Source organism: Helianthus annuus, chromosome 3 (genome assembly GCF_002127325.2).
Source record: "Helianthus annuus cultivar XRQ/B chromosome 3, HanXRQr2.0-SUNRISE, whole genome shotgun sequence".
Taxonomy (NCBI): domain Eukaryota; kingdom Viridiplantae; phylum Streptophyta; class Magnoliopsida; order Asterales; family Asteraceae; genus Helianthus; species Helianthus annuus.
This window is the reverse complement of record NC_035435.2, coordinates 78,889,884-79,034,062: the sequence shown is the minus strand read 5'-3', so window position 1 is coordinate 79,034,062 and position 144,179 is coordinate 78,889,884. Positions and strand designations below refer to the sequence as shown.

General features: G+C 40.9%; 6 protein-coding genes across 6 annotated transcripts; 3 read left to right on the top strand and 3 right to left on the bottom strand.

Moving 5' to 3' along the window:
• Positions 1 to 51,511: 51,511 nt before the first annotated feature.
• Positions 51,512 to 52,510, top strand: LOC110931488. Its single transcript, XM_022174880.1, has 4 exons — positions 51,512 to 51,517; positions 51,768 to 52,025; positions 52,100 to 52,306; positions 52,412 to 52,510. The coding sequence occupies exons 1-4, from the start codon at positions 51,512 to 51,514 to the stop codon at positions 52,508 to 52,510; spliced, it is 570 nt and encodes a 189-aa protein (XP_022030572.1).
• Positions 52,511 to 55,603: 3,093 nt separating this feature from the next.
• On the top strand, positions 55,604 to 58,299 carry LOC110929018 (cytochrome b-c1 complex subunit 6-like). Its single transcript, XM_022172111.2, has 5 exons — positions 55,604 to 55,734; positions 55,860 to 55,902; positions 56,462 to 56,546; positions 57,781 to 57,870; positions 58,064 to 58,299. Coding segments are annotated over exons 2-5 (210 nt in total). The 5' UTR covers positions 55,604 to 55,734; positions 55,860 to 55,900; the 3' UTR covers positions 58,097 to 58,299.
• Positions 58,300 to 62,425: 4,126 nt separating this feature from the next.
• Positions 62,426 to 63,151, top strand: LOC110931487 (mucin-5AC-like). Its single transcript, XM_022174879.1, has 2 exons — positions 62,426 to 62,606; positions 62,679 to 63,151. Exons 1-2 carry the CDS (start codon positions 62,426 to 62,428, stop codon positions 63,149 to 63,151), a joined length of 654 nt encoding a protein of 217 aa, XP_022030571.1.
• A 19,727-nt stretch (positions 63,152 to 82,878) lies between these two features.
• Positions 82,879 to 84,722, bottom strand: LOC110931486. Its single transcript, XM_022174878.1, has 3 exons — positions 84,379 to 84,722; positions 84,094 to 84,295; positions 82,879 to 83,898 (listed from the first exon to the last, which is right to left on the bottom strand). The coding sequence occupies exons 1-3, from the start codon at positions 84,720 to 84,722 to the stop codon at positions 82,879 to 82,881; spliced, it is 1,566 nt and encodes a 521-aa protein (XP_022030570.1).
• Positions 84,723 to 84,841: 119 nt separating this feature from the next.
• Positions 84,842 to 86,743, bottom strand: LOC118490424. The gene has a single exon (XM_035988061.1). The coding sequence runs from the start codon at positions 86,741 to 86,743 to the stop codon at positions 84,842 to 84,844; it is 1,902 nt and encodes a 633-aa protein (XP_035843954.1).
• Positions 86,744 to 102,390: 15,647 nt separating this feature from the next.
• Positions 102,391 to 103,351, bottom strand: LOC110927687 (protein YABBY 4). Its single transcript, XM_022171160.2, has 3 exons — positions 103,173 to 103,351; positions 102,821 to 102,941; positions 102,391 to 102,527 (listed from the first exon to the last, which is right to left on the bottom strand). Exons 1-3 carry the CDS (start codon positions 103,335 to 103,337, stop codon positions 102,514 to 102,516), a joined length of 300 nt encoding a protein of 99 aa, XP_022026852.1. The 5' UTR covers positions 103,338 to 103,351; the 3' UTR covers positions 102,391 to 102,513.
• Between the last annotated feature and the right edge of the window lie 40,828 nt (positions 103,352 to 144,179).

Below are 144,179 nucleotides of genomic sequence, written 5' to 3'. Positions count from 1 at the left end.
TCTTTAACTAGTTCATCAAGTTCATAGTTTCTAGGGTTTTCACCTTAACAAAATCATACATTTACTTGCACCAAAACTCACATATTACAACAAGATTGTTATTGCAAGAACAAAGAACATACAATATATATATATAAATATCCGAAACTTATGTTTAACAACATCATCTTAGCAAGAACTTTAAAGCATAGTATAGTTGGCCATGAACACTTGTAAACTACCATTATCAAGTCATTTTCAAACATGTCACCATATATATATTCAATCTTTACAAAACAACCTAAAGATCATGCATAAAATTACTAACAAAACATTTTTCTAGTTTATTAATCACACATAATTTCTATGCACAAAAGATAACACAAAAGGTAGTACTAACCGGTTATGAAAGGAGGAGCCGAAAACAAAGAAAAGAGAACCGAGAAGATGGTATGTCCGAGTGATAGTCTTGACCGAGTTTCTTGTCCGGGATCTTTGCTTGAACCGAAAAGAGAAGGAGAGAAGTGGTGTTTGTAGAGGGTTTCTAGTGAGAGAGTTCAAGGAGGGTTTGTGTGTGTAAAATGAAAGAAGTGGGGGAAAGGTGGGAATTTATACAAGGGGTTTTCGGGTTGGGCTTGGGGTTTCGGCCCAAACCGGTTTTGGCTCAACGGCCCACTCGAGACCGAGTGGCCCACTCGCAACCGCCCGGTTGCGAGTCATGGTCTCGGGTCGTGGTTTCGGCTCTTATATATATATATACAATACATACATACATCACATATCATGCGCAAAGGTCACGTTTTCATTTAATAATATTTATATACACAAGATATTACAAAGCGTTCGTATGGAAAAAACCTCGAGTGTCACATTATCCCCAAGTTTTAAGAACTTTCGTCCCGAAAGTTGAAGCAGCCACTGCCAAGCTAGCGTGTTTTAACGGGGTGTCACAATATCAAAGCGAGACACTTCAAGTTTACAACATAGAGAATACACTTCAGCTCAACCATCAACTACAACCATCACTGGAGAAACAGAATTTAGCATAAGGACGGACACAAAAGAGAAGCGAAGAATGGAACATGAAGTGATCTCTTCAAAAAGGCCAAGAAAAATAATGAGAGAAGACTCAGAAGGCAACATCAAAGAATCAGAAGTGCTGGAAGGTGATCTACACACAATCATGTATCCAGAAGAACATCTCAAGCACTACTATTGGAAAGGTCCAGAAGACAACCCAACAAGGCCACTCTCACCAATGAGCAAAGCTATTTATGAAGAAAGAAAAAATGGCAGTTGGGTGATATTGCACGATAAATTGACCAATCCAATAGTATCAATTGAAAGAGTTGATACTTTGACTACTGGAGGAGGCTTACTAGGGAATGAAAGTCAAAACAAGTACACCCAAGTCAGAAAAGACAAAGATGTTTAAAAGGTCACTGATGCAGACCTGGCTGATGAAATTCACCCAATGGACATAGTCAAAATGAAGAACATCATTGATGAATGGAAAGGTGGTTCAGTAGCGATCAGAAGAGCACTTGACAGTGTTAAAAATGCTGGAGCGAAATTATACAAAAGAGCAGCATTAGCAGACTTTGATCTGTGTATCAATTTCGAGTATAGCACTAAGGTGTTAATACCTCCACCCAACACAATTATTCCAGCTGAAATCCCTTCAAAATTAGCAAGAACTGGTGCAATCTTTGACACACCAGAAATTTGTGCAGTCTTCAAAGATGCTCATAATGAGAAAGCTCTATTCAGAATCAGTGAAATTTGCAGGTACTCAAACCAAACTTTAAAGTATATAAGAAACTGCATAAATGAGAAACAAGAGCAACTCAAAATGAAAGGAAAGAACAATGAGCAGCTGAGAAAGAAAATTGAAGATTGCATTGAAGATTGGATAGAAGCAAGATAATGGTATAAATCGATGTACAAGGCAACTCAAAAGATAGTTGATCACAAGAAGAAGCTGAAACCAGGAGACAAACACAGAAGTGGAGTGAAGATCAATTGAATGAATTGATGAGATGAAATTTTTTTTTGAACAATATTTAGAATTTGTTTTTATGTTTCTTTTACAATGGTTGGATGGTCTATGCTTTAACTTTTATGTTTTATGCTTTATGTCTGTGGGACATAGTCACTTGATCTTTCTTTTTCAAGAATTAGTTAAAAGTTGTTTACATTTGGACATAGAGATAGTTCATTTTCTTACAATACTTAAGGGGAAACTGTTAGGAAACTTTATTTGTAAGTATTGAATAAAATCTCAATCAACTGGATCTCTGAAGAAGATAACAGTCCTGAAGAACACAGCAAGATGAAGAAAAATAGTTGGGACAACTAAAAAGCAAAGTATCTACTACAAAGAATCTCAAGTTGATAAAGAGTTGATTTGGATTATCAGAGAAGGTCGTTTCTGATGGATCAGATGATATTTCTGATGAAATATCATCAGTTTCTGACAAATTCTGATCATCATACTTTCTGATGATTTGTTCACCAGAATTTCTGATGAAGTGGCTTATCAGAAATTCTGATGATAGACCCACTTGTCTAAAATCACAACTCTATCCTGCCACCCATGACCGAAGCATGACATTATTGGTTTTCATGATTACAAATGCAACTTGAACGATGGATTCAATGAATATGTCAAATTGCTACTTTATGCAGCACTTATTGCATGAATAAACAATTGTTTATTCATATCCACAACCGTCTATAAATAGAAGGCTCGAGAGGCAGAAGATACTTGAGTTTGAAGCTTAGCATTCACATACAAACACTCAAACTCCAACTGCTCTTCTCACCCACAGAAATCAAGATTCATTTGTATTAGATAATAATCTTACAATCACCTTGTTAAACTAATTTGTTTCAAAGTGATATAAACTTGATAATTCTGTAGGTCTTGTTTCTTGAAAGTCTGATTTCCATTTCCGCACATCTTTTTCACATATACTGAAATCACTTGCCATATTACGTAAAAAGAAGTTGTTAAGGCCATACTAGGTCCAACAGAAACATTTGACAACAAGACATCAGATCATATCAGATCACCGCCCTCCTCGGCTTCACATTCCTCAACCCTCCCAGAAAGCAAATTTTTCATCCCATTTAATTTCAAAAGATAGTTAAATCTCTTTTTATCAAACGGTTTGGTGTAAAAATCAGCCCTCTGTTCATCGGTGTGTATATGTTCTATCCGAATCAATTTCTTCTCGTGACAATCACGGATGAAATGATGACGGATTTCAATATGTTTGGTTTTAGAATGGTGAACCGGGTTTTTCGTATATTAATCGCTGCTTCATTGTCCACGAAGATCGGCATGTCCAAGAACTGCAAACCAAAGTCTCGCATCTGCTGTTGGATCCAAAGGATCTGAGAGCAACAGCTCGAGGCCGAAACGTATTCAGCCTCGCAAGTAGAGAGCGCTACTGAGGTTTGTTTCTTACACTGCCAAGTGACTAATCGAGTTCCGAAGAACTGACAGCCTGCAGTGGTGGACTTCGTGTCATACCCCGACCGCGTATAACATGCAACCGCGGCGGAAACGCCGGGGAGTGTTGGGACAGAATGAATTGTTTCACAACCATGGCATACAAAGTTATATTTTATTTATCAAACACGGGTGTTACATTGTTTCAAAACAGGAAATAAAGTGTTCAGAACATATTCAAACTAAGTCTATCTTCGTTTTATGTCTCTAAGGCACAGGTCCGCCCTAGTGTCACAATCGTCATCCTACACGACAGCTCCTGAAAACACATGTGAAAGTAGGTACGTCAGCATAAAAATGCCTGTGAGATACATAGGTTTTGTGAAAATGGGGTTCATGACTTGAGTTTAAAGAAAACGTTTAATAACAGTCAGTCATGAACCTTATAAATTGTTTTGTCTTGTAAATCATTTGAAAAGCAACAAGATCAAATGATATGTATAAATAAGAGAATAATGTATGGTTAAATGAATAACTAAGTAAAATGAGTTCGTATAAGATAAGTTGTTTTGTAAAACAATGTCTTGTGAAAAGTATGTTATTTGTATAAAATGTTATATGTCTATACTGAAATGATTTAGATAACGCTACGATATGTAATATTATACAAACATTTATATATAGGAAGTGCCAGCGGCGTATGCACCATGTTTGTATCATATTACATACGCCACGTTACTCAAACCGTTTACCCAAACCAACCACCATGTAAATTGTTCATGTATAAAATCAATTGTCAAGTGTTATTGTGTAAACCATGTCAAAATGTTCGTGTCTAAGGTAAACCACCAAATGTGTATATCAATGTCAAATTGTTTATGTTTAATGTAAATCATTGTAATGTGTATCCAAAATATCATGTATGGCATGTGAAAATATATCAATTGGGCCATAGGTAAAATGCACAAAAACAGGGTATTGAATTAAACATAGTTTAAGTCAAAGTTATGTTTTGTGGACAATTGCATGCTATACTGATACAAACATTTATGCGGTATTGTGAAAATTCATACATTCAAGCCTTTGTGACTGTGATGATAGACCTTCAAACAAATTAAAGGTCTATATGTGTTATTGTTTATCGAATTCGGTCATTCCTTCCAATCCAAACAAACCTGAGATTTCAGGAATGGGAGTTGTCAAGTCCTATGGTACCATTACCTACTAACGAGTGGCATAGCTAATGTTAATGAATGTACATTGTATCATTTGAACAAACCAAATGTCATACCCAAATGTAAGCATGTGATGAATAATTGTACTAAGTATGCACACAATGGGCACACATAGCATAAAATGTAATGTAAAATAATGTACTAAGTACGCACACAATGGACATACATAGCATAAAATGTAATGTAAAGCAATGTACTAAGCATGCACACAATGGGCATACATAGCATGAAAATGTATTGTAAATCGATTGTACTAAGTATGCACACAATGGACATACATAGCATAAACATAATGAAATCATGTACTATGTATGTACTAACGAACATAATAAGCATATGATATGAAAACATTGAAAGCATAAAAGTAACAAGTAGGCACATGTGTTTCACCCCAAAACGGTTTAGAAAACAGCAAAAGATGGGGTTCAATGTACTCACCTGAGATTGCTTTGAAGTTCTTGCGTAATATTCACACAATGCTAGAGATCACGGAATATCAAACGGCACCTAATAGGTAGCTATATTAATATACCGGACCAAAATCGGAAGATTGGATAGAATGAGGGTTCGTAAACCAAACGAGTATGGAGACTCGTGTAATATGGTTTAACAAAGCCTACATTCTAAAATGAAACCTAACCTAAGTGCTTATGACCCATTACGTCCTGTTTAGGTAGCTTATGCTACCTTAACGCGTCGTTTGCGTAAAACGCGTTTGGAACGCCTAACGTCGTGACCATAAGGTATAACCTCGGAAGGTTATTCCCTATACAACTATGGTCACCTAATGTGTTTGGTCGGATCCTAATGATCGACCAAATGGGTCGGGTTCGAAAGCATAAGTGATTGTTTAGATCGCTTACCTTACGACCCTATATAAGCACTAAACTAAAAATGACGAGCTAAGCATGTTAACACATGCTTAACTAAGTTTAGAAAACAGGTTTGGTATCAAAACAAAAGGTTTTGATACCTATGAGTAGTTTGGTTACAAAATACGCAAGAATGCGCATTTTGGCCGAAACTACGACTCGTCACTGAGCCTAGATAACGTGGTAATCAGTAGGTATAGTCACTATGGACTATAACCATCGTGATCACGCTCACGTTATGAAGTTCCAACGAACTTCGTGTTGACCATAGGCTGGTCAACGCAGAAATTCAAACAAAACTTTGACTTTCGGACTCGAAAAGCGAATAAAAGAACGAAAGAACACTTACGAGAAGGGTCCCCGAAAGCTAATCTCGATCCAGGAGCTCAGGTATGAAGCAAAGGCCTCAACTTAGAGCTTTAGATCAGATTTTGTGGGTTTTTAACCAAAAGGGGGGGTATTTATAGGAAAAGCAAGACCGTTAGGATCGTTTCTTGAATATCGTGCCACGATCCAATCCGTACACTTGTCGCAAAGTTGTGGTGGCTTATTTTGCCCCCACCATAGGGTTTTGACACGTGTCGTTGCCCTTTGGGTGATCGAAAGGGTGCTGCAAGTGGATTAAACATTGAATCTGGTCTATAAGTCTAACGCGGCCCACGTAAGGATTTAGTCAGGGCTTACGCGCCCCGCCTGGGAGTCCTTATCAGAAACCAAGTTTCAGAATTGACAGTTTAGGTCCCTGTTGTGGTTTAAGGCTATTTCCGACACGTTCAAGGCCCGTTAAGCCATCTTTAAGGCCCTAAAATGATGCCTAAACATTGAGGACATGAAACATGCTCAAAAATATGTCGGATGTTGGTTCGTTTGGCCGTACGATCGCGATGTTCGGTTAATTACGACGGAATGCGCATAAGTGCGAAAAACGACCCAAAATGCGTGACGAATGGATTTTTCTCATGCCAAACACTAAGGCATAATATTAGGATGCTTACATAAATTTTTGGATGTCCGGATGTATTCAGAACGTAAGTTATGCGTGAAAGTGCAAACTTGTGCACTTTTTGACACTTTTAGTCCCTGAATGACCCAAAAGTTTATTTTAGCCCACCGAACCTCTCAAAGCCTATTTCTAAGCTATGTAAAGGATATTTAAGGTGTGTTTAACTTATGGTCATGTTCCGGAATGTTTGTTACAGTTCAAATTGGCATACTTTCGCAGTTTGTCAAGTTTAGTCCCTGTAAGCGAATTAACTTGTTTTTGCCATACCAAAGCCTTCAAAACTTATTTCTAAGTTATGTAAAGGTTATTTAAGGTATGTTAAGTATATGTTGATGTTCCGGAGTATTTGTCGCATTAAACTGAGTACGTTTACGCACCAGTTTGCGTATAATTCTTCAGAAAGCGATGTAGAGTTTGAATTTGAACAAAAGTCAAAACATGAAAAATGTAAAACACAACCAAACAAACATTGGGATCAAATAACATTGTTTTATTGATAATTGAACTGTTCACAATGATTTCAAGCACAAATGTTACAGTCTCCCCTACTTGTGGAAATTTCGTCCCAAAATTTATTTAGAGGAAACTCGTGGAAAAAGATGCGGATATTTTGCCTTCATTTGATCTTCGCGTTCCCAAGTAAACTTGGGTCCACGTTTAGATTCTCAGCGAACCTTGACCAAAGGAATGCGCTTGCATTTAAGCCACTTGACTTCACGTTCCATGATTTCCACCGGTTTCTCAACAAATTTTAGTGTTTTATCAACACGAATTTCGTCAAGCGGTATGTCGAGGTTCTCATCAGCTAAACACCTCTTGAGATTGGACACGTGAAAGGTTGGATGAACATTTCCAAGTTCAGGAGGTAACTCAAGTCTGTAGGCTACCTTACCGATTCTTTCGACGATCTTGAATGGTCCAACGTATCTAGGTGCAAGTTTTCCTTTCTTTCCGAATCTGATCACACCTTTCCAAGGTGAGACCTTAAGTAATACACGATCACTGACTTGAAAATCCAAGGGCTTGCGTTTTAGGTCCGCGTAACTCTTTTGACAGCTTCTAGCTGTCTGAAGGTTATCACGAACTTTCTTAACCTTATCAGTTGTCTCTAAAATGAGGACAGGTCTAGTAAGTTGAGCCTCGCCAATCTCATTCCAGCAGACTGGTGAACGACATTTTCGACCATAGAGAGCCCCGAAAGGAGCCATGTTGATGCTGGAGTGATAACTGTTGTTGTAGGAGAATTCAATCAACGGACGATGTGAATCCCAACTACCACCAAAATCGATCACACAAGCTCTAAGCATATCCTCCAGAGTCTGGATTGTTCTTTCTGATTGACCATCCGTTTGCGGATGATAGGCTGTGCTCAGATTAAGTTGGGACCCCATAGCAGATTGCATGGTTCTCCAAAAATGGGAAGTGAAACGAGCATCTCTGTCAGAAATGATGTTCAAAGGAACACCATGTCGAGCTACAATTTCATCCACGTAGATTTGAGCAAGCTTGTCAGCAGAAAAATCCTCACGGATTGGCAAGAAATGCACTGTCTTGGTAAGACGATCAACGACTACCCAGATGGCATCATGACCTTTCTTTGTGCGCGGGAGTTTAGTAATGAGATCCATAGTAATGTTTTCCCACTTCCAAACTGGGATCTCCGGTTGTTCCAATAATCCGGAAGGACGCTGATGTTCAGCCTTAACCTTAAGACAAGTAAGGCATTTTGATACATATAAGGCGATGTCTTTCTTCATACCAGGCCACCAATATTGAATACGAAGATCCTTATACATCTTATCTGAGCCAGGATGAATAGAATAACGAGACTTATGGGCTTCATCCATAAGCAAGGTACGAAGATTATCTTGGCTTGGGACCCACAAACGGTCCATGAAGTAATACGATCCATTGTCCTTCAATTCAAGAGCAGGTGTTATGTGATAAGGAAATTCCTTATCCATTAAACCTTGTGAAACACAAGATTGTTGAGCCTGAGAAATACGTTCTTGGATATCGGATTGAGCTTGAATAACAGATTGGACACGAACACAATGAAGCTTAGTACGTTCCTTGCGACTCAAAGCATCGGCCACGACATTCGCCTTACCAGGATGGTAGCGAATTTCGCAGTCATAGTCGTTTAGAAGCTCCACCTAACGTCGCTACCTCATGTTGAGTTCTTTCTGATTGAAGATATGCTAAAGACTTTTGTGGTCTGTGAAAACCACACATTTTGTACCGTACAAATAGTGTCTCCAAATCTTAAGAGCGAAGACAACTACACCCAATTCAAGATCATGAGTGGTGTAGTTCTTCTCATGTATCTTCAACTGTCTCGATGCGTATGCTATGACTTTGTTTCTTTGCATCAGGACGCAGCCAAGACCTAATTTAGATGCGTCGCGATAAACGACGAAATCATCATTGCCCTCGGGCAAGGTTAGGACAGGCGTGTCGCAAAGTTTTTGCTTCAAAGTCAGAAACGCTTCCTCTTGCTTGAATCCCCAATCAAAGGGCTTGTTCTTCTGAGTTAGAGCAGTTAGAGGAACTGCAATCTTCGAGAAATTTTCAATGAAGCAGCGATAATAACCCGCTAGACCAAGAAAAGAACGAACTTCAGTAGGAGTAGTAGGCGTATCCCAATCCTTAATCGCACTGATCTTGGAGGGATCTACATGAATACCTTGTTCGTTGAAAATATGTCCCAAGAATTGAACTTCTTTAAGCCAAAATTCACACTTGGAGAACTTAGCGAAAAGTTGCTCTTTCTTTAGGAGTTCCAAAGTAAGACGAAGATGTTGCTCATGATCAGCTCGCTTCTTAGAATAAATCAAGATGTCATCAATGAAAACGATGATGAACTTATCCAAATAAGGCTTGCAGACCCTATTCATTAAGTCCATGAAAACAGCAGGAGCATTAGTCAAACCGAATGGCATGACTGTGAACTCATAATGCCCATAACGAGTGCGGAAAGCTGTCTTGGGAATATCTTCTTCATGCACACAAAGTTGATGATATCCAGATCGCAGATCAATCTTTGAAAAATAGGAAGCGCCTTGCAATTGATCAAAGAGATCGTCGATGCGAGGTAGGGGATATCGATTCTTGATGGTGAGCTTGTTAAGCTCACGATAATCGATACACATCCTAAAAGATCCATCCTTCTTCTTGACAAAAAGAACGGGAGCACCCCAAGGTGAAAAGCTAGGACGGATAAAACCTTTGTCGGAGAGTTCCTGCAGCTGCTTAGACAACTCTTGCATCTCGGATGGTGCAAGACGATATGGAGCTCAGGCAATGGGATTTGCACCAGGTACGAGATCAATACGGAACTCGACTTGGCGTGCTGGGGGTAGACCAGGTATCTCTTCAGGAAATACTTCAGGATAATCCCAAACAACAGGAATATCTTGAATAGACTTACCTTTGCCCTTATCTGCTACCACATGTGCCAAAAATGCCACATAGTTCTTTCGCAGATACTTCCGAGCTTTAAAACAAGACATGAGTTTGAGACCACCAGCAGGTTTCTCACCACGAACCTGTAGGATCTCACCTGACGAAAGCGGCATGCGAATAATCTTCTCGAAACAAACTATCTCTGCGCGATACTTGGCTAACCAATCCATACCCACAATAACGTCGAAGCTTCCAAGTTGCATAGGCGTGAGGTCAATAGGAAAAAGATGGTTGTTAAGGTTCAACTGGCAGTTGCGGAGAACAGAATCAAGAACAATGGGTTCACCGCTCGCCACTTCTACTGTCAATGGTTTACCTAGTTTCGTTCTAGACACGCGAAGCAATGGTTCAAAAGATAACGACACAAAACTCTTATCGGCACCCGAATAAAAAAGAACAGATGCTGGCTGATTATTAATAAAGAACGTACCGTTCACCACATTATCATCTGCTTGTGCCTCTTGTGCATTCATGTTGAAGACTCGACCTCGAGCCTGGGCCTGATTCTGGTTTGCATTCTGGTTGGCTAGCCTTAGGCACCGGTTTCTGTAGTGGGTCAGATCCCCACAATTGTAGCACGAACCAGGAGGGAAATGAGGTCGTGCAGCTTGACCTTGTTGCTGAGCAAGAGGCTGAGCAACTTGTTGAACCGGGTTCTGAACTGCCTGATTCTGAGCAAAAAGACAAATACCAGCAAGATGACCTGGCTTCCCACAGTTAGTACAGATACGGCACGGAAATTGCGGCTGATGGTGACCGTTGCATCTATTGCACAAAGGTGCATTCCCTGCATAAGGTTTCTTTGCTGGAGGCTGTGCAGGTTGGTTGGGAGCTGCCTGGTTAACCTGGGCAGTGACCGCAAAATTTTGGGAAGCCTTACGCTTCCTTGACCCCCTTGTAGAACCAGAATCCTTTCCTTTCTTGTTTTGACCTTTCTTGCTATCTTCGTTGTCAGCTGCCTGCTTCTTACCCTTGCCACCCTTTTTGTGAAGCTTTCCCTTTCGAATCTGCGACTCAGTCAGTGTCGCTGATAACTCGATCGCCTGACGGAGTGTGGTAGGGTTACTACCAGTAATGATGTGTTGTACCGAGTCAGGTAGGCCGTCGGTATACCTTTCGATGGCCTTGTCAAGTGGGGCAACCATTGTCGGGCAAAGCAGACTCAACTCCTCAAACCTATCAGTATATGCCCGGTGCTCGCCACTGTATTGTTTCAAGTCATCAAACTCTTTCTCCAAAGCTCGCTGCTCATGACGAGGACAGAACTCCCTCATCATCAGTGCCCTAAGTTCAGCCCATGTCTGAGCTAGAGCAACTTCTGCACCACGGTCCCTCATTACCCTGTTCCACCACGTAAGAGCCCTCTTCTGAAAAACACTCAAAGAAAACTCGACCTTGCGATTGTCAAGACACTGCACGTGACGGAATGTATTCTCAATGCTCTCGAACCATTGAAGAGCCCCGTTGCTCTCTCAGAACCACTAAACTTGAGTGGTTTAGCCGAGTTAAAATTCTTGAAATTGCATGGAGCATTGTTGTTGTTGTTGGCTTGGTTCCATTGAGCAAAGAGGTTTGGGAGTGCAGCAACCATCTGCTGTGCAATAATTTCTGCCAGTTCGGCATTTGCTACTTGATTGTCGCGTCGAGGAGGCATTCTAAAAGAGGAAAACATGAAAGGAACGAGTGAGATGATTGGATGAAGAGAATGAGATGAAACAATTTCAACAAAAGCAAAGATGGTGGTTATGCATCGCTAAGCAAACAAGCGATACACAATGTCTAATCAAAGTAAATGAGTCAAAAATAATGTATCGCGAAGACATGTTCGCCTATAAGTGAACACTCACCCCAAGAGTTCCCAGGTAAGAGTGACTGGTCCGATTATGTGGATTTGTACGAACACTCTAGCCTTAGACAGAAAACCCAGGGTACAGGCATTCACTCTTCCAGTTCGCACGTGTTCACACTATTAAAACCCGAAACCTTGACGAGATTTTTGAAATTTCGAAAGGGTTCAAAACCTTATAAAAGAGGGTTCAAAACCTAGTAATCAATCATCCTAGAACAGATGATTAATTTTCAAAGCGGATTCGGAATCGAAGTTCTCGTTGTGGTTATCACCTAAGGATAGGTGGAGTGCATGTTTTGAAAATCTAAACACAAGATAACTTGTGTTAGGGTCCTAGAAAGTTATAGTCTAGGTCAACGCATTACTAATAACCTAATTCCCTATAACCATTGGCTCTGATACCAACTCTTCTGTCACACCCCGACCGCGTATAACATGCAACCGCGGCGGAAACGCCGGGGAGTGTTGGGACAGAATTAATTGTTTCACAACCATGGCATACAAAGTTATATTTTATTTATCATACACGGGTGTTACATTGTTTCAAAACAGGAAATAAAGTGTTCAGAACATATTCAAACTAAGTCTATCTTCGTTTTATGTCTCTAAGGCATAGGTCCGCCCTAGTGTCACAATCGTCATCCTACACGACAGCTCCTGAAAACACATGTGAAAGTAGGTACGTCAGCATAAAAATGCCTGTGAGATACATAGGTTTTGTGAAAATGGGGTTCATGACTTGAGTTTAAAGAAAACGTTTAATAACAGTCAGTCATGAACCTTATAAATTGTTTTGTCTGGTAAATCATTTGAAAAGCAACAAGATCAAATGATATGTATAAATAAGAGAATAATGTATGGTTAAATGAATAACCAAGTAAAATGAGTTCGTATAAGATAAGTTGTTTTGTAAAACAATGTCTTGTGAAAAGTATGTTATTTGTATAAAATGTTATATGTCTATACTGAAATGATTTAGATAGCGCTACGATATGTAATATTATACAAACATTTATATATAGGAAGTGCCAGCGGCGTATCCACCATGTTTGTATCATATTACATACGCCACGTTACTCAAACCATTTACCCAAACCAACCACCATGTAAATTGTTCATGTATAAAATCAATTGTCAAGTGTTATTGTGTAAACCATGTCAAAATGTTCGTGTCTAAGGTAAACCACCAAATGTGTATATCAATGTCAAATTGTTTATGTTTAATGTAAATCATTGTAATGTGTATCCAAAATATCATGTATGGCATGTGAAAATATATCAATTGGGCCATAGGTAAAATGCACAAAAACAGGGTTTTGAATTAAACATAGTTTAAGTCAAAGTTATGTTTTGTGGACAATTGCATGCTATACTGATACAAACATTTATGCGGTATTGTGAAAATTCATACATTCAAGCCTTTGTGACTGTGATGATAGACCTTTAAACAAATTAAAGGTCTATATGTGTTATTGTTTATCGAATTCGGTCATTCCTTCCAATCCAAACAAACCCGAGATTTCAGGAATGGGAGTTGTCAAGTCCTATGGTACCATTACCTACTAACGAGTGGCGTAGCTAATGTTAATGAATGTACATTGTATCATTTGAACAAACCAAATGTCATACCAAAATGTAAGCATGTGATGAATAATTGTACTAAGTATGCACACAATGGGCACACATAGCATAAAATGTAATGTAAAATAATGTACTAAGTACGCACACAATGGACATACATAGCATAAAATGTAATGTAAAGCAATGTACTAAGCATGTACACAATGGGCATACATAGCATGAAAATGTATTGTAAATCGATTGTACTAAGTATGCACACAATGGACATACATAGCATAAACATAATGAAATCATGTACTATGTATGTACTAACGAACATAATAAGCATATGATATGAAAACATTGAAAGCATAAAAGTAACAAGTAGGCACATGTGTTTCACCCCAAAACGGTTTAGAAAACAGCAAAAGATGGGGTCCAATGTACTCACCTGAGATTGCTTTGAAGTTCTTGTGTAATATTCACACAATGCTAGAGATCACGGAATATCAAACGGCACCTAATAGGTAGCTATATTAATATACCGGACCAAAATCGGAAGATTGGATAGAATGAGGATTCGTAAACCAAACGAGTATGGAGACTCGTGGACTGGATTGAGCCATGTTGAACTTCTCCAGCACATCATTCACGTACTTCGTTTGATGAATGAAGATTCCTTCGGGCATCTGCTCCACCTGCAGTCCTAAGAAGAACTTCATCTCCCCCATCGAACTCATTTCGAATTTCTTTTTCATCACCTTCTCAAAATCCTTACACAAGTCGTCATTTATCGAACCAAAAATGATGTCATCGACATAGATTTTCATGATCAAGAGATGGCCTGTAACTTCCTTTGTAAACAGAGTGCTATCAACTGTCCCTCTGGTGAACCCGTTGGCCAACAGATGTTGGGGAAACGTCTCATACCAGGCTCTCGGGGCCTAGTGAAGTCCGTAGAGCGCCTTATCCAGAAGATAGACTTTATTCTTGTGTAGTGGATCAGTGAAACCCGGTGGTTGTCCCACATACACTTCTTCTTTGATTCTTCCATACAGGAATGCAGATTTCACATCAAGTTGGTATACCTTGAATCCTTTCCACGACGCGAACGCCAGGAAGATCCTAATAGCCTCAAGTCTAGCAACAGGCACATAAACCTCATTATAATCAATGCCTTCTTGCTGACTGAATCCCTGTACAACCAATCGTGCTTTGTTTCGAACAATGACTCCTTTATCATCTCTCTTGCACTTGAAAACCCACTTTGTCTTAATCAACTTTTGATTCTTAGGGAGGTCTACTAGTCTCCACACTCCCAACTTCTCAAATTGTTGCAGCTCTTCCTGCATTGCATTCACCCAGCTTTCCTCCGTTAAGGCTTCTTTATACGTTATGGGTTCAATCTGCGAGATAAAACATTTAAGTGAGAATTCTTCCTGTAAAGGAGCAGCAGATAAATAAAAATAGGTAAAGTGCTCTGTTGATCTGATCTCTCGTCTTTACACCACTCTGTAGGTCACCGATAATCTGCTCTGACAGATGATAAGACAATGTTCGTGGCATAGCAGTGTCAGGCACATTAACTTCCGATTGCAAGTTCGTAATGTCTTGATCACCGGTATGATCCTCAGCTTCTGTCGTTGCAACATTTGGTTCCTCGTCAAAAATCGGACCGGATTCCGATTCTGAGTCGTCAGAATTATCAAATGTTGGAGTTGGTTCCTCTGATGGTTCGTGAGCAGTTGCACTTGGACCAGCCTCATGATTGTGCGTACCCTCGGTGGGTGGAGAAACTACTAGCGGTCTAGGCACTTGTTCTTGTGACATGGACTGTTGATATTGATACAAAAGTGCTAGTTCCTCATCACTTGGCTGAATCGACAATTGGAAGGACTCCCAGAGTTTGTCGTAATCGAACAAGAATCTTTGTCCAGGAAGTTGTGGTGGAGTTGTGTGCTTCTGACAGTCTACATGCTGAACTTTAATTACTTTTCCCAGGCATGGCACAAACACCCTCTTCAACGGGCTCGCGTAACTGACAAAGAAACCATCATTAGTCTTAGCACCAAATTTGCCATCTGGATCTATAAAGGTACATGGAGATCCAAACGGTTCTAAAAACTTTAGATTGGGCTTGTAACGGTGTAAAAGTTCAAAACACGCTTTCTTGTATTTCTTGACGGTGAGCACTCGGTTCAAAGTATAGCACGCTGCTGCAACTGCTTCACTCCAGAAGAATATGGGTAACTTGGAATCGGCAAGCATTGTTCGAGCAGTTTCAATCAAAGTACGATTCTTTCTTTCAGCTACGCCGTTCTGCTGTGGAGTGTATGGCGCGCTGAATTCATGAAGAATCCCTTTCTCGTCACAGAACTCGAGCATTCGATTATTCTTGAACTCCGTTCCATTATCACTTCTTATTCTCCTGATCGGCAGCTTATACAGCGTCTCTATGTTCTTGAATAGAACCATTAGTGACTCAAACGTCTGATCTTTCCTCTCCATACACACTACCCATGAAAATCTTGTGAAATCATCAGTAACCACAAGACAGTATAAATCACCACTGATACTTTTCACATTAACCGGCCCAAAGAGATCCATGTGGAGTCTCTCGAGCGGTACTCTGATCGAATTCAGCAACTTCTGCGGGTGTGTTTTCCTTGTCTGCTTTCCTTTCTTGCACTCTACACAGTCGTCATTCAAATGAAAATTTTCAAATTCACACCTTCAACCAAATCATTATGTACAAGAAAATTCATTTTCCTAACATGAATGTGGCCCATCTTTCCATGCCACATTATCGACTATTTTTCTGTAGCTTTAGTTTTTATCACAAAACACTGTTTTTGATGATCTGTTGTTGTTGCGACACTCATGTCAAGAATATATAAATCATTTTCTCGTGGAGCACGCAACAACACCATATCCTTAGGAATTTTAAAACCTGGTTTTAAGACAAGACATTCATTTTTAGTGAAATGTACGGTAAAAGATTTGTCACAAATTTGCGAAATACTCAGCAGATTATTTTCCAGTTCAATTATGTAGTTCACTTTATCAAACAATATAAATCCATTCGTTACGGTTCCTTGACCAACAATCCTTCCTCCCTGGTTCCAAGCAAATCCCACGTATCCACCATTGATTGATTTAACGTCATAGAGCAACGCCAGCATTCCAGTCATGTGTCTTGAGGCTCCGCTTTCCGTTATCCATTTTGATATTATCGACCTCGGCAGCCCCTGCAAACATTATAGCAATTTACTCAAACAATGACGCCCATGACTTCTTAACAGCTGAAACACTCCCAAATACTATGTCACACGTCACATCAACCTTTGGAAAGTTAAAAACTACATTCGGAACGTCAATTTTGACTTTTGGTTTTACTTCTTCCTTTTTAATCGGTGGAAACTCTTCAAGAAGTTTATCAAGTTCAAACTCAAACTTTTCTACATCATCTTTAAAACCTTTTGTTTCATTTTTCAAAACACTTTCCATTTTTTTTCTCCTCAACTGATGATTTTGATTTCACCACCCAAGATTGATTCTCAAAAATTTTCATTTTTGGATAAATCTTTGAAGCCTTTTGAACTTTCAAAGATTCGCCAACCTCAAAAGTTGATTTCGGCTTATCTTCTGTCTTCAGAGATTCACCCCTCTTCAAAATGCAAACCGGTGAAATCATTGGTTTTTTACCCTTATTATCAGTTGGGGTTTTAGGTCGGGGTTTTTGCAAAACAGGTTTTTCAAAGACTTTCTTGCATTGTTTAGCCATATGACCAATCTCATTGCAGCGATAGCAAACTCTTTTGTCATATTCGACAAAAGTTGATTTGAACGACTCTTCTTTCAGTTTCTTCACTGCGTTGAAATCATCAATGGCTTTTTGACTAAAAATGTACTCTTTTTCAGCATCAACACTTGGACCAACAACGAAATCATTATTCTTGTTATCCTTTGGCTTGACATTCTTCTTAGCCATTTTCTTTTCAAACCCAATCCCTTTGTTTTTAAAATTGTTTCCATTTTTCTTGTTGTTACCACCATTTCCCTCCCACTCTTTCTTACCTGAGTTGTTAGGTTGTGATTTAACAAACGACCTTTTGGGTTTTGAAAAGAACTCTTTGTTGTTCACCTCAGAAATGTCAATTTCGACCAATTTAAACACTTTTTCAACATTCTCAATCTTGGCATTTTGGAGCGGATACTCAAAATCAGAATAAAGCTTGGCAGTTCCAACCATTGTGTAAACCACAATAATCGGATCATCATTCGCGACTTTGTCTGATTTTGGTATGAATCTGTCTAAGAAGTTACCCTCTTCTTCAGAATCAGACACAGACTTCTCAGAATGAGTTTTCATAATCTTAGACTCCAAGTTATCACTCTCTTCATCTAACACTTGGTCAACAACGGTCTTGATAACCTGTGACTCATTGTCAGTGTCGGACGGAGAGAATGTAACATCAATACTCTCCGGTAACTCATTCTCAATGGTCCTCAATTTGAGATTCAACGCAGCTTCCACCCCATCTGGATACTTCTGAGTGTAATGATTCCACATTGGGGGTGGAACACTGTTAAAGACAGGTGTTGCATTTGGTTGTTGTGGGACAATCTGCTCAATCACATAAGAAGATGCAACATAACTCATTAACTTCTTATCAATTCTTTCATTCTCAATTTTGGTTAACTCTAACTCTTTCTTCAATGAAGCAATCATGTCTACATGAAAATTGATTTCCACTTGTTTATCAAAAATTGTTGATTTTAACAATCTTGTGGCTTTATCATTTTCAACACTCTCCTTCTGAATCATTTTTATAGATCTAGCCAATGTGTCATATGCTTCTTTTACTTGACTTAGATCAAATTTAATCATATCAGTGTATTGTTTCAATTCCTGAAACTTTGTGTCCTTTTCAAGACACTCCATGTAGGGTTTTGAACAGTTTTGGCATGAAGTTTCAGAAATTGAATCAATCTTCTCGACAATCTTTTCTTCCTGATCAGTTTTAACACCCGGTTTACCAACACCATCTGACTCTGACTCAGACACTCCTTCGGTTTTGACCTCCTCACTTTCTGACTCCTCATCAGACTCCTTTTGTACTGACTCAGTATCGACAGACTCTAGTGCTACAGGTTCTGTGTCTACCTCTTTCAGTTTTCCCATTAAGGCTCTGTCAGCAATCTCCTTCAGTGTCTCTTCAGTCAACTCTTTGGAGACATCAATTATCTCTTCAACAGAATCTTTCTTTACATCATACTACGGGCAGAATCCTGTTGTTGTCTCTCCGAAGTAACCTGCAAAAGAATCACACACTTTAGGAGGCATAATTGATTTTAAAGAACTAGCGAAAACCTCCTGATCGGATTGATAATAGTAGACTTCGGCAGCAATTTCCTCAATATCAGCCACATTTTCCTCAGACACATCCTCACTAACCACCTCTGTTTCAACAACACTCTCTGACTCCTCCACAATCTCAGCCATCATAGCTCTACCCTCACTGCCTGGAATGTATTTATCCCAACTGAAACCTTCAACTACCTTCTCATCATCTTGGTTGACTATGAGAGCTTTCTCCGGCTTGTTCTCAATCTGAGGTCTCTGAACGACTGGTTGTTGATTTGGCTTGTGATAGATCGACTGTCTGTAGTAGTCGTTGGTAAATGGATTCTGGTGATTGTTGACCTCTCTATTCGGACACTCTCTCTTAAAATGCCTTCTCTCTTTGCATTTAAAACACGTTACTTTGGACTTATCAAATCCGAGCTTTTGATCTGGTCCAGACAAACTGTTTCGACCCGTAATTTCCATAAACCTTTGGGCTCTTCTAACCAAACTAGCCATTCCCCATTTTATGTCAATCAGCTCAAGATCTTCTGGATCTATTTGATCGTAATCCTCCTTGGTCATATCAGGATTACCGATCTTTCCCGCCACCAAACTCTCGTACGACTCCAGAACGGAAGCTAACAGTGAAATATGTTCTTTTGCAGCAGCTTCAGTAAACTCATGTTCGTTCTTGATGTTGACTGCGATATTACACTGAATCCCAGAAACATATCCCTGATTATTCGAGCTAGATGAGCTTTGAGGTGACACTTGTTCTGAGGCTTTGAAATTTGGCTCAAAGTTAGCAAACGGTGAAGGCTTGTTGTTGATTGGAGTACTAGATGAAACACCCGATGTTGAGTCTGCACTGAACGCAGTTTGAATCTTCGGGCTCAGATTTGTTGTTGCCAGAGTGCTGCCTTTGTAATAAAGAGACACATCCTGTTGAACATTTGCAGAATTCATCTTTTTAATCTTTATTAACTCTAACTCATGTGCTTCGATCTTCTCAATGAATGAACTAAGATTCAAATTAACAAAATCTGAATTGTTTTTCAACATCATCAAATAAGTACCCCATTCATCATACGGCAATGCATCTGCCAATTTATCAATCCATTCCTCATTAGTCTTGGTGATTGCCAATCTCTTCATCTCCACAACTAGATGGCAGTATCTTTCAATCAATTGTTTTGTAGTTTCACCTTTCATACCAGTGAAGATGTCAAATTCTTTCTTTATCAAAGCCTATTTGCTTTTGATCATAGACACACTCCCTTGAAATTTTACTTGCAACGACTGCCAAATAGATTGTGAATTATCCTCATGCTGCAACAACACCAAGATATCCTCTTTAATTGCCTGTTGAAGAATGCTTATCATCTTCTTCTCAGCTTTGAAGTCATTCTGTTCAGTTTGTGTCAAACTGCCAATCCCTTTCTCAAGACCCAAACCATCTTTTGGTGGAACATACTTCGACTCAATCTTCATCCAACACTCAAAGTGGTTGGCTTGTACCCAGTTTTTGAATCTCCCAGACCAACCTGCATACTCATCGATATTCATCAGTTTTGGTGGTTTCTGCATCGTCCCTAACTCATTCTACATATTGACGTTTTGCACTATATTGGTTGGGTTTTGTGCTGCTGTCATCCCACCGCCGGCAAAGAATTTATAAAAATCTTGATTTTCCATTTTTACGAAATCAGTTTACGGAAAAATTTTCAAATTTTGAAAAAAAAAACAGGTTTTTCACACAAGATTAGCCTTTCAAACGAAATTAAGAACACAATGGACTTTGGTGCGAAATTACACTTTCACACGAGATTAGTTTCAAACGATATTACTTTCACACGAAATTACCCCTTTTTGAAACGGAATTATACCTTCAAACGAAATTAGATGCCATTTTGAAACGATATTAGTATTTCCGTGCGAAATTAGCCCAACTGAATGAACTTTCAAACGAAATCAGTAATTCCGTGCGGAATTACTGTGACTTTTTCAAACGAAATTATACTGCTCGTTCAAACGAAATTACTGTTTGTCCCATTTTTTGTCACTTTTACTTTGAATTTTGATCTGAAACTCTTAAGGGTTTGTTAAAACACAGTTTTACACACAATACTAGAAAATCAGTCCATTATGTCCACTAAAACGTCCAGAAGTCCAAAAAAGTGTAGAAAAGGCACTGATTCAAGTGTATTGACTCATCACTGGCTCTGATACCAATTGTAGGATCGTTTTACCGACCGATTGAGTCAATAAGAGGCAATACCCACTGTTTGAGAGGCGGAATCTAACAAACAGATTAGAATCAGTGAAGAATGGAGTAGAAAACAGAGATATCACTTTAAAACAACTTTCTCAGTCAGAAATCAACGTGATTACACGGCAGGAATTCGACAGCACTTCGTAGCAATGCAACTAATTCCGTGCCAAATGAGAAAACACAACACATATATATAGCCTGCTTAATTCCGCACGAAATTAAACGTGCTAGTTCATGTGGAATTACATATAGTAATTCCGTGCGGAATTAGCTAGGAACACTTCATGCGAAAATACATTAAAAACCCTAAACTATACAGTTTTGACACTTTAGACCCCTAGACTTAAGACCTAGGCTTTAGACATCAAGCACAAACACACCCCAATTTTTTTCAAAAACTTTTCGTTTTTTTTAACTTGTCTAGGTTTAATTTGGGAATTTTAAGTTCTAAAGAGGTTATATTGTACAAATTTACAACCAATAGCGTCGTGATAAAAAGAACCAACATAAGAAAATTATGAAACGGCATGACAAATCTAGTTAAAATTTGATTATATATACTCGATCACATAAAAACCCATTCCACAAAAAGTGAGTTTTGAGCCTTTATTGAGCATACAAATATACATTTTTAAACTAAATGCTCATTTTTTGTTTCTTGTGTGAATAGCCGCTTGGTTCTTACGACTCTAGAACTTGCCATGACGATACATTCCTGGTCCTTACCAACTTAAACCCAAGTAAGTAAATGATGGAGGCATTCGGACTAACCCTTTTTATTTCAACACCATTATTTTTCTTTTTTTTTACCACCTACCCAAAATCCCCCTAGTTAACCCCTTTGAGCCTAAACCTTTTCATTTCTTAACCCAAAACAAACACCCTTTTACCCACCAAACCCCTTTTTCATTTTTAAACCCTTTATTTTAGTAACAAAGCTCGGTTTTTCTTATGACTTCCTTATAAAAAAAATGATAATGAAGCCAAAAGAAATAAACAAACAAGTTCATCAAAAAGAACTTTGTTTGAAAAATTGCTTCATTAGAATAAAAAGTCATAAAAAATAAAAAAAATCATAATAATAATAAGTCTTATGAAAACCGACGCTTTTTACGCCTTTCGCCTTTTTCTACTAACCATTAATACAACCACCTACCTTTAACCCAAGCCTAACCCTTCCCCCAAAAGTCCTCTTGATATTTACAAAGGTATATAGTTAAAAAGGAGGAGGATTGATTGCTTGGCAAGTTTATGGTAGAAGTAGGTTCCATGCCGCTCTCGAGTGTTTTCACAAAAATACACCTTCGGTCGAGTGTTGAGTGATCCCCCGTGAGGTATGTGAACTTGTATATAAATGGAATTTTAAAAAGGTATCTTATGCCCTAATAAGTAATTTATCTTATGTAATGTTTTAAATAAATCATGACGAATAGGATAGTAAATAAATAAAAATGAAAACTTAATAAAGAATCTTGGAAATCCCGACACTCTATGACAAGCCCAAAACCTTCTCTTCTACCCATTCCATTTTGGAGTGTAAGCCACATTGTAAAGAGTTTGCTTGAGGACAAGCAAAGATTCAAGTGTGGGGGTATTTGATGTTTGCAAAATGCAACATATAAATTACATCAAATGTGGCATAAAACTAACCTTTTTTTAGTACTAATGTTGGAAAAAGTGTGTTTTTGTCTTCCTTTTGTATTTGCAGGATTAAATGAGCTCAAATGAACAAAAGAAGCAAAAAAATGCAGCCAAATCTAACAAGAATACAAGAAAAGGAATAAACATGGCATGCCCGACCCCCCGACAGCATCCTCCCAAGCAAAAACAAGAGAACAGAGGCTGAACACGCCCTGTGCTCAATGAGCACGGGGGCGTGCCCAAGTGTCTGCAGAAAAGACAAAGTTGTAGAAGCTTCTATCACCCACCACGGGGGCGTGTCCAACGGACACGGGGCCGTGGTCAACTCTAAGATTCGTAGAATCTGGGAAAATCTTGATAGTACAGAAACGCTTCTGCACACGGCATCGTGCCCAACGGACACGGGGGCGTGTTCAACTAATGCCGACAAACTGCATTTAATGAAGAAAGAGAAGATGGGTGGACACGGGGCCGCCCTCAATGGACACGGGGCCGTGTCCGGGCTTTTGTGAAGGCTATAAATAGGGGTGCTTGGCTCATTTGCAAACCATCCCTTGGCAAACCACCTCTCTCACACTTCACCCACCCACCACCACCATCACAACCCACATCCACCACCATCATCCACCACCATCATCCATCATCCATCATAGAGTGTGTGAGTAGTCTCGGGATCCAAGATTGATCGTAAGAGTTCTTGACAATCAAAGGTCATGTTTGCCTAAGTCTCTTACATCACTTGGTGAAGACAAGTGTCTAGTTTAATACTTTTTATTTTTAATCTTTTCGCACTTTTTATTTGGTTATGTATTAATGACTTTAATAATTAGTTTCTTATGTTGAAGGTGAGTCTTCCTTATCATTTGTCCGTGGTGTCTTGGCATTATTTTACTGTCTATATAAAATAAAAGTTTTTCACAATTCATATCTCCACGTTCTATATGGAGATATGTTGGCTACCTGGTCGGGGGTTAAGGGAATGGTTTGGTAAGAATCTTACCTTGTTTAGTGTATAGATCCTGCAAGGACCAGGGTCAACTTTAGTAGGACCTCCTTCAATACCCACTGGTATTGGATGGCGGGGGTCCGAACTCCTTGATCCCCTCATATTTAAGCTACTATTAAAACATTAACCCGACTATTTAGGATTGTATCCCTGCTGACTCAAACTACTTAGCCGAGGGTAACGTCACCTTCAAAAGAGGGGCCTACTGTTATGGGCCATTTTCTGAGCATATATATCCTGAATAATATTCTGCTTTTGATTGTTTACCTGTGACCAGGATACCGGATCAGGATATTGGTAGCATCCTGGTGCGATATCCTGGTGTTAACTAAATTGACCACATGCAGGTAAGAAGTTGTAGGTCACTAACGGTCAGATGGACCTCTTCTCCTTAAGACTCGGGCAAACCAGTTACAAGAGAGACGTTGAACCCAAAGGACCTGGTCTACAACGTTCAAGAAGGGAATATCCGCCGGATCCCGGTTTAGTAGGGTAGTTTGTTGCATTTCTTTTACTATAAATAGATGGATCGGATCATTAAGGCACACACTTTTTTCATTCGCACACTTTACTCTCAAGCTACTAGCAACCACTACACACAAACACTTGTACTCGAATCGCATTGTAGCACTTAGTAGATTCGCATCACATCCTGCATTGTATCCTGATATTTGAAGTAATAGAAGAACAAGGCAGCTGCGATTGTCAGCTCCCGAGGTTTTGTGCCGGCGATCTAGATTGATCAAGGGCTTTCCTCGTATATCTCGTGTCACCCCTTTACATTTTTCGCTCATCGTTTGATCATAGATACAGCTCTATATCCTGAGCCGTATCCTGAAACTGTTTTTACAATTAACTTGATTAACATATTTTTGACACTCATTTCTAGCACACTACCTCACTTAACTATTTGATCACTTAATTGCTTCGGTAATTTTTGACCAAAACAATTTGGCACCCACCGTGGGGCAAGTGGTGCTACTTTTACTAAAAACTTTAGTAAAATCATTACTCGGTTTTCTATTGTCAAAACTTTTTGCTACACTGTTTTCAATGGTCTCGAGATCAAACATGAGCTCTTCCACCATGTCTGCTACAACCTCTGCAACAATTGGTTCGGTGCTTCCACCTCCTCCTCCAAGAATGCAAGCTTCTTCACACGGAACTGAGAGCCATGTGGCTCGGGATGTCATCCCGGCTCCCAGTACCCAGGGATCTGGTCCTGTTTTGGCTTCTAATGATGAAATTCTGAATTTGTTTGGTAGTGTCCAGGAACAGATGAGGCAGCAACAGGAAACTAATCGGATGCTAATGAGAGAGATACAACTCTTGAAATCCGGCCCAAGTAGATCTGCTGAAGAAACTGTCACTCCTTTGCAGCCTAGGGCTTTGAACTTCAGTTCTGCAGTTTACACTGAGGATAACCGGGGGAATATCGTGCCAAGCCATACTCAGAATCATACTCCTGAGATACCCTCCTCGGTCAGGATGTCAACTGTGAGGAGCTCAGGATATGCTTCAGGATATGGCCAGAATCCTCAGATCGGTAACATGTCAAATAATAATATTCTTGCTACTAACAATAATGGCTCTTTGCAGGATGCAGGTATGACGTCAACATTTACTAGGGAGCTTTAGAAATTGAAGGACATGATATCCAGTGTACCTGGAGTGGTCCAGCCAATTCTGGAAGTGTCCCAAGACAGCCACGGGATATCCCGCTTTGCATATCCTATCTGTGATGCTGAAATCCCAAAGAGATTTCAAACCCCCAACATGAAATTGTATGATGGGACTACGGATCCTGAAGAGCATATTGCTCAGTATAGAGAAAGAATGGAGATTAACTCTATCCCTCCAGAGCTCAAGGAAGCATGCTTGTGCAAGGGTTTTGGTTCTACCTTGACAGGATCAGCCTTAAAATGGCTGTTAAATGTTCCTCCTTACTCAATTACTTCATTTGCTCATTTGGTTAATTTATTTAATAGTCAGTTTTCTTGTAGCCGGAGTTTTGAGAAACTAACCAGTGATCTTTACAGGATAACTCAGGGACCTCAGGAATCCTTGAGGGATTATGTGAACAAGTTTAGTCGGGAATCCTTGGATATCCCACATCTTGATGTTGCAACAGCTATGCAGGCTTTAAAGATGGGATTACAAAAAGATTCTCAGTTTTATCAGGATCTTGTAATGAATTCCTGCAGGAATCTCGACGAAGCCCGTAACAGGGCCTTGAGATATATTCGCTTGGAAGATGACAAAAAGATGCAAGAGAGGATGAATTCTACCTCAACCTACGAATCAACCAACAGGAAATCAGAATCCTCGTATAAACCGTATCGCTCCAAGCCATATGGGAGAAATGACAACAAGAAAGTGAATGTTGTTGAAGACGAGGATCCTGAAGAATATCCTGAATTATCTGAATATTGCTTTTCTGTTAATATACCTGAGTTAATGTATGCTATGCAGGGTTTAGGAGACAAAGCTAGGTGGCCTCGAAAGAATCAACAAAAAGCTGATTGGAAGGATAAATCCAAATGGTGTGCCTTCCATGAAGATTTCGAACATATGACTGAGGATTGCATTGCTCTAAGGAAAGAAATAAGCTACCTATTGAGCAAGGGATATCTGAAGGATTTGCTGGGAAGAAAGAAAAATAAAGGGCAGGATCCTGAGAAGGATCCTGAACGAGCAGCATCACCCCCAGCAGATGCCAAAATAATTAACTTCATTTCAGGAGGTTCCGACATTTGTGGAACTTCATATTCTGCGGCCAAGAGACACGCAAAGGAGGCTAAGACTGAAAGGGGAGACAGACCAGCCAGAATGACTACCCTCACAACTGACAAAGTGATCACTTTCGACAGGGATACTGTCCAGGATCCTCACCATGATGCCCTCGTAATAACATTATATGTTGCTAACCATTTTGTACGCAGGATATTAGTGGATAATGGCAGCTCTGTCAACATAATTCAGCTGGAAACATTGAAAAGGATGAACGTATCTCCGATGGACATTACCTCGAAATCCACCGTGCCCGTTGGCTTCGGTGGGGAAGCTAAGAATACTGTAGGGGAGATAAAGTTACTAGTATATGTTGAAGGGGTCAACTTGATACAACGTTTCTGTGTGATGGACTCCCTATCCTGCTATAACATCATACTGGGCAGGCCATGGATCCATGATATGAAGGCTGTGCCATCGACTTATCATCAGTGCATCAAGATCCCTACCCCTTGGGGAGTTGTCAAGGTTGATAGTGATCAGCAGGAGGTGAAGGAATGCTACTCATCTTCAATGAAATCCTCAACCAAGCCTAATGCAGCATGGCAATTAAAGATGCGGGCCCAGGATATCACGGAAGCTTCGGAGCAGGATGTAAAGGAAGTTATCCTGAATCAGGATAATCCGGATATCTCGGTGCTCGTAGGAACCAATATCCCTCAGGATATTGAAAATCAATTGACTAATTTTTTGAAATGCAGGATGTCAACATTCTCATGGAAGCACGAGGATATGACATGTATTTCCAAGGATATTATAACACATAAGCTCGGTATTGACAGGTCATTCAAGCCGGTCCAACAAAAGAGAAGGAAATTTGCTCCGGAGCGAAATGTGATCATCCAAGAGGAAGTTGAAAGACTACTAAGGAGCAAGATGATTAGAGAAGTGAAGTTTCCTAAATGGCTTGCAAATGTAGTCGTGGTACAAAAGAAAAATGGGAAATGGAGAGTTTGTGTAGACTACACAGACTTAAACAAAGCCTGTTCGAAAGACCCGTTTCCTCTACCTCATATTGATTCAATGGTAGATGTTACCGCCGGCCACAAGATGTTAACCTTCATGGATGCCTCTTCAGGATTTCAGCAAATCCAAATGGAACCCTCGGATCAGGAGGATACTGCTTTCATGACACCCACATGTATTTATTGTTATACTGCTATGCCCTTTGGTTTGAAAAATGCAGGTGCAACAAACCAGAGGTTGGTAAACAGGATGTTTAAAGACAAGCTGGGGGACACCATGGAGGCATATATTGACGATATGGTGGTGAAATCTAAAAAGGCTGAGGATCACCTCCAGGATATTAAGGGAGCGTTTGTTATCCTGGATCAATATAACATGAAACCTAATCCTGCTAAGTGCCATTTCGGAGTGGGGGCAGGAAAGTTTCTAGGATATATGGTGACCAAAAGAGGGATAGAGGCAAGCCCGGAGCAGATTAAAGCTATCCTGGATATAAAATCACCTTCGAATATGAAAGATGTTCAATGGTTAACAGGCCGAGTAGCAGCGTTAAACAGATTTATTTCAAGATCCTCGAAAAAGTGCAAGGAATTTTACAATATCCTCAAGAAGAATAAGAAGTTCGAATAGGGAGCAAAGCATGAAGCAGCCTTGCAGGATTTGAAGCAGTATCTCTCAACCGTGCCACTACTAATGAAACCTGAGGATGGTGAACCATTATCCCTATATCTTGCAGTATCAGGGAATGCAGTAAGTGTTGTCCTTGTAAAGGATCATGAAGGTCAGCAGTATCCTGTCTATTATGTTAGCAAAAGTTTATTAGATGCTGAAACTAGATACTCTCATTTAGAAAAATTAATATTAGCCTTAGTTACGGCATCAACAAAGCTTAGACATTACTTTGAAACACATAGGATTCATGTTAAAACAAATTATCCTGTTAAAAATGTGCTTAGGAAACCCGAGATGTCAGGTAGAATGGCTAAGTGGTCAGTGAAATTAAGTGCTTATGACTTAGTGTATGAACCTAGAAATGCCATAAAGTCTCAGGCTTTAGCTGACTTTGTGGCTGATTTCAGTAGTGATATTCAAAATGAAGTAGACTTAGAAGTTCAACAACTAGGAGAATCCTCAGAATCCTGGACTCTATACACCGATGGTGCATCTAACGTAAGAGGTATAGGTTTAGGTATACTACTAAAATCGCCACAGGGGGACATATTACCCCAGGCTATTAGGTGTGAATTTCCTGCTACTAATAATGAGGCAGAATATGAAGCTTTGATTGCAGGATTAGAGTTGGCTAAAAGTATGAGTATCAAGAATTTGCAAGTATATGTTGACTCTTTGTTAATCATTAATCATTTTAATGGAACTTATGCAGTTAAAGGAGAGAAGTTAATCGAGTATCTCAAAATTCTCAAAAATTAGCAGGATATTTCAATATTTACACTTGAACAGGTACCAAGAGAGGATAATGCTGAAGCTGATGCCTTGACAAATCTGGGATCGTCGGTCAGGATACCGGAAGGAACCCGAATACCAATATTACATATCCTATATCCTGCGACGAATCCTCAGGATAGGGGAGTAATAAGTATTCAGGATCCTGATGACAAGTATCCCGAGGAGGATCCAAAGTCCTGGATGGCTCCAATCATGAGATATCTCAAGGAAGGACACATCCCAAAGAATGAGAATCCTAAGGCCTTTAGAATGAAGGTATCACGATTCACTATTATAAATAATGTTTTGTATAAGAAATCTCTTGCAGGACCATATCTGAGGTGCTTGGAGGATCCCGAAACCAAAGACGTGCTTCAGGATATACACGAAGGGGATTTTGGTAACCATACTGGGGGCAGGTCGTTATTCTCAAAAGTATTAAGGACAGGATATTATTGGCCGACGATGAGAAAAGATGCTGCAGAATATGCTCGAAGATGTGACGCATGTCAAAGACATAGTAATATATTACATCAGCCTGCTGAATCACTGTATCCTATTATTTCCCCTTGGTCGTTTATGAAATGGGGGATGGATATAGTGGGAAAGCTTCCAAAGGCTCCAGGAGGAAAGGTTTTCATGTTGGCAATGACGGATTATTTCTCCAAGTGGGTTGAAGCAGAAGCATTTGTTCAGGTCAGAGATCAAGAAGTGGTATCCTTCATAAAAAGGAACATCCTGACTAGGTTTGGAGTACCAGCTGAGATAATTTACGACAATGGATCTTAATTTATAAGTAAAAGGACTACTGACTTTTGCAAGAGTTGGGGAATCAAAATGATCATGTCTACTCCGGTACATCCTCAAGCGAATGGACAAGCAGAATCCTCAAACAAGATAATTGTCAACAACCTGAAAAAGAGACTGGGAGCCAAAAAAGGAAGATGGGCAGAAGAATTGCCCTTTGTTTTATCGGCTGATAGAACAACGGTGAAGAGTGCAACTGGCCAAACCCCGTTTTCCTTGGTGTTTGGAGCAGAAGCGGTGATCCCGACAGAAATGGTGATACCTGCAGCCAGATCCAATCTTAGGGATCCTGAGCAGAATCCTGAAGTCCTATGCCAGGAACTGGATACTATTGATAAGACATGAGACGCTACAAGGCTAAGGATGGCAGCATATCAACAGAGGATATCTAAAGCGTATAACAAGAATATAAGGACTAGAAGATTTCAAGTTGGAGATTGGGTATTGAGAAAGGCTTTTCAGAATACTACTAATCCTGCTGATGGAAAGTTGGCTCCAAAATGGGAAGGACCCTATGAGGTTGAATCAGAATCAGGAAAAGGAGCATACCGGCTCAAGAATATGGAGGGGGATATGCTACCGAGATCCTGGAATGCTATACATCTAAAACTCTATTTTAAGTAAGTATGGGATTTAAATTCTAACCCAGGATGGTATGGATTCTGTCTCTTTTATTAAATCTTGATATTATTTACTGTTTTGAGCCTATTACTGACTTAAGCATCGGAGGGGTGTTAGCCAGGCTAACACCCACCTTAGCTTATGATTGTTTTGCAGTATATGCTTCGGGATGTAGCACCAGGATACACATTCAGGATACTTCGGAAGATTAGAGGATTGATCACCCTCTCTCACGTCTAAGGGATCCTGATCCCTTCACACGTTTAAAGGTATTCACATTTCTTCCGAATTGGGTTTAAACACCCCGCCTGGAGCCCAAGTTATTCGGGAATAGTTCAAAGTGGCGGGACCAGTTCATGTAAAAGTGGCTGACAATTTCGTTACTATTGGCTATATCCTGAATCCTAAAGGTCTATGAGGATTGATCACCCTCTCTCACGAAAGGGTATTTTCATACTCTCTAAGGTTTAAAGGTTATCACCTTTCTAAGTCTCGGAGTTTATACACTCCCGCCTGTAGCGCATGGTAATTTGGGATTTTCCCCAGGATACTAAGGATTTATCTCCTGTATTCTTTGGGTTTTACCCCTATAACACAAGAATTGTCTAAACAGTTGGAACTAATGTTCAAAAATTTTCTAAGTGTTTAAAGACTTCATGCACAGGGGACATTCCTTCTAAAGCAATTGTGTGAAGCTCAAAAGATCAAAATTGGGCTAAGTGTCTCGGACTGGGGACATCTTAGTGGAGAAGTTGCAAAAGGGGTTAGAGTTTGATGCTAGGGTTACACTCAATTCCTGGTATGATCTTTCCTTTGTGAATCTTACATGAATTATTTAACTCTGATTAAGGCTCAAATATCCTGATAAGGATATATCTTTAAGATATGTTTTCGAAATGTGTTTTTGGGATACGTTTCGGGATATTTGATTGGAGTATTTGGGAAATGATACTTGAATTGAAAAATTAAAACTCTGATCAAACAAGTATTTTCAAAACAGGTTTTAGGAAATGGACTATCTTTTATTCTTTAGAAGTTTTGTCTAAAGTTAATTGAATTTTTATTTAATAAAAGGTTTTCCTAATATATCACTGAGTATATTGATCAGGGTATTTTCAAAAGATAGTTACACTAATTTTACAAAGCTAAAATCTAAACTAAGTAATGCATGGCAAAAATTTAAAAGGCGACAACAAATAAGTCTAAAGAGGGTTATATTATTAACATAACAAAAGTTGTGTTTTTGGTTTCACCTCAAACCGAGGCCCATCCGCCAAAAGCACAGTTAGTTTTTACCATATTTACGCAACGGTTGAAGGTTTCATCTCAAAACAAGACCCATCCGCCTCCAACCGTTGCATCATTCAAAATAAATAATACTAATTAATAACTGTTATGGCTGGATTTTTATTAGACATGATCCTTACACGTGATCCTAACCAATGATCCTTGTTTCTTTGGCAGACAGTGATCCTCAGGAGGACTTCAGGATCAGGATCATGGACCGTTACAGGATCCTCATGCTAACGGTTACCTTCGTCTAATACAATGTTATCTTGCAGGAACATCTAGCAGGATACGCTCTTAGCATCATAACCAAGGGACGCGTCTTCACAATTATGGCATTAGCTTAATCGGAGATAGACGTTGCAAAGGATATGGAAACTTAGCTTGATTTAAGGGCGGCAATTTAGGCTAGATTGTCTTTTATTTCTAAAGGGGTAATGAGCTGATTATTAGTCTTTTTACCTAAAATAGGTCACCTACACTTGTATAAATACCACTCTTCTTCATTCGGAAGAACACACAACACAACTCTCACACGCTTAGACACTCAAAACTATAGTGATCCTTTACTTTTTCTACAAACCAAGCATCATACCCCATTTACATAAAGTTTGGTTGCATTATCCTTGTGTGATTTTTGACCAAAATAGTTTGGCGCCCACCGTGGGGCAATTGGTGCTTCATTCATAAGAAAACCTTTTGTTCAAAATCATTTCAAAGAATTACATGGCTTCATCATTGAAAAACATGTCCACGGCGATGTCTGCAGTCACCTCGTCTCAAAACACTCTGCCTCCTCCACCGGCAGGATCCCAGAAGAATGCTGAGAAGAGACCAACTCCCACTAACTCTAAACCTCCATCTTCTTCTGCTATGAATTCTTATATTCCCAGTACTAGTGACGTATTTACTTTGATTTTGCAGATGAAGGATCGTATGCAGCGGCAGGATGAAACTAATGAAAGGATCCTCAGGGAAATTGGAGATCTCAAAAGACAAAAGAAAACGGCAGAGGATCATTCCCCACTGATGCCCAAATCCTTGAGCTTTGATACTCCAATGATCACTTCTCAGCCATCGGAAATTCCAGACGTGCAAATTATGGGAGAATCAAGAGGATTGCACCTCGGATCAACAGCAATGACTCAGGCATCAGGCTCACACTTTCAGCCGGCAGGATCCTATCGCCAGCATATGGGATCCTTCATGAATTCGGGAGCCTATCCGGGAGCACAGCAGTTTCAAGGATCCTACTTTGTTCCAGGATCATCCCAGGGTCAAGGATCCTACTTTGTTCCAGGATCATCCCAGGGTCAAGGATCCTCCTTCGTTTCAGGATCATCCCAGATACCAGGATCCTTCCAGATACCAGGATCCTTCCAGATGCCAGGATCCCTAAAAAGTTTGCAAACAGGAAGTCTAGATGTCCATCAAGGGGACTTCATTCCAATGCAGACCATTGCTTCCACTGGTCCCTCCGTTGTTCCAGAATCCCAGCAATATGGATTCCCTAACTTGAACCCAATAGGAGGTAACACTTTAAATAATTATCCTACCACTAACCATGGATTCATGCAGGATACAGGTGTCAATCATGCTATGGCCAGGGAATTACAGAAACTAAAAGATATGATCTCAAGTGTTCCGGGGGTAGTCAAGCCTATCCCGGAGATTGCAGATGGAAGCCACAAGGTATCTCGCTTTGCACCACCAATTTGTGATGCAGAGGTACCCAAAAGGTTCCATATCCCTACTATGAAGCTGTATGATGGTACGACGGATCCAGAGGAGCACATAGCACAATACAGGGAGAGGATGGAGATCAATCCTATCCCAGAAAAGTTGAAGGAAGCATGCCTATGTAAAGGATTTGGATCCACTCTTACTGGATCAGCTCTTAAGTGGCTGCTAAGTCTTCCCCCCTACTCTATTACTTCATTTGCTAATTTAGTTAATTTATTCAATAACCAATTCTCTTGTAGTAGAAAATTTGAAAGATTAACTAGTGATTTGTACAGGATAACTCAAAATCATAATGAATCATTAAGGGATTATATAACTAAATTTAGTAAAGAATCCTTGGACATTCCCAACTTGGATATGGCTACGGCTGTTGAAGCCTTCAAAATGGGACTGCTTAAGGATTCATTATTCTATGATGATCTTGTTATGACACCATGCAGGAATCTAGATGAAGTAAGAACTCGAGCACTCAGGTTCATCCGGCTAGAGGATGACAAGAGGATCCAGGAGAGACAAGTAGGATCCCCAAAACAGGAGAAGCAAGGATCCTCCTTCAAGAACAACAAATTCAAATCCTACCATAGAAATGAGAACCAGAATGTGCATGCTGTTGACCAAGAAGAGGATGATGAAGATTATCCTCCAATCTCAGAATATTGTTTTTCCGTTGATAATCATGAACTAATCCTTGCAATGCAGAATCTAGGTGAAAAAGCTAGGTGGCCCAGGAAGAATGATAAACCATCCGGGACTAAAGACAAGTCAAAATGGTGTGCATACCATGAGGATTTCGGGCATCTGACTGAAGAATGCATAGCTTTAAGAAAAGAGATTGGATATCTGTTAAGCAAGGGGCACCTAAAAGAATTGTTGGGAAGAAAAAAGCAGAGGACTCAGGATCCTGAAAGGATCCCTGAAAAGGCTCCAGCACCTCCGGCAAATGCACAAGTGATCAACTTTATTTCCGGAGGATCAGACATCTGTGGTACATCTTTCTCGGCGGCCAAAAGGCATGCAAAGGAGTCAAAAATGGATAATGGAGAAAGACCTATTAGAACATCAAGTGTCTCAGAAGGAAAGATGATAACGTTTGATGAGGATGATCGCATTAACATTCAGGATCCTCATCATGATAGTTTAGTTATTACTCTCTTTATCTCTAACCATTTTGTCCGCAGAATCCTTATCGATGGAGGAAGCTCAGTGAACATTATCCAGCTTGATGTTCTGAAGAAAATGGGAATCCCCGAATCAGACATCACACCAAGATCCTCCGTGCTTGTAGGATTCAGTGGAGAAACGAAGAAAACTCTGGGGGACATCAAACTCCCAATCTACGTGGAAGGATTACATAATTATCAGAAATTTTGTGTTATTGACTGTTTGTCTTGTTGCAATGTTATCCTTGGCAGGCCTTGGATACATGATATGAAAGCAGTCCCATCCACCTACCATCAATGTGTAAAGCTCCCTAGCCCATGGGGAATAATCAAGATCGACAGTGATCAGCAGGAGGCTAAGGATTGTTATACCTCATCCATGAAGCCAACCTCGAAGCCAAGGGAGCAATAGCAATTATAGTATCCTCCGAGGAATGTCTTGGAGGCAAGGGAACAAGATGTGGACGAAATCCTCTTGGATCCTAGTGATCCTGAATCAAAAATCTATATCGGATCAGGGATCCTTGGCAAGAGGAAAGAAGACTTAATATCCTTCCTCAAAAGAAGAAAATCTACCTTTGCTTGGAAACATGAAGATATGACAGGTATATCTAAGGATATTATTACTCACAAACTTGGCATTGACAGGTCTATAAAACCAATCCATCAAAAAAGGAGGAAGTTTGCACCAGAAAGGAATGCCATTACCCAAGAAGAAGTAGAAAGACTACTTCGAGCAGGTATGATCAGAGAGGTAAAGTATCCAAAATGGTTAGCCAATGTGGTCGTTGTCCAAAAGAAAAACGGAAAGTGGAGGGTATGTGTCGATTTCACTGATTTAAATAAGGCATGTCCCAAGGATCCTTTCCCATTACCCCACATTGACTCCATGGTGGATGCAACAGCGGGGCATGAACTGTTAACCTTTATGGATGCATCATCTGGATTCCAACAAATTCAGATGGAACCATCTGACCAAGAGGATACAGCCTTTATGACCCCAACAGGTTTGTATTGTTATATTGCCATGCCTTTTGGATTAAGAAATGCAGGTGCAACATATCAAAGGCTGGTGAATATGATGTTCAAAGATCAAATTGGACAAACTATGGAAGTATACATAGATGATATGGTAGTCAAATCAAAGAAAGCTGAGGATCACCTAAGGGATTTGGAGGAAGCATTTGATATCCTTGATAATTATAACATGAAGCTTAATCCTTCAAAGTGCCACTTTGGTGTTAAGGCAGGTAAATTCCTAGGATATATGGTAACTCAGAGGGGCATTGAGGCAAGTCCGGAGCAAATTAAAGCACTAGTAAACATCAAGTCCCCTGCCAATGCTAAGGATGTGCAAAGGCTAACAGGCAGGATAGCAGCTCTGAACAGGTTCATATCAAAATCCTCAGAAAAATGTAAAGAATTTTACGATATCCTAAGGAAGAACAAGAAGTTTGAATGGACTGAGAAACATGAGAATGCTTTACAAGCCCTTAAAGAATATATGTCCTCAGCACCAGCATTATCAAAGCCCGAAAAAGGAGATGTGTTATCCTTATATTTGGCGGTATCCTCAACCGCTGTAAGTGCTGTCCTTGTTAAGGATCATGAAGGTACACAATATCCTATCTACTATGTAAGTAAGAGTTTACTTGATGCCGAATCCAGGTACTCACACCTCGAAAAACTTATTCTTGCATTAATCATGGCATCAACTAAGCTAAGGCATTATTTTGAAACCCATACTATTGTTGTTAGAACTAACTTTCCAATTAAGAATGTCCTCAGGAAACCAGAGATGTCAGGAAGAATGGCTAAGTGGGCAGTAAAGCTTAGTGCCCATGATATAAGATATGAGCCAAGAACAGCCATTAAATCCCAAGCACTAGCTGACTTTGTGGCTGATTTCAGTAGTGATCTACAAAGAGAAGCAGAATTGGAGGTCCAACAGCTGGATGAGACCAAGGATCCTTGGATACTACACACTGATGGATCCTCAAATATCAAGGGCACAGGGCTTGGGATACTACTAAAATCGCCACAGGGGGACATAATACCCCACTCCATAGCCTGTGAGTTCCAAGCAACTAACAATGAGGCTGAGTATGAAGCCTTAATTGCTGGCTTGCAAATTGCTAAGGATATGGGGGTAAAATATCTTAAAGTATATGTAGACTCATTATTGATCACCAATCACTTTAATGGATCCTATGCTGTTAAAGGTGAAAAACTAACCAAATATTTAGAGATAGTCAAAGAATTGGCACTCTCTTTTGTTTCTTTCAGCTTAACACAGGTACCAAGGGAGGATAACACGGAAGCTGATGCATTGGCCAACTTAGGATCATCCTTGAAAATTCCAGAAGACATAAGTATCCCTATCATCCATATCCTGGCTCCTGCTATTGAAAATCAAGTGGCCATGGAAATAGAAGAGGATACTGCAGTAATCCCTAGTGAAGAAGCTCAATCTTATGCAGGATCATGGGTCTCACCAATCATGAAATACTTGCAACACGGAGAGATCCCGATGGGAGAAAATCCTAGAGCTTTCAGGATCAAGGTATCTCAATTTACAATCTTAAATAATGTGCTATATAAACGATCCCTTGCAGGACCATATTTAAGATGTATTGAGGATCCTGAAATTGAAGAAGTGTTGAGAGACTTCCATGAAGGAGATTGTGGAAACCACACTGGGGGCAGGGCATTATTCTCAAGGATCCTTAGAACAGGATACTACTGGCCAACCATGAAAAGGGATGCTGTAGAATATGCTAGGAAATGTGATCCTTGTCAAAGACACAGCAATATCCTTCATCAACCAGCTGAACTGCTACACCCTATACCATCCTCTTGGCCATTCATGAGATGGGGGATGGATATAGTTGGCAAGCTCCCTAAAGCACCTGGTGGAAAAGTATTTATGCTTGCCATGACTGACTACTTCTCTAAATGGATAGAAGCTGAAGCTTTTGCTCAAGTTAGAGAAAAAGAAGTTATATCCTTTATCAAAAGAAACATTATAACTAGATTTGGCATTCCCTCTGAAATTGTATGTGATAATGGCTCCCAATTCATTGGAAGCAGAACTACTAACTTTTGTGACAGTTGGGGAATCAAGATGATAACATCAACACCAGTTCATCCACAAGCCAATGGCCAAGCAGAATCATCCAACAAGATCATCATCAACAATCTGAAGAAGAAGCTAGGATCCAAGAAGGGAAAATGGGCAGAGGAGTTACCTTATGTGCTATGGGCTGATAGAACAACTCCCAAGAATGCCACTGGTCAAACACCTTTTTCTTTAGTATTTGGGGCAGAAGCAGTGATCCCAACAGAGATGGTGATCCCAACTGCTAGAACAAGTGCTCGTGATCCTGAAGAGAATGCTACAATCCTGGCTCAGGATTTGGATACTATTGAGGAAATCAGGGATCTGGCTAGGATAAGGATGGCAAGCTACCAACAAAGAATGGCTGGTGCTTACAACAAAAATGTTAGGATAAGGAAGTTTCAAGTCGGAGATATGGTGTTGAGAAAAGCATTCCAAAACACTATTAATCCTGCTGACGGGAAGTTAGCACCAAAGTGGGAAGGCCCTTACTTGATTGAAGCTGAAGCAGGAAAGGGGGCATACAGATTGCTAACCATGGAAGGAAACTTGTTACCAAGAGCCTGGAATGCTGTTCACTTAAAGAGATACTTTATGTGAACATGATCCTTCAAACATGTGATCCTTTTATTGAAGTATCCTCGAAGGATCCCGGTGATGTCAGTGATCCTTAATCTGGTAATGTCCTTATCTTAAAACATTTACATTTCCTTACTTTTTACCAAAGGATAAGGATCCTGTATCCTTCATCCTCTTCTCACGAACCATTTGAGTTATGATAGTTCAGGTATCTACAGCATATCGTCAAAGATCTTCAAAAGCAACGCAGATCCTTGGGCTTGTCCCCAGTTATCCTTGGGATTATCCCCAGTTTCCGCCAGCAGCGCACGATGATCCTGATATAGTTCACGTCTTTGGGACCAGTACCCACTTCCGGGGCTGACAACCTCATCGTACTGGCTATACCCAGGATCCTCCGTATAATGGTAGACGTACCATACATCCGTTCCTAAGGTTTCTAACGTTAGCTAAGGTTTTGACATTTTCATGTCACTAAGTTTGGATAGTCGCCAGTAAGGGCCATACTCCAGTTTACACACGATCCTTTGGGCTTGTCCCCAGTTATCCTTTGGGCTTGTCCCCAGTTATCCTTTGGGCTTGTCCCCAGTGATCCTCCGGGATCATTCTCGGTTATCCTTTGGGCATGTCCCCAGTTACTAATTTATCTTTTACATTGGCTTAGTCCCAAGATATGTTCCATTTTTCAGGTTCTCGAAGTTAAACAAATAAGGATCCTTAATCCTAATCATCCATTAAAGTTTCACTTATGGTTATCTTGATTAAAGGTTAGGATCCTAACTTGGATCCTCAGGTATGATCCTTGACTATTTTGATTATACTAACCAACCCCTACACTTTGACAACTAAACCTATGATCCTTGAAATTGATTGCTTCAAAAATTTTCAATGTCAGGATATTTGATCTAGGATCATATCCTAAACTTATTAAACATGGTTTGCTCAACTCTTGTTACTCTAACAAATATGTTCCTAAAACAAACTGGAAAATAAGAAAATAAATAAAGGATAACAACACGAGATAAGCCAGAAAGATTAAAAGTTATATTATTAACAAAAGGATCTTTAACCCTTGCAAAAAAGTTGTCAAAATTGCTAACCCACATTTCCACCAGCAAAACGTGGCCCGTCCACATGGGTTAGCAAAGGGTGTCCATTGTCTTTGCGGTCTTAGTAGGTGCAGGAAATTAAAGGCGGCAGGATCACAAAGGCTTCATCCCCCAAACAGAGGATCCCTCCACCATTTGCAATCCTACCTATTGTCTGAAGGATCCTGGATCCTCAATCCATAAACTATTGTTTAAGTACAGACTATCATTGTTTGAAAACACCAACAACCACAAAAACTACTACCAAAATTTAAAAATTGGGCTCCGGCTATGTCTAGAAGTTTCCATCATTGCCCAATCTTGCAGCTCAAACCTTCGCTGCACCATCACCACCAGCTCCACTTGCTTCACCCTGATCCTTACCAGCATCTCCACCTTCAAGCATAGGGATATCCTCAGCATCATCATCATCCTCCAACTCTGCCAGCCTTGCCTTCCAACCTTCCACGTCCCATGTGCCTTTGTCAAAGGAAGGATCCTGAGCCTCTACAGCCATTTGCAGCTGGATCTTATACATGGTTACCGCAGCAGAGACCTTAGCATCATGGGTGATATCATGCTTCTCGTAGTCAAACTTGATCAATGCTTTGACAGCTTCATCCCTGGTAGCACGGAGCTCCTTCTCAAGATCGGCTATCTTGAGATCCTTCAGCACACCCATCTGTTGGAGGTCGGCAATTTGGCGATCCTGATCTTCAACGTGGCTAACATAAGTTTCTATTTCAGTAAGTTTCTGCAAAAACAACAAGATATGACGTCAGACATAGGTGATCCTCAAGAACCATCAGGATAACCAACAGGGGCAGTGATCCTAACCTCGTTGACAGAATCAAGAAACTGCTGGCGAATCAGGGGAAATCCTTGGAGACCCTCAGCATCAGAAGTCTTTCTCTTCTTCCCTCCTTTCCCTCTCACAGGTGCCTTGGGGACAGAGGTACTCGGGCTGGCCGGATTCTTCTTCCTCACAGATCTGACGTTAGCAAGATCATCGATACCAAACTTGGAGGCAGACTTAGCAGACTTAGCAGATTTCCCAGCGCCTACACAACCAAAATAAGATAAGTATTCTGACTAAATTAAAAATCTTACATAAAACTACTTTTTAAATAAGGATACTTACTTGACATTGTGGCAGATGCAGAGGATACTTCCTATGAATCTTGGGTGGCAACTTGAAAACTTCTGGTTTCAGGATCAAGCTTTCTGAAGGCTAGAACTCTCTCTCTTGCAGCAGGGGTCAACTTGAGATGAGCAACGGATATAGCTGCACACAAAAAACAAAGAAAGTGTTAGTGATCCTCAGTCTAAGGAACAAGTCTGATGGTGATCCTTCAGGATCCTCTATCCTACCATGGGTAGCCCACTCCTTGGGCAGATCCTTCCCATTAGGGATGGTATCCCTCCTAACAAAGAAGAATCGTCGCTTCCAATTCGTGTCATTCTTGGTGACCTTAAGAACAGGGTGATCCTCTCCGGCTTTCCGTTTCAACAAATATCGACAGGATCCAAACGTTGTGAGATCATACATCTCAGCCAGCTCCGTCATTCCTAAATCAATCCCTTCTTGCTCAATGATCCTTTCCAGGGTATACAAAACCCTCCAGATCATCGGCATGGCTTGAATGTAAGATATGCCGGTCAAGGAAAAGAAAGATTGGGTGAAAGCCGGAAAGGGATACGTATAGCCTATGGTGAACGGAGTAACAGGAAAAGCTACCCAGGTGTTAGAGACAAAATCGCTTAAGGTAGTGGGAGTAAAAGATTTGAAGATAGCATCCGCTGGAAAACAATGACGGATTCTATCGATGTGAGCATCGGTGAAACAGCACCTCTCGGTGGGAGAATCTATAATGATCCCTTGACCTTTCAAGGGGCTGTTCCTCTCGGGATCCTTGTGAGGGGAATTTCGGAGCAACATCCTCACAGCAGAATAAAAACAGGGGAGCAGAAAAACAGAGCAAGAGAAAGAAAAATGAAAAAGAAAAGAGAATACCTGATCGATCTTCGCTAGAGATTATAAAGGGAAGTTATCTCGAATTTAAATGCAGAGTGATCCTCACCCTATCCCCTATTTATAATCACGTTTTGCAGGGATTGTCACATCTATGACGTAATGATCACAACGGCTAGTCCGCTTATAACGGCTAGTTATCCGAGTAATCCGTTGAAGATAAGATCAAAGCAAAATATAACTTGTTTATTTACAATAAACTCCTTATATTTTGGGGGCAATTGTTAGGGCTGGATTTTTATTAGACATGATCCTTACACGTGATCCTAACCAATGATCCTTGTTTCTTTGGCAGACAGTGATCCTCAGGAGGACTTCAGGATCAGGATCATGGACCGTTACAGGATCCTCATGCTAACGGTTACCTTCGTCTAATACAATGTTATCTTGCAGGAACATCTAGCAGGATACGCTCTTAGCATCATAACCAAGGGACGCGTCTTCACAATTATGGCATTAGCTTAATCGGAGATAGACGTTGCAAAGGATATGGAAACTTAGCTTGATTTAAGGGCGGCAATTTAGGCTAGATTGTCTTTTATTTCTAAAGGGGTAATGAGCTGATTATTAGTCTTTTTACCTAAAATAGGTCACCTACACTTGTATAAATACCACTCTTCTTCATTCGGAAGAACACACAACACAACTCTCACACGCTTAGACACTCAAAACTATAGTGATCCTTTACTTTTTCTACAAACCAAGCATCATACCCCATTTACATAAAGTTTGGTTGCATTATCCTTGTGTGATTTTTGACCAAAACAATAACTAAGGGCTTCATCCTGAAACCCATGACCCATCCACCTTTGGTTATCAAATTCTTCTAATGCAGGAAATATAAATTGTTCGAAGACTGAAAAAGTAAATTGTTCAACAAAGTTGCGACCATCAAACTTAAAAAGTGGACTCCGGCCTTGGCACGTATATCCATCATCGCCTACATCGCTGCATTTAAGGGGCATCTCCCTCCTTCACCATGACATCTTCACCAGTATTCTCCCCAGCATTCCTCTCAGCATCATCAGCAGCATCCTCTCCACCAGCATTTTCTCCAGCATCACCCCCAGCATCTTTTGAAGCACTAGCATCAGGCATCATAGCAGGTTCTTCCAGAGCAGATTTGGCAAGAGGCTCCACGGGATTTCCCCCAAGATCTTTCATTTTCGCCTCCCAGACCTTGGTGTTCCAAGAGGGGCATTGAAAGCCCAAAGCCATCGCCTCATAAGCTATTTTCAGTCTGGCCTGGAGAAGGGAAATGACAACAGAGTTCTTGAGGCTCTCCCGATACGAAGCCATAGCTTGCTTATACTGGACTTGGGTGGCGTCAATCTTGGCTTGAGCTTCTTGGGTGACCTTTTGGATGGTGGACTGCTGCTCTTGGGCCATTGCCTTGTATTAGGCCTCGTAGTGCTCTGATTTGGCGGTGGCGATCGCTGCTTGGTCTGAAATAGCGGCTTCGGCCTTTTTTAGCTGACTTTCAAGCATGACGTTCGAGCCGCATGTATCCTCGTAAAGGAAAATCAAACGTTCAAGACCCTGCGAAATAAAGAAACAGGTATTAACTTTAATTAAGTCTAGTAACCAGCATGTGTTGTAGGATATGGATCAGGATATTTACCTGGTTGAGGAAAACCGGTCATGAATTTGCTAGACTCCGCGAACCCATGATTTTCAAATGGGAATACATTGGGGGTAGCAGGAGGCTCTGTTTCCTTTCTCTTTCGGGAGCTGGAGGCCCGAGTTCTGGATGCTGGAGGAGCTTTGGGAGCAGTAATGGTCGTTGAACTAGTAGGCTTCGGTGTGACAGATGACTTTGGGTTGGATTCCTGCTTGACAGGTGTAAGGCTTGAGTAACTTTCCAACTCATTGAGTTGAAAGCCTTCGAGATTGATAACTGGCACTGTATAAGGGAAGATGCGATTTATCTCGTTACACTTTTGAAATATAATCAGTTTGATAGATAAATATACTTACCAGACATGCTGGAACTTGATCTTTGACTTGAACTTGTAGATATCAGGGTGAAGGTCCTCTCACTTTCTAGAAGCTTGTAGATTTCTTTTATCCTTTCTACCGACTCAGCATTGGGTGGAGCTAGTTCCTTGAAATTTGCTGCAAAAGATAAACGTATCAGGATATCAGTTCAGGATATAGTTTTGGGATATGATTGGGGATATTCCTAAAGCCCTAAATCCTACCAGAAGTTAACCATCTCTTAGGAAGGTCAGAACCCGTATTGATGGAGTCCCTTTTTACGAAGAAGAATTTTCTTGTCCATTTATCCTCGTTCTTGGTAGCTTTAAGAACGAGGGGATTTTTGGAGATAGAGAATAAAAGGAACCGGCTAGAACCGTGGGATCTTAAACGATAGGCCATCGGAAGATCTTCAATGCACAAGTCCGGCATATGACGAGCTTTAATCTGCTCCAGGGTGACTAGGACGCGCCAAACCATGGGCATGGTTTGGGCGAAGCTAAGGCCGGTCAACTCGAAGAATCGAGAGATGAAGGGTGAAAATGGATATTGAAGACCGATGGAGAAGGGATAAGCAAAAAAGCATACCCACTCATCGGAACAAAAATCCGATCGGACCTCTCGGTCAAATGGACGGAAGACTGTACCGGCGAGAAAGGCACCGGAAGCTCGTATAGCCGCGATATCAGCATTATCGAATGAGCATACCTCTTTTGAAGGTTCCTTGAGCAGGTTTTGTCTGTCGAAGAGGGAGACAGAATCTGCCGTTTGTGATCTAGTGCGGGTAGCCATGGAAGGGTATAACGGACTTAAACAGAGAAAACAGGGAAGATAGAGAGAGAGAATACCTGAAATTCGCTTGAAGATAGAGATAATTTTAATGAAGAATCCCTCAGTTAATATAGGCTGAATATAGGGGGTAAAGAGTAAATAGTGCATTGGAAGTTGCACATTGTCACTTTAAGGGTCTCGTCGTATTGATTGCCTCGATCCAGGTGATAGAGTTTTAAAATATATCCGTTGGATTGGTATACCAACAGATATATTTAGGGACAATTGTTATGGGCCATTTTCTGAGCATATATATCCTGACTAATATTCTGCTTTTGATTGTTTACCTGTGACCAGGATACCAGATCAGGATACCGGATCAGGATATTGGTAACATCCTGGTGCGATATCCTTGTGTTAACTAAATTGACCACGTGCAGGTAAGAAGCTGTAGGTCACTAACGGTCAGATGGACCTCTTCTCCTTAAGACTCTGGCAAACCAGTTACAAGAGAGACGTTGAACCCGAAGGACCTGGTCTACAATGTTCAAGAAGGGAATATCCGCCAGATCCTGGTTTAGTAAGGTAGTTTGTTGCATTTCTTTTACTATAAATAGATGGATCGGATCATTAAGGCACACACTTTTTTCATTCGCACACTTTACTCTCAAGCTACTAGCAACCACTACACACAAACACTTGTACTCGAATCGCATTGTAGCACTTAGTAGATCCGTATCACATCCTGCACTGTACCCTGATATTTGAAGTAATAGAAGAACAAGGCAGCTGCGATTGTCAGCTCCCGAGGTTTTGTGCCGGTGATCTAGATTGATCAAGGGCTTTCCTCGTACATCTCGTGTCACCCCTTTACATTTTTCGCTCATCGTTTGATCATTGATACAGCTCTATATCCTGAGCCGTATCCTAAAACTGTTTTTACAATTAACTTGATTAACATATTTTCGACACTCATTTCTAGCACACTACCTTACTTAACTAATTTGATCACTTAATTGCTTCGGTAATTTTTGACCAAAACACCTACCACATTACGCATTAATAACTTAATTAATTATCTTTCAATAATCCAACCCTTTAGGATTGTATCCTTGCTGACTCAAACTACTAGGTTGAGGGCAACGTCACCTTCAAACGAGGGGCCTACTACTATAACTAAGATAATCTCTTAAAAAGTGCAAAAGTGCGAAAATAATCAAAGGTTACACTAAACACGAGTCAGATCCAACTGATTCATCTTGTCTATCTGTTTTATTTTTATTTTTATTTTTCAGCATTTTTAGTTTTTATTTTCTAGTTTAAAACCTTTTTCTAAACTTTTGATTTGATTAGACGTTGAGAATAAACCGGTATTAAAAGCTCTTGTGTCCTTGGACGACCTCGGTATCTTACCAACACTATACTACGCTCACGATGGGTGCACTTGCCCATATGTGTGTTCGGTGTTAGTAAAATATCGTGTTTTATACATTTAAAACTTGACTAACGTGGAAAAAGGGCTAAAAATTTTTATAAAAACCTATAACACCACATTGACGCGTGTCGTGTGTTATAGGTTTTTAATGTATATTTTAAGCCCGTTTACACTTTTTAGCCATGTTTTAAATTTATAAAACACGATATTTACTAACACTAAACACACATATGGGCAAATGCACCCATCGTGGACGTAGTATAGTGTTGGTAAGATACCGAGGTCGTCCAAGGACACAAGAGCTTTTAGTACCGGTTTATCCTCAACGTCTAATCAAATCAAAAAGTTAGAAAAAGGTTTTTAAACTAGAAAAATAAAGCTAACTAAAATGCTGAAAATAAAATAAAAATAAAAACAGATAGACAAGATGAATCACTTGGATCCGACTCGTGTGTAGTGTAACATTTGATTATTTCCGCACTTTTGCACTTTTTAAGAGATTATCTTAGTTATTGTGGTAGGCCCCTCTTTTGAAGGTGACGTTACCCTCAACCCAGTAGTTTGAGTCAGCAAGGATACAATCCTAAAGGGTCGGATTATTGAAAGATAATTAATTAAGTTATTAATGCATAATGTGGTAGGCCACTCTTTTGAAGGTGACGTTTCCTTCGGCTAAGTAGTCTGAGTCAGCAGGGATACAGTCCTAAGTAGCCAGGTTAAAGTTTTAATAGTAGCTTACTTATGAGGGGGTCAAAGAGTTTGGACCCCAGCCATCCAATACTGGTGGGTATTGAAGGAGGTCCTACTAAATTTGACCCAGGTCCTTTGCAGGATCTATACACTAAACAATGGCAAGACTCTTACCAAACCGTTCCCTTAACCCCCGACCAGGTAGCCAACATATCTCCATATAGACCGTGGAGATATGAATGGTGAAAATCTTTTATTTTATATAGACAGTAAAATAATGCCAAGACACCACGGACAAACGATAAGGAAGAATCACCTTCAACATAAGAAACTAGTCATTAAAGTCATTAATACATAACCAAATAAAAAGTGCGAAAAGATTAAAAATAAAAAGTATTACACTAAACACTTGTCTTCACCAAGTGACGTAAGAGACTTAGGCAAACATGGCCTTTGATTGTCAAGAACTCTTACGATCAATCTTGGATCCCGAGACGACTCACACACTCTATGATGGACAATGGATGATGGTGGTGGATGATGGTGTTGTGATGGTGGTGGGTGGTGGGTGAAGTGTGAGAGGGGTGGTGTGCCAAGGGATGGTTTGCAAATGAGCCAAGCACAACTATTTATAGCCTGAACAGTAGCTCGGGCACGGCCACGTGTCCATTGGGCACGGCCCCGTGTCCATCCTCCTTCTCTTTCTTCATTAATTGTAGTTTGTCTGCATTAGTTGACCACGCCCCCGTGTCCGCTGGGCACGACCCCGTGTGCAGAAGCGTATCTGTACTATCAAGATTTCCTCAGATTATGCGAATCTTAGAGTTGACCATGGCCCCGTGTCCAGTGGGCACGCCCCCGTGGTGGGTGATAGAAGCTTCTACAACTTTGTCTTTTCTGCTGACACTTGGGCACGCCCCCGTGCTCACTGAGCACGGGGCGTATTTAGCCTTCTGTTCTCTTGTTTTGCTTGGGAAGATGCTGTCGGGAGGTCGAGCATGCCACGTTTGTTCTTTTTCTTGTATTTATGTTAGATTTAGCTGCCTTTTTGCTTCTTTTGTTCATTTGAGCTCATTTAATGCTAAAAATACAAAAGGAAGACAAAAACGTACTTTTTCCAACATTAGTACTAAAAAAGGGTTAGTTTTATGCCTCAATTGATGTAATTTATATGTTGCATTTTGTGCACATCAACACGCGCATCAACTACTGACTGAGAAAGTTGGGTGCCCAAAGTCAATGTCTATCATCATTGACGTGCCCAGATCCATTAGTCCACTCCCGCCCTCTGCGGCAAGGTGTGAGGCTTGTCAAACCTAATAGCGCTATTTAACTAATGACCCGTTCACCATTGACCCGGCGATTAAGTCGATATAAAAATGAGGGACTTAATGATAGTGTTTTTGTCTAGTGTCAATGTTGTCACCCTTCAGTTAAGAGGGTGGAGGTACGTGTCCCATACAAGGAGATCACGCAGGTTCCAATATTGTCACCCTTCAGTTAAGATGGTGGAGTACGTATTCTACCCAAAGAGAATACGCAGGTTTCCTTTTTAATCATTAACCCATTCTCAAACCACCGGAAATCCCATGCCTTGTTGAAAGTGTGAACTCACCTTTGGTTGCTCGGTTTGACTCTTAAAAATAGCTAAAAGTCAAGGTCGGTCAATCACGTCCTAGTACGATTTCCAGTTAGTCCATTAGCGGTTTCAAATAGGGCACAAAGTTCCTACACGTATCTAGCACGTAGCACATTTAATCATACAAGGCTAATTATCACAACATACTTTAGCGATAACACAAGTGTCACAAAAGGTTCAGAATACTCTTCAATAAAAGTCAGCAATATAGTGCATTTTCGGCAGTTTTCGGATTGTTATCCGGAATAGTTCGTGTATAAAAAAATTCCCAAAAAATTACAGAATGTTTTAAACGATCCAAGTATTATTGTATCAAAATATCGGGAGCCAATTCATCACCAATTATTTTATAAAATTCATTTACTAGGCTGCAATCAGATACGTCACTTTCTGACTGCAGTCTACGGAAAAATTCATTTAAAATTCATCGTAAGTCCGATTGACGAAATTCCAGTTGGAGAATTACAATTCATTGCATATTTTCTACAGTAAAATTTTCAAGTCTAAACAGTAAACACATACCAAGTTGTGACATGAAACGTGAGCTGCGTTTTCTGCAAAAAACACAGCTTTAATTGATGAAACAAAATAATAAGTTTAAAATAGCAAACGCTGTCCAAAAATCATGATTCCGGCTCCATTAGAAGCGTATTTCGAAATAGCACGTTATAGACTCAAGAAAACCCAGATTTCGTTAAATTATGACCCCGTTACAGCCAACTGAAGTCGGCTGTAACTGATAGACAGATTCCGTTTTCGTTACAAACACTTTAATAAAACGAGTTTCCAAGTTTCCTTAACATGCTTTTGCGATCATATGAACATAATCCGTCATTCACATCAGGTTAGAAGTCACTTATATCAGATTCATCATACAAATTGTCAAGATCATCAAACGTACCAACCCTACTCCACACACAAGAATCTATCCATATAAGAACAATATTACTAGCCTTATTATGTGGTTTTTATGAACAATAGGCTATAATTCGGCATCTTAAACATCAAGAATTGTTAACAACTTCAGAAACACAGCCGGTATAACCCTATAAACCTCACGTATGAACATTAAAACCTCACAAAGCACACGATTCAATATGTAGCATCAATAACAAATACATAGAGTACCCTTAAACTACAATTAGTTATCACAACGCTAAATATCACGGTCGATTCCTAAAAACATAGCTAAGAACAATTAATTAAGAAAAGCTTTATGTGATATTTAGTGTTGTGATAACTAATTGTAGTTTAAGGGTACTGTATGTATTTGTTATTGATGCTACATATTGAATCGTGTGCTTTGTGAGGTTTTAATGTTCATACGTGAGGTTTATAGGGTTATACCAGCTGTGTTTCCGAAGTTGTTAACGATTCTTGATGTTTGAGATGGCGAATTATAGCCTGTTGTTTATAAAAACGACATAATAAGGCTAGTAATATTGTTCTTATATGGATAGACTCATGTGTGTGGAGTAGGGTTGGTACGTTTGATGATCTTGACAATTTGTATGATGAATCTGATATAAGTGACTTCTAACCTGATGTGAATGACGGATTATGTTCATATGATCGCAAAAGCATGTCAAGGAAACTTGAAAACTCGTTTTATTAAAGTGTTCGTAACGAAAACGGAATTTGTCCATCAGTTACAGCCGATTTCAGTTGGCTGTAACGGGGTTATAATTTAACGAAATCTGGATTTTCTTAAGTCTATAACGTGCTATTTCGAAATACGCTTCTAATGGCGCTAGAATCATGATTTTTGGACATCGTTTGCTATTTTAAACTTATTATTTCGTTTCAGCAATTAAAGCTGTGTTTTTCTGCAGAAAACGCAGCTCACGTTTCGTGTCACAACTTGGTATGTGTTTACTGTTAGACTGAAACTTTTACTATAGAAAATATGCGAGTGAACTGTAATTCTCCAACTGGAATTTCGTTAATCGGACTTACGATGAATTTTAAATGAATTTTTTCGTAAACTGCAGTCAGAAAGTGACAAATCTGATTGCAGCCCAGTAAATGAATTTTAGAAAATAATTGGTGATGAATTGGATCCCAATATTTTGATACAATAATATTTGGATCGTTTAAAACATTCTATAATTTTTTGGGAATTTTGTTGTACACGAACTATTCCGTATAACAATCCGAAAACTGCCGAAAATGCACTATATTGCTGAATTTTATTGAAGAGTATTTTGAACCTTTTGTGACACTTGTGTTGTCGCTAAAGTATGTTGTGATAATTAGCATTGTATGATTAAATGTGCTACGTGCTAGATACGTGTAGGAACTTTGAGCCCTATTTGAAACCACTAATGGACTAACTAGAAATCGTACTAGGACGTGATTGACCGACCTTGACTTTTAGCTATTTTTAAGAGTCAAACCGAGCAACCAAAGGTGAGTTCACACTTTCTACAAGGCATGGGATTCCCGGTGGTTTGGGAATGGGTTAATGATTAAAAAGGAAACCTGCGTATTCTCTTTGGGTAGAATACGTACTCCACCCTCTTAACTGAAGGGTGACAACATTGGAACCTGCGTGATCTCCTTGTATGAGACACGTACCTCCACCCTCTTAACTGAAGGGTGACAACATTGACACTAGACAAAAACTCTATCATTAAGTCCCTCATTTTTATATCGACTTAATCGCCTGGCCAATGGCGAACGGGTCATTAGTTAAATAGCGCTATTAGGTTTAACAAGCCTCACACTATGCCGCAGAGGATGGGAGTGGACTAATGGATCTGGGCACGTCAATGATGATAGACGTTGACTTAGGGCACCCAACTTTCTCAGTCAGTAGTCGATATGGTAACGGGTCTAGTGGGATATTCATGGGGTAGCCCCCACGGCTGGGAGCCAGGGTAAAAGGAAAGGAATGTCTATGTTTTAAACTATGTGGTAACCCCCACGACAAGTAAGTCAGCTAAAACAAACCTATGTTTTGAACAACTTAAAACGAACACCCAACTGTGAACTCGCTCAACTTTGTTGTTGATTTGTTACTATATGCCTTGCAGGTCATTAGGTGCTTTGATGGAGCTTGCACATGAGGAAGAGGTCGTTGTGGGACATGGACTGCTGAGTTCCATGTTAAACTTATGAACTTTATAACATATGTTTTGGTTTTTAAACTTTATGCTTCCGCTGATAACTTGAACTTGGTTAAGTTGTTTTGGACACCAATTATATTGTTGGCTGGTTTTATACTTTCTTTAATACATTGTTCAATATGATTGGTGGCTTGATCCTGGTCAGTCACACGCCTAGCGGTAATACTCCGCTAGTGGATTTTGAGGGTGTGACAGATGGTATCAGAGCCAGGGCTGGACCGGTGGTGCCAGGTCCTGCGAGGACGCTGGACCCCTTGAGAAGGGATGGATTGTGACATCCCACATCGGTTGTGAAGGGGAACAAAGGCTTCCTTGTAAGGGGCTGGATACCTTCACCATCATGACAAGTTTTGAAAATCGTGAGGGGCGGACGCCGGGGGCGTGGTGGCCGCCAAAGCGGACAATATCATGGTGCGGTTACGCTGGGCTGTTACAGTCAGTACGTAGCATCAAACGGAATAGATGCATTTGTGGATGTTCTAAACCTTGAGGAGAAGAAAAGGGATAGAAAATCATCACCATACAGACTCTACTTGTTTAGCACAATGATGGTATGATTTTATAAACATATAGGCATTTGAAATTAAAACAGATAATTCATATCATTGATTTCGCATGCTGTTTATATTTAAATCGCAACTAGAATATTATATAGTTATACTATGAACACTAAAAAAACATTTCGCATAGGGTATAAATACAATTCGCATGTGAGAAATTTCACACCTTATTTGCATGTACTAATTTCGCATGTTAAAATATTTTTAATACATACTTTGATTCTAATTACATAACATACAGCCGGATATCTTTTACAACGAGGAGAAATACACAGACGACAGACTTCTAAACATATTTGCCTCAAATTTTGAAGACATCATACTAAAATATGATGTAAAAAAACTTGATTCGGTTGACTTGGTGTTTCTTCCGATACTTCAAGGTGACCACTTCTATGTCTTGTGCTTCCACTTGAAAACCGGCAAAATTGAGCTGATTGACAATTCAGCCGCTGAACAAGAGTTTAAGGACAGATACAAGGGGCTTCCAAACACACTGGTAATACAAAAACTTCTTCATATACATGTTATATTTTATGTAAAAGATACTGACAGAATGTTGCTATGTTACAGAGAAGGGTTTTGGTTTTATACCTAAAAGAGGCTTTAAAACCAACACCAGCTATAGAAGAACTTGGAACATCAGAGATAGAAAGAAAAGAAATGGATTGGAGGACGGAGAATAACGGCGTAGACTGTGGAGTGTTTACGATGCGTCACATGGAAACATACAAAGGAGAGAAAACACCATGGGTGACTGGGTTTGTGAAAGAAAATGAAGTAAACAACAGACAGAATTCACAACTTCATCTCCTGAGGAAAACATATCTAAGTAAAATCATTCTATCCGAACACACTGTGCATCGTGAATAAGTATTTAAAAAGGCAAATGTTTCCGATAAAAGGCCAAACAAAGAAAAGTATATGGAAAATTTGGAGAAAATAATCCCAGATAGGTTGAGTGCATTTATTGGAAAGGACTAGTAAACTTGTTTGATGTTGATTTCTGTTGAATATTTAGACTAGTTAGATAACATTAATATTTTTAATTTCGCAAATATAATGTATAAAATCGCATGTTTGACATTGAATTGCTTAAAATATGCAAAATGGGGGAATATACATATGCGAAATCAAAATCCATTCCATAACAAAGCATGCGAATTTATTGAAACATGCAAAACTTGAATGTTTTTATTAAAATAAAGCACTAAAATATACAAACTTCATTCAAAAGATGAAAGAAACTCCATTTTCATCTTCATCGAGCATCTTAAGATAGTTATTGCGTCCGCCAACTCTTTCAACTGCATCTCATCCCTCTCACCCAGATCAACCATGAACATAACACCAACATCTTGAAGACTACTCACTTGCATCTGAGATAGCAAGTTCAGAATTTCTTGCCTTCTCTTCATGTTTTCTGTTACACGAGAAATGTTGGTCTCCAACATCTATTATCATTTTTCTCAAAGCCCGCTTGATACTTGATTTAGAAGAAGAGGATGTTGGTATATCTGCCATTTTTAAAAGGATGTTTGAAATGGTGATAAAAAGATAAACTATATAATAAAAGAAAAAAGCACATAAAAGTTATTGATATGAATTATTGAAGTCAATTATTGAACTGAATTATTTGATTTGAATTATTGAACTGAATTATAAAACAAACTATGTGAAAATACATATAATTAGTTTTAAAGCGTGCGAAATATAGAGCTAAATATGTTAAATACTTTCTAGTCTGCGAAACGTCCAACATAAAAATGCGAAATTAAATATTAAACTTCATTGTGTGCAAAATGCCCAACTTTAAACATGCGAAATTATTCATGTGATCCAATCTTAAAATACCTTAAACCAGAAACAACTTATCTTCAACAAATCACAACACATGCGATATGTAAAACAACACATGCGATATGATAAACTCAACAAATAAAACTAGAAACAACTTATCTTCAACCTGGTTACAATCTAATAAAATGAAAATACCTTCAATTCAAATAAAACCCAAACAAAAACCAAAAACAAACATCCTAAATGACGAATCCATCATTTTCGAAAATCGCCAATCTGTGTTCGGTACAAAAATCAATCAAAAAACCTACAAATCGAATTGATACGAACAATAATTAGATGGACGGTTATGAAACGAACTCGTAATCTACTTCCTTGTTGACGGAATTCCCTGATTTGCTTCCTTGTTGACGGAATTCCCTGATTAGCCCTCAGATGTTTGAACAGAATGTCTGATATACCCTTGTCTAATTAAATTGAATCAGGACACGTGTATGGTTGTGGGCATCGTGTAGATAATGTATGATAAGGGGATTTGTATCCTACACTTTACCTATATATATATATATATATATATATATATATATATAGGACAAGAATCCGTTAGGAACCACCCTTTATTGCGAGAACCACGAGAACCAATGTGAACACAACCAAAAATACCTAAAATAGCTAAAAAACGCACAATTTTTTTTTAATATTTTTTAAGTTAAAATCGCTACTTTTATATATATATAGGGAGAAGATCATGCGAGAACCACCTCTTATAGTGAGAACTGCGAGAACCAATGTGAACACACCAAAAATGCCTAAAAATAGCTAAAAATCACACAAAAAATTTTTTTTTGAATTTTTTAATATTTTTTATAAAAAAATCGCTACTTTTCGAAGCAAAAAAAAAAAATTTTTTTTGGCTTCTAAAAGTAGCGATTTTAACATGAAAAATATTAAAAAATTCAAAAAAAATTTTTAGATTTTTTTTTTATTTTTTTAGATTTTTTTAGGTTTTTTGGGGTTTAGTTTTTAGCATTTTAGCTTGGGGGGGGGGGGGTTAGGTTTTTTTTTGGGGGGGGGGGGTGGGGGGTTTAGGTTTTTTTTTTTTGGGGGGGGGGGGGTGGGGGTTAGGTTTTTTTAGGTTTTTTTTAGCTATTTTAGGTTGTGTTCACATTGGTTCTCAAGGTTCTCACAATAAGGGTGGTTCTCGCATGAGCCCCTCCCTATATATATATATATATATATATATATATATATATATATATATATATATATATATATATATATATATATATATAAGAGCAAACTTCCATTTTCCTCCCTGTGGTTTGGTCATTTTAACGGTTTTGCTCCAATAGTTTAAAAATAGCCATTTTCCTCCCTGATTTTTCTAACTTATCTTTATTTTGCTCTCAGTCTCTAACTCCATTAGGGAGGAAACTGGCGACAAACTCGAAAGATTAGGGAGCAAACTGGCGACAAACTCGAAAGACCAGGGAGAAAAATGGCTATTTTTAAACTATTGGAGCAAAACCGTTAAAATGACCAAACCACAGGGAGCAAAACGGAAGTTTACTCTATATATAATGAACTTGTTTACGCTCGTAAACCTAGTCAAATGGGTTTGAGCTCGTTCCATCTCAGCATAACTCAATAAAAGCTTTTACTTAGCTGATCTCGAATAACTAGGCTCGACTCTGAATGCTCCTACTTACTTCCTTATAAAAAAAATTAAAGATCATTGTTAAACAAACACAGTTGACACACTACACCTCTAACATGTTAGGCATGTCATATGTTTTGGCGAAACATTGTTAAACATGTCGTATGAATGTATGACAGACGAAAATAGCCATACAAGACGTATGAGGCACCACGTTAATTGTGAAAAATAACAACTAATGTGACCAATGACAATTACGAATATGACCTTTTTCACACTATGATACTCTTAGTTAATCCTGGTGTAAGCTTCTTTTGACATTATTACAAATAAAAAGGTCATATTTGCTAATGAGCTGGTGGTGGAGTAGTAAGGGAGAGACCTGATATTCTAACTGACTTAAGTTCGATTCCTGTCCTATCATTATTTTCCGCGGCACTTACTGAGCGAGTTCTACTTCATCGCATTGTCGTGCCTTCGGGCAAGTGTTCACGGGCTTTAGCCCCAGGTGAGGGTTTTCCCCGGTTCAAAGATGAGTGTATCCCGATATAAAAATTTCGTCAGTAACCAATTTGAAAGATTTGGTGGCCGGTAAAAAGAAAAAATTAGAAATGAAAAAATAGGTACCTTCTATCTATCTGGTATGTGCTAGACGCCTAGACGGAACGAATAAAAGGATCCCTTTCGCTTTATTTTCTCTCCCTTTTCCCTGATATTTCGGTTTGACGGCTGCTACCTCTTTCAACCCCCGGTAAAAATCATCATTCATTCTCGCAATCAATTAATTTCCACATTATCAAAGTATTCGAATTAGATCTACACTCTACTCATTCGATCTGTTAATAAAATCGATAATTGAAAATGATGCATTTGCAGGTGCTTCAATCGAACGAGCTCTATTATTCTCGTGCATCATTATGTGAGTTATCCGGGTTCCGATTTATTGAATTAAATTAAACCTAATTTAGTTATGATTGTATGGAAGTTTGTTGAATTAGTTCAAAAGCATGATTATGAATTCTAGACGTTGTTTTTGAAAGGCAGGCTGAGAGTTTAGGAAAAGAGTAAATTACAAAAATCGTCGTTTATGTATGTCACTTATTGCAAACTGTCTTCTTTATCTTCAATAATTACATAAGAAAACGTACTTGATGTTTGCAAACCATTGCAATTTATGGAGCCCTAATTCGGTTAATTTTGGTGGTTAAATCAGATTTAACCATAAAAATACTCTCATGTGGGGTCCATTTGGTCAGATTTAACCACAAAAATTAACTGAGTTAGGGCTAAAGGACATAACTTGCAAGGGTTTGCAAACATCGAGTATGTTTTCTGTAATTATTGAAGACCAAGGACACAGTTTGCAATAAGTGACATACATAAAGGACGATTTTTGTGGATGATGGTTAAAAATAGTATGTGATTGTTTTATGTTTGAGGTTTTATTAATCGTACGTACCTTTGTTTCTTCATTTAAGGTCGGACGAGGAACCGGTTGACCAGAAGAAGTACTTTGAAGAGTTGTGCAAGCCTAAATGTGTTAGAGCTTGGCTTGACTATCAGGTAGATTTCCAAAGTTTGTGTTTACTTACATATGGTTGTACCTATGTATTCATGATTTTATTCTCTTTGTTCGTTTATTTTTCATTGCAAATTTGTTTGCTTGTTGAGTTAGTGGTATCCTAGCTTGATATGTATACATGGTCGATATTGTTATATGAGGTGTTTAAAAGATATGTTCTTAGTGCCGTATGTTGATAGTCAAGGAAGAGAGAATGTCGATAAGGAGCTTATTAAGAGTATGGTACATAATATAATAGGGAAGTCTACAGTACAATATAGAAGCTTCGGATGCACCCTTTGTTGTAAAAAGAGTGCCTATCCGACAACCTGCGGTGCACTTTTATGGACTGCAGGTGAGGCCTGTAGTCCTGTACACAAGTGACCTGCTTCCACACACTTTGTTCAGATGCAAGTCGAGCTCTTCTGAGGTTATATAATAATGGCTGAGGAAGGGTGACAAAGATAGAGATGAGGGGTGTAATGTCTCGTTTAATTTTGGCGTCCCCCATCGAGTGGTCCCACGGCCAACATGAGGGAGGTTCATGATAGTTGATATAACATGTGTGCTCTGATGACTAAACGTTGACCTCTATTTTAACTCTTGTGATTATCTTTTTTACAGCATGTTTGCCTGTAGAACTGAAAACCAATGGTGTACAATGTACTGATTCTACCAGAGGCTAGCTTATCGTGATTGACTATGAATTTAACTAAATATAAGTACGTGATTGAGATTGTCATTTTTTGAGTTGTTCATGCACTCATGCATGCAAGTTCTCAGTGAACCGTTATTCTTGAACATTGTTTTCACATGTTTCTTGTTTAAACACATTGCAACTTACCAATTTTGACAATCTGGTTTAAAAGCATTTATTGGTAAATTCAACTGTGTTATAGAATTGGAACGCTTTGTTCCTTTTTATTTTTATGCGTTACTTCTTATAATTGTCTAATGGAGAAGACAACTTTTTAAGATTGATAGATCATCACATAGCGGGTCAAAACGGGTATTTATAGATACGGGTCAAAAAGGATTGGCTCTTAGTTGACCAATAACATTTTAGGAATTTTTATACAAATAATCAGTTTGTCAAATATTATAACAAAAGTTATATTTCTTCAGTTGAGTTATACCCATGCACTACACCAAGTACTTAGTTTGTGTACTAAATTTGAAATCGATATATAATGCTCATTTTTAAATTTTACTTAATAACAACATACAAATCTTCAGGGCTGTGTGAAAAGGGTTCAGGCTGATGAAACGGGCCACAAACATTGCACTGGACAATACTTTGATTACTGGCACTGCGTTGACAAATGCGTAAGCTTATTCTCTTGTACGCTTTTCTTTCTACTACCACAATCCATGGCAAGTTGGGTAAACCCATTTTGATATCTGGGTGGAAATCGAGAGAACTGTATTGCAGATCGAATGGTTGCATCCGTTTTTTTTAAATAACTGGGTTGGACTCGACATTTTTGAATCGTATGATAACACTCATCTTTTGCTGCAGGTTGCACCTAGGCTGTTTGCAAAACTGAAGTAATATACACATCTATGGATACCATGGAGAGATTAGCAGTCTGATTTTGTTTTCAATGAAACTAATTTTGGTATACCTATACCTTGAGTGGATCATAATAAGGAGTTGTGTCTAAATTGGCATGAATTTCGAACATTTATGGTGTTTTAATGGATGTTTTTTCATTGTGAAAATAGACCTTTAATTTCAAGCTTGTCCATTTTGTGTCTTCTCTGTTAACCAACAATTGTTTTTCTTTTCATTTTGTGGTGATGTTTATAAATAATTGAAAAGAAGTAGTTATGCAAGCGGAGTGGTAATAAGGGTTGTGTAACAGGCTGGTTAAGAAATGCACTTGTAAATAAACGGATCAAATGAGTTCTGGTTATAGTATGTCTGTATGCTACGTATTTTTATGGCCACAACTGGCGATGGCAGCAGGGGAGGTGGTGGCGCGTTGGTATGGAAGCGACTATGAGAAAAGTATATGCGATAGCTAAATAATCATTATATTGCATAGTATTCTTATCTTGTTAAAGGAGATTTTTGGCTGAAATCGGAAAAGCAGATGTGTCCAACACTTTCAGTTATGCTACCTCAGCTTTTCTTACTTCATTATTACATCATAATTCTCACTTCATTTAAATAAAGAGTTAAATGCCATTTTAGTCCCTGTGGTTTGGGGCATTTTGCCAGTTTCGTCCAAAGGTTTCATTTTTAACCTGTGGGTTCAAAAAGGTTTCACAGTTGCCATTTTAGTCCACTGGGTTAACTTCATCCATTTTTTCTGTTAACGAGAAGGCCAATTCGGTCATTTTATATGGTTGAATTGCTCTTTTAGTTAACAGAATTACATACAAAATGACCAAATTGGCCTTCTCGTTAACAGAAAAATGGATGAAGTTAACCAAGTGGACTAAAATGACAACTGTGAAACCTTTTTGGACCCACAGGTTAAAAATGAAACCTTTAGACTAAACTGGCAAAATGACCCAAACCACAGGGACTAAAATGGCATTTAACTCTTTATTTAAATTAAGAATTTATAATACTTAAATAATTTGAAATAATACATTAAACGCACCCCCCCCCCCCAAGTTTCGTGAAGAATACCAATTTTGGGCGGTTTCAATTTTTTTAATTCAAATTTTGAATTCCTACACACAATTTTTTAGCAACTTTTGAATAGTTAAGTGTTGAACCAGTAAGAGGTCTGAACTATTAAGCGCTGAACCAGTAAGAGGTCTGAACCATTAAGAGCCAGTATAATGCTTACCGTTCAGAGGCAAATGTCTGACCAATTAGATTAGAGATCTTAACCATTCAGACTCAGTATAATGCTTAACCATTCATAGGCAAATGTCAGAACCATTCAGACATTTACTTGCGAAACAAACACTCTGAACCAGTAAGAGGTCTGAACCATTAAGAATCTCATTAGACTAAAGGGTATGGGGGCCGGCTTAGGCCCGGCCTGGCCCGGCGCCGGTCCCCCACACTGCCCCCCTCAGCCCGGCTCGTCCCAACCGGCTCCCACACGACGATCTCGTCGTGCCTCCTTCTCTCACATATACCTATACATACATACATACATACATACATACATACATACATACATACATACATACATACACACATACATACATACACACATACACACATACATACACACACACATACATACATACATACATACATACATACATACATACATACATACATACATACATACATACATACATACATACATACATACATACATACATACATACATACATACATACATACATACATACATACATACATACATACATACATACATACATACATACATACATACATACATACATACATACATACATACACGGGCTCATCCCCCACCCCCTTGGTTCATCCCCTTTAGGCTCATCCTCACTTCTGGTGACGTGGCGGCCCATCCTCCATCACCATACCTTCCGGTCTTAAGAGCTACACAAACAACCCCTAAATGTTAAAACCATTGAACGTATCGTCTAAGTATAATTCTACAAGACAAACTGTTGTCGTTAATGTGAATAAAGCGTTAGTCGGAGTTGGAGCTCAAATTTTGTTTTAGCCAACGCTTATGTATAATGCTTTAGTAACAAATTCAATTACGCGTGTCCGAAGAAGAGAAGGAGTGGTCAAAAGCTATAGGATGGTCGCATGCAATGTACTAAGACCTTGGGGTGTAGTCTCAGGGACATCAGTGGGGAGATGATGTGGATGATTTCTCCGTCGGGGAACATCCCCCCTCGGTTGAGTATTCGGTGAGCTCGGGGACTCGTCCCGTCTTCCCTGATGAGAATTTTGTTGATTTTTGAAACTTATAGCCGTTGATCAACGACATTTTTATTAATAAAATCAATTAATTTTTATTTTAAACACTATATAAACCTCATTTTATACCAAAAAACTCACCACACTCTCCATCTTTTATATATTGTTCTTCTTCATCTATATTTTTTTAAAATAATTGCCACGAGTTCTTCATCGGATGAGGAAAATGCTGGAAATTATTTGCTTAGTGAAGAAACACTGACCTTATGGGTAAGCTCCGGCTAGGACTTCAACTCTTTGGCGATCCGAACAGCTTACTGCAAAACCAAACACCGTTAGGACTCGTTACAGGAATGGGGTTATTCCTGTAACCACCATCCGGCGTGAGAATAAGTCTCGGTTTAGGAGAAAGAAAGTATGAATGTAGAGAGAGTAAACAAGAGCAAGATGATCCATACCTTTGATGTTTACCTCTATTTATAATTTACCATTAGGGTTTCCTCTAACTTAGGATGGGTTCCGATAAGTTAGGGATTTGCATGATCTTCCCAAAAGTTTGGGGATTTGGTTACGTGGTTTATCCATGCAGAATGGAACATTCTAGAATAAACATGTGTAATTAAATATTTATAATAAAATAATAGGTGATGACCGGGTCGGGTTAGCCGATCCGGGTCATACCTCGTCATGTCCCCCCAGTCCGAAGTTATGAAATGAAATTCATGAAATCGGACTAAAAAAGGAAAAAGTCAAAATTCCCCCTTTGAGTGTGATCTTCTCGAGTGGGGTACCGTCACGTTTTTTGAAAAATGGCGGTGATGGGAAAGGATGTGATAGTTAAGTCATCATTAGGATGACAGTTGTACATCCCCTGTCTTGACACGCGTTCCCATTCGTTTACCTTTTTAAATTCGAAGGGTTGCAATCCCTTATAAATAGGTTTCCCGTTTAGGGTTTGGGATTTCATTTCTATCTTTGTTCACAACCACTTTCTTCTTCAACTTCCTGATTTCGAAAATGGCCTCCAAAACTGGCGAGTCTTCTTCCTCTGCCCAAGCAGGTTCCGATGCCCTATATGTCAAATGGGGGCTTGTATCTTTCAACAACCTTGTTCAAGATTACAACATTAGGGCAGAGTGGAATCCGGTACTGCCGTCAAAGACAGACACGGCATTTCCGTTGAAAAAGGTTAAAATCACTCTGTTTAGTGATTTTTTCAAATTCTGCAACTTCTGATTGCCGATCACCAAGTTTTGTAAGTCCGTTCTTGACCATTATCCCATTCACATCTCTCAACTACATCTGTTAGGGTTGATCAAGCTTCGACAATTTGAATTTGCTTGTACGGCCCTGGGTCATATCCCTGAACTTACCGTTTTTAGGGCTTTTTTCGTTCTCGTTTGGAAATCCCCCTTCTTTACTTTTGATAGGCGAGACATTGGTGTGTCTTGCTTGAGGGACATCCCTGCTAGTTCCAGGGATAAGAATTGGAAGAAAAAGTTCTTCTACATTGATGCTGGTGTTATCCCCGGAGAAATGCAGTGGAGGGAGATGGGACCCAAGGACAAAGTTAAAGACGACGGTCCCCCAAAAGATGCTTATGTTGAAAACGCTCTTTTTAAGAAATTGTGTCAATGCCCCTCCGAGTGCACAATGATCCCGGAGGGAGCCTTGGTGATGGCGGGAATGAGCTTGCTATGGCGTGATATCAGGTTGTATCCTTCCTTCTAGAGGGATGATGAAGGTATGTGGCCCTTTGCCTTGAATTAGCTTTGCTAATTGTATTTTCATTGACGTGTGTAAATGTCAAACAGGTAAATGGAGTCTGTTTGATTTTGTGGATCCTCCTCGGAATGCTGCTTTGAAAGCCGCGGACCGCGTGATTGGGGAACAGGAACCCGATGTTCTAAAGATCCATCTTGAGCAGTTTCTACTGCCTGCCATGCCGGCGGATCCGTCTGCTTATATTTCTCAGCCTCCCCCAGCGGGGGAAGTGGTGTTTCTGCTACGGAGGCGAAAAAACCAACCTGGGTGAAGATCACCGGGAGGAAGTACATGGCCGTGGGGGCCATTACTTCCGCGGTTGCTGTTGGCTTTTCTGTGCCCGCTGGGGGTGTCGCCGTTACATCCGCTACTGCTGAGTTGGTGAGTCCAACTCACGCGTTGAAAAAACGCAAAGTTATTACTCCCCTGACTTCTTTTCAAGCTATCCAGACCGCCTATGCCTTGCCTACTAGTGAGTAGCCTTATTTGTGGGTGTAAGTGTGGATTTTGTATGCTATGTTGCTGAACATCTGATTTGATACAGGTTCTACTGCTGAGGTTCAAATTGAGAGTGTGTCCTCCGCCCCCTTGACGTATGTGGATGTTATGCCTTCCGCTACGAGCGAACCAAGCCTTTCAGAGCTTATATCACAGGCGAGTGCCACCGCTGCTACTTCCTCAATGCCGCCTCCTGTGCTCACAGCTGCTGTAGCTGTGACAACCAGTCCAGTTTCTACACCTCTGCCCTCAAGTGTCACCCCCACATCCTTGTTTGACTCTCCCCTTAGCATTTTTTCTGCATCTGAAAAGGAGATGCCTAAAGTGTCCGCTGCTCACGAGGCAACTAGTGCCAGAGATACCGCTGTGAGCGATGCTAGGGGATCTAGTAGCGGAATTGTTGATGATGGGGCCCGCTTGGGCAATGATCTTTATCTGCCCACTATTAATTGGGATCCAAATGTACAAGACAAGCGCTATCAGCCCAAGTGGAAGGTAGCGGAGTCGGGTCAAGATTGATCTTCCCTCCGGTGGTACATCACTGGGTTGAACGGGCATATCCCCCGGTTGAGTCAGCCTATGTTGAGGGGTTAAATAATGAGAATTTGATGACTGCCACAATGGTGGACTCCGTTAGTCAGCCCCGGAGGCTAGCAGAAATCCGACACCGGTGGATGCATGATAACAATGAGCTCTACCAGGCACGGGCTGCTATCCAGGAGCTGAAGGATGAAAAGTACCGCTTGGAAAGTCAACTCAAAGCTGCTGGTCTGAGGGAGAGTAGGTTTGTTTCTTAGAAAAACAAGGCAGGGGATGACTTAAAGAGTGTGTCTGCCAATCTCGCCGAGGAGAGGATATTGTGGCCCCGCGATATAGCGGAAAAAGACCGAGTCCTTGCCAATGCTAAAGAATATTCAGGAGGAGCTGGAGCGTAAAGCTGTTACTGAAGCTCAAAAGGTGAGATCTGAGCTGTCTACTAAGATGGAAAGGTTCCGTATTGACACTGATTTTGTGTCTCAAGTGCAGGAGCGATATCAGGCTCTGACTGTTGAGTTAAAAACGTCCAACGCCAAAGCTCAAGCTAAACAGGTTGAGTTGGAGGAGCGGGAGGATCAGCTTAGGAAACTTTAGCAACAGTATGACTCCCTTGTCTCCGAGAAGAATAAACTTGTTGAGTCTTCCGCCACCCACCAGGCACACCTTAAAGAGGCAGAAAGTGCATTGGAGCAATCAAACGTCGAGGTGGATAGCCTGACCAGCCAACTTGCTGGATTACGAGGTGACAAGAATTGGCTGATAACCAATGGCTTGGTTGGGGCGTTTGAGTACCTACGCCAATCAGAGTCTTTTACGGCTTTGTTGGACCGCTTTTCTGCGGCTGCTTATCAATCGGGTCACCATGATGGCGTTTACCATGGTTACTTTGAATGTCAACGGTCAGATAAGATTACTCCCGCATTTCACACAAAAAGAGGCAAACTGCAGGGAGATATGGCGGATGCTCTAGATGCGGCTTGTAATGATCCACTGCCCGCGTATGCGGAGCTGATGGACAAAGTGACCGAAGACGGCGTGGACTCCTTACGCCTAATGTTGGACCCAGCGGAGGAGTCTGAAGAGGAATGAGTGCTTTACTTTGTTTGTTTGTTATGTACACTATTCCTTAGATATTTTATGTAAACACTGTTTTGTTTGGGCTACATGCAAATACTTGATTTTCTGTCAGACATTTAATGCTATTATCATGATGAATTACGCCACCGTCTGCCTGAGTGTGGCGATTTGACATGTAATGATGACTTTTTATTAATTTTGATATCGTCATTACTGTCAGAACCCCTTAGACTTGTATAAATTAAGTCATATTTTTCCAAATCTGGTAATTGAAAAAATGGGGCGAAAGTGCCATAAATAGAAAATGTCCAATGTACTCCGTCGTTTGGATGCAGCCGATGCTCTGGTTCATCTTCAGGTTCCGGTGACCGAGGAGATGATTAGAGGAAGGGAGGTCTCCGATGATACTGTACCCCGGGTGAGCCGGTCATGTAAAAGTATCAAAGATGAGGGTCATTCGAAAGCGGATACAGGTGTGATTTCTCTATCAACTGACACCCTGTTGCAAGCTTTCCCCTCCGATCATGTTCAACGCTGTAGGATGGTGTACGAACGACGCGGTAATGGTCGTCGATGTGCAGGCCTGGTTGTTGATCAGAGTGTTTTGGCTTTTCCGGTAGATGAAGTGGATGTCAACGACCTGATCATCGGTCCTCACCCTTTGGAATGTTATGGTGAAGCATTGTACACCCCTGCAGAGGTGAGGGCAATGCTTTCCGATAATTAGATATTTAGAACATGTTCGTTTTTTGGTTCCCGTATGTTGGTGTTTAGCAACAGGGACAAGTACTTGGTTTTTGTAAGATAGTTGTATGTATTTATTACCAAAATACATATCTTTTTTGTAGTGGTTAATGTATCTATTACCAAGATACCCACTCTTAGCGCTGTATAGTTTTGATCCTCTGACTTATATGTGAAAAATATTTCATGTCAAGGATGCTTTTTTACCGTTATGTGCAGTTTAAATGCGATGTAATTTTTTTTTACCGTAAAGTGCAGTATGAATGCGATGGTGGATATTGTGCATGTAAGTAATGAGAGAGAATAAAAAAAAAGAACTTTTATTAGCTCAATACTTAAAGAAAAGAGACATCGTTAAAGATGAATTACACTTGTTTGTAAAATAAAAAACAACCAAACCCGTCGTTAGGAGCGGGGATTTACATGTAACATTTTTCAATTGAGCAGCGTTCTAGCTATGTGGAACCGCGGTGCCATCTAGCCTGGACAGGCGGTAAGCCCCTTTGCCTAAGTCTTCTTGGATGATTCCCAGTTGGGTCCCAGTTTGCCTAAGGGCTCCGCTCTACTAGCCTCATTGTCATACTCGCCTTCCTTGAAAGTATGCTGAGCCACGCGCTGGTTATAGTACTTTTCTAAAGTTTTCTTGAAATTTGCCTCGCTGATGGCGTCTGCCTCACGCCGTTCTTCCAGTAGGTCCAGACCTTCCCTTAGGAGCCTGTCATTATCATCATTAGTGGTAAGGCGTCTCAGCTGTAACAACCCACACCTTCGTGCGTTGTTGCTACTCGATACACTCGTTACGCCTAGCACCAGAGATTCGGATCATAATGTAACTATATCAGATATATCGCTAAATCGAAGTATAATCGAATAATTACGCATATTCTATCGCTATTACAAACCTATTTTCATAAATTATAACACTCACGATGATGTTGAGTGAGGGCTTAATCTACCCTCCTCGATAACCGTGAGGTGTCAAAACGTAAACAAGCAACGCTAACAAAGACTATCGGGTGAGTACCATGTCTCCAGCCATCGTGACGATGACGGCAACACGAGCAAGTAGTGCCCCGATAATCATTGTGGCACATCAGATCGAAGAACGCACTCGAAGGCACGCGTAACTCGATCATCACACCGAGAATTGGATATATAGATGCGTATATGCGACCCTTTTGTGATTAATTATAATAAATAATTAAATAATTATATAAATATATGAAATTATGACCCAAACTGTCGAAATCGCACCAAAAACGAGGATCAAGGGCTTCCGTACGGACGGGCCAGCCAAACGGCTGGGCCAGTCGATCGGACGGGCCAGCCGATCGGCTGGGCCGCCCGATCGAACGGGCCAGCCGATCGGCTGGGCCGGCCGATCGAACAGAACAGCCATCCGGCTGGACCATCCAATCGAACGGGCCAGCCGATCGGCTGGGCCGTCCGATCGGACAGGCCAGCCGATTGGTTGGGCCAACCGATCCGGCCCACCTTTTCCTCCTTTTCTTCCTCCTTCCTTGCCTATAAATACCCCTCTTCACCCTCCAAGCACTTGTTGTTGCTGCTGCCACTCGACCAAGACATTCCAGCCCCTTAACCTCTCGATTTCTCACGATTCTTGTAAGTTTTCAACCCAAATCTTGTACTTCCTTGATCTATACACATTCTTCCATCTTTCTACCTTTTGATTTCCAACTTTAAACCGTGAAATCAACGGATTTGGAATGTTCTAGGGTGATGTCACCATGGAGTTCTTCAAGAGCGATGTCATCCCATGAAGAACAACTCAGATCCGAATGGTTTCCATACGATTTTACATGAATCTTGTCTAAATCTATGATTTCTAACCAAGAAGTTACAGATTTGAGATGTTCTAGAGTGATGTCATCATGAAGTTCTTATGAACTTCAAGTGTTGGCCTCATTCCAACAAGAACAACTCGGATCTAAGAACTTCCGCAAGAATAATCAAGGTTTTCACGTCAGATCTATACTAAAAACGATAGAATCAGAGCTTATACCGACCTTCTACTCATTCCTAGTGTCGTGTTGGTCAAGGATCTGATTCCTGCCAAAGAGACGACCGGTTTCGGGTTAAACACGGAAAAACCGCCAAGAACGGCCATTTCTGATGAGACGGGGTGATTCCCGGCCGTTAGAACAGGTCGGAATTGATGGGATTTCAGTTGTTCAACACGTCACAACAACGTCCCGACCAAAACCACCAAAAAACACGCGAAATCGTCGAAAAACAGCTGGACAGGCTGGCCGATCGAGCGGCCCAGTCGATCGAGCGGCCCAGCCGATCGGCTGGACTAGCCGATCGAACGGCCCACTCGATCGAGCGGTCCATCCGAATGGGCCAGTTTCAATCCAATTTTCGTTCAATTTCACATAATTCGATACCGTTTAACGCGTAACCCAGTACTCATGTAATTAGTTTGAAATCAGGGCATTCTCAGGCACCATTCCGTCAATCCAACCAAATACGCACTGTGAGTATACTTGACCCCTTTTATCGAATTTTGGGTGTAACATACGTTCCTTATAAATCGAACTTATCAAATGAATTATTCAAATTGTCAATTTATCACTTGCGACTAACTGTTTGCATAGATATACGTGATGCTAGTTGCATATATGCTAGGACTTATACTCGTGACGTCCCACCACGACTAGTATAGTACTATTGCGCCCGACGGGGTCTAGTTATGCCATCGAAGAGTCGAGCATCGAGGACTTAGCTGGTAGTATCAGTTTTGTGAGTATATATGTCGTGTATTACGTTTATGCATATGGAAATTCGCAGCACTTTCAAACTATTATTCTATTACCTATCAAACCTGTATACTCGCCAATACTTTTGTATTGACAATATTTTAACGTATGTTGCAGGTTTAGTTGAAGTCTACATCAAATCAAGCTAGGAAGTCTAGAAACACACCTAAAATCTAGGTTGTCGGATTTGAATTGTTCGAGAGGACAGGAAATCTGTGATAACTTACGTGATTGTATTGTTTGTTAGTATGGGATGACAAATGTAATAAATATTATCGCAATATAGTTGTTATGGATTCTCTTGAGCAATCTGATTCGCCTAGTGCCGCGCCCCGATGATTCCGCCATCGGTTGGGGTGTGACATCAGCGATGGTAATCCAACTTCCATGGGTATCATTGCCTCTGTTGTGACAACCCTCACCAAATCAGGTATCCGTACGACTTAATTAATACTTGATTACTGTTTAATTACCGTGCTTGATTGAAATTATGGATAAACTGCTACGTGAATACTGATACATGTACATACTTGCATCATACTTATTTGCTGTCACTCCATTAACTATATACAGAACTCTAGTGACAACCTTGATGCACAAAAGCACAGTAGCACTATGAACGGATAACCTATTAAACATGCTGATATAGCCAGCATCAGGCAGACACTGCCTCTAAGGCCTGTATGAGCCCGAGATAGTTTACTACACTAGTAGAGAGTGTAGGGATAAGAGGGTTGTAGAACTGCGTCACTAGGAGATAATTACAGTGACCGGATGTGCCTAAAACGTACTCTAAGTACAAAATTCTGCACTTTAAAATAAAAATTCAGCATTTAAATTAACTAGTAAAGTGCAAAAAGTTGGCAAAATAGTCCTAGACACTTTCCAAAGTGTTGGTAAATTAATGAGTCACTAAAAATAATATAAACGACACTTTAAATGCTTATTTAGCACTTTAACGGATTAATATCCAACCAAACAACCGGACTTAACCCGGGACATAAAAATATTGCCATCAACACTATTTTTCTTTTTCTGAGATAGTTAGGATCCCCGAATACCCTAACACCCGTTACACAACGTAACAAACTAGTAATCGGTTTAACCTCCTAATTCTAACATAACTACATCCTAATTACCTAGTTAGAATTGAACCAACCCACCCCCCATGTAACCGAATGGTCACCTCATAGGTGACACACTTTTGATTATTTTGATTATTATAATTCCATTGCTCAATATCTAGTAAACACTATATCCTTTGGATAATTTGTAGGGAATTGCCTATAAGAACAAGTATTAGTCCTCCACACATTTCATAAACCACTTAACAAAAAAAAAAAAAAAAAAAAACTTTCTTTCTTTCCCTCTTATACCTACTGCCGAGAGCATTCACTTCCATCCATCTATTTTTCATTTTCATACAAAGCATTCGGCTTATATACAAGTGTAAAGGGTAACATACGAGGAAGCCCGATGCTTGCGGATTGCCAAGGACCTCTCTACGGTGCTTTTAACCACCCATTTTTCGACTAGTTTCTTCCCTAGCCCCGAGCTAGTAGTAAGTGACTCTAAACGCCTTTTTGATCTATTCTAAAGTGGTTAATAAAAGATTTAACGGGCAAAAATCATAAACACTAGAGATCAAAGTTTAAAATCTAAAAAAAAAAGATAAACAAAGTGGTTAATAAGTAAATAATAGTGTAAAACTTATAAATCTAGTTTTATTATGGTTATTTATTGTTGTTGATTGCTAGTATGGGAATGGATCGTCATCAAACCACGCTAGATTATGTTCACAAAACATGAACTAGCCTTATGTTAAGTCGTAAAGTTATTAGATGACGAACCCTTCCAAACATAAACATGAACTTGTGTAAAAACAATTTTTCTTATGAAATAGAGTTCTAAACTAGTGGATCTAAGATCTACAAGTGGTATTTTCAAAGAACCAACTGTAAGACGAAACCATATTTTAAAGCCGAATCTTTCATAAACTAAAGATGTTTTTTTTTAACACACAAGCGTGTAGGCACTTGTATAACAAAAAGTTTTAACAAAGAATTATTTTTGAAATTTTGACTAGAAGATGTACAAATGCATTTTCTGTAAAAATAAGATTTTCGAGAAACTGGTCTCATTTATAAAAGTAGAAAGATCTATTAAAAATAATGGGAAGTTACTACACACTTTTATACCACCCACAAGTTCATGTGTTTCTGATATTTTTGAACTAGTATGATGTTGGAATATTGTTTGTTGTTGATTGAGAAAATTGTTGTTTGAATTTATAAAAGAAAATGATACGCTTGAAAGCGTGGCCACCTCCAGTTACAGGGGAAACTCTGGCGAAATTTCTGCAGAAATATAAACACTTGGAAATATTTTTGATAACAAGTGTCTATAACTATATTTTTAACTTGTTTTCGAAATATAAATTTCGCCACGATTTTTATTATAAAATAAACAAATGTCGGAGGTGGGATTTTCACAAAATAAAACTTGAAAAATATATATTTAGTATATATTTTCCATAACAACACTTGTGAGATTTTTATGATTATTTTGTGAACTATCTAAATATTATTTTTAGGGTAAAAATAATATTACTCAATGCTAACGACTCCAAAGTAATACGTACGCCTTCACAGTGATATTTAAGTTACACCGGTAGTATTAATACCACCCGAACCTTACAACGTAACTTACGTATTTTCAGAAAATACACTTAAATGCGTATTTTGTTAGAAGTATTATTTTGGGTAAGATTATATGTAATAAAATATAATATTTTTGGGAAAAAAATATTTATATTTTGGAAATAGAGTATTTTAGACAAATGAAATAAAATATAATATTTTGGGAAGAATATTTATATTTTGGAGAAAGAATTACAATATATTTTAAGTGAGACTTAATAATATATTTCGAAGTTATACGAACGCACATGTATTAAAAACCCCATCCTTGGGAAGGAATATATTTACCAAATAATTACGAAGTGTAATTACGAAATAGTTGCCTAACTATTTCTCAAAAACTTAAACCTTAAACTAAGGCACGACCGTCCGTCTAATAGAAGTTAGTACGTGTAGGTCGTCGCACAACAGATTTTCCAGGAGATTTTCTTGTCAGAGACGCACCACAGTGAGTTCATGTCCCCCTTTTCTCTTAACTGTTTTCAGTTTTCTAAACTGCGGGGGTGAAATACATGTTACTATATTTATGAGTACTTTATACATGGTATGGTTAGCGTAAGGAGGTTTACTACTTAGATCATGTGAGTGGGTAGGCGGAAACTTGAGGCCATTAATCCTCAGGGTAGGACCGAGGGACAGGAGCGGTAGATCTATCTGGGTGTAGCGAGCCCAGCCCCAGGCCCAGCATAACGGACCTCGGGGTGACTTTGTGCCCAACGCATAAATCCGCTAGGTTTGAATCTTCCTACTTGCACTTCACACATATCAATGGCCTTGCAAACCATTGGTGATCTCTTTTTCCTTATTTGCTACATACCAGGATTTTTATACTTACAAAGGTTTTTATTACTCACTTACACATGAACTCGCTCAACATTATTGTTGATTTTTCCAACTTACATGTATTTCAGGGAACTAAAGATCTGGCGCGGTATGTTATGTTTTCCCGCTGCTTAAGGGTTACGAGGTCATCCAAGTTTAAGGGATGTGACTTTTTCCTGGATGAGTCACAGTTCTTAAACTGTGTTTATATCATGTTGATGTTTGTGTCTGTTGAACAATGTTTTTATGTTATCAGGTTGTAGTTTCCGTTGCATGAGTCAACGCCTTAAACATGTTATGTTACTTATGTTTTAAAACTTAAATGGATGATCTTGCATGGTTTTTATTTCATATAGCTTTGTTATGATTAAGCTATGGTATTAAGAAGTCACACCAAAATAAACCACGCTTCCGCAAAGCCAGGGTGTGACAGCTTGGTATCAGAGCTCTGATCATAGCGAACTAGGATTCCTTCTCGAGTCTAGACTATGATCACTAGGGCTCTCACGAAAACATTTTTACACTGCATACCACTTAAGTCCAGATCCAAAACGTTTTTACAAACAAATGTTGAGCACATTTCATTTATTATGTATAGGCTCAGTCTGGGAGGCGGAGGCTCAGTCTGAGAGGCTGAGGCTCAGTCTGGAAGGCTGAGGAAGTAGGCTAGTGGGACTAGGAAGAACAATCCGAAAGGCTGGGAAGGTAGTTTGAGAGACTAGGAGATTCAGTCTGGAAGACTGGGAGACTAGTGGGACTAGGAGAACTATATGATTGCTTATTGGTGACTAATATGTTTGTTTGACTATATGATTGATTATTTGTGCATATGTGTGTTTATATTACAAAACGTCATGCCTTCATCAGATACTGGAGAATCGGACACTACAGATTCCATGGCCATAGTATCAGGCGACATAGTTTCATCAAAGCACGAGGTGTACGTTTCCGATACTACCAGCACAGACGATGACGACCTTCATCCCTTTGCGTTGCCCGATGTCGTAGCAGAGCCTGCTGATGGCCATCTTGTCGGGGATTCCCACTCGTGGTGATCCCTGCTCCTGTGCCCCTTGCCACTTATCCCATTGTTGATATGCCCCCCCGACATTGTCTCCAACGACGATGTCGAACTATTAGAGGAGAACCCACTTGAGGGCGAGGCCCTATTGCTGCTGGTAATAGCCTACTGCTTGCGGGCGCTCCTGCAGAGGAAGCTCATGCCCATTCCCCTGTCCCAGGCTTATTTGAGTTTCTGACGTCCGCATCTTCGCATATACAGGGAGTGCAGCACCATTCACACGACGCCGACCCTGATATGGCGTCATCAGCTGCACCAGTTCCCGCACACAGCTTTGAGGTTGATCACGATATTAAGGATGATCCTGTTTTTCCACCTGGTTTTGATCCAGACCATGACATTGAGTTCATACACTTAGACCAGCCCTTGGAGGATCCTGTAACCCCGGTGTTTGTTGATCCAGCTGATTTTGAGATGGAGTTTGTTGATCCGGAGCCAGCCGTGGCCCCTGAGCCAGGCGTTGCTCTTGACCCCGCATTGGAGCATGACCCTGTTCATGCCGATGCACCTGCTGTTGCTCCTTGATTGATCATCTGCTTGGACGAGAGAAAATTTGGGGTAACTGTGCAAGACAATTTATTATTACGGGGGCCCACGTAATAACGACTTGTAGTGCACAGAAATCCTGGTGGACTCTGCGGGTCAAGCTAATGAAAACCAATGTAGCAGGAAATAACTCAAACACGAATGACCAAGGCGATGTAGCCTCGAGTTCATTCTATTTCAAGCAACGAGCCAAATTGGTAAACCTATGTGAAGGCTCAGAATTTATTTCCTCACTCATACATTGAGTATATTTACGTGTGAAATTAGGTGATTACACGATGGCTTATGGTGCTATGTATCTCATAGACAATTGAAATGTTGTTTAACCCACTTCATGCCACTTCGGCAGAAGAGAATGCCACCCAGACGTGACACAAACACCAGTACGTTGCCAAGGTTAGAAGCCGAGCTGCAAAAACGCATCTCACAGGCAATTGCACGACATGAAGCCCTCCGCTTTAAGCACAGCGATGGCACTACTGGAAATAACCCTCCAACTGACTGCACCTATAAGCAGTTCCTGAACTGCAAGCCTTTGAACTTCGACGGAACAGGAGGCGCCGTTGCATTTGTTCGTTGGTCCGAAAAGATTGACTCCATTCTAAGAATGACTAACTGTTCGCCCCAACAGAGTGTTACCTTTACCTCGGGGTCATTTCTAGATGGCACACTCTCATGGTGGGACCATCAGGTTCAGGCCCTTGGCACAGATGCTGCTTACGCACTGAGCTGGGACGAGCTCAAGGAAATGATTGAGAAGAAATGTTGTTCTAGGACTGGAATCCAGAAGCTTAAGGTGGAGTTCTGGAATTTGAAAATGGACGAACCAAGGATTCCTGAATACGTCCAGCGATCTCACGGCTTGTCTAGGGCCGTCCCCTACTAAGTCATTGAGGTTGTATGATACAGTTCTGTACTTGAAAACTTTACATTGTGATCTCGATTTATGGCAATGCAATCGCAGTATTCTCATCACTTGTGATGTTTGATCTACTGTTTAAGTTCTATGACATGAGATGTTATGTGGTTGATTTATTTTTAGCATGAGATGTTATGTGTTGATATTGATGAATACATACGTGCACTTGACTTGCTATGACCTAACCTACGTGAAACATCTTTTAGAAGATGCCACCAAGACGCGAAATGCGCATGCCCACCTCGGAGGCAGAACTTCAAGAGATAATTGCTGCAGCTATAGCACAGCACGAGGCCCTGCGCTCCGAACCTAGCAGAGGCACCTCAGAAAATAACAGTTGTCCCTACTGGCACTTCCTCAACTACAAGCCTCCGAAGTTCGACGGCACTGGGGGTGCCATAGCTTTTGTGAAATGGAGTGAAAGTATGGAATCCATCTTTCGAATGAGTGGTTGTACGCCAGAACAACAAGTCCCATACGTTTCTGAGTTGTTTCAAGATGGAGCTCGATTATGGTGGAATCTTCAGGTTCGAATAATGGGCCTAACTACAGCATACGCGTTAACTTGGGATGAGTTGAAAGGAATAATGCGTAAGAAGTATTGCACCCAAACAGAAACACAGAGGTTGGAAGGTGAATTCCAGAGCCTGATAATGGAAGGTCCGAAAATGTTGGAATACATGCAAAGACTTCATGATTTGGCACGAGTCGTTCCGTACTTGGTGGAACCAGAATTGAGGAAATTAGGACATTTCATTTGGGAATTGGCACCTCAAGTCCTGAGCTTAATGACAGCATCTATGCCACCAACAACTATGGCTGCAAGTAAGATGGGCTTGGCACTCGTTACGGAAGCCATTAGACTAGAAAAACTTGCAAACCCTGACAAGGAGACTCAGGTAGAGTCGTCCGGAAAGAACAAAAGGAAGCTCACCGAAGATACCAACAAAGATCTATTCGAGGTTGTTTTGACTGCGGAGAAAAAGGGCATTTCAAGAAAGATTGCCCTAACAACAAACAGGCCAATGCTAAGATTTACTTAGAAACTAAACCAAGACGTGCTGGGTGCAAGTATCACCATGAATGTGGATGTCGGAAGCCTAGGTGCGGGAGGAAAGGACACAACAAGGATGGTTGTGGGATGAAGAGTCCCAGACAAGGAGAAAACAGTAAAAACACTCAAGGTGGAAATGGGAAAGGAAATGGCCGAGTGCCAGGATGCTTCCATTGTGGGGACGTTGGACATCTTAAGAGGGAATGCCCGAAGTTGAAACAAGACCGTGAAAGAACATCCAGCATCGGAGTTTGTGAAGCATGCCATGATCCAGGCGTGATTACTGGTACGTTCTCTAACAACCAAAACTTTTGCATCTATTTTGTTTGATACTGGTGCCGATTATAGCTTCGTGTCACTAGAATTTAAGAATATTCTTGGTTTGACGCCTAGTAAGTTAGACGTCCCATATTCGATCGAATTAACAAAGGGGAAACTAGTTGAGACCAGTGAGGTTGTCCAAGGATGTGTGATGGAATTTGGAGGGCACGGGTTTACGCTAGACTTACTACCTGTCGAGTTGGGAAGCTTTGATGTGGTAGTGGGAACGGATTGGCTATCGAGTAACAAGGCCGAGATTGTTTGTCACGAAAAGGTTGTTCGTATCCCAATCGAAGATGGAGAAACAATTGTGGTTCATGGAGAGAAGCGTGATACGCCGTTAAGAATTATCAGCTGCCTGAAAGCGTGAAAGTGTTTACAGAAGGGATGTGCTGCCTTCCTGGCACACATCGTGGATAAGGGAGCTGCTGAGCCGAAAATCGAAGACATCCCTGTCGTGAGGGAATATCCAGAAGTCTTCCCAGAGGACTTGCCTGGATTGCCGCCTCAGAGGCAAGTGGAGTTTCGCATTGACTTAGTTCCAGGCGCCGCACCTGTGGCTAAGGCACCTTATCGACTTGCCCCGTCTGAGATGCAGGAATTGTTTACACAACTACAAGAGTTGTTAGACAAAGGATTTATCCGACCAAGCTTCTCGCCTTGGGGAGCTCCGGTCCTGTTTGTCAAAAAGAAAGACGGTAGTTTCCGTATGTGCATTGACTTACGGGAGTTGAATAAGTTGACGATCAAGAATAGGTATCCTCTGCCAAGGATCGATGATCTATTTGACCAGGTGCAAGGTTCAAGCTTTTATTCAAAGATCGATCTTCGATCTGGATACCATCAGCTAAGGATATAAGAGGAGAGTATCCCTAAGACAGCCTTCAGAACTCGCTATGGACACTACGAGTTCCTAGTTATGCCGTTTGGGTTGACAAACGCGCCTGCAGTCTTCATGGATCTAATGAAAAAGTTTGCAAGCCGTACTTGGATAAGTTCGTGATTGTCTTTATCGACGACATTTTGATTTATTCAAAGACAAAGGCTGAGCACGAACAGCATCTAAGAGCTATTCTGGAGCTGCTAAAGAAGGAACAGCTGTATGCCAAATTCTCTAAGTGCGAGTTTTGGCTACGAGAAGTCCAATTTCTTGGACATGTGGTAAATGGAGATGGAATTCATGTGGATCCCACCAAGATTGAAGCGATCAAGAATTAGGAGACCCCAAAGACGCCAACCGAGATTCGACAATTCTTGGGTTTGGCTGGCTACTATCGAAGGTTCATTGAAGATTTCTCAAAGATCGCTAAACCATTGACACTCCTCACGCAGAAAGATAAGAAGTTTGATTGGGGAATCAAACAGGAAGAAGCATTCCAGCTGTTAAAAGACAAGCTCTGCAATGCGCCAATCTTAGCACTACCAGAAGGTACTGACGATTTTGTGGTATACTGTGACGCTTCGCGTCAAGGATTGGGTTGCGTGTTGATGCAACGCCAAAAAGTTATTGCTTACGCATCACGCCAGCTGAAAGTTCATGAAAAGAATTATACTACGCATGATTTAGAACTAGGCGCAGTGGTATTTGCCTTAAAGATCTGGAGACACTACCTATATGGTACGAAATGTACAATCTTTACAGATCATAAGAGCCTACAGCACATATTCGATCAGAAGGAGTTGAATATGAGACAAAGACGATGGGTTGAGTTGTTGAACGATTACGACTGCGAGATAAAGTATCATCCAGGGAAGGCGAATGTGGTCGCCGACGCCCTAAGTCGAAAAGAAAGGATCAAGCCCATAAGGGTTAGGGCTTTAGAGATGATTATCCAAACAGATCTTTCTCTGCGCATTCGTGCCGCGCAGAAAGAAGCTCTTAAGGAAAGAAACCTTGAAGAAGAATATCTCCGTGGGATGGAGAAGCAACTAGAGCCAAACGAGGAAGGAACGTTATGCTTTATGAAAAGGATTTAGGTTCCTCTGTTTGGTGGTTTAAGGAAAGTTATTTTCGATGTAGCTCACAAATCGCGGTACTCTATCCATCCAGGAGCGGATAAGATGTACCAAGATCTTAAGGATTATTATTGGTGGCCTAGGATGAAAGGAGATGTTGCGGTTTATGTAAGCAAGTGCTTAACATGTGCTACGGTTAAAGCTGAATACCAGAAGCCTTCGGGACTTCTGCAACAACCTGAGATTCCCAGATGGAAGTGGGAACAAATCTCCATGGATTTTATTACAAAGTTGCCAAGAACGCCAAGAGGTCATGACACTATTTGGGTAATAGTGGACCGATTAACGAAGTCTGCGCACTTTTTACCTATCAGAGAGAAAGATAACACGAGCAAGTTGGCTGAAATTTACATAAGAGAAATTGATACACGCCATGGAGTACCTCTCTCAATCATCTCTGATAGAGACGGAAGGTTCATATCAAGGATTTGGCAATCCTTCCAAGAAGCTTTTGGCTCACAATTGAATCTGAGCACTGCATTTCACCCACAGACCGACGGACAAACCGAACGGACGATACAGACTTTGGAAGATATGCTGAGAGCATGTGTTATGGATTTGGGCGGTAGCTGGGATAAGCATTTGCCATTGGTCGAATTTTCATACAACAACATCTACCACACCAGTATTGGTGCCGCGCCATTTGAAGCTCTATATGGCCGCAAGTGCAGGTCACCGCTTTGTTGGTCTGATGCAGGTGACAGACAATTGGTTGGTCCTGATATGGCCCAGGAAACCATAAACAAGATCGCACAGATCCGAGATCGCATCAAGGCGGCTCGTGATCGTCAGAAATGTTTTGCGGACCGAAGAAGAAAACCTCTAGAATTTGAGGTAGATGATATGGTTTTGTTGAAAGTATCACCCTGGAAGGGTGTGGCACGCTTCGGAAAGCGTGGAAAGTTGAATCCGCGGTAAATTGGCCCGGTCAGAATTTTGGAAAGAATTGGGTCGGTAGCGCACAAGCTGGACTTACCTGCTGAACTGAATGGTGTTCACGATACATTTCATGTATCAAATTTGAAGAAGAGTCCAACGCAAGATACCATTGTCATTCCCACCGACGAGATTCATGTTGACGACACGCTCCATTTTGTCGAAGAACCTGTTGAGGTTACGGATTGGAAAGTGAACAAAACCCGCCGGAGTAGTGTCAAGCTCGTCAAGGTTCGTTGGAATGCCAGACATGGTCCTGAATACACCTGGGAGCGTGAGGACCGAATGAAAGAGAAATACCCCCACTTAGTTTCCAAGAACCCTGCACCTAGAAGCAGAACTTAAAATTTCGGGACGAAATTTTTCTAACGGGGGGAGAATGTGACAACCCTCACCAAATCAGGTATCCATACGACTTAATTAATACTTGATTACTGTTTAATTACTGTGCTTGATTGAAATTATGGATAAACTGCTACGTGAATACTGATACATGTACATACTTGCATCATACTTATTTGCTGTCACTCCATTAACTACATACAGAACTCTAGTGACAACCTTGATGCACAAAAGCACAGTAGCACTATGAACGGATAACCTATTAAACATGCTGATATAGCCAGCATCAGGCAGACACTGCCTCTAAGGCCTATATGAGCCCGAGATAGTTTACTACACTAGTAGAGAGTGTAGGGATAAGAGGGTTGTAGAACTGCATCACTAGGAGATAATTACAGTGACCGGATGTGCCTAAAACGTACTCTAAGTACAAAATTCTGCACTTTAAAATAAAAATTCAGCATTTAAATTAACTAGTAAAGTGCAAAAAGTTGGCAAAATAGTCCTAGATACTTTCCAAAGTGTTGGTAAATTAATGAGTCACTAAAAATAATATAAACGACACTTTAAATGCTTATTTAGCACTTTAACGGATTAATATCCAACCAAACAACCGGACTTAACCCGGGACATAAAAATATTGCCATCAACACTATTTTTCTTTTTCTGAGATAGTTAGGGTCCCCGAATACCCTAACACCCGTTACACAACGTAACACACTAGTAATCAGTTTAACCTCCTAATTCTAACATAACTACATCCTAATTACCTAGTTAGAATTGAACCAACCCACCCCCCATGTAACCGAATGGTCACCTCATAGGTGACACACTTTTGATTATTTTGATTATTATAATTCCATTGCTCAATATCTAGTAAACACTATATTCTTTGGATAATTTGTAGGGAATTGCCTATAAGAACAAGTATTAGTCCTCCACACATTTCATAAACCACTTAACAAAAAAAAAAAAGAAAACTTTCTTTCTTTCCCTCTTATACCTACTGCCGAGAGCATTCACTTCCATCCATCTATTTTTCATTTTCATACAAAGCATTCTACTTATATACAAGTGTAAAGGGTAAGAGCATTCACATTCAATCCACCATATTTTCACCCTAAACTACACTAAAAAACACTATATTTTCTCTCTCCTTTTGAATTAAATAATATTTTTTATACCTTTATCATTATCTTTTCTCTCTCCTCCACTCACAAGCACTTTCAAAATATATTAAAAAATTATAGGGGGTGAACAGTGTCCCTCCAAATATACAGATGAACAGTAACATTTTCTCTCTCCTTCACTCACAACCACTTTTTATACTCTTTATATTTTAAAAACACCACACACATAATTTGGTTATTTGGATGTGAATGCTCTAACATACGAGGAAGCCCGGTGCTTGCGGATTGCCAAGGACCCCTCTACGGTGCTTTTAACCACCCATTTTTCGACTAGTTTCTTCCCTAGCCCCGAGCTAGTTGTAAGTGACTCTAAACGCCTTTTTGATCTATTCTAAAGTGGTTAATAAAAGATTTAACGGGCAAAAATCATAAACACTAGAGATCAAAGTTTAAAGTCTAAAAAAAAAGATAAACAAAGTGGTTAATAAGTAAATAATAGTGTAAAACTTATAAATCTAGTTTTATTATGGTTATTTATTGTTGTTGATTGCTAGTATGGGAATGGATCGTCATCAAACCACGCTAGATTATGTTCACAAAACATGAACTAGCCTTATGTTAAGTCGTAAAGTTATTAGATGACGAACCCTTCCAAACATAAACATGAACTTGTGTAAAAACAATTTTTCTTATGAAATAGAGTTCTAAACTAGTGGATCTAAAGATCTACAAGTGGTATTTTCAAAGAACCAACTGTAAGACGAAACCATATTTTAAAGCCGGATCTTTCATAAACTAAAGATGTTTTTTTTTAACACACAAGCGTGTAGGCACTTGTATAACAAAAAAGTTTTAGCAAAGAATTATTTTTGAAATTTTGACTAGAAGATGTACAAATGCATTTTCTGTAAAAATAAGATTTTCAAGAAACCGATCTCATTTATAAAAGTAGAAAGATCTATTAAAAATAATGGGAAGTTACTACACACTTTTATACAACCCACAAGTTCATGTGTTTGTGATATTTTTGAACTAGTATGATGTTGGAATATTGTTTGTTGTTGATTGAGAAAATTGTTGTTTGAATTTATAAAAGAAAATGATACGCTTGAAAGCGTGGCCACCTCCAGTTACAGGGGAAACTCTGGCGAAATTTCTGCAGAAATATAAACACTTGGAAATATTTTTGATAACAAGTGTCTATAACTATATTTTTAACTTGTTTTCGAAATATAAATTTCGCCACGATTTTTATTATAAAATAAACAAATGTCGGAGGTGGGATTTTCACAAAATAAAACTTGAAAAATATATATTTAGTATATATTTTCCATAACAACACTTGTGAGATTTTTATGATTATTTTGTGAACTATCTAAATATTATTTTTAGGGTAAAAATAATATTACTCAATGCTAACGACTCCAAAGTAATACGTACGCCTTCACAATGATATTTAAGTTACACCGGTAGTATTAATACCACCCGAACCTTACAACGTAACTTACGTATTTTCAGAAAATACACTTAAATGCGTATTTTGTTAGAAGTATTATTTTGGGTAAGATTATATGTAATAAAATATAATATTTTTGGGAAAAAAATATTTATATTTTGGAAATAGAGTATTTTAGACAAATGAAATAAAATATAATATTTTTGGGAAGAATATTTATATTTTGGAGAAAGAATTACAATATATTTTAAGTGAGACTTAATAATATATTTCGAAGTTATACGAACGCACATGTATTAAAAACCCCATCCTTGGGAAGGAATATATTTACCAAATAATTACGAAGGGTAATTACGAAATAGTTGCCTAACTATTTCTCAAAAACTTAAACCTTAAACTAAGGCACGACCGTCCGTCTAATAGAAGTTAGTACGTGTAGGTCGTCGCACAGCAGATTTTCCAGGAGATTTTCTTGTCAGAGACGCACCACAGTGAGTTCATGTCCCCCTTTTCTCTTAACTGTTTTCAGTTTTCTAAACTGCGGGGGTGAAATACATGTTACTATATTTATGAGTACTTTATACATGGTATGGTTAGCGTAAGGAGGTTTACTACTTAGATCATGTGAGTGGGTAGGCGAAAACTTGAGGCCATTAATCCTCAGGGTAGGACCGAGGGACAGGAGCGGTAGATCTATCTGGGTGTAGCGAGCCCAGCCCCAGGCCCAGCATAACGGACCTCGGGGTGACTTTGTGCCCAACGCATAAATCCGCTAGGTTTGAGTCTTCCTACTTGCACTTCACACATATCAATGGCCTTGCAAACCATTGGTGATCTCTTTTTCCTTATTTGCTACATACCAGGATTTTTATATTTACAAAGGTTTTTATTACTCACTTACACATGAACTCGCTCAACATTATTGTTGATTTTTCCAACTTACATGTATTTCAGGGAACTAAAGATCTGGCGCGGTATGTTATGTTTTCCTGCTGCTTAAGGGTTACGAGGTCATCCAAGTTTAAGGGATGTGACTTTTTCCTGGACGAGTCACGGTTCTTAAACTGTGTTTATATCATGTTGATGTTTGTGTTTGTTGAACAATGTTTTTATGTTATCAGGTTGTAGTTTCCGTTGCATGAGTCAACGCCTTAAACAATGTTATGTTACTTATGTTTTAAAACTTAAATGGATGATCTTGCATGGTTTTTATTTCATATAGCTTTGTTATGATTAAGCTATGGTATTAAGAAGTCACACCAAAATAAACCACGCTTCCGCAAAGCCAGGGTGTGACATTTGTGCCATAGGTTAGGCTGAAGGAAGTTTCATTGTTACTTGTCTTGGGCATTGTTCAATGTGCCCAGAGGACATTTGGCAACTCTTCTACCCAAAAACTTCCCTCATAACACAACCTTCTTTTAATTCCATCAAGCAAACTCCTATTCGCCCAATCCACTTGGCCGTTTCCCTGGGGATGTGCTACTGATGTAAAGATTTGTTGAATCTGAAGCTCTGCACACCAATCTTGTAAGACCCTGTCTGTGAATTGCGTTCCATTGTCGCTCACTAGGTATAGCGGCAGTCCAAATCGGCACATTATGTCTTCCCACAGGAATTTCTTGGCGTTTTCAGCAGTTATTTTAGCCAAGGGTTTGGCCTCAACCCACTTAGTGAAATAGTCGATTGCCACAATTAGGTACTTTGGCTTCCCGTGGGCCAGCGGGAATGGTCCCACGATATCGACTGCCCACTTTTTGAAAGGGCCAGGCCGTCGTGACAGGAATTAAATTGTACCCGGCGTTTGAGGAGCAAATTTTTGACAACTGCGGCACTTTCTGAGTTCGTCTACCGCGTCTTCATGCATCTTGGGCCAATAGTACCCGGCGTTGTGGATTTTGGCGATAACTGTCCGAGGTCCGGCGTGAATGCCGCATATGCCAGCGTGTATTTCTTGCATTAGGTATTTTGCTTCCGCTGGGGACACACACCGCAGTAGTGGTCCCAAGTACGACTTCCTGTATAGGATGCCGTTGTTTACTTCGTATTGCAACGCCTTGGTTTGTATCTTGTGAGCTTCACCTCGGGCAGGGGGTAATTCCCCCATTGTGAGTAACTTTAGGATTGGAGTGTACCAGCAGGGTTCTTCTGCTGTGACGGCGGACACTTCCCGGGGTTCTATAGAAGGCGCTTGTAATATTTCTACCTTTACTTCCTTTTCCATACCCGAGGTGGCGAGCTTGCTCAGGGCATCAGCTATTTGGTTTTTTCCCCGATGGACGTGATTAAGTGTGACGCAGTTAAAGGAAGCTATGAGCTCCTTGGTCTTAGCCAAATATTTTGCCATCGTTTCATCCTTGGCTTCATAGGTTTCGTTCACCTGGTTATTGACTAGCAGAGAGTCAACGTATGCATCGACCTTTGTTGCTCCCATAGATTGGGCCATTCTCAAGCCCGCGAGTAGCGCTTCATATTCTACTTCATTGTTGGAACACTCAAAGTTAAATCGCATGGCGTACATTAGCCTTATTTCATCTGGGCTTATCAACATGCGGCCCGCGCCGGATCCTTTTCCACTAGAAGATTCGTCGGTATATAGCTTACAGGTTTGTCTGGCTATGCTGGACTCTGGTACATCTTGGACCGCGGGGTCTTGTATTACTTCTTCTTCAGGAATCTCAGCCAAGAAATCGGCGATCACTTGTCCCTTAACTACTGTTCGCTTTTGATATTCAATATCTAGGGCTCCCAACTCAATCGCCCATTTGGCCAATCTTCCTGAGATTTCTGGCTTGTGCAAAATTTGCTGTAGCGGATAATTTGTTAAGAATTGTATGCGGTGCCTTTGAAAATATCTTCTGAGACGCCGGGTAGCGTGGACTAGTGCCAGCACCAGCTTTTAAAGTGTTGGATACCGCGTTTCGGGTCCCGCTAGGACTCGGCTGATATAGTATATGGGTGTTTGTTTCCCATCTCTTTCTACCAAGAGTACCGCGCTTACAGCGTTGTGGGCTGCCGCCAGGTACATTTTTAAGAGTTCCTCTAGGTATGGCGCTGTTAACATGGGTAGTTTTTCAATGAACCGCTTCATGTCTTGTAAAGCCTCTTCTGCTTCATTGGTCCACTTGAAATTTTTCTTGTTAAGGCAATCTTTCAGCGTCTTTATGAATGGCAGAGATCTCTCAGCGTGTCTCGCCAGGAATCTGTTTATGGACACTAGACGCCCGTTTAATGCTTGTGCCTCTTTTAAGGTTCTGGGGGAGGGCATTCTTGTTATAGCGGCTACCTTTCCGGGTTAGCTTTAAAACCATCCCGGGTAACCACCACCCCCAAAAACTTGCCTTCTTCTACCCCGAATGAACATTTCTTGGGGTTGAGCTTGATGTTGTACTCTCTTAGGTTTTGGAAGGTTTCTTCGATGTCTTCGAGCATTTGCTTTTCCTCTCTGCTCTTGATCACTAAGTCGTCGACATAAACTTCCAAGTTTCTGCCGATTTGTTTTTTGAAAGCCTTGTCCATGAGACGCTGGTAAGTGGCTCCGGCATTCCGTAGACCAAAAGGCATTTTGGTATAGCAGAAGATGCCTATGTCAGTGTGAAACGCCGTTTTTTCTTCGTCTTCTCTTGACATTTTGATCTGGTGGTAACCCTTATAGGCATCTAAGAAACACTTGTACCTATAAGGGACCAGAGAGTCAACTTTGAAATCCATTTCAGGCAGCGGATAGGCATCTTTAGGGCAATCCTTGTTCAAGTCTTGAAGTCAATGCACGTCCGCCATGTGCCATCTGGTTTTTTAACCATCACGGGGTTTGATACCCATGTGTGATACTTAGTTTCTCTAAGAATTCCAGCTTCGACCAGCTTTTGTACTTCTTTTACTACCGCTGCTTTTCGATCAGGAGCCATGCTACGCTTTCCCTGGGCGACTGGCTTAATGCCCGTGAGTGTTGCTAACTTGTGCTCTACCTTGTCCCAGGGTATCCCGGTCATGTCAGAGTGTTCAAAATCAAAGATATCGGCGTTCCTCCTCAGCAACTGTTTCAGGTTGTTTTTAACCTCAGGAGAAAGGCCATCTCCTATTGTCATTGTTTGCTTAGGATGGCGTGTGCTTAGAACCCACCTTTCCGGGCCGATGACACCGGTAGGTTCTTGACAACACCTCTTAGTATACAAAACTTCTCCCAACTTATCCCGGTATACCGTTGCGATACCCCGCGGGGTAGGGAACTTCATGAACCCACGCGCAGTGGAGACTATGGCGTCAAGTTTTCCCAGGGTAAACCTTCCAATGATTATATTGTGGTAAGACTCAGGGCGTACCACAAGAAATGTGAGGAGTATGGTTCTTTCCCGAGGGGTTTGTCCGAATGTAACTGGGAAAGTAATTTGGCCGATTGGATCAACCTTTTCTCCGGTAAACCCTTTGATGGGGGCGTGTACTGACTCGAGCAATCTTCTGTCTTCTGGTTGCATTCTGTTAAAACAGTGCTCATAGATGATGTCTTCAGAACTCCCGGTGTCTACCAGGATTCTTCTCATGTTATAGTCGCCTACCGCGGCGGATATAATTAGGGGGTCAGTGGTGAGGTGTAAATCCTCTACGCGTGGTTCGATTGTCATGGTTGCTAGCATCCAGGGTTCGAGTGTGGAGAAACTCCGTTTTGCTCCCTTTCTCTTGTCGGCGTATACCATGTTCAGCCCCCGCTGTCTTTTGGCCGCCCTTTTGTCAGCCTCCTCTTTATTGGGTGGCGGGCCTTGCTTTATATCTCGAACCAGGTGAGCCAATTTACCCGCCTTTACAAAGTACTCAATTTTCTTTTTCAACTGATAGCAATCGTTGGTATCATGGCCGCTCCCCTTGTGATATTCACAGTATTTACTGGTGTCTTTGTTGGGAGCGTCCTTCAACGGCTTGGGAGGATTGAACTTGAGGTTTTCGGAGGCCAGGATTTCTGCCGGCGTTTTACTGAAATTAGGGTAATCAGACCGCCGTTTAGAGGAGGATTCGTTTCTTGAATTTCTGGATCTGTCATATCGCGAGTCTGATCTGTCGCTTTTTTGGTACATGTCTCCTCTACCCTTGCCCTTAGAGTTCCGCTGCTCTCTATCGTCTTGATTTTTCTGGGCTTCCTTTTTCCTGTTAGCCGCGTGACTAGCTGCCACAGTCTTTTCTTGTGTAACATACACCTTGGCTCTCCTCAGGATTTCTTCTATGGTGGAGGGCACGCCGTCCCTTCCATAGAGTGTTCTTAATAACTCATCATCGTTTACTCCTTGTAGGAAAGCACCGCAGGCCAGATCGTTTGTGACACCTGGAATCGCGAGGCTCTCTTTGTTAAAGCTGACGATAAAACTCTCCACTGTTTCATTGTCTCGCCGACGAATGTAAAGGAGCTCGTTTCGGTCCTTTGTGTTCCTTCTCTGTTGACTGAACTGCAACGTGAATTTGGCTTCTAAATCTTCAAAGCTATCGATTTCTCCAATGGGTATACTATCCCACCATACTCGTGTTTCCCCTACCAGCGTTTGGACAAACATTTTGCACCAAAGGGGCATGGGACAGCAGGCTACTTCCCCGGCGCTTTTGAACAAGTTGAGATGGTTATCAGGGTCACCTAGACCATCGTACTTACCCACTGTCTGAGGCATCTTGGGTTTTTCCTTGATTGGGGCTTCAGCTATTCTCCTTGTGAACTTGGACTTGAAAGTAGCGTCCACAGGTTTATAAGGTCTGGTGAGATCGTCATCTTCAACGTTAATGGGTTGTACTGGAGGGGTTGCTTCGCCTTGCCTGGTTCCCTGATGATATGGGATTGGGCTGAGGTGATGTTTAGTGTAGAGCTGGGACCCCCGTTTGGAGAAAAACGAGGCCTTGATGCGTTTCCTCTATCATAAACAGGTTCCGCCGTAGGCGGGGGTTGACTGTAAGCCGGTTGTGATGTTGGGAAAGTCCACCAAGGCGGCATATAGGCCGCGTATGGCGACTGCTGAGCATAACTCTGTGCCACTGATGAAACAATGGTTAACCGGGCAGGGTTAACACACTGGTCTCGTCAAGAAGGGTTAATCCCTTCCTCTCGGAGATCGCTGACTGGGTCACCGGTGGATGATCTCCTGCACAAGGGAACAAGCCGTGACTCGTAACAAGGAGGATGGGGTGGGGGGTGCTCCTTGTTACCACTCTCCAGCGTGAGAATCAGTAGTTTGCTTGGGAAGCAAAGTAAGATAGTAGTAGTGAGAGAGTTGTGAAGAGATACCTCAAACCTGGTTTGGGGTCGGTATTTATAGCCGAGGAGTGAAGGAGGAGATTGATGGATGGGCTGACGACGAGCTGCACCGTTGCAGGTGTGTCAGTCTCGCCGGCCGTGGGGGTTACGCCACGTCAGCCCATTGCTTTAATAGCTCTGACAGGGGACTGTCGCCGGCGCCACTTGCCTCGTGGTGTCAGCCACTTGCATGGCGTGTCAGTCCACTTGTTGGATATGCAGGATGCGGTGCGAGCCGTATCGCTGCATGCGGTAACGTCTGAAGTTACCGCGTCTCCTACTTGTGATCAAGAAATACGCGAGATGCGGTGTTGGCCGCATCATCGTATGTGGAGACTATTTGCTCGCTTCCCTTGTCGTGACGAAAATGGCCATATGATGCGGTGCCAGCCGCATCGATATGTTCATCTTCTTTCGTACTTAGGTCAAGCTATTCATCTTCGGACCGAATGGGTTCGAAGGATGTGACCGCATGGGTGCGGTTTGCTTACTGGTAGGGGTTTGTTTGATGCGGGTAATGGTCGTTTTGGGACCATACCCCTTCAAGTCCCCCCCAGTCTAGTGTTGCTACCTTGTGCAAGTTGCACGTGGTAGGAGTACTGGACTTATGGTGTAGGAAGGTAGTTTGGCAGTCTGGAGAAAATTCTAGGCCAGATCAAACTGGTGATCTGGTAAAAAATCCGGCTATGCCTCTTCCGTACCGGTGAAGGAGTTTCGCTTGATGCGAAATTCTCAGCCGTTGCATGTCATCAGGTGGGTTGCCACCTGTTGTTGTGTTGAAGGCCTGTTAGGGACCTTCATAGTAATGCTGCACAAACTTCGAACCAACCTCTAGGATGGTGGTTCGAAGGTTTGCACATGTTTCGAACCTCTTGGAGGTGGTTTCTTCTTCGAACCATTTGCCAGAATGGTGCACGAAGAAGAAAAGAAAAGCTTTTAGACCAACCTTTGCGGTCGGGTTTGAAGGTTTTGGATGTTGTGTTAGAACTTTGCTCAAGTTCTATGTTCAGCATCCTATGATGAGATGACCATCCCTTTTTTGTGGGGTGTTCGTGTTCATCTTGATAGCTCTCAAGTAACCGTACGTTCTTTGTGGTTACCTCGTTGCGTCATTGTTGGCCCTGTTTGGTCGAACAATGTGGATCTAAACTATGGGTAAATAAACATGGTCATAGGCAAGGGGATGCCCATCGTTGTTTAGTCCATGCGGTCCATTGGTAGGTAAACAAAGTCCTAAGCAGACTTGTTACCGCGGTCCGTTGGCAGGTAAACAAAGTCATAGGCAGACTTGTTACCGCTGTTCGGACACTTGCTGCTTGATAAGTGCTTGTTTAGAGCACGTATCTGCGTTCTTTCTGGAGCCACTTTCCTTCACGCTCCAATACCGAGTTTACAACGAGGTAGCCTCGTTCGGTAATGTGGAGTGATCTTTGCTCTACCGTAGCAACCACTCTGCGGAAGCTATGATTATGTCTGTAGCTCTTCATGGGTGTCTGCGATGTTGCAGTCCCATTTTCGCTCAAAGTGTGCGTGTTGCACGGATGTAGCTCTTGAAGGTTCAGGAGTCAGGGCTGCTGATGTGCGGTCGCGTAGATTCCGTTCCTTCTTTTTGCTGAAGAAGTTGTTCATGCACCCTCTGTGGTTGTGAACCGGACAGGAGGGATTTGAAGCTTGAAGAGAATGAAGGCAATGCGCTTTGCCTGTTCCTGAGATGCGGTTCAGTCCAAAGAACAACACTGGTTCTGAGCATCTGACACATCTGAATGGGTTCGTGTGTGTCACTTCCGCATATTCCACGTGTGCTCGTGAGTGATGCGGAAAAGGTAATATATCCCTTTATAGTATAGATAGATATATTTCTACCTATTTTTTAGGGTATATAAAAAAACGACATGCGGTATGGGTTATGGTGCGGTAAACCAGAAAAACCGCATGCCGCTTATGTTTTTTGGATAATGTTGTCGCTTTTTCTTGCCTACGTGGCTTGATCGCACGTGTGAGTTGGTAGAAGTTGGTGAGACGTTTCTGCATGTGCTGAAATGAAAGGACATTTGCACTGCCCGAGGCATTAAATGCACTGTAGCAGGGAGTGTAAACGTCTTCTTTGTCAGGCGCGTGGGCGGCCACGCGCGCGTGATAACCGTCAGCGAAAACGGCGCTCGACACGTGTTGTTGCAAGATACGCTCTTTTTGAACGTGATGATTTGCTTTCTCCCTCCGCATTAATTGCGATGGGTATATAAGGGGAAAACCGTTCGTGGTTTCCTCTCACTTGGTCGAAAATTCAAAAAATTTGCCGTTTGAGAGAAAGTTGTCATCTGTCTTCTCCGACGATTCTTTCTGAAATTCCGGTGAGGTTTCTAGTGTTTCTGTTCACCATCTTCTGTTTCTTTGATATTTTTGATGGCTGAACCATCTAGTCCACACAATGTGGAGGGTGAAAACCCTGAACGGCCTTTAGTGGCCGAAGAAGAAGAAGATGGGGCTGCCGGTAGTGGATTACCGGCGCTGAAGTGGACCAGGAAAAGCTTTGATCGCCTTATGCTTGAGGTCCAAATGCCCTCTGAGTATGGGGCTCGGTACCCATCGGAGGGTGATACTGGTGCCGACGCTCCGGCCGGTTATGTGACCATGTGGTCCGATTTCTTCGGAGATTGTAACCTCCGATTACCGTTGACGGTGTTTGTTGTGGATATCTTGGAGTGGTACAAGGTCCACATTTCTCAAGTGAGTCCGTTGGGGATGATTCGGATTCGTAATTTTGAGTTTACCTTCCGTGCTCTTGGCATAGAGCCTACCGTCGGAGATTTCCGACGGTTTTATCAGATGACAGTGTCCATGGGTTTCTTTTCGTTTCGTCAACGAGATGGTAGCCCAAAGCTGATGACTCCCCCTAAGGGGATGACGATGTGGAAGAAGAAGTTCTTCTATATCAAGTCTGCTGCCCTTGCTGTGGATATGACGTTTCGGAATGTGACCGAGACGATCATAGCAGAGACCATTGCGATGCCCAGTTTGAAATCAGTGCAGTGGTTTCCGCAGCTGCAGACTATTGAGTCTGTGAAGTTGACCAACACGCAACTATGGCTGTTGCGTATGATGTTGAGGAGGGGCAAGAACTCGAAACCCGTGGTGCGGGAAAAGAGCGGTGGTACGTACTTTTTGTTTGTTTACGTTCTTTATCCTTACGTGCGTTACTGACTTTTGTGTCTGCTATCAGAAGATGCTCCCGCATGGAGGATGTTTGCTCCGGATTTCGAGGGTACGGTTGAGACCGTAGTTTGTGCGGATGGTGAACAGGATCACAATACTATCATCCGTAGTAACTTCCGGGTGCCTACTGAGGCTGCACTGGCAGTTGAGTTGCCAGTAGGCAAAGGTATACTATCGAAGCTTTGCTACTTGTGTTGATCATGTTGTGTTATTGACGTATTTATTCCATGCAGGTGATCTTGGGGCCTTGGGGGACCCTGAAGCGAAAGGTGTGCCAAAGAGGCAAACTGTGAAGGGCGTGCGCTTTCGCCAAAAGAAGATAAAGGAGGTCACTACTGTGCCTCATCTGGTGCCGCAGGCAGCAGGTATCTCTCATTCCTCTTTTCGTCGACACAAGGATTATGTGATAGTATCTGATACCCTTGAGGGTTTGGGTACAGCCGCGGAGTCACGTTCTGGTGCTGCGAAGAAACAGGCAGAAGAGGCGGCTGCGGGAGGGACAGCTGCGGGTCCCCCTGTGATTGGTGAGAAGAGGAGGCCAGAGCAGAAAGCTGCTGGTGGTGTTGAAACCAAACGTCGGAGACTAGTAACCAAAAGGTCTGCTCCGACGCAGAAAAAACCTGCGGTTGTCGTTGGTAAGTGTAGGCTATCTAGTCTTAACTGTTGTGTAACTAGTTTTGATAGCTATTTGACTTTTTTGCAGAGTCTCAAGATGAAGATTTTTCTATCTTCGATGCTCCGGAGTCCCCCCCGCGTGCCACGGGTGCGGGTGCAACGGAGGTGCCGTCGACACCTCCCGTCAAGGTGGTACCTGAGTCAACCGTGCAGAAGGAGGGTACCGCAGAGAATGCTGCGGCCCAGATATTTGATACTGTCGACTCGTCCAACAATCTGATCTCTCCCAATGAGGGAGACGATTTGAGTTTGCGGTTCACTGCTACTGGGAAGCAACATTCTGATGCTGAACCGCAAAAATCTGGCGCTGAAGCGCGGCAGCATGATGCTGGCCGCAGAAGTCTTCGGTTGATAAGGGTACCAGCTCGTCTGCCGGTGGTGCGGGGTATGACGGGCCTCCAATTCAGCCTGGGGAGTCTGAATTGGAGTATTACTACCGCACCTACTCCCAGGATCGCAGTACGGTGTACCATCGACCCCCCTGGACTGTATTGCAGGGGGATGATATTGCTAACGACCCTGCGGCCTGCAGGGAGATCTTGGGCGGTCTGGGGACCCCCTTTGAAGTTGAGCGGGCTCGTGCCGCACCGCGGGAGCTGCGTATAAACCAGCTCTCGACCATGTTGGTAGGGACTTCCATTGTGGCGAATGCCATGTTGGAAGACTATAAAGTTCTGAGCCGCCGTGAAGAAGAGGCTGTCCGCCTGCGGGCAGAGGCGGAAAAGCTGGTCCAAGCTGCTCGTGCGGGTGCAGAGCAGCTGGAAAAAGATAAAGCTGCTTTTGAGAAGCAGAAGCAGACCTCTGAGTGGGCTGCCACTGCCCAACTGAAACAGGTGCGTACCCTTGCTAAACTCCTTGCTGATGAGCGTAAGCGTTGGGAGGAAATTTCATCCAACGAGCGCAAGAAGTGGAACGAATCTTGGGCTAAGCAGAACAATCTTCTGTTTCATACTCGGCAGGAGCTAGCAAATGCCAAGGCGGCAAATGTTGCCTTGGGCAATGAAAAAGCTGCGGCTGAGGCCGCATCGGCTAAAGCGCTGCAGGCGAAGGACGAGGCCCTGAAGGCGCTTGAAGAGGCCAAAGAGGCCGGGGCTCGTGCTGCGAAGGCCCTTGAGGAGGCAAATGTGGAACGCCTCCGTTTAGACCAAGTCGTTACCAGCTTGCAGGTATGTCTCTTTAACTGTGCTTGATATTTCATTGCTGGTTCGTAAATGTTTACCTTGTGAACTGCTTGCTATTGTTGATAGGCTGATGTTCAAGCCCGGGAGGTCGCGGTTACAGATCTTACTGCCCGCGTGTCTGCTGCGGAGGAACGTGCTGACTCCGCTGTGGAGGCCAAGGATGCCTTGGTGTCCTCCCTTAATCAGTTGGAGGCTGACCGTGAGTGGATGCGGTCATGCGGTATTTCGCGCGTAAGTATCTTCGTGTTTTAGCTTTCTGTAGACTAACACATGGGACTTACGTTCTGGTTTGAATTTGCAGATTGTCGAGGCTATTATGAATGCCCCTGAGACTGCCGCTGGTTTGAATCTGGTCCGGGATCGCGCTCGGGATGCCGGTTTTAAGGCAGGGTACAACCGCTGCATTGGTCATCTGAACGTGATTACCAAGGGTAGTCATACGGATGAGCGATCGGGGTTCCGTGGCGTGGATACCGAGTCGCGCCTGAAAGCAGCCGAGGCCTCCTTCTATGACACGTCCCTTGCCTGTATACAGGAATTGGACAGTTGTTTGGATGCCGCGGACTATGTAGACCGCTTGCGGATGCTGTATCCGGATGTGGAAGAGGACGACGCTGCTGGTAACGCTAGAGATGATGCGGGGACCAGTGGTACAAAATAGGGTTTAGGTTGGCCGGTGTGCCCCTTTTTTGCTGTCCTCTTGTATAGAATAGGAAACCTTATGTAAATCTTGTTGGTGCCTTAATTTTTTGAATATAAGGTGTTTTGTTCCATTATACAAGTATTGTCAGTTCTTGTATGTTTGAAACGTATGTATGCGGGTCTCTACCCATTGTGAATGGGGTTGAGTATACTCTATACTATTGCGGTATGAGCATGTGTCAATTCCATTGTTTGCCTTTCTGGGCTCAGGAATTGTATTAGGTAAGAAATATGTTTATCCGGTTGGATAGCACTTATGTCTTTTTTGCCTTGTGTTGGCCTATTACAATAGTTGCGTGTGGCTACCACTTTGTATAGGTATCGTAAATGAAGATTTTGCCAATCTGTTTTTTGGATACCGCGAAGTGGAAACACGCATTTGTAATAGTAGTAAACAAACAATAATGTATGAAATGACTTGTTTATTTATTTGCAAATGACCTGCGGTCCGATAGGTTACATGGGGAGTGTAAGAACATAGCTTACATATAGCAGCGTCTAAGCTGTTGTGCGTTCCATGTTCTGGCGATAGGTTCGCCCTCTAGTGTTTGTAACCTGTATGCGCCCTTCCCTAAGACCTCGCTGATGAGGTAGGGTCCTTCCCACTTGGGGGCAAGTTTTCCTGGGCGCTCGGCGTTAGATGCCTCGTTGTCACGTAGGACGTAGTCCCCTGGATTGAAAGTACAAACGCGGACTCGCGCGTTGTAATACTTTTCCAGTTTGGATTTGTATTTGGCCTCGTTGATGGCGGCGTTCTCGCGCCTTTCTTCTAGGAGGTCCAAATCGATCCTACGTTCCCTGTTGTTGTCTAGCTTTTCGATAGCCAACATTCTAGGAGATGGGAGGCCCATTTCCGCGGGTATCACCGCTTCAGACCCGTAGACGAGGCTGAAAGGTGTTTCCCCATTGCTTGTTTTTGGGCTAGTGCGGTGAGCCCATAAGATGCTTGGGAGTTCATCGACCCAGCCACGCCTGGCTGTTCCCAATCGTGCTTTGATTCCTTCGACTAGGCCTTTATTTATACTCTCGACTTGGCCGTTCCCTTGCGGGTGTGTGACTGACGAGAATATGTGTTTGATGTTCAGCTCTTCTAGCCATTTTTGGAATTCGTCGGCAGCGAAGTTGGTGCCGTTGTCGGTAACAATGTACATTGGTAAGCCGAAACGGCAGATGATGTGCTCCCAAATGAACTTTCTTGTTATCATAGCAGTGGTGGAAGCGAGTGGTTTCGCCTCTACCCATTTTGTGAAGTAATCAACCGCCACTATGATAAATTTAACTGCACCTGGTGCGTCCGGGAATGGTCCCACTACGTCGATTGCCCATTTTTGAAAAGGCCATGCAGTAGTGACGGGGACCAGATTGTTCTTTGGTCGCAAAGTTTTTGGAGCATGGCGCTGGCAGTCCATGCATTTGCGTAATTCTTTGACGGCGTCCAGGTGCATGCCGGGCCAGTAATACCCGGCATTCATGATTTTTGCCACGACCGTGCGTGGTCCAGCATGTATGCCACATATGCCCTCATGTATCTCTCGGATGAGGTATGTGGCATCTTGTGGATTAACGCATCGGAGGAGCGGTCCGAGGTATGACTTCCGGTATAAGATACCGTCTCCCATTTGATAGTGGCACGCTTTGTATTGCAACTTACGTGCCTCTGTTTTGCTCTCGGGAGTCACACCTGACTGAAGGTATGCGATAATTGGTGTCATCCATGACGTTGTTCCGTATTGGATGACACTGACCTGGCGTAGAGGAACCGAAGGATTTTGCAAAATCTCGATACGTACCTCCTTTGCCAGGTGTTGGAAGCTGGTGGATGCAAGCTTTGATAGTGCATCCGCGGATTTGTTTTCGCTTCGATTAATGTGTCGAATATTGAATGAAGCGAATTTGGATTTTAGCTGCAGGGCTTGCTCGAGGTAGAGGATCATGATATCCCCTTTGGCGGCATAGTCGCCGCGTACCTGGCCCGCAACTAACAAGGAATCGACGTGCGCTTCCAGATGTTGCACGCCGATTTTGACTGCTAAACGTAGCCCGGCTAATAGTGCTTCATATTCTGCCTCGTTGTTTGTGCTTTTAAAATCGAGGCGGATGGCATATGTAAGCTCTTGGCCGTCAGGGCTGACGAGTCGCAGACCTGCGCCCGCGCCTTCCTCGTTGGATGCACCATCGGTAAATAGCGCCCATACTTCTGAGGAGGGCGGTGGGGGCGCAGGATTTTGGGATTCTTCGCATTCTTGGATGCGATCCGCTGGTACTTCAGCGGCGAAATCAGCTAAGATTTGGCCTTTGATGGCAGGGCGCGGTTTGTAATATATCGTATGTGCGCCCAGCTCAATTGCCCATTTTGCTAATCTCCCAGAGATGTCGGGTTTGGACAGGATCGGGCCGATCCTGTAATTGGTTAGCACTGTGATGATGTGGTTTACGAAGTAGCGTCGTAACCGTCTTGAAGCATGTACCAGTGCTAGTACCAATTTTCCATGATTGAGTATCTCGTCTCCGGGTCGTTGAGCATTTTGATGATATAATAGATGGGTGTTTGAACCCCCGCTCGTTCCACTATTAATACCGCGCCCACTGCGTTGTCTGCAGCGGATAGGTATAAGATGAGTGGCTCATCTTTGCATGGTGCGGTTAGTGTTGGGAGTTGTATCAAACACTCCTTCATTTCCCGGAAGGCCTTTTCAGCCTCTGTGGTCCACTGGAACTGTTCTTTTTTTGAACAACTTCGCAGGGTCTTGATGAAAGGGTATGACTTGGCTGCGTGGTTAGCCAAGAACCTGTTGAGTGCCGCCAGCCTTCCGGCCAGGCGTTGCATATCTTTCATCGATGCAGGCGATGGCATGCGCTCGATCGCCTGCACTTTTTCCGGGTTTACCTTGAATCCATCTTTGGTGACGATGAACCCAAGGAATTTGCCTTCTTCCATTCCAAACGAGCATTTCCCTGTATTGAGCTTCATGTTGACGCTTCGCAGAGTTTGGAATGTTCTTTCTATATCGGTGAGCATGGTATCTTCCTCCATGCTCATGACGACCAGGTCGTCCATATAGATTTCGACACTTTTGCTTATTTGACCGCGGAAAGTGTCGTTCATCAGTTTTTGGTAGGTTGAGCCCGCGTTGCGCAACCCAAACGGCATTTTTGTATAGCAGTAATTTCCGGTTGGGGTCCGGAATGCCGTTTTGTCTTCATCCTCAAGTGCCATTTGTACCTGGTGGTACCCTTTGTAGCAATCGAGGAAACACTTCCACCTAAATGGCGCGAGATTATCGACCTTTTCGTCGATTTCTGGAAGCGCGTAACAATCCTTGGGGCAGGCCTTGTTAAGGTCCTTGTAATCGACGCACATGCGCCAGCCCCCGGATGGTTTTTCTACCATGACAGGGTTGGATAACCAAGTCTGGTACTTGACTTCCCGCAGTATACCTGCGGAGAGCAGTTCTTCGATCTGCTCTTGCATCGCCTGATTTTTGGCTGACCCAAGGTGGCGTTGGCCTTGGATCACTGGCTTGATACCTGGTTTGGTATTCAAATAGTGCTGCGCTATTTCGCGTGGGACCCCTGTCATGTCTGCGGGAGTCCACGCGAAGATGTCTTGGTTCCTGAAGAGGAGCTGCTTCAGGTGCGCTCTGGTGGTCGAGGATAAGGCGTGACCCAATGTGACCTTCTGTTCCGGATACTTTGGGTTGAGAACCCATTTTTCCGGTTGGCCGACGGGGGTGGGCCTTGCGATCTTTGTCGGACGTGCTTCGTCCGTCATCATGACGTCCTTGCGGGCGTAGATGATTGCAACCCCCGATTCGGTTGGGAAACCAACCGCGGAGTGGGGGACGGATGTGATCATATTGAAATCTCCTTGGGATTCTCTCCCAAGGAGGACGTCATAATTGGAGGTGTGAGGTAAAACCATGAAGTTTACCTCCTCCGTCCGCGTGTGTTTACCATTGGTAAGACGCACGGGAAATGTAATTTGACCTAGGGGAAAGACTGTTTCCCCTGCGAATCCGGCCAGCGGGTAATCTACGGCTTGCAACCGATCTTTGTCCTCTTGGTCAAATTGATTGAAGCATTGCTCGTAGATTATATCGGATGTACTGCCCGGGTCGATGAACAGACGCTCGGTGCAGTAATGGGCCAGCTGGCCTGAAATGACGACGGCGCGTCTATCACGCGATCCGCCTCGGACTTTTGGGAAGACGACTTGCTCGTCTTTCCAATCATTGTCCGGTCTTCGTGCCGCTTTGCGCGGCCTACCCTTGCCTCCGTAGATCATGTGGGTGGAAGCCACGTACATGGCTTTCTTCCCGGAGGAGGTACCTTCGTTGTGAGGGGTGATATGCTTGGTGGGCTTTTGTCCACCTGGCAAAAGGTGTTGCAGTTTCCCCTCTTTCAACGCCCGCTCAATCTCCAGACGGAGACTGATGCAGTTGTTGGTGGTGTGGCCCGAGTCCTTGTGGTACTCACAGTATAGTGTGAGGTCCTGACTTTTCTTGGACTTCATTGGTTGGGCCGGTCGCAAGAATTGTGGGTCTGCGAGGAGGACCTCTCTTGGCGACTGGTTGATCTCGGTCCATTTGCGGTCCCGAGATTCTTTTCTTGGTGCCCGATTGTCTCGGGTAGGGTTGTAGCATTGCGGGTCAAACGTGTTGGGTTGCGGGAAATACGGTTTAGTAATATCCCGATTTCCTGCATCCCGGTTTCGTTTGTTGTTACGTTTGGACCCTTGGTGGGATGTTTCGGCTTGGGGTTTTGCCTTTTTGACGTGCGGTTCGAGCGACCGCTGTTTCTGGGCATATGTCTTGACTGCGGTCATGACATCCTCCCATTTTTTAGGCAAACCCTCCTTGCCAGAGATGGTCATGATCATCTCTCTGTCTTTGACGGCCCGAATAAAATGGTTTCGCGCCATTTGGTCCGCCACGTCGCCTATCTCTAGGCATTCTTTATTGTAACGGATGACGAATGCCTCGAGCGATTCGTCATCCCGTCGCCAGATGTTCATGACGTCCAACGAATCGCGTTCGTGGCGTCGCTGCTGGCTAAAATGGGCGAGGAACTTGGCGCGCAAGTCCTCGAAAGAATCCAGTGATCCCACTGGCAAAGAATCGAACCATGCCCTCGCCAGACCGATAAGGGTCTGGGGGAAAAAATTGCACCAGGTGGGTTCGTCCCACCTGCCATTGACGCCTGCGCCTGTGAAGATGTTCATGTGGTCGTCCGGGTCGGTCGAGCCACTGTATTTCCCAATGTTGACTGGGAATTTTGTCGTGGTGATATCGGCGTTGGCGATGTGCGGGACGAATTTTGAATTTTCGGCCGCGGCCCTTGGCCTGTATGGTTCGTGCACAGGGCGCTTTGCCGCCCTGAGGTATGTAGTGCGGGGGTGACTGGGAGGAACATAGTTGCGTCCCCCCGGTCTGCTGCTGGTGTCGTGAGACTCCCCGCGGTAGGTTTGATCGTCAGGGTCGGTATGACCGTACCCTTCCGTGTAAGGTTGCGGGCCCAGTCGGCTCTGGATGCCTGGGCCGCGCCTGGAGGCTGACCGCCTCCTATCTTCGCCATAGGGGCCCAGGCGGGTATGCACTGGCCCTCTGGAGCGGGACTCATATGAGGAAGTATCCTCGTTGAGTGTATTGACCGAACAGTAAGATGATCCACGGTCGTCATGTCGGCTTCTGGAAGCCGGACGTGAGTGTAACCTGCCATCGTATTGGAGTATACGGTTGGCAGGTGTGTGTTGTATTGGAGTAGCCCCAGCTTGTACGTTTGCTTCCGTACAAGCGCGGTTGTAAGCCGCTATCAGCAGGTCAGTCTGCTGTTGGTACCAGGAGTGTAAGTCCACGCCTGGTGGGAGCACAGTTGGGGCCTGTGATAAGTCGTGTCCGAACGCAAAGGATGGGATCCTTTGGGTGGACGTGCCAATGTGTCCGGGTTGGGGGGTCGAAGGGTGGACCCCTGTTGGGATCGGGGGATTTGGATTATCCGCATTGGTGTTTTGGTTATCAGTCATGATCTTGAGAGGGAGAGGGATGGATTAAAAAGTGCTAAGAGTAGCGGTGGGCGCCAATGATGAAACAATGGTTAACCGGGCAGGGTTAACACACTGGTCTCGTCAAGAAGGGTTAATCCCTTCCTCTCGGAGATCGCTGACTGGGTCACCGGTGGATGATCTCCTGCACAAGGGAACAAGCCGTGACTCGTAACAAGGAGGATGGGGTGGGGGGTGCTCCTTGTTACCACTCTCCGGCGTGAGAATCAGTAGTTTGCTTGGGAAGCAAAGTAAGATAGTAGTAGTGAGAGAGTTGTGAAGAGATACCTCAAACCTGGTTTGGGGTCGGTATTTATAGCCGAGGAGTGAAGGAGGAGATTGATGGATGGGCTGACGACGAGCTGCACCGTTGCAGGTGTGTCAGTCTCGCCGGCCGTGGGGGTTACGCCACGTCAGCCCATTGCTTTAATAGCTCTGACAGGGGACTGTCGCCGGCGCCACTTGCCTCGTGGTGTCAGCCACTTGCATGGCGTGTCAGTCCACTTGTTGGATATGCAGGATGCGGTGCGAGCCGTATCGCTGCATGCGGTAACGTCTGAAGTTACCGCGTCTCCTACTTGTGATCAAGAAATACGCGAGATGCGGTGTTGGCCGCATCATCGTATGTGGAGACTATTTGCTCGCTTCCCTTGTCGTGACGAAAATGGCCATATGATGCGGTGCCAGCCGCATCGATATGTTCATCTTCTTTCGTACTTAGGTCAAGCTATTCATCTTCGGACCGAATGGGTTCGAAGGATGTGACCGCATGGGTGCGGTTTGCTTACTGGTAGGGGTTTGTTTGATGCGGGTAATGGTCGTTTTGGGACCATACCCCTTCAGCCACCATCTGTGGAGTATATGTTTGAGTGTTGTACGGGGGTAAATACTCGTAAGGGGGTTCATAGTAGTAACCTGGGAAGTAAGCTTGATTCCCAGGCGTGATCGAGGCATTCATGATCCCTGCAGGCATGATGACTGGCTGGTGTGGTGGCGTGGACAATGTCACCGTTAGTGCTGCTGAGTATAAAGGCGGCATGGCATATGTTGCCGAGGGCTGATAGTATTGAGCCATGCTCATCTGCGGTGTAGTAATACTTGGGCCTGCAGATGTGATAACAGGCATAGTGCTATGACGTATAGTCTGTGCACTCGTTGTTGATGCTGGGGTGGAGACATTGGTGTCTATTGTGGTTGGTACCACTGATCGCAACTGCCAGGAGGTGTATGAAAAAGGGACTGCTGCTGTCATCCCAGAAGAAGCAACAGAGGTGCTTGCAAACCCTGGTGGTGGTGCTTCTGCTTCGAATTCCAAGTCGAGAGACCTGGTCACAGCAGGTAAAGCCGGCATGGTGGTGGCTACAGGACTCGTTTCCAGCAATGGGTTGTTGGTTATCATTGCCTGACTTGGTGTTACTGTCGTGTTCTGATCGCTTGCCATTGGGTTTAATCTTGGTGTTGTTACCAAAAGGTCCCACGGATGGCGCCAATGAAGAAACACTGACCTTATGGGTAAGCTCCGGCTAGGACTTCAACTCTTTGGCAATCCGAACAGCTAACTGCAAAACCAAACACCGTTAGGACTCGTTACAGGAATGGGGTTATTCCTGTAACCACCCTCCGACGTGAGAATAAGTCTCAGTTTGGGAGAAAGAAAGTATGAATGTAGAGAGAGAGTAAACGAGAGCAAGATGATCCGTACCTTTGATGTTTACCTCTATTTATAGTTTACCATTAGGGTTTCCTCTAACTTAGGATGGGCTCCGATAAGTTAGGGATTTGCATGATCTTCCCAAAAGTTTGGGGATTTAGTTACGTGGTTTATCCATGCAGAATGGAACATTCTAGAATAAACATGTGTAATTAAATATTTATAATAAAATAATAGGTGATGACCGGGTTGGGTTAGTCGATCCGGGTCATACCTCGTCACTTAGCGTGATGCTTGAGACGGTGAAAATTATTGCCCAGATAGAAGAAGACGGTGAAGGAACTTCACAACCAAGAACAAGGGCCGCTGCGTTAAATAGAGATGGAGAAGAGATATCATTTTTATACAATTTATATTTTTTAAATTATTTGGTGTTATAAATTTTGTTATTTGTCTTTAGGATTGTTTTGTACAATTTATTAGATTTAGTTTTCAAACTTTATCTAAGGTGCACACGATCATTTGGTAGGTGACTATTTTGTTGAAAACCGTGTGTACACTAATGAACAATTTAAGTGTCGGTATCAAATGAGTCGTTGATTTTTCCGTGTTATCCCGTTGATGACGACTAGTGGTTTTCGTAGAATTTTTATGCAATTTTTGTTTGTAATTTTCTAAGATTTTTATGCCATTTTTGTGTTTATTTGTAATTTTTATAATTTTTTGTATTTAATTCAAAACGGGTAATTTACACGAATGGCTAAACACAACATACATGCAATATGGGGTCTTTTCTCCTTTAATATTATACGGAAATTGGTATTAGTTTCGGTGTTTCAAATTTGAAACTAGAAATATAAAACCTGTTACTTTTCGAAGTTATATCTCAAACTTTTTATTTTAGTCAAAAGATATGAACCGTTACTTTTATTTTATTAGGAAACATGATTTCTCAATTCTCATGTTTGATTTAGAGTAAACTGCCATTTTATCTATGAGGTTTGGTCACTTTTGTCACTTTAGTTCAAAATTCAAATTTTTTACATCTGGGTCTAGGGATGAGCTCGATACCGTCCGGTACCGGTACCGAAAGAACCGGTACCGAAAATCCTCAAAAGTGGGTATCGGTATCGGTACCGAATATACCCGGTTCGGTACCGGTACCGGTTCGGTACCGGTACGGTACCGGTATTTGAGGGTAAAAACCAGTAAATACCGGTACCGAACCGGTACCGTACCGATACCGAACCGGTACCGTACCGATACCGAACCGGTACCGTACCGATACCGAACCGGTACCGTACCGATACCGAACCGGTACCGAAAATGTTAAAAGTCGGTACCGAAAAGGTACCCGGTTCGGTAAATTCGGTACCGGTACCGGGTCCATTTTGCTCATCCCTATATAGGTCCTGTGGTTTCAGTTTTATTGCTATTTTAGTTCAACAGTGAAAACATGTCATATTTGTCTTCTAAAATTATGCTATTTTGTCCTTTTCTTAGGGGTAAAATGATCATTTTAATTTTTATTATAACACATTGTTAATTAAAATAAGTAAATTAAATAATCCCCAAATAAAAAAAGAAGAGATTCATCTTCCTCAAACCTAAACCCTAATCCATCATCTTCTCCAAACACTCCACCAAGCTCTTTCCGATCACTTTTCAGGCACCATCACCACCGCTGCAACTCATAACCCCCAATCTTGTGGAATTCAAGTTATTCCGATCAAAATAATAAAAAATATAAGTTGTTAACATAGTTGAAGCAATTAATTACGTTATTGATACATGTTGAGAAATGAAATGAACTGATCCATTTCATGGCCCAAAAACGTAAAGATTTCTTCCTGGTTACCTAAATCTAACCCCTGCACAACACTCTGTTTTCTTTTAGTGCACAACACTCTGTTTTCTTCAAAACCAAATCATCTATTTTATCACAGTAAAATTAAAAACAAAAGGTAAATTGAAATTCAAAATCAAATTTTCACTTACGTCTATTCGTCACAGGGGTCTTTGGAAGCTCCCTAAATCCTCGCAGGTCAGTCGGCGAAATATCACCTGTATAATTCTGGCTGATCAGAAAGTTTGAAGCCCCATTTGAAATCTGATCATCCTGTAAAAAAAACATTAAATATTAATGGATGATACTCATTTACAAAATAATATAGGTCCAAAATTGCATTTTATAAACTTACTGAAACTAATTTTAACTTCGTTGTACGTATGTGTTGTAATTTGGATATAACTTAACGGATCTTGGTAGTATATGTGTCTTTTAATATTATGTTGTTAAATAATAAAAAGACTTATAAAATAAAATCTTGAAATATGTGATACTAATTACCAGAAGTGTATGACTAGAAGGAGCGAAGACATTATTGTGACCAAAATGAAACTGGTTCACTGACGGTGGTATCAGCAAGCCAGGCATGTTAACCGGCAGGAGGTTGGTGCAGTGACCACACCGGAGTGTCATTGTCTTGAACAAGCTGGTGCAAGGAACACTCATCTAAAGTTCATAAAAAAAAACAGTTAATGGTGATGGTGTTGTGGCTGGGATATTGTATAAATGTGTGAAAAAAAAAAGAAATGACCAAATTTCCCCTAAAGAAAAGGACAAAACATAAGTATTTAATTTGAGAAATTTGAGCTGATTTCACTTTTGGATCAAAATGGCATCAAAAGTGAAATCACAGGGACCCAGATGCAAAAAGTTTGAGATTTGAACTAAAGTGGCAAAACTGCCCAAACCTCGGGGACCAAAATGGCAGTTTACTCTTTGATTTAATATAAACTAGGCTAGAACTCCGTGTATTACACGGGTTGAATAAATGTAATTTTATATGTTAAATAATAAAACGTTATATTTTTATGAACCCCGTATATTGTACGGGTTAAATAAATGTAATTTTATATATTAAATAATAAAAAAAAGTTATATCTTTAAAAACCATGTGTATTACACAGATTAAATAAGTATAATTTTGTATACTAAATATTAAAAACGCCGTATCTTAAAAAAACCGTGTATAATCGGGTTGAATAAATCTACCAAATAATAAAAAAAATTACATCCTTAAAAATCCCGTTTGTTACACGTGTTGAATAGATCTAAAAAAGAGTTATATCTTTAAAAACCATGTGTATTACACATATTAAATAAATGTAATTTTGTATATTAAATACTAAAAACGTCGTATCTTTAAAAAACTCGTGTATAGTTGGGTCAAAAAATCTACCAAATAATAAAAACATTATATCCTTAAAAACCTCTTGTATTATACGTGTTGAATAAATCTGATTTTACATAGCAAATGATAAAAAGTTATATCTTTAAAAACTTCGTGTATTATACGGGTTATATAAATGTAACTTTGTATAGTAAAAAATAAAAAAGTTATATTTTTCAAAACTCTGCATTTTAGACTTGTTGAATAAATATTATTTTGTATATCAAATAATTAAAAAGTTATATTTTTAATAAATTAGGATAACATTTAATATTAATTTATTATTTATATATTTAATATAAGATAAGTAGGAAAGAGAGGTATTTGTTTTAAAAATATATTAAATTAACAATTTATATTTGAGGATAATATTTTATTAAAGTTTGATAAGATTTAATATTAATTTAATATTTATTTATTTAGTTAATATAAAATAAGTATAAATTTGAGGATGTCTTCAATGAATGACATGTGTCTAAAATTGATTTCTTTTATTATAGTAGATAGAAGATTATTGTTCTCAGAATAGAGATAAGGCTAATTATTCAATCAAAATAAGTGTAAAATCGTAATTTAATTCAGGTTAATTAGCAAAACAATATATTCAAATTTTCATTAAAAGAAAAAAAAATATAGAATTGGAATCCAGATTTTTATGTCAGTTGGGTTTGAAAATTATAAATTTATGACTCTATTAAGAAATTTTCAATCCAAATGAGGACAAGGGGTCATGGGTAAGATCCAAAGATGCCCATTAAACAAACAGCACAAATGCATGATGCTCAAATTGAGGTGCACTTTCCATGCATCATTATCTTTAGGATTCAGAGTACACCAACTCAAATCTTTAAACATGAATGTCATGTTATGCATGATTACTCTATAGGAAAAGATCATCCAAATGGCCACCATGACGACACAAATGATCTATGGCCTTGTAACATTTATATTCTGAACCTTTTAATTTTTATCCTATATTACATTAAAAATTATATTTTTTCCTCTTTTTTAATTAAATAATAATTTTTACTACATTTATCAATACATTTTCTCTCTTTTCCACTCATAACAACTTTCAAAATATATTAAAAAATTATAAATAGTGAAAAATGTTCTCTCAAATTTACAGATTAACCTATAAACATTTTCATAAAATAAACACATCCCTCACATAATTTGGAGGAAGGGATGTGAATACTCTTAGAACTATTTTTTCTAAAAAGCTAAACGTAATCCTCATCAACAGAGCCGTTTCAAAGGATTTAAATGCTTTTTACGAGTAAAAAAAGGCCCTTAGGCCTAAAAAATTATTTAAACTACTTTTTAAAAGACGACTAACATTAAATAATTAGGATTTGTGGATTATAAATAATCCAACAGATTTGAAATATCAATTATGGATCAAAATAAGTTTATTATGGCTCAAAATAAGTTATAAGATTATAGTTAGATCATAGATTGTCAAATAAGTTCTTTATTTTAATATTTTTAAATGCATGCGTGTGTAATTAGGCCCTCGGAAAAAAAGGGCCTCAGTCAAGGGTGCGACTCACTTCGCCCACAAGCCGACGATGCTCATCAATCTTTTAGTGATAGTGGTATTGGTGATTATCCCCTTACATGTGAAGTGCATGTTGATTAAGTGATATTTAGGAGTTAAATAATTACTATTACTATATGTATAATTGAGGAATTTGTTAGCACCAGTCACCTTTGTGACTTTTCATTTTTGCCATCAACCATTGTGGATTTAGGTTTTTGACACTAACCTTTTCTTTGCTATGCACCTATCCACTTCAATATCCTTCCCTTTAGGGGTGTGCTATAACCGAAATCGAACCGAAAACCAACAAAAACGAACTGAATTAACCAAAACCGGATTAATCGAAAGTCAGTTATCGGTTATTGTTTGTACCATTTGTTAATTGGCATTAACTGAACCGAACCATTTACATTTTCATATATATTCAGAGCTTTCAGAGCATTCACAATGATGACCCCAAAAATATATGAGTGGATTTAGTTATATTATGAGGAATGATTGTTAGTGTTTTTGAGTGGTTGTGAGTGGAGGGAAGAGAAAATATATGGGAAAGTTACTGTTCATCTGTAATTATATGGAAAAAAAATGTTGAGAGAGAAAACCTTATAAATTTTTAATATTTTTAGAAATGGTTGTGAGGGAAGGAGAAAGAAAAGGTAATAATAAAGTTATAAAAATATTATTTAATTGAAAATGAGAGATAAAAAGTAGTTGTTTCTAGTGTAAACATATAGATATGCATAAGGAATTCATTGCGAATGTTCTTATACTTTCATTTTATGTATTTCATGTTTTACACTTTCATTTCACGTATTAATACCTCCATTTCATTCATTTATACCATCATTTCATGTATTTATACATCCATTACATGTATTTCTAAGAAAATTTTTTAGCCCTTGTTTGATTTGGTTATTAACCGAACCGAAAACCGACAAATTAACCAAATTAACCGAACCGATTAACGGAAGACTTCGATTACGGTTACGATTAATGATAATAACCAAACCGAACCGAACCAAACTGTATACAATCCTACTTCCCCTTTCTTATATCGCTCCACCTACGCATCATGAGGCGGTTTTTTAAAATATGTAGATATTATAGAAACTCATAGGCTAAATTAGATGGTAAAAAGGTAAAAGATAGAAGGCATTGCCCTATAAAAAGCTTTATCTTTTATTAAAAAAACATAATAAAACATTAAAATGTATAAAACGGTCTGATATATTTTTGTTTTCATATCACAAGTTTATTTTTTATTTTTTGGTTTCTCTTTTGTTGTTATATTAGCGGCCAATACAATATGGACTATATCGGTAACGCCGTAACGTTATCGTACCGAATCAAATATTTTTTTTAGGTTTTCTTTTTGTAATTGTATTAATTCTTTTAAACATAAGTCATATTTCAATTCATACAAACTTAGGTTAAGTTGCGACTTATCATTAGATCAACAGAACAGAAGTTGATAGTAAGATATAATTTTTGTCATGACATGAAATATTTCTGGATCCTATATAAGGAACATGATATTGTTTTTGTAGAAAAACTTCGATAAAATTTGTATAGAAAAATTGTATTAAATAAGTTTCTTATTGCATGATTAGTTTCCTTGGGTCATATACACGTGAAGTTGATAAAATATACATATCTAGACAACATGATTCAACAATAAATAAGATTATGATTTGTACCATGCAGTTTGAACAATGCTTTTTCAGAAATATAAATATATAGATATTGTTTTGGTTATGATATGACTTTATTTTTTAGCTTTCTTTTTTATTTGTTGTAGCATATACGAGTACTGAAATGAATGGAACCGATACTGATCGAATTCTCTTTGCCACCCCGCAACAATGCGCGTGTTGAATCATCTAGTAATTGTTAAAAATCAATCTTTTAGTTTATCCTTTTCTTGTCTTAGTCACTTAGTCAAATTAAATCCGTTATTTTTTTTAAACCTAATTAAAACAAAATATAGTTTTAATTGTGTTGACAACATTTTATAAGTTTTGTTCTCAAATTATTTTAAAAATTACACAGGTGGGTAGTCAGTGAAGCTTCACGCTATATTTACCGATTACCTTTTTTTAATAGCTAAACTTGCAGCCTCAACTATCATACCTCAACAATCACTAACCATCGGTGGTTCCATTTTGAAACTTAAGAGAAATGATACATTTGGTAAAATTCAAATTTGAAACTTAAGAGATATGATACATTTGGTAAAATTCAAGAAAAGAGAGATACATTTAACATCCCAAACACAACACAATACTTTCAATCACAATATCTTTCTATCATTCTACATATATTAGATTGGAATTTTAACACGCTTAAGACTCTAGTCTGTCATCCACTATTATGAGTGCTAAAAATGAGTATATTTTTTGAAGACTTGGGACACGAAACATATATATTACTAGTTTAAGTTCTCTTGTGTTATACGGGTTGTATAAATAAAATATTTTTTATAAGTAGAATTACTTTCCATGATCTTGAAGGACGACGACCATGGCCATGCAATATATATATAGGAGAAGGATCCGTTAGTAACCACCCTTTATTGCGAGAACCGCGAGAACCAATGTGAACACAACCAAAAATACCTAAAAAAATCTAAAAAACAACACAATTTTTACCTTTATATGGAGCCGAATTTTGAACAGTATCGGTAGGAGGAACCATGTAATCGATGGCACCGGAGTTAGCACGCCAATCAGGAGAGTCATTTGTTACATGACATTGTGCATGAAAAGCTTTTGCCAATGATTCATCCGAAGGAGCATGTGAAGCAAAAGAATGAAACTGGGGACAAGCATTAGCATAATGACCGTTAGTACGGCAAAGTTGACAATGAGGGGTTCTACGCTGCTGCTGTTGACCACGACCACGTCCGTGAGAAGACCCACGGCCAACAGAATAAGAGCCACGACCGCGGGAACCATTGCGGGACTGCTGAGTATTGAAAGCAACAGCAGGGGTGTCGGTTCCATGAAGGGACTGTATAAACAGTTCTTGACTTTCAGTTTGTGCGACAAGGTCACGAAAGGAGGGACGACTTCTGGCCGTACGAATGGTGGTCGAATAAACTTCATAGGCCGGTCCAAGACCACACAGGTACCAGTGTAAACGATCCATCTCATCAACCGGACGACCGATAGCTGCAAGTTGGTCACATAAAGATTTAAAACGGCGAGAGTAGTCACTAACCGAAGACGTACCCTTTTTGATCAAGCGAAGAGAATCACGTAGGGAGTGAATACGTTCAACTGAAGCGTTACTGTAAGCTTGTTCAAGTGCTGACCAGATTTCGGAAGCGCGTTTGAGACCCAAAACTTCGGCAGCGGCTTCCTCGGTGAGTGAGGATTTGATCAGAAGAACAGCTTTCTGATCCTTGTCTGACCAGACGGTAGCAGCAGGGTTGGAAGAGGTCTTGCCGTCAACTGTGATTTCAGCAGGAGGCGATGAAGCATCAGCAGAAACATGGTCCGATAACTTGTGAAAATCGAGGACCAAAAGCATCTGTTCTCTCCAAACAAGATAGTTAGAGGAGGAGAGTTTCATATGCATCATGTGATTGAATGCAGTTATGGAGAAAAGGGTTTCAGAAGATGTAGAAGGAGAAGCCATGGGGAAGCCGGTGACAAGAGATGGGGACGGCAGAAAAGAAAAAGAAGGGGAGGGTAGGGTTTTTAGGCTGATACCATATAAGGTTTGTAATGATCGACCTCATCAATTGAATGAGGTGAGAATTGTATTTATAATGATGAATATACAATCACTAAGGAGATATACAAAAATAATAAAAGATACATAACAATATAATACAAGAATACAATTATTCTCTAATATGTTTGATCGTAGTGCCCTGTACAACAAACAACAAGTGTTATCATAATCAGATTACCTGGACAAATGGTCATCCGATTGGATGGCCATTCGGACAGATGGTCAGCAAGTGAAGTTTCGTGAAATTTTCTAAGTTCGAGTTAACGGAGACGGTGTGATGACGTGTCAAACAATGGAAACGTACAAAACCCAGTCCGTTCGATCGGATGGGTATCACCCCTTTTCGAATCGACGAGCTGTTTCTGATGAAGTTTAATGTTTGGGCCGTCAGTCAGCCCGTTTTTTGGTGGAATTCAGTTTTCAAGTCGTCTTTCGACTAAAGAACGAGTCGAAAGTCTGTTTGAGTCCGATTTCACCCATGTTTTCGTATAAAATTTGAAGAAAAGTTTGGAAATCAGTTGTAAAACGTGAAGTTTATCAGATCTGAGCCGAAAACATCTGAAATTCCGTCAGATCTGGTGTAAAAGCGTGAGATTCCTTTAGATCTTGTATAAAAGTTGTGAAAATCCTTTAGATCTGGAACCGATCTTGGTTAAATGGTGCACCACAACAGTTTGCATAAGCAACCGAGTGGAAACCACCTTCAAGAGGCCCAAATCAGTTGGTTTTCGTGAAAAAGTTGAAGTGTTCGTGTGATTTTGATGAAGAATATGGTGTAGAAGTGATGAATGATGAAAGTTGTACAAGAATTGAGGAGAAATACTTACGAGATGGCCTTGAATCTCGATTAAAGTGACTTGAGAGTGCGTGTGGTCGAATGGCAGAGTCAAGGGTGTGTATGAAGGGTTAAGAGCCCTATTTATAGGTGATAGTGACAAGGTTAGTCGGTGGGGAGGCGGTCGGATGGCCATCCGGTCGGATGGCCATCCGGTCGGATGGCCTTCCGGTCGGATGTCCACCCAAACGGCCGACTCACGTTTGCTATTTTTCCGACTTTGGTTCGTTTTGCGAGCGAGGTTAAGTGTTGCATTGCGTATTATTGTGCGTAGTCATCACACATGGTATTATTACATCTAAGTGTTCAATTACCATAAATACATAAGAAGTCTCCGTGTTTCAAGTTGCGTTCAAGCTAGTTTCTCGTTCAATAAATATCAATTTTCTCGTTCAACCAAGTATCAAAGTTTCTCGTTCAAAAAAGAATCAAAGTTTCATAAAGAGTCAAGGATCATATCGTTCATGCACATATAAAAGTATCACATCACATAGTTTCACACATAATTAAGATTCAAATAGTTTCATTTTCATTATGATCGTTCACGACGAATCTTGCTAGTATTGACTAAGTATCGGAATGCAGGGCGTTGCAAAAGTATTAGGTTTGAATGGTAAGTATAAAGTTTGAATGGTAAGTCTATTAAGGGGCCACGTTGTACATTCATGGATAACCTAGCTATAAATCCCAATTCGTTTCAAGATTTTTACATGGATTGCTGAACGAAGTTGTACAATTTTGATTAAAAAACTTGTGAATTAGTGTTCATTGTTTTGCGTAACACGTAGACTCATATTATCCATTTTTTATTTTTATTTATGGTCAGTTGAACTCAAACCCCAAATAAGCCCAAAATTTTTTATTAAAAGTTTTAATATACCCAATTTAAAATTTTTGGGTCCGAATTGTTGGACATTGCATAGTTATAAGTATAACTAATCGTTTAATGTGTAATAACTTGGGTGTTTGGTGTTGCGTTTTCAAAATAGATTATGTGTTTTCAAAATAGATTTTGCGTTTTCAAAACTTAGTCTAATGTGTAATAACTTAGGGAGTGTTTAGTGTTGCGTTTTCAAAATAGATTACGCGTTTTCAAAATAGATTTTGCGTTTTCAAAATAGATTTTGCGTTTTCAAAACTGCGTTTTGAAAAAGCATGTAGGTACATGCTTCTCAAAAACTGTGTTTTAGAGACACATAATCACTTTTTTATCCAAACACTTTTTTAGATTATTATGTTTTACAAACGCAATAATCAAATAATTATTTCAAAACGTAATCTCAAACACTCTCTTACTATCTTGACACTACAGCTACCAAATTATTGTCACACCCTGGCTTTGCGGAAGCGTGGTTAATTTTGGTGTGACTTCTTAATACCATAGCTTAACCATAACAAGCTATATGAAATAAAAACCATGCAAGATCATCCATAGGATTAAGTTTTAAAAACCAAATACAACAACATTGTCTTACGGCGTTGACTCATGCAACGGACATTACAATCTAACAACATAAAACATTGTTCAACAGACACAAACATCAACATGAAAATAAGGCAGTTTAAGGACTGTGACTCGTCCAGGAAAAAGTCACATCCCCTAAACCCGGATGACCTCGTAACACCTTGCAGCGGGAAAACATAACATACCGCGCCGGATCTTTAATTCCCTGAAATACATGTAAGTTGAAAAATCAACAATAATGTTGAGCGAGTTCATGTGCAAGTGAGTAAGTAAAACCTTTGTATGTATAAAATCCTGGTATGTAGCAAATAAGGAAAAAGAGATCACCAATGGTTTGCAAGGCCATTGATATGTGTGAAGTGCAAGTAGGAAGACTCAAACCTAGCGGATTTATGCGTTGGGCACAAAGTCACCCCGAGGTCCGTACTGTTGGGCCTGGGGCTGGGCTCGCTACACCCAGATAGATCTACCGCTCCTGTCCCTCGGTCCTACCCTGAGGATTAATGGCCTCAAGTTTCCGCCTACCCACTCACATGATCTAAGTAGTAAACCTCCTTACGCTAACCATACCATGTATAAAGTACTCATAAATATAGTAACATGTATTTCACCCCCGCAGTTTAGAAAATTGAAAACAGTTAAGAGAAAAGGGGGACATGAACTCACTGTGGCGCGTCTCTGACAAGAAAATCTCCTGGAAAATCTGCTGTGCGACGACCTACACGTACTAACTTCTATTAGACGGACGGCCGTGCCTTAGCTTAATGGTTTAAGTTTTCTGAGAAATAGTTAGACAACTATTTCGTGTTTTCATTTTGTAAATACTTGGTAATGGTAATTATTTTCCTTCCCCAGGATGGGGGATTTAATACATGTGCGTCCGTAAAATTCGAAATATATTATTAAGTCTCACTTAATATATATTTTATTTCTTACTCCAAAATATAAATATTCTTCCCAAAAATATTATATTTTAATACATAAGATTTTCCCAAAATAATGCCTTGACAAAAATACGCATTCATAAATACTTCCTTAAAATGCGTAAGTTACGTTTTAAAGATCGAGTGGTAATAATAATTACCGGTGTAACTTAAATAATTATTGCGAAGGCGTTCGTATTATTTTGGGGTCGTTAACACGGTAATATTATTTTTACCCTAAAAATAATATTTGTATATTTCACAAAATGATCATAAACATTTATACAAGTGACGTTATAAAAAATATATATATCAAATATATATTTACCCCGTTTTATTTTGTGAAAATCTCACCTCTGATATTTTGTAAATGAAGTCGTGGCGAAATTTACACTTTGAAAACAAGTCAGAAATACATTTATAACACTTGTAGTGAAAATATTTCTAAGTGTTAGGTTTTTAGAAAAATTTCGCCAGAGTTTCCCCTGTAACTGGAGGTGGCCACGCTTTCAAGCGTATCATTTTCTTTTATAATTCAAATCAACAATTTTCTTATTCACAATAACAATTTCCAAACCATCAAATTAGTCAATATATAAGTAAATCGCAAAAATTACATGAACTTGTGGTTTGTCCAAAAATATGAAGTAAATCCCATCACTTTTAGTGGATCTTTGTATAAATCAATCCGGTTTCTTGTGAATCTCGTTTTTAAAGAAATTCCATCTTTACAACTTCTTGTTAAATTTGACAAAACTAGTTCTTTGTCGAAATTTAGTGTTACACAAGTGTCTACACACTTGTGTGTTTAAAAAAATCTTTCTTGTTCGTGTAAGATCCGGTTTTTAGAAAATATGATTTCTTTGACACTTGGTCCTTTGAAAATACCGTTTTAGATCCGTAGATCTACTAGTTTTGAACACTATTTCATAAGTAAAGTCGATTTTACCCAAGTTCATGTTTAGTGTGTGGTGGAGTTTCATCATTTAACCTCTTTCATCCTTGAACATACTCTATGTCATGTTTCATGAACATGACCAATCCGGGTTAGACGATGATCCGAGCTACCACAACATAGACCGGCACTAAATAGTTACACAAAACAAGTCTTACAAGATTTACACCACATCATAGCTTTTAACCAACATCTTTAACATTTTAGTAGACTTTTACATATCATCTTGTAAGTTCATGAGTTTTAACCGTCACATTTCATTTTAACCACTATAAAATAGATCGAGAGGGCGTTTATAGCAACTTACTACTAGCTCGAGGCTAGGGAAGAATCTAGTCGAAGATTGGGTGGATAAAAGCAATGAGAAGAGGTCCTTCACGTTCCGAATGCACCAAGCTCCTTTGTGTGAGATCTCTAACACTTGTATGCTCTTGAAATTACTTGATCAAAGCTCAAAAAATGGATGGGTGAATGAGGGGTGTTCGGCCGTGAGCTTTGGAGAGGAGAGGGAGAGTTGTTGTGGTGAGTTGTGAGTGGTGATTGTTAAGTGTGTTAAGTCTTGATCTTATAGGCAATATGCATGGTCATTAACCAAGAGTTTATATGTTCCCTTGATATTAAGCATGGAGGATTTATTTAATCACCAAGTACAAGGGGTGTCCCCCTTGCGGACGGTTTCGATGGAGGGGGGGGGGGGGTCCTTAGTTAGATTTCAACCATTTAGTTAGGACATAGTTAGGTTAGTTAAGTTAAGTAGGAACTTAATCCGGTTACTAATGTGTTGTGCATTACAGTGGGTGTTAGGGTATTCGGGGACCCTAACTGGCTCAGAAAAAGAGAAACAATGTTAATGGCAATATTTTTATGTTCCGGGTAAAGTCCGGTTGTTCGGTTGGATAGTGATCCGTTAAAGCGCTTAACAAAGCTTTAAAGTGTCGTTATTATTATTTTTAGTGACACAACTTATTCCTGACACTTTGGAAAGTGTCTAGTAATATTTTTCTCATGTTTTGGCACTTTATTAGTTAACCAAATGCTGAATTTTAGTTGAAGTGCTGAATTTTGTACTTAGAGTACGTCTTAGGCACATCCGGTCACTATAACTTATACCCAGTGACGCAGTTCTACAACCCTCGTATCCCTACACTCACTACTAGTGTAGTAAAATATCTCTGGCTCATACAGGCCTTAGAGGCAGTGTCTGCCTGATGCTGGCTATATCAACATGTTTAATAGGTTATCCGTTCATAGTGCTACTATGCTTTCGTGCATCAAGGTTGTCACTAGAGTTCAGTATGTAAATAATGGAGTGACAGCAAATAGAGTATGATGCAAATAAGTACATGTATCAGTATTCAGGTAGCAGTTTATCCAAAATTTCAAGCAAGCACAATAATTAAGCAGTAATTAATTATTAATTAAGTCGTACGGATACCTGGTTTAGTGAGGGTTGTCACATTCTCCCCCCGTTAGAAAAATTTCATCCCGAAATTTTAAGTTCTGCTTCTAGAAGCAGGGTTCTTGGGAAATAAGTGGGGGTACTTCTCTTTCATCCGGTCCTCACGCTCCCAGGTGTATTCAGGACCATGTCTGGCATTCCAACAGACCTTGACGAGCTTGACACTGCTCCGGCGGGTTTTGTTTACTTTCCAAGCCGTAACCTCAACAGGTTCTTCAACGAAATGGAGCGTGTCGTCAACATGAATCTCGTCGGTGGGAATGACAACGGTATATTGAGTCGGACTTTTCTTTAAATTTGATACATGAAATGTATCATTAACACCATTCAGTTCAGCAGGTAAGTCCAGCTTGTACGCTACTAACCCGATTCTTTCCAAAATTCTGAACGGACCAATATACCGCGGGTTCAACTTTCCACGCTTCCCGAAGCGTGCCACACCCTTCCAGGGTGATACCTTCAACAAAACCATATCACCTACCTCAAACTCTAGAGGTTTCCTTCTTCGATCCGCGTAACACTTTTGACGATCACGAGCCGCCTTGATGCGATCTCGGATCTGTGCGATCTTATCTGTGGTTTCCTGGACCATATCATGACCAACCAATTGCCTATCACCTGCATCAGACCAACAAAGCGTTGATCTGCACTTGCGGCCATATAGAGCTTCAAATGGCGCGGCACCAATACTGGTGTGGTAGCTGTTGTTGTATGAAAACTCGACCAATGGCAAATGTTTATCCCAGCTACCGCCCAAATCCATAACACATGCTCTCAGCATATCTTCCAGCATCTGTATCGTTCGCTCGCTTTGCCCGTCGGTCTGTGGGTGAAATGCAGTGCTCAGATTCAATTGTGAGCCAAAAGCTTCTTGGAAGGATTGCCAAATCCTTGATACGAACCTTCCGTCTCTATCAGAGATGATTGAGAGAGGTACTCCATGGCGTGTAACGATTTCTCTCATGTAAATTTTAGCCAACTTACTTGTGTTATCTTTCTCCCTGATAGGTAAGAAGTGTGCTGACTTCGTTAATCGGTCCACTATTACCCAAATAGTGTCATGACCTCTTGGCGTTCTTGGCAACTTTGTAATAAAATCCATGGAGATTTGTTCCCATTTCCACTTGGGAATCTCGGGTTGTCGCAGAAGTCCCGAAGGCTTCTGGTATTCCGCTTTCACTTTAGCGCACGTTAAACATTTGCTCACATAAACAGCAACATCGCCTTTCATCCTAGGCCACCAATAATAATCCTTAAGATCCTGGTACATCTTATCCGCTCCTGGATGGATAGAGTACCGTGATTTGTGTGCCTCATCAAAAATAACTTTCCTCAAACCACCAAACAGAGGAACCCAAATCCTTTTCTCAAAACATAACGTTCCTTCCTCGTTTGGCACCAATTGCTTCTCCATCCCACGGAGATATTCTTCTTCAAGGTTTCTTTCCTTAAGAGCTTCTTTCTGCGCGGCACGAATGCGCAAGGAAAGATCGGTTTGAATAATCATCTCCAAAGCCCTAACCCTTATGGGCTTGATCCTTTCTTTCCGACTTAGGGTGTCGGCTACCACATTCGCCTTCCCTGGATGATACTTTATCTCGCAGTCGTAATCGTTCAACAACTCAACCCAACGTCTTTGTCTCATATTCAACTCCTTCTGGTTGAATATGTGTTGTAGGCTCTTGTGATCTGTGAAGATTGTACATTTCGTACCATATAGGTAGTGTCTCCAGATTTTTAACGCAAATACCACTGCTGTTAGAACTTTTGAGATCGTTGATACTTGTGCTGGATCAGTTTAGTCTCAGTTTGTAGCTATTTTGAATGTATAGGGGCTTGTTTTGTAATTCTCTAGAATTAGGAATCCTGACTTGGTGTAGTTAAGATTCCAGCAAATTTATAAATTTGCTGGCAAGTCAGGAGCTCACTATAAATACCCCAAGCATTGTAACCTAGCCAAGCTTTTGGCTCTTTGATGAATATTAGTGTTGTTACTTTCTCTTGTTGATCTTGTGCTCAAATCTGATATCCAAGGTTGTTTATTGTTATATCTTATTGTTTGGATTCAATACAACACTTGTTGTATTCATTAATCCATTAGCTTCACCTTCATCTTTGATTCTTCTTGACTTTTCATATCTCAAACACCTAATCAATAGGTGTTATGGGCTAAAACAACCAACCAATGTGATCCGGATACGTTTTGGGATCTACAATTTGGTATCAGAGCCTTTGTGCTCTTGGTTGTTGTGTTCTTGTTAAGATTTTTCATTGTTTTGAAGGTTTTTCAAAGTTTCAAGGTTTTTAAAATTTTTGAGCTTAAAATGGATTGATTTGGTGTGTTTAATCGATAGGTTGTTGTTAATACTTGATTAGGGAGTCATTTTGGACATTTTGTTGCATCAAAACATGGTTTTTGAGCTGTTTTTGAGTGATTAGAGGGTTTTAGTTCGTGTTAAACCCTCTGTCCAGCGAAATTATCTTGAAGCCAGCGAACAATATTTGAATACAGCGAAATTATCTTTTGAAGACAGCGAACTCAGCGTTGAATATAGCGAAATAAATCAAATAGTTGAGGATCTTATCGCATAATCATTAATTTCGCCGACCATCGTTCGAGCGAAATTGTTGATCATTAGCGAAATAGTGTCAATTGTCCCTTGAGCGAAATTATCGAAGGCGACTTCGAGAGCCGTGATAGCGAACCACAGCGTTCTTATCACGGTTATCGGTGAAATTAACCTAACATCTGTCTGTGTTTTGATTTGTCAGCGAAGTTACGTGATCGCTCGTGCAGGATTGCTTAACTTTCCAGCGAAGGTAGCGGATCAGCTAGCGAAGGTGTTCAAACATCATCGATCTTCGGCGAAATTAAGTCTCTTGTCAGTTAACCTGTGATCTGTCAGCGAATTTAAGATCTGATCAGCTCATATTTGTCTAAAACAAGCAAAGATGTCGCTAAATCAACTAAGTCCAATTGCTCAAGAGGAACTTGAAACTGGAACTACCACTCGCCCACCAAAGTTGAAAGGGGCGGAAGACTTTAGCACTTGGAAAACTCGAATTCAGTCGTTCTTCGAGTACACGGACTACAATTTGTGGCTCTCTGTTACCGCTGGACCTCATATTCCAACGGTAGTTCGAGGAGATGCAGTAGTTGCTAACAATGACGCTACTACCTTCACTGATGAAGACAAAGCTCTCATTCAACGTGATCGTCGCGCACACGCTGCTCTAACCATGGCTCTATCAACCAACGATTGCAACATGTTTGAGGAGCACCGAACTGCAAATGCACTCTGGAATGCATTAATCGAGTACTATGAAGGAAATGAAGAACTGATCGAAAGCAAGAGAGATATGGTGCAGAAACAATACGACATGTTTTGCGGAGTTCGTGGAGAAAGTCTTTTTGATCACATCAGTCGCTTTTTGAACATGATGACCAAAATGAAGAAGGCAGGAAATCCTGTTACAAATCGTGCTGCAATAAAGAAGCTGCTTGATTCACTCCCCAAGGAATGGAGCCTACAATGCATGATGATCAAGAAGGATTTCCTCAACAATCCTAACCCTGTCACTCTGTCAGATCTGATCAACACCCTAAGAGCCTTTGAAATGGATGTTAACAAAAGAGAGATGAACACTGCTGGATATCAACGTAAGTCAACTCAACCTTCAGCTGGATTGAAGAATGTGGCATTTCTCGCTTCAGGGGGCATCACTCCACAAGCTTCTGACTTAATTTACGCGAACGCTTCCGCAAGCGCATCTAAAGCCCCACAACTTGTTGAGAAGACCATCACTGTGGATACTCAAGCGTTGAAAGTATCCACTGAAAATGTGGCACTCTTCAACACATTTCTGAGCAGCTACGAAGCCCTAATGTCGGGGGAACTGAAAAAGGAGATGTTCATTGCTGAAGACATGTATCAGGTTGATCCAGATGATATGGAAGAAATGGATCTGAAATGGCAAATGGCCATGATCACTTTGAGGCTAAAGAAATTTCAAAACAAGACAGGCAAGCGTTTGGGTCTTGGAAAAGCTGGCTTTGACAAATCTAAGCTGAGGTGCTACAACTGCAAGAATCTAGGACACTTCAAGCGCGATTGTCCTCTGTTAAAAGAAGGAAACAGTGAAACTACTCCTGCTGTAAAGCAAATCACAGTTGAAGAAAACAAAAACAATGCGTCTCCCAGCACGCCAAAAGCTTTAGTCGTTGAAGACTATGATTGGAGTCAGGAAATCACTGAAGCAAAGGAGCAAGTTTACAAAGCCCTGATGGCCAAGATCTCAGGTGAATCATCTGCAAGGCAGTTTGAGAAGCAGACAGCTGGAATTCCGACTGGAGACAATGCTGCTGACAAAGGATTGAAAAGCATTCTTACTTCAGTGGAGACTTGTGATCAAGCAGAAAAGCATGTTGCTAAAGAAACATCTGAGAAAGGCAAGGATAAGGTCCAAGCAGCAGCCATGAAAGCAGATTCATCAAAAGAAAAGGCTAACAAGGACTTGGTAAATAGTATTCCACTTAGTTTTAAAGAAAAATTATGCTCACCAGCATGCGTTGATGTCGTGGCACATTACAAATTCTTAAACCTAGAATTTGAAAGGCAAAAGACAAAGCTTTAAAATTTAACAACGAGCTTAAACAGAACGAGGCTGCATATCAGAGAAAGTTGAACTCAACTTTGGCTGAAATGCAAACCCTTAAAGAATTTGTGTTTAGAAAAGATTTTATCATTAATGATCTTACAGAAAGATTAGAAAAAGCTTTGAACGAAAAGAACAAACTTCAAATTATAATAGATTAATGGAATGTCAGTCAAAAGGCCTTTACTGACATTAAAAATTGCCAACGACCAACGTTTGTGAAAGACGGGATTGGATATAAGGATAGGCACGGAAATGAAAGAAAACTCTTCTTTCCACCTCACAGCAAAAACTACGTGCCTATGCCGACTCCTCATCCCGAAAATGATCTCATAAATGAAAAGGCCTCAGTTGAACAAAATGAATTTTATAAAAATGAGACAACCGCTAACTGTTCTAAAAGCAATGCAGATCCCATTGAGTGTAAAGAAGATGTGTGCGATGAGGATGGAGACTGTGGCGGGTCAAAAATAGGAATCGGATATTCAGGCGACAGTTATTCCACCGTTAACTGGTTCGTCTGGAATTGTTCTAAGAAAAACAATGTTAAGGATGAATGTAATAATTTAAGTAGGATGGATGACTGTAATGGCCAAGTGCCTAAATTTAAATCCTTGGATGACTGTAAGGGCCATGTGCCTACATTTGAGACCCGTAATCGTGAACATTGTGTGTCTGAATGTCATGATTTGAATTATGTGTGTTGTGATGATAACATTGCCTGTAAATCTCCTGTATTTGTGCCAGAATTGAAAAAGAATAGTTTCGGAAAATTCCTCACAAAGGAAATTCCCGAATTTATTCCTTCTAGAACAGGTGTGAAAGATTCAGAAAAGAGTGTCTCTGAAGATCATGGAAATGAAGATTCAAACTTTACTGTCTCAGAAGACGTGCAAGGATCAGAAAGTTCTGAATGTTCAAGTGAAGATTCAAGTGAAGATCAATCCACCAATGATGAAAGCTCCGAGTGTTCGAGTTCTGAAACCGTTGAAGATCAAGACTCAGAAAGTCCAAACAAAGATCAAATTTACAATGAGTCAAATTACGAAGCAAGTGAAGAGCAAAGCTCAAGTGAGGACAGCATGTCTGAAAGCTCATCCGATTCAGACAATGATGAAGAACACTTAGAAGATGAAAGCAGAGTGGACAAGAAAATGAAGAAAGCAGAAAGCTCAAGACTCTCATCACATACATCATCTTCTAACACCAAACGACCCAGACATAAAAGATGCTTTCGCTGTGGTCATTTAGGACATACAGCGAAACATTGTAAAACCAAAAAGTTTTCCAAACCAGAACATGATTTTCTTACTAATGTCACATATCAATTAAATTATCTTAAGAAATCTGTTAAAGATCTGGTGGAATCAACTGCCTATTTTTGGAAACAAAAAGAGGTCAACGTGGGTCAAAATCACGACAGAAGCCAGATGAAGCAAATTTGGGTTCCTAAATCTAGCTAATTTGTATATAACTTTTTGTATATATCAGAATAAATTGCAGAAATGGCTTCGGATGCTCATGGAATACATTTGGCACGTCGACAGCGGATGTTCAAGGCACATGACTGGGTTAAAGGAATTGCTGAAGAACTTTCGCTTTATTGATGGTGATTTCGTATCTTTCGCTGGAGACGAAAAGGGAGGAAAGATTGTTGGAGTAGGAGATGTGGTGTCCGAAGCCCTCACGCTGGAGAATGTCAACTATGTTCCAGAGCTGTGCTACAATCTCATGAGTGTCTCTCAAGTCTGCGATAAAGGAATCTCGGTGCTTTTCAATGACATGGAATGCTTGTTCCTGAAGCCCGGTTATGTTGTTCCTGCAGAAATGATCATGCTCACTGCTCCAAGACAGAACAGCACATACGTGCTCAACATGAAAAATGCCAAGACAAATGACAACTTGACCTGCTTAATCTCCAAAGCTTCAGAATCGGAGTCACTACTTTGGCATAGAAGACTGGGCCATGTTAATTTCAAAAATATGAACAAACTCTCTAAGTTAAACTTAGTTAGAGGTCTTCCAATTAAAGAATTTCCATTTTCTGAAAAATGTATTGCATGCGCCCAGGGAAAGCAGCATAAGAAACCGCACAAGTCCAAAGCAGTGAACACGATATCTGCACCACTTCAATTGTTGCATATGGATCTCTTCGGTCCTATCAGTGTTAAAAGTCTTGCTAAAAGCTCTTATTGTTTGGTTGTAACAGATGATTTCTCTCGGTTTTCATGGGTATATTTTCTTGAAGCAAAAAGCGAGACAGCTGAAGTTTTAAAATCATTCATTCCGCTGATTGAAAACGTGACCAAGCTAAAAGTGAAGTCTATCAGAAGCGACAACGGGTCCGAGTTCAAAAATCAGACCTTCATATCGTTCTGTGCAGAAAAGGGAATTCATCTCCAATACAGTGCAGCCAGAACTCCCCAACAAAATGGAGTTGCTGAACGCAAGAATAGAACACTGATCGAAGCTGCACGAACCATGCTGGTGGACTCAAAGCTTCCAATTATCTTCTGGGCAGAAGCAGTTAATACGGCATGCTACGTTCTAAACAGGGTACTCATCGTGAAACCTCATGGAAAGACAGCATATGAACTTCTCTTCAAAATAAAGCCACTTATTGATTTCTTCAGACCATTCGGCTGTTCGTGCACTCTTTTAAACACTCAAGAAAATCTCGTCAAATTTGAAGCAGTGGGTGATATCTGCTACTTTATGGGGTATTCATCCACACAGAAGGCCTACCGTGTTTACAACAAACGAACAAAGATGGTGATTGAATCTTACTATGTTGACTTTCAAGAAGGAAATTACACCAACACCGGGAGTACTCCAGATTGGTTCTATGATGTGAGTGTGATCTTCAATAACTTTGAAATTCCGGAGATAGTCCCAGAGCATGAACCTGTTGAAGACACTCAAGTCGAACCTTTGTTTGACTCATCCGACATTGGTTTGACTCCATTTACCACTCGTCTATCTCCATCAACTGCTGACCCGATTTTGGCTGTAAATGATGCAACTGGTGACACTTCGCCTGAGAACACCCAAGAAAACGGTGCTTCTTCTTCACAGGCGAATGTAAATGAGCCAACTCAAGAAGATGATCCACCAGTGATTTATGTGGATGAACACTTCACCAACCTTCCGTAGCAAATTGAAACTCTGACAAATGCCGGATACAAGACAAATCGAAATCATCCTCTTGAAAATGTTATCGGAGCAGTAGAAGAAGGAGTACGTACACGCGGGCAGTCGTCCAGCATCAACAAAGGTCTCTTCGCAGCTTTTCTATCGCAATCAGTTCCACGTGACATCGAAGACGCTATTCAAGACTCCAGTTGGGTTCAGGCAATGCAAGAAGAGCTGTCTCAGTTCAGGAAACTTAAAGTTTGGGAACTAGTAGATTTACCTGAAGGAAAGTTTCCAATTGGCACTAAATGGGTCTTTCGAAACAAGATGGATGATCGTGGAGTGGTGATCAAGAACAAGGCCAGATTGGTGGTGCAGGGTTTTCATCAAGAAGAAGGAATCGACTATGAAGAAGTATTTGCTCCAGTTGCTCGACTGGAAGCAATCAGAATATTTCTGGCTTATGCATCATATAGAAACTTCAAAGTTTTCCAAATGGATGTCAAGAGTGCTTTTCTTTATGGGAATGTAAAAGAAGAAGTGTACGTATGCCAGCCTCCAAGGTTCGAAGACCCACATTTTCCTGGAAGATACTTCAAGCTGGACAAAGCTCTCTACGGTCTTCACCAAGCTCCACGTGCTTGGTACGAGACTTTGTCCACGTACCTGTTAGAGTGTGGATACACGAGAGGAAAGATCGACATGACTCTCTTTACCAAAAAGATTGGGAAGGATGTAATGCTGGTTCAAATCTATGTCGATGATATTATCTTCGGGTCAACCAACGAGGCGCTGTGCAAAGAATTTGAGACCGTCATGAAGGCAAAATTCGAAATGAGCATGATGGGAGAGCTGAATTTCTTCCTAGGGCTAGAAGTGAAGAAAAAGGAGGATGGGATTCTTATTCATCAGGCAAAGTACATCCGGGATATTCTCACGAAGTACCACATGAACGACTGTAAAGTTGCAAGCACCCCGTTCGCCTCTCAGACGGAGCTCACTCTGGATCCTCAAGGAAAATCAGTAAACAAGTCCTTTTATCGCTCGATGATCGGTTCTCTGATGTATTTGACGGCTAGCAGGCCGGACATCATGTGGGCAGTCTGTCTTTGTGCGCGTTTTCAAACGAATCCCAAGGAATCCCATGAAATCGCCGTTAAGCGCATCTTCCGCTATCTCAAAGGAACTCCGAAACTAGGTCTTTGGTATCCTAAAGATAGTAATTTTGATCTTATTGCATATTCTGACAGTGATCATGCAGGTTGTAAAGTAGATCGCAGGTCTGTATCAGGAGGATGTCAATTCTTGGGGAATCGTCTGATTTCATGGCAAAGCAAGAAGCAAACAACGGTGTCCACCTCAACCGCTCAAGCAGAATACACCGCGGCCTACAGCTGCTGTTCACAAGTTCTCTGGATACAAAATCAGTTGCTGGATTATGGAATCAACATCATGAATACTCCTATATTCATCGACAACGAAGCGTGTCTAGGAATTGTGAAGAATCCCATACACCACTCAAGAACAAAGCACATCGAGATTCGAATTCATGCAATTCGAGATGCTTACGAGAAGGGATATATTCAAGTGGTGCCAGTGGATACAACACAGCAGCGGGCCGACATCTTCACGAAAGCTTTCGATAAAACCCGATTCAACCAGTTGGTAACCTGGTTGGAAATGGTCAATTTCCTTGACTGGAAATGAATCTTGTGATCAAAATGTCTTGTAAAAAAAAAAAAAAACGTTTGTTGAAAGTAAAACAAGTATCGGAAAACGTTGCTCACCAAAAAGATTTTCTTATTAAAATTTTATTTTCGGGAAAATGGACTCACGAAAATAAAGATTTTAGGGGGGATATATTCAGAAAATCCAAACGATTGCTTATATCTGACTCCTGCGAGAGGAAGTGATAGAAAATTGCTAACACTCTGTCATTTCTTGCTAACACAGAAAACAAAAAGAAATCGGGGTACCAAGCAACGACATGTCGGTAGATTCAGCAACACCAACGAGTAAACTGCGGTTAGGGAGCAAAACATAATGTCTACACAAGAATTCTGGCTTTTCTCAGACATTACGCATCTCAGTGGGTAACACGTTGCGGCATATAGCTTAATGGTCTTGAATCTTGCGTTGATAGATTGCCAAAATCTGAGATTTCGGGTCTTTATATTGGTGTTTCATTCGGAGGATATCATAGTTGCTCTTCTGCTGCATCCAGATACATGCTGACCTAGACGCTATGATATTCTTTTTAATAATAAGTGCCTTAAAAAAAAGGCCAAACCCTTTCCAATAAGCGCCATTTTTGGCCAAAATCCATAATAAGCGCCATTTTTGGCCAGAATCCTTTGATAGATTAGTTTGGCAACTCTGCTGTACGGTGGTACTGACCTGTTAGCCGAACTGTCTGTCTCAGCCCTCGATAGCTCTTGGGATCTCTGTTGTACGAAAGTACAGACCTGATCTCCGTTCTATCGTTGAAGAGAATGAAGCCAATATACTCGCCTGTTATGAGGAATCTTTGTGCATACCTTGATCGCGGGGGTATGTCCTGATGTGGGACTCACGAGGGCGTAATGATTCTATTCTCAATAGCTTGTGTGGGGGCCATCGAAGACTTGTCAATATTACCGAAAACATGATAAAAGCGCTCTCCGAAGGCATGTTGAAAGAAGGATGCATGGATTTAAGTGGACAAACATACTGGCAGTTTTTCTTGTGCCCTGGTTAGTAAAATAATAATAATATATTAAGAATTTGGCAAGTGTTGGCAATATGATCTTCTGCAGGTAAGTTCGGTGAGTGTCGGATATTTCAAGGAAATCTGCATTAAATGGAATCTCCCTGAGCAAGAAATTTGAAGTACGGAGTCAAAATGGCCCAATTTTTAGCAATATTGTAAATATTTCGAAATAAACAATGTTTTTAAACAAAAATGGGCACGTTTTACGAGAAAGTTTGAAATCAACGAGCGAAATTAAAATTGGTTGAATTTTATCACCTGGCGGCGAAATTAAGATACCAGGGAACTTATAAGTTCGCTGGTTATCCTAATTCGTACATATATATATGCTTTTTAACCGTCAGTTAAAAATTTCAAATCTTCCCAAACAAGTCACAACCATCTTCTTCATCTTTCTAATTCATCACCGGTCACTCTAATAAAATTCTGACAAGATTCGAATTCAGTCAAGATCTTCAGGTAATCTTTGTTTTCTTATCATCGATCAGTATCATCTACACTCTATATCACATGATTGATGATTAATCTAACCTGATTGAATGTGTCTTGTTCATAATCTTTGAATATGGATTGTTAGTCAAGACTAGTTAATCTTAGGAGTAGGGTGTTAGTATGAAACCGATTGTTCATAAGATATCATAATATTATCTGTATGCCGGGTTTAAATGTTGATATGTTAAAATCTGAGGGTAGAACCGTCGGTGTTTAAAGGGTTTTAATGGGGTTTTATAAGAAATTCTTGAAGATAGCGAATTTAACATGATGCCAGCGAAGACAGCGGATTTACGTGGGAATCTCAAAAGTCTCGAACGCGAGTTCGAGCAACCAGCAAACGATCTATTTCGCTCGTGTAGCGATATAGATTGTTGTCTTCGCTGGTAAACTGTTTCCGGAAAAGAAACGTTGTCATCGCTATGTTCGCTAGCGAAATTATCCTAGAAAACATGTCAACAAGATCCAACTTCGTTACCGACAAACTTAAACCAGACCTCTAGCGAACTTAGCGAAGTTAATCAGGGTCTGATCAGTCAGCGAAGTCAGCGATGATCAATCTTCGCTTACTGATCTAGTGACTGACCCCGATAACCAGCATCAGCGATGACAATGCTTGACTTGACAGCGAAATTAAAGTTTTTATTTTGTTTTAATTCATTTAATTCATTTAATTTTATAGTTAATATAATCTTGTTCATTTCTTGTATATATTATCCTGTACACAGCTTCTCGTGTAATTATCTATTCTAACTTGCCTCGTTTTACGTGTCACGTGCAGTATGGTAAAGAATCTGGAATGGGATAAAACGCTAAAGCACAATCAAAGTATAAATCTAGACGAAGTGCCTACTGATTTTGAAGATGTAACCAGATGGGTGCGTTCCAGCAGGATCGGATATGCTGTGGAGACATCTGTTATAGTCTACAATATCCACATTAAAGAGTTTTGGGAGAATGCTAAAGCAGAAACAATCAACAACAAAAGAGGCATAGTATCGACGGTTCGCAACAAAAGAGTAGAAGTGACTGAAGAGCGAATACGCCAGGTTCTAAAGTTTCAAGACAATGATCAAGATCCGTTAAGCCTGAGTCAAGACGATATACTAGACGGCTTTCGAGGAATGGGATATGTTGGAGATTTTAGCCATAAGAAAGAAATAAAGAGAGGCGGACTAACCAGAGACTGGAGATTTATTGTTCATGTGATCTCCATGAGTCTGGCACATCGAAAGGGTGGCTTTGACGGTTTAAACTTGGAATGGTCGGCGGCAATGTTGAATTTATGCCTCAATCAGAAGTTCAACCTCTCGGGCTTAATATTCAACTACATGCTTGAAAATGCAAGTGGAGCTACATGGGTGATGTATCCTAGATTCATTCAAATGCTTATCAACGATCAACACAAGGATCTCCCGAATGATGGAAATACTTACAAGTTTCATGTCCCCACCAGCCGTCAATACACTGAGATAAAGACAAATGAATGGGTGCTGTTGCATGATTGGATGTACCGGGCAGAGAGACTACCGATTGTCAAGGAAGCTTACAAGAAGTACAAAGAAGTTGTTCGGGAAAAAAAGCAACGAGCTGCTCAAGCTCAAGCTCAAGCAGCCTCAAAAGGAGAAAGTGCTAAAGGAAAGAGGAAAGGAAAGCAGGCGGCTGAAGACGAGCCTCCCAAAAAGAAAAGGGCGCCTGAAAGTGGTGAGCGATTTATGGAGGCAGGTATTAGGGCAGGCGAGTCAGAAGCACAACGACAGCACATCATAGATTTGAAAGCGATTCACGCTCTGCAAGAGAAAGAGAAAAGAGAAAAGAGTTTGAAAAGAAAAGAGATATCCTCCTCTGAAAGACCAGAAACGGTTCCTGAGGAAATTCAAAGAATGCATGATTTTGTTGACACCTTACTTGTCGATCCAGATGAAGTTCAAGCAAGTGAAGGAACCTCCAAAGTCTCCCCTGTAAAGCCAACAAGAATTTCAAGGCCTCCGGTGCCTCCGCAAAGAGTTCGCCCATTCCAAGAACTGTATGACAAGTTAATCAAAGACACAGGGCCTTCAGTGGCCAAAGAAATCTGTCTGTTGAAAAATCAAGTGAACGACACAAACATCCTCAGGGAAAAGCTCAAAGATCAGAGGAAGAAAAACAAGGAAATGACTGCATACATGGCTAAGCAGTCGAAGTTCATCAGATTTCAGCAAGCGGGGCTAGAGAAATTGTATAGAATGATGCGAAACATGTGTGATAAAATGAAGGTCAAGCCCATGTTCACCTTCGACGAAATCTTTGACTTCGATGCTTTTATTGAAGAAGAAACATCTCGAAAGGAAAAAGAGGCTGAAGCCAAGAAGAGGCGGTTAGAGTCAGTTGACAAAGTATCGGAAGGTAATGAAAGCGACGAAGAAGAAGTAGATCGAGATGATATGCCAGCAAAATTTCTCGAATGGGGTCTTGAGGAAGAAGTTCTTTATGAACAAGAGAATGGAAAGACATTTGCTCCTGAGCACCCAGAATGGTTCAAGAAGGAGAGAGAACGACTTCCGGATTTTTATCAAGTTATCACTGTGGAAAAGACTGAAGCTACCGATAAGATTATCAGTTGGATGTATGATAATCTTCGAGGAATGTTCGTGGTGAAAAGAAGGGGTGGAGTTATACAGTATTTTCAGACCGGCTTTGACCTTTTCTCTCTTCCAAGGTGGGATCTACGAGAACTTGGGCGTCTAGACTTACTAAACCATGAAGACAGAGGAATCGGGAGGGATTTTGAACGAATTATCGCAAAAGAATGTAACAAGGGTTTCCAGAATCACACTCCGCAGCGCCCTAGACGCAGAGTATCAAAAACCACCATCGATCCTGTTACCGGAAAAGGAAAAGTGACGTGGGTGATCAACCCAGCCAAAGTTGTCACTAGAATTAAGCTTCCAGAAGAAATCCCTGTCGCTCTCAAGGATTTCAAGAAATGGTTTTACGACAGCAAGACCGGTGAAGCTGTGATAAGGTCGAATGAAAATGTGGATATTCGCATTCTGGATCCGATGGATGTGTTTATGTTTGGGCTCTCAGACCTGACTGTGCTGAACGCTAGCCGTATTAATGTTGGAGCAGGCAATGCAAACTTGGAAGAGGCAGCGTTATTTCAAAGAGCGGTAGAACGTGCCTGGAGATTGAAAAGAGAAATGCTGGATATGGTCGATAAAATGGAGAAGAGGAAGGAAAAGGAACAAAAGAAGAAAGAAGCAAGGAAGAAAAAGAAGCACGAGCGAACGAAGGAAGGTAGTTCTGTTTCAACAACTGAACCCACCACAACCTCACAAACAACACCAACACCTCCGGCCTCATCCACATATGAGGCCACTAAGGAGGACCAACCAACTTGTGAAGCTACTGTTACTCAAGAAACTCCGAAAGCACCAACCGAGACAGAGGCACCACCAGAAACAACAACTAACGAAGAAAATCCAACAGAGCCCGAGAAGCAAGCTACTGAGAATCCAGCCGCCACAACTGAAGAATGAGAAGACAAGTATGCAACGATCTAGGGGGGATATTGTTAGAACTTTTGAGATTGTTGATACTTGTGCTGGATCAGTTTAGTCTCAGTTTGTAGCTATTTTGAATGTATAGGGGCTTGTTTTGTAATTCTCTAGAATTAGGAATCCTGACTTGGTATAGTTAAGATTCCAGCAAATTTATAAATTTGCTGGCAAGTCAGGAGCTCACTATAAATACCCCAAGCATTGTAACCTAGCCAAGCTTTTGGCTCTTTGATGAATATTAGTGTTGTTACTTTCTCTTGTTGATCTTGTGCTCAAATCTGATATCCAAGGTTGTTTATTATTATATCTTATTGTTTGGATTCAATACAACACTTGTTGTATTCATTAATCCATTAGCTTCACCTTCATCTTTGATTCTTCTTGACTTTTCATATCTCAAACACCTAATCAATAGGTGTTATGGGCTAAAACAACCAACCACTGTGATCCGGATACGTTTTGGGATCTACAACTGCGCCTAGTTCCAAATCATGCGTGGTATAGTTCTTTTCGTGCACTTTCAACTGGCGTGATGCGTAAGCTATAACCTTCTGACGTTGCTTCAACACGCAACCCAATCCTTGACGTGAGGCGTCGCAGTATACCACAAAATCGTCTGTACCTTCCGGTAGTGCTAAGATCGGCGCGTTACAAAGCTTATCTTTCAACATCTGGAACGCTTCTTCCTGTTTGATTCCCCAATCAAACTTCTTATCTTTCTGCGTGAGGAGCGTCAATGGTTGAGCGATTTTTGAAAAATCCTCAATAAACCTTCGATAGTAGCCAGCCAAACCCAAGAATTGCCGAATCTCGGTTGGCGTCTTTGGCGTTTCCCAATTTTTGATCGCTTCGATCTTGGTGGGATCCACATGAATTCCATCTCCATTTACCACGTGTCCAAGAAACTGGACTTCACGTAGCCAAAACTCGCACTTAGAGAATTTGGCAAACAACTGCTCCTTCTTCAGCAGTTCCAGAATTGCTCTTAGATGCTGTTCGTGCTCAGCCTTCGTCTTTGAATAAATCAAAATATCGTCGATGAACACAATCACGAACTTATCCAAGTACGGCTTGCAAACTCTATTCATCAAATCCATGAACACTGCAGGTGCGTTTGTCAACCCAAACGGCATAACTAGGAACTTGATATTCGCTAATTTACACATATTTTAGTCCCCCGTTTTACCCCTATTTTATGCGTTTTCGGCCGTAAAACCGTCATTCGGATACTTAATTATCTACATTTTTTTGTTTACAGGCCTGAAACAGCATACCAGACAAGATGATAGCGATAACGAGGACTTTCCAGACAAAACGACAAAGCTGCGGACATTCTGTTAAGGATTCTGAACTGGGCCTGTGGAACGACCGTTCCACCTGATGCACGGTCGTGCATCTCCGACAAAGTTGATCAACTCGGTGATGAACGGTCAGTGCGACTGGGCGTTCTAGGAAAACAAGGCGGCTCGGTGAAGAACGGTCGTTCCATATGAAGAACGACCATGCGTATCCGATGAACCAACAGAGCCTCGGAACTGAACGACCAAAAGACCAGGCGTGCAACCCAAACTCGGTGAGGAACGGCCGTGCCAGATGAAGAACGGTCGTGCATGTGCGAAGACCAGTCAACGATCTGTGACGTCACACGGTATGGTGGACCACCACCAATAATTGCTTAAAGTGCACGGTCGTGCGATCGGAGGAACGGCCGTGCAACTTCGAAAAAAGCATAAAAACAGAACAGAACCATTCTATTAGTAACTCTGGACATTTTGGGAGCTCTGCAGGCGATTTTGAGGCTCCGAAGGCTTCTGCTTTCACTCGGATTCAAGCCACATTGCCCGGTTTTGCTCATTTACTATCTAGATTCTCATTCTTATGCTTGTTTATGGTTTGGTTTCTCAAATCTTTCCATAATTTTATTATGTTTCAGGCATTTAGACTGATTATTATGTATTAATGTAAGCCTTTGGGCAAAAACACAACAATCCCTTGCTTGATTATAGCTATTAGTATGTCAATCTATGTTTGTAATGACATTTTGAAGTGTTTTCTATGATTATCTTTGATGATTAGTTTGCAACCTTGTTATTGATATTGATTTCTTGATTATAAGTAATTGTGTTGGATGATTGGTGCTTGGTTAGGTAAGATAGTTGCAAAATGAAGCTTATTTAATCATGTATTAGTAAACTTTTAATTTGGTTAACTAGTTTAACTCGGTTAAAATGTGGGCACCATGATACTCTAACGGGTTAGTGGTTTAATAATATGTAACTATTGTTAATCAAGAAGGCTTGCCCTCACGGAAGGACTCTAACGGGTTAGATGGTGTTGTTACGAATTCTTGCCATGATTTGTTTGCTTAGTTAGTAGTTTCAGCCAAAATTGCTATCTTGGTGAATTTATGTGCAAGATTTGTAAACTGAACTCGGTTGTGATTTAATCTAGTTTATGCTTGTCTCGGTGGTTGCATTGTGTTTATCGGTGTTGCTTTCCTTGATTAAGTGACGTTAGAAAACTCCTAACGGATGACTAACTTATTTTTAGGAGATTTTTGTAGACATTTATCAATTGCACGTTAAAGAACAATTTTAGGTGGTTAAAGTGTGTTTATCGTTTTAACTTTCCGAATGATTGTCATGTTAGGATTCCCGAAAGGGATACTAATTGTCTTAAAATGGAAAATTGACCGAATGCTTCTAGTGCCAAAACTGACTTAGTTGACATGCTGTGGTTGTGTATTAAGCAAGGCTATTTATATATAATTTACTATGATTTATAAGTATTTATTTATGCTTACTTTAGTTTAATTAAAACCAATACCATTTATGTTTTTACCGGTAATTTAGTGGCAAAGGTCTAGTATTATTTCTCCGCCCATTTCCGTGGATCGATACTTAGTTCTTACCGATACTTTACTACATATATGACGGGGTACACTTGCCCTTTCGTGTGTGTTTTGATGTAAAAGTAATAATCACTTTTATAAATTTAAAACCAATTCGTGTGTAATTTCATTGTAAAAATATGTGTAGTCACGCACGTACCAAGTTTTTGGCGCCGTTGCCGGGGATCAGCGAGTTTTAGGAACGACCCTAGTCATTGTGTTATCGGTGTATATACTTGTTAATATTTGTGTATATTTTCGTGATTATTTATTTGTTGATTTATTTGTTGATTTATTTGTTAATATTTCTAGCTTTTAATTCAATTTATTCATTTTCGTGATTCTTTTGTACACTTGTAAATTTTTTATTCTATTTATTTGTTCAATCCGGATTTATTTATTCATTTATTCTTTGAGTTTTCGGCTCTTAAAAATCATTTTCATACTAGCCGATTCGATTATTTTCGTTGCTTTAATTTTTATAAAAATTTCGGCCCATTTTTATAAATTTTACAGCCCATATTTATACATATTCTGCTTCTATTCAGCTAAAAAAAAAAAACAGCATCATTATATTAATAAAATATTCATTATGTCAGTTTTTCGTTTGCTGGTTGATGTCCTCAACTCCCGCGCCCGCTATTGCTGAGCCGACTGACGAACCAGCGCATAATCTTAGAAGAAGTAAGAGGCTGCGCGAAAGGTCGCTTGTCGTTGCACAACGCATAGCAAATGCAATCGACGAGCCGGTGATTATCTCTGAAGACGAAAGCTCAGAGGACGAGGAGAGAGTCGTCATGGCGGACGACGACCGACCGTTGAATGAAACGAATCAGCCCGGAAGGGCAGGCCTGGAGCCGAGTATCCTTCAGCCCACTATAGATGCACCTAATTTTGAAATTAAATCTAGTGTTATTAACATGGTGCAGAATTCAGTACAGTTTGACGGACGTGAGCATGAGGATCCCGGGAGGCATATCGCTGCTTTTCTTGCTATTTGTTCGACATTTAGGATGACAGGTGTTTTGGAGGATGCGATTCGGTTGAGGTTGTTTCCGTTTTCGTTACATGACAAAGCTAGAGCTTGGCTTATGTCACTTCCTGCCGGGTCCATCAGGACCTGGAATCAGTTGGCGGAGCAGTTTATGCAGAAATATTTTCCACTTGAGAAAACGAATAAACTACGTAACCGGATTGTTTCCTTTCGCCAGGACGAGGGCGAGTCGTTGCATGCGGCTTGGGAGAGATTCAAGGATTTGTTGATTGATGTGCCACATCACGGCTTCTCCAAGCGACAGCTGGTTTTGACGTTCTATCAGGGGCTCAGCTATAATACACAGGAGCGATTAGACGTGAACGCGGGCGGCGATCTTGGAACTAAGACGCCGACTGAAGCGTATGATATTATCGAAAAAGCTGCGTTGAAATCCAGCTCGCGTCGGGACGGAGATAGAGGTCGGGCATCATCATCATCATCTCGTTCAGGAGTTCATGCTGTAGACGACTACACGGCCATTACTGCACAAATCTCGGCTCTTGCATTGAGATTCGACAGGTCCCAGATGATTGCGCATGCTGGCTCGGGATGTGACCAGTGCGGAGTGTCACACGAGCCTGGGGCATGTTTTCAGGGAGTCGTATATGAGGGCCACGAAGAAGTAGATTTCGTGAGTAATCAAGTAAGGCCGCAGAACAACCCGTACAGCAACACCTATAATCCCGGTTGGAGAAATCACCCAAATTTTGGGTGGCGAGCGAACGCAGGAAATCAGAACCCATTGGGGTTCACTCAGCGTGCTCCAGCGCCTCAGCAGGGTCAGCAGTACCAGCAGTACAACCAACCCTACCAGCAGCGTCCATATTCGTACCAGAATCAGGGCACTGGGAGTAGCTCCCAGCAGCAGGCCCCTCAGTCTAGTTCCAAGCTGGAGGATATGATGGCTCAGCTTCTCTCTAGTTCTGAAAAACGATACCAATAAAGCGAAGATCGTTTTCTAGCTAACGAGGGAGAAATGAGGAGTCAGAAGGCCTCGATTCAGAATATCGAGAATCAGGTTGGTCAGCTGGCACAGATGATGTCCAAAAGACCCCCAGGCGGTCTTCCGGGTAATACAGAACCAAACCCGGGCGGACACAGGGATGTGAATGCTGTCATGACCAGGAGTGGAAAAACTACCGGACCCGTCATATCGGACTCAGTACCGATCACTGAAGCGGTCCCGACTGACACACCGGACGAGGTGCAAGTGTCACACCCCGATCTCCACGTGTCACCGGTGGGCCCGGTGTGGGGTAAAGTGACGTGGTTGGCATCGTCATAGACAAACAACACAATATAATAATGCACAGCGGAAGCAGAAATAGATTCATTTCAACTTTATTTAAAATGTAATAATAAACATCATAAGTAGTTGAAACGGATCCACAGGCGGATCAATAAAATAAGATAAATTGTTCAACAGTTTATTTGTCGTCCGAGCTTGCGAGACTATAGTAGACGCTCTTAGGAAACAGCCAGCCTAGTTCGTTTAGTACCTGCACTTAACCTTTTGGGAAAATACGTCAGTTTACACTGGTAAATACAAATCAACTGACTCATTTTGAAAATGATTGAAAATTGATTTAAATGCACACGGCATAAAACATTTTTATTAACTTGGGATAATTATGCAATATAAACTTGTGAACGAATTACATGTACTCGTACTTTTGGTGGCCCGGGATCTGCTGTCCGGGCTAAAGATTAAATGACACACCACATTAAAGAGTTATACACGTCGGGTGTACGCCTACACCCCGTGCTCTGGTCGTGGCCATCTCGTAAGATAATGCCAAGGATATCCGGGACACGGTCAATAACCCCCCAAAGCCTAAAGTAAGACGAGACTGTTTAAACGAGTCGCACAAACTATTCAAGACTGTACACCCAAGGCGCAGGATTTGTGCGCTCGATCAAGCGGTATTCTATATACCGTACCCCAAGCCCGTATAGGGAAAATAAGTCAAAATGTATTTACCTGAGCAAGTATGAATCAAAATTGGTAAGTGTAGGTAGCTTTTACTGGGCCTCCTAATCTGGAACAAAGGTTTATAATAACCTATTAGATTCCTAACGGGTCTTTTATTTAAGCCTAAGCTTGACCGGTTAGTTTTAAGGACGATACGGTACAAGCGCACGATTAAGCGAAAGACCGGATAGAATGTGATTTAGACCCGACAAGTTTGAATACTTGTATAATATGGGTATACTAAATATATTCTGGATTTTGAGATAAAAATGATAACGTTTGACCCGTTTCGGTCAATTTACGCAAACTAGTTACGTAAACCGAACCGAACGCTAAAAGGGCGTTATGGGTAGCCAAAAGGGTCAAATGCAAGTTCCCTGAGATAATATGCTTTAAATATGATATAATATCAGTAAGTTATGTTCTATTATGCCCCGAATGATTTTAAACTCAATTTATGCCTTAGAAGGGCATTTTGGTCATTTAAAAGATTATAAAAGAGTCATATTAGAATTCTGAGTTTCGGGTCTGGTTTATACAGTAAATATACTTCATTTAACATATTATAACAGTAGGGTATGACCCATATACCAAACTCATCATTTAAAATCAAACTACGCACCGTAGGGGTATTTTAGTAATTTCACAAGGGCTAAAAATGCCAAAACTGGAAATCTGGGTTCATATACTTATACCTACTATTATTATATGAAAGTATGCTAGTTACATCAGTAGGTATGAGTCTTATATGTTTAAAATGAGTATAACGCCTACTATACGCTAAAAACGCTTAAAATGCGATTTAGAGCCGTTTCCGGGTTTTTAAAAGAAAGCTGAGATTTTTATATTTCCAGAATGCTCAAAATAATTTATTTAACATATAAAATCAGTAGAAAAAGGTTTCGGGTCAAAAGGATGTATAAAACTCATTTTATGGCTTAAACGGTCAAAACCGGCATTAACCGAATCGACTTAGCGACGTATGATCCGTTCAGCCAAAAATCAAATAAAAATCATCAAAAATCCCAAAATATTATATAACATCAGTGGGTAAAAAGTTTTATATCAAAACGTGGCCTGAAATAGGTTATACGCTAAAGGCGCCGTTTATGTAACTTTAAGATATAGTTTTACGATATCGGCCATAACTAAAAATCTGGACCACTAACTGATCTCAAATTTTCGGTGCAAGTTTATATATTAGAAATAAAGATTTCTACTCTTTCACTTTTCCAAAAATCACGTTTTATATCGAAAAGGGCAAAATAGTCAACTTTAAGCATAAATCGGAAACATGCAAATGAATCGGCTAAGTATAGACTCAAATATCAAAAATTCCAGAAAGTTTAACCAAAATAAAAATGGTCAAAAATAGGCTTCAATACAGATCTCAAACATGCATGTACGGATCCGAATCGATAGTCTACGAAAAAGTCGTTCTACAAGACTTTTGGTTCCGATTCGTATTTATACTATAGATTGTCGAGTTGATTATGGTGAAACACATTCTTACATATATTATAAGTTATTTTTGATGATCAAACTGATTGCATGTCATCTACATTACCATTTGAGCTATTTTTCGCAAAAACGATTTCTGTTGACTTTTTAATAACACCTTTGACTCGACAATTAGCATGCATAAAGTGGAAATCAGAGAATACCCTTTTGAGGGTTTGTTTCCCACATAAATACCAACATATCAGTGGTTTTAATTTGAGAAATGACAGAGCCAAACTCGTTTAATCGAAAAGTCAAACTATAAGAACAACGGTTTGACTTTTAGCAATTAATCTATGCTAGAACGAATTATAGAATGATATAGAGGCTTACAAAGGTCCTAATGAAGCTTAGTTAACCCTTAGAGTCGGCCTTGATGATCAGAAAGCTCCTGGAGAAGTCTTGAGAGTTCTTGCAATTGCTAGTGTTCTTGTTTCTCTAGTTCAAGACCCACAAAATGAAGTATTTGATCTGATTTATTGTGTTCCAGATGTTCTCAGAAGTTCACAAGTGTCCTACTTTGCATGTAACCTTATTGGAGAGCTTGGGAGGTGGAGAAAGCTGGCAACAACTCACAAAATCGGACCCAAACAGCCTAAATCGCGAGTTACTGCATCTGATGGTGGGTCGCGGCCCGCATTAGGCAGCCCAGGCGGGCCGCCTGGTCTCTGCAGCTGCCAAACTTTGCCAAAAGTTGGCAGCTTTGGTCCCTGTCTTCGCAATCGATGATTCGGCTACTTATCTTGACTCGTAAACCCCCAAACTTGGTTTCTAAGAACCTGGGACATTTACCAACATGGTAATGTCCTCGGATAACTTTGCGCTCAACCGAAAAGCCATGAAATTTGACGTTGACGCTTTTAACCCCTCAAGTACGGTTTTGGCCATAACTTTCTCATACGTTATCGAAACTTCACGAAATTTTTACCACATATTCTAGTGAGCATATTTTAGCATTACCAAGCTTCGGGTCTGCCAAAAGTTCACTCAGAGGTATAAATTCAACATGTTGACACTTTTGGCCCCTATAGTTTGTAATTCCTCACTTTTGTGCAATTTCCGCTTCGTATGATCCATGAACCATCCGTTTAAGGTTATGAACATTATGTAGGGTTATCATAGAGTCTATTTATCCATTGTTGACACTTTGGACCCTTACGTTCCATAGTTTTCACTGTTTGTCACTTTTAGTCCCTCTAAAGTTTGTTTTCACATACCGGAACCTTATGACACGTGTCAAGACATTATTGGACGAATTTTTTCGAGGTGTTACATCCTCACCCCCTTAAAAGAAATCTTGACCTCGAGATTTACTGAAACAGATGAGGATATTTCTCTTGCATCGTGGATTCCACTTCCCACGTGTATTCGGGACCTCTACGGGCATCCCATTTGACCTTTACAATAGGTATATACTTCCGTCGAAGCTTTTTCACCTGTCGATCCTCAATCGACAAAGGTTTTTCCACGAACTTCAAACTCTCATCTATGTGTATATCTGTATGCGGTATAACCAATGATTCGTCAGCGAAACACTTCTTCAAATTACAGATGTGGAACACATTATGAATAGCGCTAAGCTCTTCAGGCAAGTTTAACTTGTAAGCGACTGACCCGACACGTTCGATAATCTCGAAAGGTCCTATGTATCTCGGGCTTAGCTTGCCTTTCTTACCAAATCGCATTACCCCTTTCCAGGGCGATACTTTAAGCAATACCTTATCACCTACATCGAAGTGAAAATCCTTGCGCTTAGGATCCGCATAACTTTTCTGCCTATCCCTGGCAGTTTTCAAACGATCGCGAATCTGAACGATCTTGTTTGTCGTCTCAAAGACGATATCTGGTCCTGACAGTTGGACTTCTCCAACTTCTGCCCAACAAATGGGCGATCTACACTTTCTACCGTATAAGGCCTCAAAAGGCGCAGCCTTGATGCTGGAATGGTAGCTATTGTTGTAGGAGAATTCAATCAGTGGTAGGTTCTTATCCCAACTACCACCCAAATCGATCGCACATGCACGAAGCATGTCTTCCAAGGTTTGAATAGTACGCTCACTCTGACCATCGGTCTGAGGATGATAAGCCGTACTAAAATTCAAACGAGTGCCCAACGACTGTTGGAAACTCTTCCAAAAATGCGACGTATATCTAGTATCTCTATCGGAGATAATAGATACAGGTATACCATGCAACGCTACAATCTTATCAACGTATAATTGAGCTAACATATCGTAGCTATACGTCTCCTTGATGGGTAGAAAATGAGCTGACTTAGTCAGTCTATCTACTATGACCCATATGGTATCATTTCCCTTTTTCGTCTTCGGAAACTTGGTGATGAAATCCATTGTCACCATTTCCCATTTCCACTTGGGAATTTCAGGTTGTTGAAGCAAACCTGACGGCTTCTGATGTTCAGCCTTGACTTGCGCACAAGTCAAACATTTAGCTACATGCTCAGCTACTGACTTTTTCAAACCAATCCACCAGTAGTTTGCTTTCAAATCCTGGTACATCTTATCAGCTCCAGGATGAACGGAATATTTAGAGCTGTGGGCTTCCTGGAGGATAACATCCCGAAGTCCTCCATAAACTGGAACCCATATTCGTCCGTTTAGTCGTAGCATTCCATCTTTGTCGTAGGATAACTGCTCCTCAGTTACTCATAACTTCTCTGCAGGATAGTTAGCTTCCAACACAGCTTCCTTCTGTGCAGCTAACACCCTTTCATTCAAATTATTTCTTATTTCAATGCGCTTGGCATTGATTTTGATTGGTTTTACCCTTTCCTTTCTGCTTAAGGCGTCTGCAACTACATTTGCCTTGCCTGGATGGTATCTTATCTCGTAGTCATAATCATTTAAAGTTTCCATCCATCACCTTTGACGCATGTTCAATTCCTTCTGATTGAACAGATGCTGAAGACTCTTGTGATCTGAATATATTATACACTTGGTTCCATACAAGTAATGTCTCCATAGCTTCAAAGCAAATACAACTGCACCCAATTCCAAATCGTGGGTGGTGTAGTTCTTCTCGTGCACCTTTAGCTGTCGAGAAGCGTAGGCAATGACTTTGCCTTTCTGCATGAGTACACAGCCCATGCCAGTGTGACGCATCACAGTACACCACAAATTCTTCTACGCCATCGGGCAATGTCAACACTAGAGCATTGCTCAACTTCTTCTTCAAAATATCGAAGGATTCCTGCTGCTTAGGGCCCCAATCGAACTTAATCTTCTTACGAGTCAACGAAGTTAGGGGCGCAGCAATTCTTGAAAAGTTCTCGATAAATTGCCTATAATATCCTGCCAATCCGAGGAAACTGCGAATCTCGGTAGGAGTCTTCGGCTCCTGCCAGTTCATGACTGCTTCTACTTTAGCGGGATCTACTTGGATACCACGCTCGCTTACTACATGTCCAAGGAATTGGACTTCTCGAAGCCAAAATTCACACTTCGAAAATTTGGCATAAAGCTTCTCTTGATGCAGAAGTTTGAGAATACAACGAAGGTGTTTCTCATGGTCAGCTCGGCTCTTCGAGTAGATAAGGATGTCGTCAATAAAGACGATAACGAATTTATCTAGATAGGGCTTGCAGACACGATTCATGAGATCCATGAACGCGGCTGGTGCGTTAGTGAGCCCAAACGGCATCACTAGGAACTCGTAATGTCCATAACGAGTCCTAAACGCTGTCTTGTGCACATCTTCGTCTTTGACATTCAACTGATGATAACCGGACCTCAGGTCGATCTTGGAGAAATAGCTTGCTCCTTGCAACTGATCGAACAGATCGTCGATCCTGGGTAACGGATATCTATTCTTGATAGTGACCTTGTTAAGCTCACGGTAATCGATGCACAGACGCATCGATCCATCCTTCTTTTTAACGAACAAGATTGGTGCTCCCCAAGGAGACGAGCTAGGTCTAATAAAACCTTTAGCTAACAAATCATCCAACTGCGTCCTCAACTCCTTCATCTCCGTTGGTGCCAATCTGTATGGTGCTCTTGCTACAGGCGCAGCGCCTGGAATGATGTCTATCCGAAACTCCACTTGCCTATCCGGTGGCAAACCGGGTAGTTCTTCAGGGAATACTTCAGGGTATTCTGAGATAACAGGGATATCTTCAATCTTCGGCTTCGGCTCATCAATGGTAACTTGTGCCATATAAATGACACATCCCTTCTGCATGCATCTGGATGCCTTGAGCATGGACACTTGCTCAGGCAATCCATGCTGGGTATCTCCTTGAATAGTGAGTGACTCACCAGACGGAGTCTTCACTACTACTTGCTTTCTGTTGCACACAATCTGGGCTTGGTTTTGCGCTAACCAATCCATGCCTATCACTATAACGAATCCAGCTAGCTTAAAGGGAAGCAAGGATAACGGGAAAGAATGATTCCTAATGGATATAACACATCCATCTAGAACAGTCGAGGCGGTTTCTATGGTTCCATCGGCTAATTCCACCTCATATTTCACACTTAAGGTTTTAACAGGAAGGTTTAACAATTTACAAAACTTATCATCTACAAATGACTTATCAGCTCCTGAATCAAATAGGACTCTAGCAAAAACATCATTTACAAGAAACGTACCTGTAATGACGTTGTCATCAAGAACTGCTTCCTTGGCGTCCATTCTGAAGACTCTCGCATTAGTCTTCTTTCCTTCATCGGATTTCTTCGCATTCTTTGGGCAATTTGGCCGGATGTGCCCTTTCTCATTGCAACCAAAACAAGTTGCGTCCTTAATCTTCTTGCAATCCAAGGCTTTATGGTCTGTGGACTTGCAGATTCCACATCGTTTCTCGTGAGACTGGGATTTCGCTTCCAAACGACATTTCCCGAAATGGTGTCTCTTGCAGGTCTTGCATCTGGGTTTTTCACCCGACTGATCTCCTTTCTTGAATCCCGACCCTTTCTTATGGTCGTTGTTCCCTCTGTGTCGTTTCTCCGATCTTCGTGAGGTGTCATCCTCACGTTTCCTCTTGTTTTCCTCTGAGCTCTTCATAGCTCTCAATCTGACTACATCTTGAGTGAGGGAGAGGGATAGATCAGCTACGGATCTGAATGTCGTAGGCCTTGATGCCTTAACGCTCGCTTTGATCTCTGGTGCCAGACCCCCAATAAATCGAGCAATCCTTCGCGGTTCCGGGGTCACCAAATACAGCACTAATCGAGATAAGGTGTTGAACGTGGTGAGATATGCCTGACAATCGAGGTTCTTCATTACCAGGGATACGAAATCCGACTCAATCCTTTCGACCTCGTGCTGCGGGCAGAAATTCTCTTTGACTAGGGCTACAAACTGATCCCATGTCAAGCTGTACAGAGCGGCCTTACCGGCAGCTTGTAGAAGAGACTTCCACCATGCTAGAGCATCTCCCTTGAATGACTGGGACACGTACTTCACAACGTCCCTATCAGCACACCCGCTGATGTCAACAACTGTATCCATCTCATCAATCCATGTCATGCAGTCAACTGCTCCTTTTTCCCCAGTAAAATCTCTGGGTTTGCATGAAACGAAATACTTGTACGTATAGGACTTGCTGTGCGTATCATGCTTTAGCTTGATTTCTTGCTTAGGAATACTGCTGTGGTTGGAGGAGTGATTATCCCCCTCATCCTTCTTCGGCTCATTCTTTTTGGAAGGTGGCTTACTATGAGCCTCCGAATGAGTCTTGGGCTTTACATGCGTTACAGTTCGGGTCCTACTCCGAGTCCCGCTAGATTCCCTGAATTGCCTATCCATAGCTTTGGCAACAGCGGTTTCAACCAGTGCTTGCAGTTCCGCACCAGTGACGTGAATCTTTGTATCATCTGGGTGTTCTCCAGAATGACTGTTGGTCTCCTCCGATTTGGCCATGTAGCTTTAAGCTACATAAAAGGACAAGGTCTTATTTAGAAACCTAACAGTATTATCGTTCTAGACGATTTATTAACCATGGTATTAATAACCATAATAGTTAATTTATTTAATTTCATTCAGGGCTTTTATTAGCAACTATATTATGGAATGAAATATATATATTGGCACAATAGGCCTAGTCACTTCGGATAACTTCTAAATTATAAATTTAGATTTTTATAGGATTAGCATTGTATAATTTAAACAAATAATCCTTTACTTGGCAGGGAGTCATAGACCACAACTGCCTTTTTGCTTTGTACGACATAGTCGTAACCGTAGGTATCAAGTCACAATCAGACTTGTATACAGATATAATCTGTAGATAATTTATTAAAAAGGGTGACATGTGTGATTTTACGAATCACGCTTAGTCAAGAATGTTAACATGTTTTCAGACATTAACAGAGAGTTGAATCTTTTCAACCAGGTTTTACCATATTGGCCAGGCCTGTTAATAAGACATTCAAGCTAGGTTCTACCTTACTAAGATTCTTATTAAAGTGGCAAATCAAATAAAAATTGATATTTTCCATTTATTTGAATATTAAATTCATGCACATAAATAAAATGAAAAATTTAAATTAACCATTTAAATTAAAGTAAACTAGTACAACTTTTGCCCTAAACGGGACTTTAATTCAAATAACATGCCCACGCAGGGGCTAAACCAAACAACAGACAAAACAAACAAAACAAACCCACGCAGGGGTTAAACAGAAACAACATACCCACGCAGGGGTAGAATAAGAGAAATATACCCACGCAGGGGTAGAATACAGGAATAAATGTCCACGCAGGGACATGAGTAAAAGAGCTAACAACAAAGGATTTAATAATCCTTCTTACTCTTACCCTTAATCAAGTCAACCATCTTCTTGAACATACCGCGGTTGTGTCGGCGATCATTTTGCAATTCCCGTCGCACGTCGTGTATCCCTTGCAGGATTTCTTGGACTTGCGGTGGCGACATCATCGGCGCCGGCGGCGGTGGCTGATACTGCGGTGGCTGTGGAGGCTGCGGCTGCTGGTATCCCTGCGGTGGGAATCCAAAAGCTGATTGTCCCGTAGCCCAGGGACCTCCAAAAGCACTCTCCTGGTTGAGAGGGTTGTAGCCTGAGGCTAACCAGTAGGGATCTCCCGTATGATCATAACCGGGAGGAAAAGTCGGCTCGAAAGGGTTGAACTGTGCTGCGCTAGCATACGCAGGGATGGGCTCTCCAAAGTTCTGCGGCGGTAGTGGCGCAATAGTCGCAGAAGTAACCTCTGAGACGGAATGCTGAGATTCTCCCATCTCTGACTCCTCGTG

Coding starts and splice junctions, on each gene's coding strand:
- LOC110929018 (XM_022172111.2), top strand. Junction 56,547..57,780: donor GAGCTTGGCTTGACTATCAG/GTAGATTTCCAA, acceptor ACAAATCTTCAG/GGCTGTGTGAAAAGGGTTCA. Junction 57,871..58,063: donor GGCACTGCGTTGACAAATGC/GTAAGCTTATTC, acceptor CTTTTGCTGCAG/GTTGCACCTAGGCTGTTTGC.
- LOC118490424 (XM_035988061.1), bottom strand. CDS start 86,743: ATGCCTCAGACAGTGGGTAAGTACGATGGTCTAGGTGACCCTGATAAC.
- LOC110931486 (XM_022174878.1), bottom strand. CDS start 84,722: ATGTCAAGAGAAGACGAAGAAAAAACGGCGTTTCACACTGACATAGGC. Junction 84,296..84,378: donor TTTAAAGCTAACCCGGAAAG/GTAGCCGCTATA, acceptor GTCCATAAACAG/ATTCCTGGCGAGACACGCTG. Junction 83,899..84,093: donor TGGCGGCAGCCCACAACGCT/GTAAGCGCGGTA, acceptor TATCCGCTACAG/CAAATTTTGCACAAGCCAGA.
- LOC110927687 (XM_022171160.2), bottom strand. CDS start 103,337: ATGAGTGTTCCTTGCACCAGCTTGTTCAAGACAATGACACTCCGGTGT. Junction 102,942..103,172: donor CTTCTAGTCATACACTTCTG/GTAATTAGTATC, acceptor TTTTTTTTACAG/GATGATCAGATTTCAAATGG.
- LOC110931487 (XM_022174879.1), top strand. CDS start 62,426: ATGGCCGTGGGGGCCATTACTTCCGCGGTTGCTGTTGGCTTTTCTGTG. Junction 62,607..62,678: donor CGCCTATGCCTTGCCTACTA/GTGAGTAGCCTT, acceptor GATTTGATACAG/GTTCTACTGCTGAGGTTCAA.
- LOC110931488 (XM_022174880.1), top strand. Junction 52,026..52,099: donor AGGGGCTTCCAAACACACTG/GTAATACAAAAA, acceptor GCTATGTTACAG/AGAAGGGTTTTGGTTTTATA. Junction 52,307..52,411: donor GGTTTGTGAAAGAAAATGAA/GTAAACAACAGA, acceptor GTATTTAAAAAG/GCAAATGTTTCCGATAAAAG.